Source organism: Trifolium pratense, linkage group LG6, assembly GCF_020283565.1.
Source record: "Trifolium pratense cultivar HEN17-A07 linkage group LG6, ARS_RC_1.1, whole genome shotgun sequence".
NCBI lineage: Eukaryota > Viridiplantae > Streptophyta > Magnoliopsida > Fabales > Fabaceae > Trifolium > Trifolium pratense.
The window spans coordinates 7093276-7203094 of NC_060064.1; the positions used below are offsets into that span (position 1 = coordinate 7093276).

Genomic DNA, 109819 nt, shown 5'->3' on the forward strand with positions numbered 1-109819 from the left:
GTTAAGAAAAACTTGCGAATTTTGTCAAAAAGCAAAAAAAAAAAAAAACTTGCGACTCAAATTCTAAACACTTCATTTATTTACTTTAAGATAAAATTCTAACTATTAGACTACTTAACAAAATATATATAATCCTCTGATCTCAACTATAAAAAAAAGTAAATATACACATGACTGAAATTATTGTCTTTTCAATAATTGAAGTTGGCAAACCACGTTTAGAGAACAAAAAAATTCTTCTAAATTTATGATTGGTGTACTATTTGAGTCTTTTGGAGCATCTCTAAAGATATAGAATTCTAATGAACCCACTCTATGTTTTTAAGTCGGTAAATCAACATAAACTCAAATTTATGATATTTTGCTCAATTTCTACTTCAATATAAGTTTTTTTTTTTTTATATACAAAGGCTAGGGCAGTGCAAAAACATCAATTGTAGAAACTTGACATTTTAACTATGTTGGCATCCTAAGCATCACCAATTATTTGCATGACCACATACAAGAATTTATTGAAATGAGCAGCTGAACATTGGAGGGGACAAGGCCAAAACACAAGAAAAACAATTAACTGAAACTAGGGACATTCTCCCACCAATGATCTTCATGAGAATTTAAACTAAAATTTGCGAGCTTATCAGCACAACAATTTCCTTCCATAAAAATATGAGAAATTCTAAAGTTCATAAGAGATAAAAAATAAATACAATTATACCAACGATTTATAAGTTTCCAAGGAATTATATGGTGATTATTGAAAGCATCCACCACTAGTTTAGAGTCGCTTTCCAGCCAAAAATATGCCAATTATTTTGATGAGCAATTTCAATAGGATGCACAACATCCATTACTTCAGCAAAGAGAGAAAATCGAATACCCAAATATATGCTAGAGCAACCTTTCATTCCTCCACTTAAGTCACAAAAAATGTCTCCCGCTGAGACATGACCTGGGGATGGCGAACCCCTTGTTGCACCATCTACTTCAATATAAGTTGTTTAAGCTATATCAACTCCATATCTCTTCAATATTATTTCATATTCTCTATTTTACTTATTCACTTTCAATGTTGATATGAATTTGTAAAACAAATTTAATCAAATACTAGTATAAGTTGGTAACTCTATTTTTTTATAGTCTAGTGGTGAGAAATTCCACCTTTAAAAGATTTGAATCCCGACTTTTACATATAACATACAATATCTCTGCCAACTAAATTAAGTTCATGCGAAATGTAAACTATAATCTATAATGTTAAAATATCTATTATTTTTTTTAAGGATAAGGTGAAATATACTTGAATGATAATGTACGTCTCTACGTCCATTAGTTTAGATGTAGACAAAAAAATATTTATAGTATTAGATGTAGACACAAATTTATTTTAATTTAAATATATAGTAACATGTGGTTCGATTCAATTTTAATTATTCATCACCCAAATTTAACTGGATTTCTTTTTATCAAATCGGTTAGCAACATCTAGCTAAACCTCTTACTTTTTCTTCTTTGTCCAGCTCTTGAGGAGGTATTCGGCCTACTAAAATGCTTAATCTAATTTGGGGGTTAATTGACGCGAGACTTAATAGGGAATTCGATTCCTCGTAACTACGATCAAAATGATCTGTAACTTAATGCTAAAAGTCACTACAAACCGAATTAAGCGATTAAATGAGCCGAAAATTAATGTTTTTTTTTTTTGGTGATACGTGCCGAAAATTAATGTTATTGGTGAAAATAAAAATATCCATCACACAAATTAAACTGTGATTGTTACGACTCGACAACAACTGATATTATTTTTTTGTAGCTTGGTGGTGGAATATTTGTTATGAGTAGTTTGAAAAACAGAGGACACATGCCATAACATCACTCCCTCTCTTCTCTTCTCTTCTCTTTGGTTGGTTCCAGAACAGAGAAATTCATTCACAATTGACCACAATGTCCATTTCCACCAAAACATTCATCATCTACCTCGTATCCGCTTTCTCCGTTGCAATTCTCTCCGCTCTCTACCTCACCAATGGCCACCACAAAAAACCCTCTCTATCTCTTCCTCTCAATAACAATAATCCCCTTCAACTCTATGGATCCAATACCGATAAAACATGGCCCGTATGTCATCATCACTTAACATATTCATCAGGTACTTATTTTCTCGAATAATTTCTTCGTTCTGTTAAAACATTAATGCTTTGTTTCTTTTGTTGTTGTGGTTTCTTCAGGAATTGAAGGCTGGTTGGAGACTTGGTTTGGCTACAGTTATTGGTTTTCTAGGATCTGCTTTTGGAACCGTTGGTGGTGTTGGTGGTGGTGGCATTTTTGTTCCTATGCTTACTCTTATCATTGGTTTTGATACCAAGTCCGCTGCCGCTCTTTCCAAATGTAATTAAATCTGTTTTCGACTATCAAGCACAAACACAGACACCTGACACGACAACAACATGACACTGGCACAAACACACCGATAACAATTTGAGAAAATGAATATAATTTTAATTGAATGTAATCACACGTGTTCCAGTGTCATGTTGGTGTGGTTACCAGACACGTCTTCAATCACAAGTGTCTGTTTTAGTGTCATGTTGGTCTTGATACCAGACACGCCTTCGATCAGAAGTGTGGCAGGTTTTTTTTTTTTTTTTTGCGACTAAGTTTTTGTGTTGTTGTTGTTGCTTTGATTTAGGTATGATAATGGGAGCATCAACATCTTCTGTATTTTATAACCTAAGAGTTCGTCATCCAACAAAAGATGTTCCAATATTGGATTATGATTTAGCTCTTATTTTTCAACCTATGCTTATGCTTGGTATCACTGTTGGTGTTGCTCTTAGTGTTGTTTTCCCTTACTGGCTCATCACTGTCTTAATCATTATTCTCTTCATAGGTTTCTTACTTTTTTCATACTTTTCATTTTAATCATCACTTCTTAGTTAGTTGAAAATTGAAATATTGACCGAATATATATAACTTTTTTATTTTCTTTTTGGACAGGAACTTCTTCAAGGTCTTTCTTTAAGGGAACTGAGATGTGGAAAGAAGAGACTCTTCTTAAGGTAAAATTTTCACAACTTAAGATTATGTATATTCTATGAAAGTCATTAGAAGATACTAAATAGCTTTTTCTCTTTGTTTTGTTAATTACAGAAAGAAATGGCTAAGGCACAAACAACTTTTGTTAATTCTCGCGGGGAACGTAAGAATATCTTATCTATTTCAACTTTATGTTGGATTCATTAGGTGTATTAGTATTTTCAAATTAATCAATAAATGAAAAATATACAAATCTGCATCCATAGTTGGTAACTTTATTTCCTGAATTATGCAGTTCTAATCGATACGCTATATGATCCGTTGGTACCTAGAGAAGAGAAGACACCTATGGTATTAAAACTTCTTAGTTTACACAAACTTAGAAAACTTTCATCTACTTGATGGTTGGTAGTAGTAGTGGTAGTTGTTAATTAAATTGACTTTGTTTTTTTATGTTTCTTAAAACAGCAAATATTTTGTTCCAACCTTAAGTGGAAAAGGATTTTGGTGTTAATGGTTGTGTGGGTTTCTTTCCTACTACTTCAAGTCATTAAGGTTAGTTTCTCTATATTATTTCATTTTTACATCACAAACATGTTTAATTTTTATTTTGTTTTTCTAAATCTATTTGATTTTTGTTTGCAGAATGGTGTAAAGGTCTGCAGTGTATGGTATTGGGTTCTTTTCTCCTTACAGGTATGTATGCTAATTATAACAACAATTCCATAAGCATAATTTGTTACTTATCATGGTGTGGCCTCAATTGTGGTCACAGAAGCATCAGAAACCATGATGTCGCGATCCAAATCTTGCGGTCCTGTACCTTTTGGGAAAATCTAGCTTACAATGCACTTTTTTCTTCCTGTTTCAGTTTCCTATTGCGCTTGTGGTGTTCGGCTATGAAGCAATGAAGTTGTACAAAGATCACAAGAAAAGAATGAGTACAGGAAACCTGGAATGTATCTGTGAAGCTTCAATTGAATGGACTGTGTTGCACATTGTGTTTTGTGCACTTTGTGGAATCTTAGGTGGGACAGTTGGAGGGTTACTTGGTTCTGGAGGTGGATTCATTTTGGGTCCTCTTCTTATTGAGATCGGTGTCATCCCTCAGGTACGTATACTGATATTAGTTGTTTAATTGACAGACATTATCGATGTATACAATTTTACACTTACAACCAATGAGAGACTGTAATTTTTCCATGTCATACCACTAATTTTATAATATCCTTACAAAAGTAGGATGGTGCGGAAAAATAGTGAATTTGATTGGATGTTAGTATAAAATTACTTTACACCGACAGCTACATGCATATCCTTTAAATGCACATTTCCATGTGCATCATGACGCAGTTTGATTTCAAGCTAAAAATTTAAGCAATTTAACTTCTTAGGATTGAATTTGCAGGTTGCTAGTGCAACGGCAACATTTGTGATGATGTTTTCATCATCATTGTCTGTGGTTGAATTCTACCTACTCAAGAGGTTCCCCATTCCCTACGGTACCTTTCGTCAACCTTAAATATCTCTTTCTAATTTACCATTCCTTTTCTTAATTCTCAACACTGTCTTGTAACTTGTAAGAGTGAAAATGAGAGGACCATATACAAATTAATAGACACTGCAAGGAATTTATTGCACAAACTCATTTTAAATTTAAAAACAGTGAACTATGACAATCTGATATGTGATGTGTTCTGATTATTATATGAAAACATGTCTATAGCTTATTGTTGTGTTTCTATTTGTTTTGCAGCGTTATACCTCTTCACAGTGTCTGTTATGGCTGGCTTTGTGGGACAGTTATTTGTAAGAAAATTGCTTAGAATTCTCGGAAGAGCCTCAATCATTGTATTCATCCTCTCAGGGGTCATTTTTGCTAGCGCTCTCACCATGGGTAAACCAAATCAAATTCAGTTTTGCACGCGCGCGCGACCACACACACACACTTGTTTTTGCACAAGTTCTAGTATAATTATACATAGAAGTAGCAAATGTAATGTAACCCTTTTTCTTTCAGGTGTTATTGGCATTGACAAAAGCATTTATATGATCCAGAACCATGAGTTTATGGGATTTTTAGGCTTTTGTAGCAGTCAATGATTTGAGCAATGGAGCCAAAAAAAGTTGAACATTATGGAGTCAATGTGAAAAAGTTTGTACAAAATTTTAAGGTAGGACAAAGTAAGCATTGTTGATGAATGTTGTTCAATACCTAGTTGACCAACAATAAGAAGATCCATTTTCTTCAAGTAATCCTAATAAATAAGGCTACTTTGTCCTATAGAGTCTTTGAAGCAGCACAATTTGTAGTTAAGTGTTAACTACTTGTTAACACTTATCTCATAACAGTGCAGCATTTGTGTGATATATTTTTTCTTTTGAGAAAAAAAATGTTGTGTAGTAGTCATTCAATGAGTCTGTAATATATGACAGAAAACATGTGTATTCATTCAATGTTTATGTTTCTATGTGGCCAATTGCTTGTTGGCCACATTTAAGGTCATTTTCAATAAACAAGGTCATTTGTGGTTGACTGTTAGCTACTCGCTAACACTCATCTCATGTATAATTTCTGTTGGCAAAAAATTGCAAATTATTATATAAATTGGGCCTACTATTTGTTTGGAATTGGACATTCAAATGTTGGAAGATTTTTTTTCTGCCAATGAGTTCATCAGACTTTAATTAGGATTATTAAGTAAGAAGTAAAGAAAAGGACTGGCTAAACAAGTGTTTTTAGTAGTTGGTTTAGTTTGAATACGTGATTAATTAATCAAGTTGAAGTTTACTACTACAAAAAGATTCTTTTTTTTTAATACATTTTTTGCTAATTCTTAGAATTTGAGTTTAACCTAACCCAACCTTATAAACGCTTCACGCTCTGCACAATTCTGCAGTTCTTCATGCTCTGCACAATTCAGCAGTTCAATTAAACTTGAACTAAGTTCAATTAAACTTGAACTAAGCTATGATACCATCATAAAATTTAATTTGAGGCTAATTTAACCCTGTAAAACCAGTCCGTAAAGGGAAATTTAGACTAACTTATCTCATAATAAGACTAATCAATATTTTTTGGCTTAGCCAATCATGTTATCATGCTGTGACTATGCGGTTGGAATTTTCTTGTACAAATTCACATGTATTATACAAATTTGCCGTTGGAATTTTCTCAACCAAAAGACATTGATTGCAAACATAGTAGTTCTCAGTATTTGGCATCACATACTCATCATGCTGGTCCCTCAAATTTTCACCGTTCAAAGCTATTTTTCCACATGGCTTGCCCAATAATTTCAATAATGTGATGTTTTATAACTAGAAACATCATATCACCTCATGAGTAGAGTGGCATCTTTAACATGATATTTTATTTTTGCTACAAAATGCTTGATGCATTAGATAGAGATCTAATTTGGAAGATTGTGGAATGACCTAGGAGTTAAGACTCACTTAATTTTAAATGTTATCAAATAAATTTATTAGACTTAAACTTCTTCAATATGTCTAAAGAAATTCAATGATGTGGACGAGTCTAACACTAAAAAAAAAACACTTAATTTGAATAAGATGAGATCTGATTGATCTAATCTATAGGCTAAATAAAATACTCACCGTCGACATGTTAGTGTAGATAAACTACATGCATATTTTGAGCTTAATGATTGTTTAATCTTTGAATTATATTGATTGCTATACATAGCACTATAGTCTAATAAAAATACGTGGTTGCTTGATTAATATTGATCAATTGGATCATATCATAATTCTATAAAGCACATATATTTGTTTGGTTTGAACTAGTCAAGTTTTTATTATGTACAAAAATAAGTGTTATGTATCAAAACAATATATAATGCTCATCTTTCAATCACTGAAGATAGAGAAAGTCTTTGATTATAAAATTGTTATCATGATAGAGATTATATATTACTATAATTTATAAGGAAAATGTTTTTTTTTGTTGAAGGATTTATAAGGAAAATGTTAGCAGCTGTGAAGCACACATGTCTCAAATAAGTGTATTAAAAAACAGATGGAACCGCAAAAAATGTATATTTCATCCCTTACTTCCTAAATGTGAAACAAAATTGATGATAAAGCGGTGGTATAAGATGAAATTCAATCCATCTTATTCTATTCCATTGTTATTTTTATAATACAAACAATGAAACATTAATTTATTCTATCATTTCTCATTCCATTTCATTTCATCAATCAAAACATAATCTAACAAAAATTTAACATCACTTATAAAAGTGTATATTTGAAGACAAATTATAGTTAATAAATATCATGTATATTTGAACACTTTATGTATATTTTTTGTAAAAAAAGAAAGTAAAATTATGTATATTTAGACATGATTTGAAATTTGGATGATTAGTGGATAAATATTTACAATTATATTTCGTTGAATGTTATATCAATCAAACATGATAATATAATTGTGTCTAAAACATGATTAAAAATAAATTTTAACCATCTAATTTGTTGTTTTAAAAAAAAAAAAAATCTAATATGTTAATTGTGTGTCAAATAACACAACTCATTCAATTCAAGAATAAAGCAGGGGGTGAGAGAAGTAAATACAGGGTCTTACACACAGTATCAATCAAACCACATTTTATAGAGTGGGCTATTTCAAAATAGGCCCAATTCGAAAACGGACCGTAGTAACACTTAAGTAAAGAAACCACGTAATTGAGGGTGTAACCAGAAACGAAACATTCATTTTCGGATTTTAGGGTTAGCAGCTTCCACCAGCAGCCATGGTTCTCAAGTAAGGATTCATCTTTTCTTCATTTTCGTTGATCATTTACTTTCATACAATCTCAATTTACTTTCGTATCTGTTAAAAATTCTATGTGATTTGTGCTGATTATTCATCTATAGGATTTAGCTGTTAAATCGAGATTTAAGCTTATTGTGTTACATTCAGTATCTGAGAATTTGATTGAATGCATGATTTTAGTAGGCTCTGGCTTCTAGATTCTGGAGATTTTTTGTTATTTAATTTAGGATTAAGATTAGAATGTGATAATTATTAGTTCTAAAATAACTTTGTATTAAACATTTTCAAGTACAAGGACAATTTCAACTAGATATACATTATTTTGTTTATTTTATATTTCTTGTTAGTTCGTTACTTAAGATGAGAGTTTGCTTGCAATTTGTGTTGCTGAAAATATTGACATGACTTTGGAACTGGCTCCTAATACAATTTCAATTTCTAATAGTATAAAGGGATTTTAAAACACCTCTGAGATGATTAGAAATTTATGAGACTTAAGTTGTTTAACTTTAAAGATTGTTGGAAATAGTAGATTATGTACCATTCAGGGTCATTGCATTTTGGTTTAATTCTATGTTTTCAATTTATTGCCTTCTAAAGTGGAAAAGTTAATTGAAAATTTGATTTCAGAACTGAACTCTGCCGATTCAGTGGCGCAAAGATCTACCCAGGAAGAGGCATCAGATTTATTCGTAGTGATTCTCAGGTAGAATGTTGGATTGATGCATTTCTGTACTTAAAATACCTGTGTTGTGTTTGCTACAATCACAATGTGTTCAATGTTAGTTGTACTGATAAATGTTTTGTTTTGTTGATTTGACAGGTTTTCCTGTTTGTGAACTCGAAATGCAAAAGGTATTTCCACAACCGTTTGAAGCCTTCAAAGCTCACATGGACTGCCATGTACAGAAAGCAGCACAAGAAGGTCATTTCTTAACTCTTTAACTGTTTTGTTTGTAATGTAGATTGAACAATGTGGCAATGTCAAGATAAACCAAAATTAAGCTCCTGAACATGTTGAAATCAAAATTTTCAACGATGTACCTTGTTACAATGTGAAGATGTAGCAGTTACTTGCGTTGAACTTTACCTGATTGTACTTCGACTAAATTTGTTACAAAAGTAATCAGTTCACATTGTCTCCTTATTTAATGCAAGTTATTTGATTTTATTCTTGTGATGTGCAGGATATTGCTCAAGAAGCAGTGAAGAAGAGACGCCGTGCTACCAAGAAGCCATACTCCAGGTCCATTGTTGGTGCTACCCTGGAAGTAATTCAGAAGAAGAGAACTGAGAAGCCTGAAGTTAGAGATGCAGCTAGGGAAGCTGCTCTTCGGTGTGTTTCTTGTTTATTCTGCTTACTATTTGAGAGCTCTGTTTCTAGGGATTACCTATATTCTAACATGTTCATTTATTTTTTACATCAGTTATGTAATCTCATTGAGGTTTTGGAGTCTTATTTTTATCCGCTTTTGTTTTCTACCTAATATTAATGTCATATCTAATTATCTGAGTCTATCCTGCAGTGAAATTAAAGAGAGGATTAAGAAAACAAAGGATGAGAAGAAAGCCAAGAAAGCAGAAGTAGCATCAAAGGCACAGAAATCCGGCAAAGGGAATGTTCAGAAGGGTGGTTTGCCCAAGGGTCCTAAAATTGGCGGTGGTGGCGGGAAACGCTAAGTGTTCCAGTTTTGGCTTTAAATTTAATTACATTTGGTTTGAAACTTCTGTACGGATATATTTCTTTTTTGCTTGAGTAGACTTTTATATTACTGTTTTACAACACTTGTGTTTGGAGCTTCAACAGTACTTGGTTACTGAATGCATTTTGCTAGTGGTGCTATATTTTTTTTTCATGACTATTTTTTACTCTGTTCCTTATTTTTTGCGCGAGAGTTTGACTCTTAGTACCAATAAGCTCAAATAAACATGTTTTTGGTCACATTTGGTAGTGGAACACTCAGCGTCTTTAGAATTAAGATATATTTTTCACTCGTTCGAAATTCGAGTCTTAATGGAGCCATTTTCTGATACGGAAGAGGGCACCTCGGCTCGACATTCTATCCCAAGGGTGGGCGGTCCTAAATTGTTTGAAGAGGCACACATTACTCTCTGCTATGAACATCCTGAGTATAGATCTTAATTCTAAAGAGTGAAGAGAAATTAGTTGGAAGGGAAAATTGAAAAGAATATGCTTCTATTATTTGGTTCTTGTTTTATCAGGAACCTGAAATTTATTGTCTTTAAAGGTGGGGAGGGTAGATGAGTCTGAAAGAGAAAAACCTTTCACTGTAACATCAAATAAATGTTTTGAAGAATTTGTAATTTTTCCACTATCATTTTTACCCCTCTTCTCCCAATCAATTACTTACTATTTTGTGTTTGTAAATTCGAAACCACATTACCTTGAATATTTGAGCATCACAATCTTTATCTCTATCTAGCTACGTATAATTTTCTTCCGAATTTCTGCACACTCATTTCGACTATATGTGAACTAGAGGTTGTCCGTATAAACATGTTTGAAATCATACGAAATGTTAGGGTTGATGTTTAGTTTTATTCTAATCTTCAGTCAATTTTTTATTTTTTTTAGTAGAATCAGTCAATATTATTACCAGGGCTCTCTTGGGACATTTCTCCAAACACTTAAAGTGCATTTTGATAATAATCTATCTAACCACATAAATGAAGTTTTCTCTCCCGACCCCCCTCATTTCTTTTCTACCCCCCAAAAATCCCATTTTGCCCCTTGCGGTATGAAAATTTTTTGCCAACAAACTTCGGTTTATATTAACCGAAGTTTTTAAACATGAAAAAAAAATTCGGTTTATATAAACCGAAATAACATATACCCCCCAAAAAGAAGGAAAATTTATGTGAAAATTCGTGTAGAGCTACCTGTGGTAAATTTAGCATATCTCTCTGAATATAGGTCGTATTCTAATGATTTTTAATCCAGTGTAAAGAAGACAAAATTTACTACAAGATTGACACCGGAATTATTAAATTTCATTAAGTATAGTATGAGAAAATCTACCTACAAGTTTGAGAAAAGTTTCTATAAAATGTTGTAGAGATACCTGTGGTAAATTTTTCATAGCTCTCTGAATATAAGTCGTATGCTAATGATTTTTGATCCAGTGTAAAGAAGACAAAATTTACTACAAGATTGACACCGGAATTGTTAAATTTCATTAAGTATAGTATGAGAAAATCAACCTACAAGTTTGAGAAAAGTTTATGCTCTGTTTTTGTACCAATACTCATTATTTGGTTAAACTGAACCAATTGGATAGTTAACCCTGAAAACAAAAATTATATTTGTATTCTTGACACCCTAAGCTTTCCAACGAGTGGTCGTTTACTCAAATCGGACATCGTTTAGTATTTCAAATAAATTGTGGAAGTTTAGGGTCTCATGCAGAATTTATGCAGGAAAGCTTGAAAAAAAATTGGAACACAATATTTCGGTTTATATAAACCGAATTTTTTTAGCATGACAAAAAAATTCGGTTCGTATAAACCGAAGTACCCCCCAAGGGCAAAAACGGAAATTCAGGGGTAGAAAAGAAATGAGGGGGGTCGGGAGAGAAACCATCCACATAAATTTGACAAACATGCTTTGGTGAAGGCCTGATAAGAAGATCTGAATGTAGGTGATCATAAACAAATACCTCCCAAAATTTTATGTTTTTTTCGTGGGTGTTCTCTAATAAAGGCCTTTTCTCATGGTAGTAGAGATACGAAAATTGCTTTTTAAGCCCTCTTATAATACTCCCAAAACCATTTCGATAACTGCAATACGAATTTGCTTATTTTGGTACGTAACTACCGAAATGGTGAAAATATGGCGAAATAACATTAATTTGGTTACTTTGGTACGTAACTACCAGAATACGCTTTGATTAGGTTTTTATCTTCCGGAAACGCTTCAATTCGATTTTTATCTTCCGAAAATGCTTCGATTCGGTTTTTATCTTCCGACAACGCTTCGATTCGGTTTCTATCTACCAAAATGGTGAAAATATGGCGAAATAACATTAATTTGGTTACTTTGGTACGTAACTACCAAAATGTTGAAAATCTTGTGACTATTATAAATTTTTAGAAATGTTTCTAGTATTCAAATGTAAGTTACTTTATTCAAGTGTTTCAAAAATTTATTCAAATCAAATGATTTGATATGTTTGTATTTGTATTCCAGACGGCTGATGCAAATGAAGTAGTGCAGAATGTTTTTCTCCATTGTAAACTTGTTAGTGTGTAATTCCTGTTTGTGTTTGAATTTACCGTAAAAGTTATCTTTTACATTGATAAAAGGTTTCTATATGTTCCATTCAAGGGTATCCATTTTAAGTATATTTCAGTAGCACGTAGATGCAAGTATAGTAACTTACATGTATTACCTTGTGACTCTAATTAAAGAAATGAAATTGTCCTATATTGTACTAAAGAAATTAAATGGATTTAAAATTTGAAGGCAAAAGAAACATTTGAATGTTATAAACATTTGTATTCCATGAACAAATTTCTGAAAATTTATAACAGTCGCCGTATTTTCACTTTTTGGTAGTTACGCACCAAAGTAACCAAATGAATGTTATTTCGCCAGATTTTCACCATTTTGGTAGATAGAAACCGAATCGAAGCGTATTCTGGTAGTTACGTACCAAAGTAACCAAATTAATGTTATTTCGTCAGATTTTCACCATTTCGGTAGTTACGTACCAAAGTAAGCGAATTCGTATTGCAGTTACCAAAATGGTTTTGAGGGCATTTTGGGATTTTTGGGGGGTTTCGAGCAAAAAGGGGGGTAAAAAGCAATTTTCTAGAGATACTGACAGTTGGTTAATAGATCCGAGTGAGCAACAAAAGAGTTTATTTGAGTAAGAAAAACATATTAGTTGTTGGCCGAGGGAAGAAAGAACATGATGAAGTTTGGTGGTGGTGCGAAGAAATAGAAAAAGGGTAGAGTTGCATAAGAATGGGAGCGAAAACTGTTCTGGGCCGAGCTTAGAGCTCGAGCATCAGAGGGTGTCGAACACACATACCATCCGAGCACGTCCTAACGGTCAGATACCCTTGCGTATTGTAACGGCCGTAAACCGGAATGATGAGCATTTACTGCACATCAAGGCCTCCAAGCCGTTTTCCGGCAGCCACTTGATGGCCATTAATGCCATCAAGGGCCTTAGCCCAGCGCTGGGGGCTATATATATGCATCTCCACTTCATTTGCAAGGTACGCATTTTATAGCTAAGAAAACCTTACACACATACTGACTTGAGCGTCGGAGTGCCTGCAGGTACACAACCCCCCTCCGCTCCAACAGGGGTCTCAAACGCTCGCAACCACCGTCAAACGCCGGCGAGGTCGCATCTTTCTGGTCTACACGATCAGTGGCGCCGTCTGTGGGGACGATAGTTTCCCTGTTTATTCAAACCAAAAACTAAAAAACTTCCTCAAAACACCTTCTTCACGACCAATGGCTGGCGTTAACAACCACCAAATCCCGGAGCACGTGGCGGAGAACCATGGATCACCGATGGACTACGCAGCGTACCACCCAGGGGACGGCCAATTCGCCTCCGTAACGGAAGATGGCCAGGGAGAGCAAAACGCGCATTACGAGCCCTACAACCCAGAAGAACCGCAGATCCCTGTGGCTACCCCGCCACAGGCGACTCCGGCAGCGGCTATCCCTCCGGGCGTTCCCATGCAAGAAATGATGGCTGCGCTGGTCAATGCAATCAACCGCCAGTCGGACTTACTGCTGCAACAGAACCAGCGATTCGAGCAGCAGAATCAAAGGCTCGAGCAACAAAGCCGTCGCATCGACGCAATTGCCGAGTCGAGGATCACGGCGCAAGCTCGCCCAGCTCGCCGTTCACCCACACCAGTGAGGAGCAGAACCTACTCCAGGTCTCGCTCACCACCTCGCCACAGAAGCGAAAGGAGAAACGAGGCTATATCTCGAAACTCCACCCCGCCGAGGAGACATTCCCCTAGAAGGGACAACCCTCCTCGTCGCCAAAGGAACCGATCCCCGGAAGAGAGAGACAATCACCAAGGCCCCCTCTCCCGAAGGATCCGAGAACTCCCCCTACCGGTCGGACTCGAAAAACCACCGGCAATGGATACCTACGATGGCTCGACAGACCCGGACGAGCACATCGAAAATCTTGAAGCTCTCCTCGAGTACAGAAATGTACGAGGCTCTATCAAGTGTAAGCTCTTTCCCACAACTCTGAGGAAAGGCGCTATGGCTTGGTACAAGAGCTTGGCGCCAGGATCCATAGATTCTTGGTCGGACCTGTGCGCCCGTTTCCGGGCTCACTTCACTTCCTCGAGGCGTCACCCAAAAACGGAAGCGACCCTCGAGGCCATCATCCAAGGCGAGAACGAGCCTCTAAGGGCCTACCTTGAACGGTTCAACAAGGCAGCCGTTGAAGTGAAGGTCGATGAGAGCATGAAGCTGTACCTGCTCGACAGGGGATTACATCCAGACAGCGACTTTGCTAAAGCTGTCGGTATCGAAGAGCCGAAAACGCTGGATGCATTCTTCGAAAAAGCGAAGAAGTACATTACCTACGAGGAGAAACAAAGGGCCAAAGATATAAGAAGGCCGAAAAGTCAAGAAAAAACCAGGAACCATGAAAAGGACGAAGCTGGAACCTCGCGAAGAGGTAACGAAAAGCAAAGGGAGGAAAGGATAAAAGATTCCAAACCTCCTCGAGGAAAATTCACAACATATACTCCACTGAATGCGTCAAGAGATCGCATTTTCGCCGAAGTCTCCGCTGCGGACTTCAAAAAGGCTGGGATCCACTTCCCGAGACAGCAGCCCATGAAGGCAAATACTGATAGGACGAAATTTTGTCGCTATCATAAAAGCCATGGACACGTCACTGAGGACTGTGTCCATTTAAAAGATGCCATCGAGATTCTGATACAAAAGGGTTATGCCCGAAGATATGTTCAGAACGATGAACAAGCACAACAACAACAACAAAGGCGGGAGCCTCAAGAGGTCGCAATGGCCATTGATGTTCCCGAGCAGGAAAACAGAGGCATCGTCCCTCAGGCGCTTGCCATCTCAGCTCCTGAAATTCCACTTCCATCCCCGGGGTCAGACGAGGGAGCGCTCCTGAGGCATTTCAACGCCCACCTGAATGGCTCATGGGAAAATTTCCCAAAGGCACTGGTGATAACAGGTGGAGGGCTAAACAAAATCACCCTCGGATCGGTAAAAAGAAAGTTCGAGGAGCTGGAAAACGTTTGCTCGGTGACTCCCATCACCGTCACCAAACCTGAGGGAGACTCCGACCCGCTGGCCTTCTACAAATCAGAAGTTCCTGGGGGCTCACCAAACTATCAGATACCACTGTTGGTGAGGGCTCGCATGGCAAACTTCGACGTCCACCGCATCCTCGTAGATCAGGGGAGCTCGTGCGACGTAATGTACTCGGGGCTATTCAAAACTCTACAGCTGTCGGAGAAGAACTTGGTTCCATACGTAGGACCCGACCTTCAGGGGTTCAATGGGTCGACTACCAAACCTTGGGGATACGTGGACCTCATTGTCACCTTCGGCGAGGAAAAGGCTATGAAATCCGTAAGGACGCAATTCATGGTCGTCGACTGTCCCTCGCTGTACAACTGCATCATCGGCAGAACCACTTTAGCGGAGCTATTTGCTGTGTCGTCCACTGTTCACTTGAAGCTGAAATACTACACACCGGACGGCCAGGTCGCCACCATCAACGGCGACATAGCTGCTGCGAGGAGATGCTTCGAGGCCGCGGCAAAGAATCTGAGCACCGTGGCAACCCCCAAGAAAACTGAAAAGAAAAATCCGGGGGTAAACACTGTTGGAGGTTCCGTCGACATCGATGCTCGACTCACAAAAAAGGAGCATCAAGAAGAAAAACAGAAGGACCTCGCCGATGCTGAAAAGAAAATCTACCGCCCCATCCCGGACGGAGATTTCGAACTGGTGCCCTTGGGCGAAGACCCCCTCAAAGGGATCAAGATTGGAACTGGGCTCCCCGACTTGGTCAAAAAGCAGCTGATCGCCTGCCTTAAGGACAATGCTGAACTGTTCGCCTGGAGCGCTGCAGAGATGCCTGGTATCGACCCTGAGGTCGCTTGTCACCAGCTGACTTTAGATCCTAGGGCTAGTGCCGTTGTTCAGCGGCGTAGGAAGCAGTCTCCCGAAAAAGCGGAGGCTGCCGAAAAAGCTGTAAAAGACCTCCTCGAGGCAAATTTCATTTCGGAAGCTAGGTATACCACCTGGCTATCCAATGTTGTACTTGTTAAGAAATCGAATGGAAAATGGCGCATGTGTGTTGACTATACCGATCTTAATAGGGCTTGCCCTAAAGACGCTTACCCTTTACCTAACATAGACAAATTAGTAGATAATTCATCAGGATTTAAATTACTATCGTTTATGGATGCGTACTCGGGTTATAATCAAATAAAAATGGCTGAAATCGATAAAAAGAAAACAGCGTTTATGACTGAATCCGGTAATTATTATTACAACGTAATGCCTTTCGGGCTTAAAAACGCAGGCGCCACATACCAAAGGATGATGAACAAAGTCTTCAATAATGAAATCGGTGACATGCTCGAAGTCTACATGGATGATATGATCGTCAAATCCGAAAAGGAAGTCGATCATACAGCCCATCTAAAAAGAGTATTCGACCAAGCGAGAAAGTATAACATGAGATTCAATCCTGAAAAATGCACGTTCGGCGTAAAAGCTGGGAAATTCCTCGGGTTTTACTTAACTGAAAGAGGAATCGAAGCTAACCCCGATAAATGCAGAGCATTCTTTGAATTCCCTACGCCGGACTCAAAGAAATCTATCCAATCATTAAACGGGATGCTCACCGCCTTATCTCGTTTTGTCGCAAAATCCGCTCAACACGCGCTACCTTTATTCAAATTACTTCGAAAAGAATCCGCATTCGAATGGACAAAGGAATGCGAGGATGCGCTACAACATTTAAAACGAGCACTATCCGAACCTCCAGTCCTAACACGACCCAACGGAGGGGAAACATTATATCTTTATCTCGCCGTAGCATCGGAGGCCATCAGCGCCGTTCTCATAAGAGAAACCGAGCAAGGGCAAAAACCCGTCTATTTCGTGAGTAAGGCTCTGCAAGGACCAGAACTCCGATATTTACAGATTGAAAAAACGGCCTTAGCAGTAGTCATGGCCGCAAGGAAGCTAAGACACTATTTCTTAGCTCACTCCATCGTGGTTCGAACTGATCAACCGATTAAGCAACTCCTTGCGAGGCCGGATATGACAGGACGAATGCTAAAATGGTCGCTCGAGTTGTCCGAATTCGAAATCTTTTTCGAAAGCAGAAAGGCTTTAAAACCCAAGTGCTAGCAGACTTCATAGCCGAGATGACCACACCATCTACCCCGGACAAAAACAAATGGACCATCTTCGTAGATGGATCCTCGAATCCACAAGGGAGTGGTGCAGGTATCATACTCGAAAGCGGTGAAGGAGCACTCATAGAGGTTTCACTCGAGCTCGCCTTTCCAACCACAAACAACCAAGCCGAATACGAAGCTTTCTTGGCAGAATTAAGGTTGGCTCAGGATATGGAAGCCGAGGAAATTAAAATATTCACGGACTCACAGCTCGTCGCATCACAAATAACCGGGGAATACCAAACAAAAGACGAGCGACTCACGGAATATTTAAACTTAATCAAAGAAAAATTAACCAAATTCAGACAAACCGAAATCAAGCACGTTCCTCGCGAACACAATGCAAGAGCAGATATCTTATCAAAGCTCGCAAGCACTAAGAAAAAGAAAGGCGGAAATCAATCGCTTATTCAGGAAACGCTATCCAAACCAAGCATAGTGAAACCCACCGAGGTATTCCTGATATGCGAGATCGACGCCAACAGCTGGATGACACCCGTGTTCGAATTTCTGAACACTGGAAACCTCCCACTTGACAAGAAGGAGGCGGCTAAGGTAAAAAGGAGAGCCTGCGCATATGTAATCCTAAATGGAAAAATGTACCGCCAAGGATTTTCCATCCCTCTGCTAAGATGTGTCGAGGAAAGCGAAGTAGCCTTGATCCTCGGCGAGATCCACGAAGGAATAAACGGTCAGCACATCGGTGGACGCTCCTTGGCCAGAAAGGCCTTGCGAGCAGGATTCTATTGGCCTACCATGCAAGCAGACGCAAAAGAGCATGTCAAAAAATGTGACAAATGCCAACGTCACGGGGATATGCACTTGGCCCCTCCAAACGAGCTAAGAACGCTATCGTCCCCGTGGCCGTTTTCTTGGTGGGGGATGGACCTCTTAGGACCGTTTCCAACGGCAGCAGGACAAAATAAATACCTAATAGTAGCTGTCGACTACTTCACGAAATGGATCGAAGCCGAACCTCTCGCCCACATCACAACATTCAACGTGTTGCGATTCTTCAAACGCAATATACTTGCGAGGTTTGGGATCCCTCAAGTTGTCGTCACAGATAACGGGACTCAATTCACGGACAAGAAAGTGCGAGAATTCATGGCAAAAATAGGTACAACCCAACACTTCACCTCTGTCGAACACCCTCAAACGAACGGCCAAGCCGAAGCTGCAAATAGGGTTATACTGCGAGGACTCAAAAGAAGGTTGGATGAAGCAAAAGGAAAATGGACAGAAGAACTGCACAGCGTACTCTGGTCCTACCGAACCACTCCACATTCTACAACGGGAGAAACGCCTTTCCGACTGACGTACGGAACAGAGGCCGTAATTCCAGTAGAAACCGGAGCATCATCTTTCCGAACGGAAGTACCCCTCGAAGGGGAAGACAACCACGAAATGCTCAGAGAAGAGCTCGACCTCTTGGAAGAGCTCCGAGACGGCGCAGCCCTCCGAGAAGCTACTTTGAAACAAAAAATAGCAAACCGGCATGACAAAAAGGTCATCAAACGAGAATTTGACGTTGGGACACTAGTACTCCGACGCAACCAAAAAGATTCTCGCGAAGGTAAACTCGCGGCAAATTGGGAGGGACCTTATCGTGTTCGAGCCAAAACCGAAAACGGTGCCTATTATTTGGAAGATCTTTACGGAAAAGAAATTCCTCGACCTTGGAATGCCGAAAAGCTCAAACAATACTACAGTTGAGAGAAGTTCAAAACCATCCCTCAACGAAGGCTGTGTCTTCGCCCATGAGAAGCACGCCTATACAACGGAGGAGTGCTTAGGTACGGGCATGAATCTTAAAATCTAAAACAAAGTCGAGACGTTTTTGAGCTCGATGATGTTGGCGAGGAAAGCTCTAGACCACGGAGCACCATCGTCATAGTACACGCCCGGTAGAACCCCAGCTCGCGATGGGATGTTCACACCCCGAGGAGGAAAGCTTAACAACAGCCCCTCTCCTCGTTATTAGTTTGGATTAACATCTCCAAACACTTAGAATGGTTCCCCGCACCTTCTAAGCCCGGCATCTAATGGTACCAGCTACCACAATGATGACCACGATCCAAACACACACTAGCGCGAAGAAACGAATAGTTCGGCGTATAGAATGTTTGGAAAATTACCAAGTTAAAAACCTCAAAATTGGTCGAGCGCAAACAAAAAGACAATCAAAGAATAAGCTTAAAAGCGTTGAGCGTACAAACGATCGATTCGACATTCAGAGGAAATTAAAAGCATCGCCACACAAACCCTAAATCTAGATATGAGATAAAGGTAAAAAGGCAAGAGAATAAATCAAAGTACTGATAGTTAAAGACCCCGAAGGGCCATAATTGTCGGTTACATCAAAAAAGGGCAAGTGCCCGAGCGAAACAAAGAAGAAAAAATAAATCTACACTTCATCATCAGGAGGGGTAACAATGGCTCCATCTCTCACCTCCTTCTCCTCATCTAAACCCTCCTCGTTCAAACCGGGGTTGAGAATCCTAAGCTGAGCCACTGCGTTGTTGAAACTAAAAGCTGCAGCAGCCACCATGTTGGACTCAAGCTCCTGGATCTTGGCGATCAAATCAGCACGAGAGGAAGAAGCATACTCCCCTTGAGGATCGAGCTCCTTTTCCCGATCTTCAACAACCCCGGTGACTTGAAGCCTCTCCAACTTCCCTGTCAACTCGCCAATCATCGCCTTCTGTTCCTCAACCGTCTGCACAGCGCTGTCCCTCTCCTCCGAAACTGTCTTGAGCCTATCCTCCGCTTCCTTAAGGTTGGCCGAGAGGGTCTTACGCTCCTCCTTGAACACCTCGCAGGAGGCCTCGGATTCTGCCAACCTCCGCTGCAACAACGGCAACTCCTTGCGAGCTTCGTCCCTTTCCTCCAGATACTTGCATTCCCGGCCATTCAAAAAAGTCGCCACCCCGACTAATTTGAGCAGAGCCATCGATTGAGCGGCAATTTCAGTCCGGAGACCCTCGGGACCCATATCCGAGAGGATGGCCTCATCTGCCGGATCAACCTTCACTTTGGTCTCTCCGGACAGCAGTCTCTCATGAGCGTAAAGTGGAGGAAGGACGAAATTTTCAGCAGGGACACCAGCAGTCAACCTGTGAGGTCCGGGGAGAGGAGGATCATCCTGACCAGAAAGATCAACAACCACATGATCCTGACGAGAAGAGGTTTCCTCCTCCAGTCGAGTCCTCTTCGAGCGATCCACGTTGGAAGCCGTGGGAGACTGAGGGGCAGAAGAAGTTGTAGCAGCACTGCTCGCCTCCCTCTTGTTCTTGGCAGCACGAGCTTTGCGGAGAGCAGCAGATCCACTAGTCATTGTACCTACACAAATCAGAGCATCAGTTAGCAAAACAGAAGGCGAGTAAATAGAGAAAGCAATAACAGTTGGTAGAAAATAAATAAAGAAAGCTACGAGCATACTCCAAAAAACGGTCAATTCCTCCGGGGTGTCGCAAGCGAGCAGCTCTTTCGTAGCGATCACCTTCGGGCAGGTCAATCTTCGACCATCTTCCCCAAGCAAAGGCTCGCCATTCGAGTCACTCAGAAGGAACGGAGGCAAGCCCTCCACAAACTCTAATAATTTTTTATAATCAGCTCTCTCCTCAGCTGACAACGCTCCCAGCGTAAAAACAAATTCTTTGGTCGACATGGAATAATGATCCCTGCGCCAATAGAAAGGAAATCTGGCAAAATCCTCCTCGATAGGGAGACCCTGCTCATCAAGCACTTCCTGCCCAAGCTCATCAATTCGATGCCCCCTACGAACGAAATTGTTCCAACCTTTCGTCGTGATTGGCCTAACTCCATAGAACACGGACTTGAACCCTCGTACCGACTCGTCGAACATATCAAAGAGGCGTTTCCGTTGCCTCAAAGAAACCCATCCATGCTTGGTGCTCGGTACTGGGGCTCCCTTTGCGAGCTTCCCTTTCGCCTGTTCCCCCCGAGGACAGCTCCGTTGAAGGCCAAAATGGTAAAAGAATAAAGGCAAGGTGGGGCCCAGACCCAAATACTCTGCTGTTTTTTCGAAAGCCTTGATAAAGGCCAACGAGTTCGGATGAAGCTGAGAAGGGGCCAAGTGAAGATGGCGAAAGATGGACACTTCCAGATCTGTGAAGGGCAGCCGAATTCCCAGATGTTTAAAGGCAATCTCGTACATGGGAATCGTCCCCCAAGCCCAGTTGCCGCAGATCCGGTGGCGAGCAGTGGGAATCCGCACCTCGAAATCTTCGGTGGGAGGAGTCTGAATATCCGTGCACATCGTCTCTGGGATGTCACTCTCGCAACCCTGATAAACTGACTCCGTCTCTCGGGGTTCATCCGCAACCCACGAAACGTCGGCTCGGATGCGAATCGATGAGGAAGGCTGTTGATCTACGAACGCGAAGTCACTTTGAGATCCCTCAGCCATCTAGAAAACCTGAAAAAGCAGAGGAAGGAAAAATGAATTCGACATTCAAATCCACCCTTCCACCGCCAAATCAAGCGAAAGGGCGAGGATCTCAAACAAAGATTACGCAGAAACTAAAGGCGACAAATAATCCCTCCGAACGCGAAATTCATGCGAACAACCGAGCACGAAACGCATGTGGTGCTCGACACTGTTCTAAGATAAAACCCAACCGTCAGTTGGTGAAAACAAGCGATTTTTCGCCTAAAAACCACGAAAAACCTTTCTTTTGGGGGGAAAAGGGTGCTAATCACCATCTACAACCTCCAAAAAGACTACCCAAACCACATGAAAAACACACACTACAACCCCCTACCGCGTAAACTATCTACAACAATCTAAAGCAAAATCCAAACAAAATCTTCAAAGATTAAAAGGATGAAACACTTACTTGTTGGTTAAATGAAGATAGGAGTAAGGAGTTTGTAGTAGAAAAACGCCGGAGGAGCAAAACCACTAGAGGAAGCTTGAAAAGGAAAGGCTAACGATGGAGAAAATGAGTAAGAAACTGTAAAGTTTCAAACGAAAAAACCTCCCTCCTATATATAGACCAACGCATCCGTACAGGAAAATTCGCGCCGCTTCCATTTGAACCACAGGATCGATCTAACGGTCCGGATCAGTCACGATCAAGTGGCCCAGATTCGATCTCAGGAGAAACGAAAAGGCGCGAAAATCCAACGGTCCAAAACGACCTCGAAGTTCAAATCTCAAAGAATAGCCACTCGAGTGCTATTTCATAGCCTTTACACGTGGCGAAAGGAAACGAAGCGACTCGTCCTTTCAAGTCACACCCGTCTGCTCGCGCAAATCTCGCGAAATCCAAGACACCACATCCCGAGAAAATTGCGACCAAATAAGGAAACGCAAGATCCTCGGAATCCTTCCCCTTATTTCTTTGCTAAAAGTACGGGGAAAGCCGCAGCAACCGAATAAGGAAACGCAAGATCCTCGAAAAGTCCGCTCGGAATCGTTCGGAAAATCCGCGACATTATTAAACTAAGAGCATACATAAAGCATGAGTGCAAATAAATTATGCTCGGAAAAATCAAAGGAGAATTATTTTATTAATGATAAATCCATTACAAAGGGAAGAGAATTACAAGGGAACCGAGCACCTAATCCTCGTGCTCGGAACCTGAGCTAATTGCGGAATCCGAATCAGTCCACAGCACCTCCTCTGGCCATATCTTAGCCTCCTTCCCAACCTGAGACCCTCCTTCACCAGAGGCAGGGCCAGGAGGATAGAGATGGGGAGATTGATGAGCCCTCAGGAACTCCTCGACTGCCCCAATGAAATCCGCCGATTCGTCGGAACTGGAGGTATCAGAAGTATCCGAGGAAGGGAACATCACCTTAGCTTCTTTCCCCTTTTGAGAACGAGCCGGTGCAGACTTAGGAACTTCCGCTCTCTTTTTCCCTCTTCGAGACTCAGAGCCATCAGCAACAACCTTCTTGGAATCCCTATTATCCATCGCTAGCCTTCAAACTCAGGATATGGGAAGCCAAAGGATAAGCAAGTATTTATAGCAAAACTTGCCACCCAAAGGACCAGTCACCACACCTGACATCCCATAAATGCGAGAGGCGGCTGCAGAATCCTAGGATTGACCACTTAGAATAAACGATTTTCCCTTTCCAAAGCTTGACTTTGACCATAGGGACGTTGCGAAAATTCAGCTACCCAACTCGGATCTGTCACGTTCGGTAAATCGAGACGAATCGATAAAGCTTCAAGTCATTACCCTCGCCTACGAGCATAACGACTTGGGGGGCTCCTGTTCTGGGCCGAGCTTAGAGCTCGAGCATCAGAGGGTGTCGAACACACATACCATCCGAGCACGTCCTAACGGTCAGATACCCTTGCGTATTGTAACGGCCGTAAACCGGAATGATGAGCATTTACTGCACATCAAGGCCTCCAAGCCGTTTTCCGGCAGCCACTTGATGGCCATTAATGCCATCAAGGGCCTTAGCCCAGCGCTGGGGGCTATATATATGCATCTCCACTTCATTTGCAAGGTACGCATTTTATAGCTAAGAAAACCTTACACACATACTGACTTGAGCGTCGGAGTGCCTGCAGGTACACAACCCCCCTCCGCTCCAACAGGGGTCTCAAACGCTCGCAACCACCGTCAAACGCCGGCGAGGTCGCATCTTTCTGGTCTACACGATCAAAAACCCTTTGCAAGGGAGGGAGAAAACTCCAACAGGGGAGGAAGAAACCCTAAGGGAGGTGAGGGACCCGTGGAATGGAATTCTTAAGTCTTAGACCAGCCTTCAATAACATTGCTCGTAGCATAACCACTTCCTATGCATTTCGTCGGTAAAAAAACCAGGTCCAATTTCCTATTTCCACATCTCTGGTACCTATTCTATGGTCTAATTCACCTCGTCAACGCAAGGAGTTTTTTTTTCCTTCTTTTTTACGTACATATTTTTGCAATCCAATAATAGGGATGACAATTTGACCCATACTCAGTGGGTACCCGCAAAAAATACCCATAATGGGTAGGGTAAAAACCCGCATTTTGGGTATGGGCACGGGTATGAGTAATTACCCACAAAAATGAATGAGTATGTATGCGGGTACGTGTACCTTAATACCCACCCCGCACCATACCCACATAATATATATTTATTTATTTTATATATATTATTATTATTATATAATAACATATGTATATCAATTTAAAATAATACAATACTATTAAACTATTGCACATTTTTTATAAAAATGTTTATTTATAACATAGGGTGTGTTTGGTAACACAAATAAGCTAGCTTATAGCTTATAGCTTATTATACGAGCTTATAAGCTTGTTTCAAAAAATTAGATGTGTTTGGTAACAAGCTTTTTTCAGATGCTATTTCAAGTAGCGTTTGAGCTTATAGCTTATAGCTTTTTACACTTTATTCCATTTTTACCCTTTAATTTAATAACTACCCACTCTAAAAAAGAAACTACCCACTAACAATTATGTCATTTTATATTTATTAACCACTTTAAAAGTTAATTTTACCAAACACTTTAATTTCAATTAACTAGCTTTTCAGCTATCAGCTATAAGCTAGCTTTTCAGCTATCAGCTAGCTTATCAGCTATCAACTAGCTTATAGCTTATTTTTACCAAACAGACCCATAATACAAACACAATGTGAATATGTCAACAAATAAATAAACTTTAACATGAGGTTAGTCAATTTTTTGTTTATAATTTTCATGAGTCAACATAAAATCTTTAAAACAAAAATTAATTATATTAAAACGATATGATATTTTATAATTGATCAATTTATTTTTAGTAAAAATGCGGGTAACGGGTATGGGTATGGGTACTTAGGTACCCATAGGGTATGAAGATGAGTACAAAAGTTGTTACCCACACGGGTATGGGGATGTGCACGAGTATTTTTTCAAACTGCAGGTATGAGGATGAGTAGTATAGTACCCTACTCATACCATACCCATTGTGATCTCTATCCGATAATAGTTTGTTATGTACTTACTATAAGTATTATGGAAAATACTAATGATATTTGAGAATTCAACTTTTTAGCAATTTAAAAATTGTTTTAATTATCAAAAATAAATGAATCGGATGAAATTAATTACCACTAAACAGCCGTAAAAAATTTGTGCCTATAACATAGTAATAATTTTTTTTTGTACCTTTAGTGCTAATGCTCATAACTAAGACTTCTTTTATTATAAAGTCATAGAAGATTTGTTAGTATGTAATATTAATATTATTTGACTTTGTGTTGCTTCCTTTCAACATTTCAATGGCTTTGCTACAACACCAATTTTTTTTTTTGACTTTTTGAGAAGTGGGATTCCATTGTTAAATAGACAATGATGGTCACAAAATGAAAATTCATACAAAACAACGGCTAACACATCAATATAAAATTTAAAACCACTATTTGCACACTATTTTGGTCACATTTTACATAGTTTTTTCAGACCCCTCTTTTTGAATAAAACAAGAAAGAAAAATCCAACATATGAGCTCACTGTCATCATCATCATCATTAGTTCATGAGCTCTCTGTCTCTTACTCTGAAACAACGTCGTGAAAATGTAAATGAAAAGTACTGTTAAAAAAACAGTGTGCAACTGTCCTTTTCTTCCTACCAAAAAGCAAAGTACGTAGTAAAACTTTAACTTAAAAAGATTGCAAACCAGTAATGAGACATAGACACCTATCTTTTATACACTCACGCGACATCTTACTAATCACTTTAAAATATATGGTTAATTCAGTTGAGCAGATAGTTAAAAATTATCTGCTCAACTGAATTAATCTTACTTTTGCACATGATTAACCAGGTGTCACATGCATGAAAAAGAAAAAGTGAGTGTCCATGAATCAGTTTTGATTGGAAACTACTACTAATACATAAGTTTTACCCTACAGCTTCCCTGAATCACTGCATTATGAGTCATAACTCATAACTACTAGTATTCTGAATGGATCCTAACGTCAGTTCTGATAAAACCATTAATACCTAACTACTACTAGTACACTAAAATTAAAGTTAAGTTCAAACTTCAAACTACTAGATCATAGAGTAATTCAATTAAAATTACTTTGACTTGTAATGTAGATTAGGGATAATAATTAGGTAACACAGGCCAGTGACATTGTTGAGGAGGCATTGAAACAGGGTTATTAAAATCTTCAACAGTGAAACAAGTACTATTGACATTGTTGTTGTTGGTGTAATTCTCTGCAGTTCCTCCTTGTGGTTTGTTAGAACATCTTAGTCCTTTTGATGTGCTTTCTACTGTTTCTTCAACAAATGTTTGCTGTGTCCTAAAATTACTTTGTTCTTTTAGCTTTCCCTTCAACTTCATAACCTGTGATGTTTTCAGGACATATCAGTTACATACATCAAATCAAAACCAATTTGGGGTAAAACTACGTTCAAGATCAAACAAAATTAATGATTTTCCTATACATATATATATTTATTAAATGACATATATAGAAAAAAAGTGCATAATTTTTCATGCTTTTAAATCCAAAAAAAAAGTGTAAAACAAAATGTTGAATATGTGTGATGAAAAATAATACTAGTAATTTTCGTACGGAAAATACATGGAACAGATATGCAAGACTATGTTTAGTTTCATGGTACAGATGAAATGGAGTGGAATGAAATGGAACAGAATAGTCAGTTACGTCGTAAAAAAACAAATCGAGATGTTATCTCATTCCATTTTATTCAAATTAAGTAGTTACCTCTTCTTGAAGTTTCTGCTTTTCCTTAGAGACAACATCAAATTCTTGTTTAAGCACATCATACAAGTGTTCAAGGTGCTTAGCTTTCCACCTTGTACGCCTATTTTGGAACCAAACAGCGATTTGGCGAGGTTGAAGCCCTAGCTCTCTTGAAAGCTTTATCTTCCTTTCAGGATCTAACTTTATTTCCTCTTGGAAACTTCTCTCAAGTAAATCAATTTGATTACTTGTTAATCTCTTTTTCTTCTCTTTGTAATTATTTCCATTGATGTTCATTTCATCCATTGCTGGAAGCAACCTTTGTTGTGTCTCACCCATTGCTGCTTGACTCACATCCATTCCTAAACATATTTGAATTAACTTAAAAGATTATCACTTTTTTCATCACATCACCATCTCATGAATTCTTTTATCTTTTTTGTTTTGTTTAACAATTTTGTTATTGTTGCAAAAGATCTCATAATATTAAATAATTTTAGAATTGAAAGTTCGATTTGACTCAACCCTACAAAACTGACTTATAAGGTAAGATTGTCTCTATTTTATAAACTTATATTCAAATAACCTCAGAACCGATGTAAAACTTCTTAACGATAATATCCAGACAAACATGTTACATGTGTGTTTTAGAATATGTATTAATACATAAGTGTGTGCCTAAGGTTACCGAAAGTGTAGTTTTCAAATATGTTTTGCCATCTATGTTAGTTGAAATGAAAAGTAACAAAATGAGGAAATAACTTGGGATTCAAGTCAATAAATTGATGAAAAAGTGACTGAAAAGTTGTAAACTATTATTAGGGGTAAAAAAACATTGGAGAATAAAGGTCAATGATTTGAAGACTAATGTTTTTACCTGAATAAGGGGTGTTGTTATAGTTGTAGAAGAAGCTTAAGGAAGATTCTGCATGAGGAACAAAGGGTCTTGTGCTCTCAATGTTCCAATCCATTTTAGGCTTTCACTTTGTTCTTTCACTTCAATTCTATACCCAAAATGTGTTTCTTTTATTTATGGGCTTCACTAGTTAGGATGCATGGACCACATTGTCAGAGGGAGTGAGGAAAGAAGATTAGGGTGGTGTAGTCAGTAGTATATAGTGAGGCGTGGCACTGTGTTTCTGACTTTTTAGTGATTATGAGAGATGAAATCAAAGTTTCTACGTGTCGGTTAAGAGGGAATCTTGGGATAATTACAATGGATTTGGAGTACTACTTTTTATTTTATTTTATCAAGTAGTCTAGTGACTAGAAAATTCTATCTTAAAAATGGATAAGTAAAATATCCGGAGTTCGAACTTCGGATCTTGCATATATAATACAATATCCTTATCAATTGAGTTAAGATCACAGTGACTTTGAAGTACCTACTCTTCTCAAGTGAATTGCACATGTATATATTTACAAAATTCTTAACACAATTCGTATAAGAATATTTTCACTTATACTCCATCGGTCCCATTTTAAATACTTTGATCAAACATTTTAAAAAGTGTAATAATTAAAGAGAAAAAAATATAAATTTTATTTAATTGTCTTTAAAAATTATTGACGACTTACTTAAGAGTTGTAAAAGTAGTAAATATTATGAGAATATAATTATAAAAGATTTTGGTAAGGTGTGCATCTACTTATTTTTTTAGAAGGAGTATTTTAGCAAGTTATAACTAAAAAGTACTTATATACATCTTAAAGTGTACGTTGCTAAAACATTGCTTCTAAAAAATCAATTGGTGTAAGTTAGCAATTTTTATAGGCATTTGTTATAACTTATAATATAATAATACACCCACTTATTTTTTAGAATGTGTGTGTTAACAAATTATAACTAAAAAGTAGATAAATATCACCTAAGGTGAACCACTTGGGGTTGGTCTAGTGGTGTTGACTTGGGTTCTTGGAGTATGCTCCTCTCAATGTCTCAAGTTCGATTCCACTGTGCCAATTTTGGTGGGTTAAGTCCATACAAAGTAAAAAAAACTCTGGATTTAAATGGGCCCCCGCAAGTGAGCGGTGAGATTGATCCCCTTGTATTAGTCGGTCCTAATGCACATCTTCATAAAAAAGAGTGGAGTTGCATTATCATTCTTCAATTATAAAATATTGTATTGAAAGTTAAGTATGTCAAATTTTTGTGACAAATTACATGTATATTATTTATTTTAGGACGGAAGAATTATATTGTTTATAGGTCAATAGTCATGCTAATATGTGTCTTGGACACATGTTAAAGATAATTAATAAAAGAATAATTTTATATTGAAATAACAAATTTTAACTATTTTAAAAATTGAATGTACAATTTCCATAACATAATTTTCAATTTTCACATTAGATTTTTTTAATTAATTATACCGTGTACCCTTAAAACACACGTTAACATTTTATTTTTTATTTAACAGAAAAATTCTAGCTGATACTTATCACACCATAACTACACCCATCTTTCTTTTTCACAACATTTACTTTTAACATATCCAGTTGTGTTCACAACATTTATTTCCCAAAACAACATTAAAACCATTTATGATTTTCTTATCCCTTCATTTCGTAAATGCATCATCTCTAAATTTAATAATTTCCTCTAGTTATTTTTATAAGAGGTGGTTTATAAATACATTTTGACTTTACTTATATTTTGTCTGCTATAGTTCTTTAATTATCCTAAATATATAGAAATTATAATTTCTCTAATTCAACAGCTTAAAAATTTATTAAATTAGAGTCATCATCAATAATTTTTTTTTTTGAAGAAGCTAAATTAGCCTACCCAAATTGGCACTAGAGAGAATTGAACCTCAGACCTTAAGAGGAGCACACTCTCAGGTCCCAAGTCAATACCAATGCACCAACCCAAGTAAGTTTCATCAATAAATCTATATTGTAGTTATAAGTCACAAATATTAATAAGTTTTTTTTTACGAAAAACATTAGTACGTATTGGACTCGATTACATTATTAATAAAATTTAGCCATTAAAAAAAAATTATGCAAAACAAAATACTCCTCTATAAGTAATATAGCAAAAATATATACGTACTATCAAATGTTAATCAGGAATTAACAAATGTACTAGCTAGATAATAATGTTCTGAATAGGTATATATCCAACTATCCAAGCTAAGTTCACCATTTTGAGAGACATAGTTGGGCTAAGGTAGAACTGACCGTACGTGCTGTCAGAACAAGGCGTCAAAAAGGGGAGTCATGCTGCTTAGGCCGGCCCTATTTTATTTGAATAAGTACTTTTTTTTTTCTCATACTTAATGAGCGCTATTTAATATGAATCATTCGATTTTTTGATCTAAATACATTAAATTTTTAATGAATTTAAAAAGTAAATTTTCTCTTCATCCGAGGGAGTATTAGATACTATACCAACTTTTCAATGTTGAAAAATAGCTTTGATTGGCAAAACAAGTGAAATGGTCCCAAAATTGAAAAAACAGAGGAAGAAACAGAATTTGCTCCCCCACTGTGGTGCACTAATAAAAGACAAATGAAGAACAACGACAAGTTGGTCTGAATGCATTTGTTTTCATTATCATCATCATCTCCCTTTCACCTTAATTAATAATTATGATGATGCAGACAGTGCTGTGCTTTGCTGCACACTCTTCCTTCTTTTGTCTTTCCACTTAATTTGGATCTAGCTTCCCCTTCCTTCTTTTGTGTCTTCAATTTGATGCTAACGATAGGATTCAATATTTATGGAAAGGAATTGGACTGCGTTTTGGATATGGACCAAATCCTTTGCCATCCTGCAGATTATCAGTTCAGTCTAATGTCGAACCCGAATTGTCTGTCGTCACCGATTGCATGCAGTCATGTAGTCAAGGGTTTGTGAATAGATTGGACGGTATATATCTCAAGATTCGTAATTTTAGTTTTAAATGAAATCAATATCTACTTGAGATATGGATCATTTATTCTCGATTGAACGGTCACGAAGTCTCTACTGACATGATTAAGCGGAGTCATTGACGGAAGACATATAATATTCGTCTAACGTCGGTCATTCATTAACTCAATCTAATATTAGTTACGCCTACAAGTGTCTAAATAGATTATTTAACAAAAATCCATAAAAAAAAAGTGTTTTGAAAAAAAGTAAAATATTTATCAAATACTGCTAATAAATACTTCATTTTCAATACAACATTTACATTTATAAATCCCTAACTTAATTTCTTAAGGGAAATTGTTAGCATTTTTCTTGAATTAATACTAATTTAATGCTATTCCATTTTAATGACCTGCTAAGGTTACTTAGGATAACTCCTAGTTGGTGATGATCTCGATTTAGGTTTTAGGTTTATTTGTCAAAAGTCAGTTTGCCCTCGAGACTTTCGCTCCTAGTATAGTGGGTGAGTACCACTCTCCCACCCTTTCCTCAATGATCAGTTATGACTTGTCGAACAACCATATGTTAAAGTAAGGTACGACCCTATCCAATATAGCCTCGTCATGAGTTATCTGAAATGGAATCATTGGTGACGAGAGCTCATCTCAGACACTGGGCTGTATCTTGCTTTATTCCAAATAATGTCACTCGTTTAAAAGTCAAAATCTACAACAATTTTAAGTTTATTGACATTGAGAGGATGATAGCTATTTCCACCGATCTGTCACTATTCAATGAAGTACCTTAATCTAACCTATAAACAAACCTTTTTTTGACTCGACTCTCAACAAAGTCATCAATTATATTAGGACTTAAGTCCATCAAAAGAACTCAATCCAAAAAACTAATTCATTAAAGTTTCATAGTTAAGTATCATATTAAACATTTCTATCATCTCTTTTAACAAGTGCAAATCAGCCTCCAATTGAACCTTGTACCATATTTTTTTGGCTCAATGCACCTTGTACTATTATCCATCATGTATATTTTGCAATTTTCACATACTATTTCTGTTCTCGAAATATAAGTCATCATTAGCAAAACTTGATGAGAGAGGTGATTGTAGAGGTGCAATTGTAGAATTGAAAATCTAATGATATATAATATAGTATCAATTGAAGCTTGATTTTTATATTTGTCCCATAATAATAACAACGCCACATATAACAGGGAGAGCCTCACTTAGTTTTGGTGTACGGACAAAAGATAATGAAACACTGAACGTAACGTAATTCAAATGGGGGGACGGAGAGTGATCAGAGAGAGTGCCATTAATCCCTCCTTCAGAATGCGCAGGGAATTCTGATAATACCTTCTTCAAGACAAACAATTAATAAATAGTATTATTACAATATAGATAGCTAATAGGTTACTAAGTTGGTTAGTTAGTTAGAAAGTTTTGTTAGAGAGTTAGTTAGAGAGTTAGTTACTCCAAATAGTCCTATAAATAAGCTACTCCATTGTACTTTTTACTCAATTCTTTTATCAATCAATATGATTACATATGAGTTTTTACCTCATGAGTATTCCTATGCTTTCTACCTCTCTTATGAGTATGATCTTCATCCCTCTCATCCCATGATTCTCAACATGGTATCAGAGCGATACCCGAGGGATGAAGATGAAGATTGCGCTTCCGCTTACGATTCTGAAAATTGTGAAGAAGATAAAGTTCAAGATGATGATTCAGTCTCTGTTTTTGCAATCATTGAGAAAAGAGATCCAGAAATTATTTTCGGCAATTTCCATCAAGAACTGAATCTTGAAAAGGTCCAAATGTTATCGATCAACACAATCACTCCTTCAATTGAAGGAAATTACATCAAGATTGGTGCAATCAACTGTTTCATTGATTCTGTGATTTCACAATCCACCGTTCACGCGTTTTCTTCTCCGTCAAGATCAAGTGTCAACATGACGGTAACGTCCAATTCTCTCAAGATCACGATCATAACAGCAAGAAAGGTGAGACGCTTTCTGATTTGCTACTATGTTCATCGGAGAACATCGCTTTCTTTTCTCATTATCGTGATTTCGGCATTATCGTCTTCGATCCTGGCGGAGCACTGTTAGTGCTTCTGAGTTACGCAATATGCAGAATTTCATTTTGTCTACGATGGATACCTTGGGACAGAGGGAAGAAACCGTTTGATATTGGCAGAAATCTTCTGTCAATGATCACAGAGAAACAGAATCAAGAAAAAGTTGCTTAATAATCCAACAATTGAAGCTTTAAATTTCATGTTCACGCGTACGACGACGGTAACGTTTTTTGACTCGATCAGTAAACAACCAGGTTTGGCCTTTCGAACTACATGATGAGTGCATCGTTGATTTTTATCCCGGTGGAATTATGTTAGTGATTTACAGTTCTGCTACTATACTCGCTATTATGTCATTTTTCGATTGAATTTCACTCTTTCCCTTCGATCCCGGCGGAACTTTCCTATGTCAAATTGGTCTTTGTTTTCTGTTTTCCAAACTCATACTAAATATTCTCTTACTATGAGTTTGAGGGAGGCTATCACAATATAGGGGTCAGTTCTGCAACAACATTGTTCAAGATTGATTGATGGTAGTTATGACTTCAATACCTTTGGAAGTATTCTTATGATTTGTTCTATCAATTCGATTGGAATGTTGTGATTGCTTCTATCGTTGTTACAACTATGGAAGATATTTGGCATTTACTGCACATTGGATCGAATGGATTGCTTATCATTGAACTTGGTCTTCTGTGCACAAACTACACTGTCAAGGTCCTTAAGGACTCATTCGAGTAAAGTTGGCCTTGGATCGAAGTGATCGAAGCACTTAAGGATTCATTCGAGTAAAGTTGGCATTGGATCAAAGTGATCGAAAGCATAATCAAAGCCAAGATCGGTTGCTACTGGGCCTATTATGCTGACATTGTGCCAACAATGTTACTGTTATGATTTGTCTAGGTGTTTAGTTCTTTACTATAGTACATTGTGTGATTTTGGTGTTCTACAAATTTGTATTTTCATTGTATTCCAAACTCAAATTGGTAAATTTCCCAATGTTGAGTTTGAGGGAGGCTATTACAATATAATTAGTTAATAGGTTACTATGTTGGTTAGTTAGTTAAAAAGTTTGTTAGAGAGTTAGTTACTCCAAATAATCCTATAAATAAGTTACTCCATTATACTTTTTACTCAATTTTTTTATCAATCAATATGATTACATATGAGTTTTTACCTCATGAGTATTCATATGCTCTCTACCTCTCTTATGAGTATGATCTTCATCCCTCTCATCCCATGATTCTCAACAAGTATCAATCGTCAATTGGTTTAGTGGTAGTTGACGCTGAACTTGGTTGGGTGGTAATCTATTTCATTATTTGGTGCATACTAATGCACAACATTTTTTACAATAGTTATTTTTAGACAAACAATATGATATTAATTAATTGTCAATAATATGCGTCGTATTTGTACCCCATTTGTGTGCCTCTCACAAACTCAACCTTAAAATTTTATAAAATGAAAGACAAAAATGTCTTACTATGTGACATACGCTTCAAAATCATACGCATTTTGATTTAGATTAATTTATTTGACCATGATAAAATATAAAATATTAGTTAGTTAATATAAATTATCCAATATATTAAATTATATAATCTACATGCATCATATCTCTGTTATTTTTAGTATGATGTAAAATATAAAACCTTTTTTCTTTCACAGGAAAATATAAAACCTTTATCGATATGAAATATGAGTCGAGTATATGTAGGTTCATAAGTTTACTTTAGACTCTTAGAGTAACTTAACCGATGATTGAATTAAAAACTAAGAAGTTTGAGGTTCAAAGATCAAGTACCAATTAACATACTAACAATTTATCATTTAGAAGACAAAAAAAACCTCACAAAATTGACATATTATATTTACCCTTTCAAGTAGAGACAATTGTAGTTTTGGCAGGCCGACCGTTGCAGCCGTGGGAGGAAGAGATGCTAGGGGAGTATAGATGTTTACTTGCTCATATTTTGCGGACTAACATTTTAGATAAGTGGCTTTGGAAGCCTCACAATGGAGGAGGCAACTCCGTCAGGAGCGAAGGTTTTTGTCTTGGCATGGAGGGTCGTTCGTAATAGGCTACCGACTAAAGATAATTTGGTGGTGCGTCACATCATTCATCCCGATTCTCAGTTCTGTGTGACAGGTTGCGGTGGATTGGAAACCACCCATCATTTGTTTCTGTCGTGCCCTGTATTTGCCCCTCTATGGCACTTGGTAAGAGCTTGGATCAATATCTCTACAGCTGACCCGAATACATTACTGGATCATTTAATTCAGTTCACTCACTCGGCAGGAGGCTCGCGACCACACCGCTCATTTATGCAGCTTATATGGTTATGTTGCATATGAGTTGTATGGAATGAGCAGAATAATAGAGTCTTCAAGGCTAAGGAGGCTACTCTCCACCAGCTGGTAGATAAAGTTAAATTTCATTCTCTTGGTTTACAATTGTAAATCTTTGTTTACATTCTCATTTGTGGTGGTCGAGTCTTTTGTTTGTTTGGGCATCGATCGACCTGATGATTTTTGATATTTTGGTTTCATGTAGACCGTACTTTTACGGTTTTCTCTGGCACATCTTATGCTAGCAAAGACTAACTATTGGTGTTAATATATTTCATTTATGCTCATTAAAAAAATGGAGACAATTGTAGTTAACATATCTAGTTAAAGCTTAACCGGATCCCAACATGTTTCACTCAAAACCAAGCCAAAATTAATTTTGTTTGTGTTGTAATTTTCGTGGCATGGAAGAAATAGAAAGGTCGAAAGCTCAACCTCTAAAGAAGCTGCAAAACCATAAAATCCTATAAATAGACAGCTTGGTCCCGCTTGAATTTTAGGCCATGGAATGGAGTCACATATTTTAAGCTACAAGAAAGAGATTACAATAAATTCTGAAGGAGAGAAAATTTATACATACGTCAAAATTTAGCTTTGACCTTTAAGATGTGGTCCTAAACTTTGGTGGCTTGAGAATTAAATAATACTTATTGAAAAAATGTGAAGTAGTAAGTTTATAGTAGTAAAATGTTTCCCTGATCCTAGTGGTCTAAGAAAGGTAAAACAGAAGGGTAAGTTTGTAGGGTAACAAAGTATATGTGATGCCACGCAAACGGCGCCGAACATGGTCGTGGACCCCCTAAGCCAGCCTCATTCAAATACCATAGACATACATAGAAACAGAGTATAGTGATGATGATTTATACACAAGAATTAAACATTCTATGTATTGTACGTTATTTGCAATTCTAATATTTATATGCACATATCATGATACTATCTCATACCAAATACTAGAGTCTGCTCTACAAAGTACATATACCTAGGGATGGCAAAAATATTTATACCTGCAAATATCCGCGGATAAAATCCGCCATGAATACGGGGCGGATAACTTATTGGATATCCACGGCTGAAATAAATGGATATTTTAATTACCCGATACTTAATGAATATGGATACGGATTTAATGGTATTCATGCCCGCAGATATCCGTACCCGCTAATAAATAATAAAATTACTTAAATATCCTTAGTTATTAATTATAAAAAAGGCTTTTATATTTCGAATAACTTTATGATGAATTTTATTTTAGTTAAAAATGTGTGTATTGATGGATAATTTTCGCAAGTGAACGAATTACCACGTAGTAATAAAAATATCGATCCACAGGGATTGTGTGATTAAACTAGTCTAATAGTGTTCATGAACATTATGCAAGAAATACACATAAATTGGGGGTATGTTGAGTGATGTTGTTTGTACGAAAACGTTGAGAAATCAATTGATTAAGAATGAGGTTGGATCGTCGACAATTCCCTAAACAATAGTATTCACATGCAATTCAATTGTATCGTAATGAATCACTCGAATGTTACAACTAGATCAACAATATGGTGAATCGCAATCTCTTGTCAAAATCCACCCTATCCTCTACCGATACTTCTCCAATCTCTTGGATGGAAGCTACCGGTAGCGGAGTATTTGAAAACGCGTTGATCGTATGCTACATTCTATGTTTCAATCTCTCGACCGGAAACACTCAAATGCACAATGAATTCAGTTCTGATTTCAACTCATACTCTCGTACATAATTAAAATCTAAGTTCATTGCAAGATTGATCAGAAATTGTAAAGCATTAAGGATAGAACTTCATTGAATAACATTCATAAAAGAGAGATTCAGTACAGATACAATTGATTACATGGAATACATTGGTTTAGTTCCTCATCATGATCCAACCTCAATGGAGGTCTAGCCTCTCATCGTGAAGTAGCTCGATTCTTGCTCCAACTTCAAGGAATCCACTTCCATGATGTTGAATGCTTCCGATCTAGCCACCTTTTGCCTCTGAACACAGGATCAGTCTTCAAATCGTGCCTGAAATTCCCAAGATCAAGATCAGATTCCTCAATTTTTCCAACCCCTGTCCAGAAAACTGACATTTCTATATATACTGATTGCAACCACGCTGCGCGTCAGATCTACCATGCTGCGCGTGGTTGCTGAAATTAACACTACGCTGCGCGTGAGATCTACCACGCTGCGCGTGGTTGCTGAAATTAACACTACGCCGCGCGTGATAGATATCACGCCGCGCGTGATCACTAGTCAGTGGCCAATCTTCTCAGGTCAGAGTTTCACGCCGCGCGTGACAGTCCCCACGCCGCGCGTGATCAAAGCAGGTTTTTGGTCTCTCTGTGATAAGCATCACGCTGCGCGTGATGGACCACGCCCCCAGCGTAGTGCAAAACTGTATTTTTCTGCATAATTTCCTGCTTTCTTGTATTCCAAGTAACCTTGCTTCCGAGTTGATTTCTCTTGATTTTATTGCTTAAAACCCTCTAAAATGAGTCTAATGTCACTCAAATAGGCATGGATAAGAGAGTGTGACGATCCGTCATCATGTATATTATTTTTTAAAAGAGAAATATATGGATATTATATTAAGTTTTGGTAAAAAGAAGAAAAATGAATGTGGTTACATTGTTGTTAAATTGAAAGTGAAATGTGTGAATATATTATTATGTGTTAATATTATTTTTTTTACTTCTTTAAAGAAATTTTAGATAATTAGAAAAAAATATTTTTTTAACAATTTATCATCCATGGATATCTGTTAATATCCGCGGATACCTCAAAACCCGTAGATTATCCGCTTAGTGGATACCCGCACGGATATAAAGTAAATACGAATATCATATTTATCTAATGGGGTGAACACAGATATTATACTATCTGCGCTCATGGATATCCATTGACATCCCTACATACACCTAGTGGTTATTGTGTTGAAGTATGAATTTTCGATACTTTAGAGTATACTCCTCTTAATATTTTAGGTTTGAATTTTTCTGATATTGTTTATTGTGTTGAGTCGGTGATATGGTGAATTCTAAAGATGTAATTGGACTAGTTTTAGGTTTTTATTTTTATTTTGTTGCGAAAACTAAATCAAACCGACTTGTTACAACCCTAGCTACATACACCTCTCCATAAAATGTTTGCACCATTACCATTTTTTCATTCAATCATGTTAAAACTACAATATAAACACTTTTTTGTTGTTGTGTAAATCAGATATCTTCCGTACGCAACTGGAGAAATTAATCTTTCGAGCCATGTGGGACCTAAATGGGCGACAAACTCTTCCTAAGAGTTTTAATACTATTGCATGTCCAAGTCAATGATCGAACAAGGATCTTGCTTAACGCCTTGGGTTAAACATTTTTCAATGGAATTGGATTGAGAGTGATAACTTTGTGCTATCAATTAGAACTTAGGTGAGAATGCCTTTATTTCTCAAAAGAGAATACTATATAGGGTTGTCAGGTAGTCCATACATAACAGCCTTTAAACTAGATTTGGACAAAAATCCAAACCAAGGAACTGTGAGAATTTCTTTTACCACTATCAATTTTCACGCACTCTACAAAATATCTATGTCCGCTACTTGAGTAGCGGACATTGTAAAAATGAAAATTTTGAGATAAAAACACTTCCTAACACAAAAATTTCAAGATTTTACACGTCAGCTACTTAAGTAGCAGAAGGGTAAAATAAGAAACTAGAAGGACGCGCGAGAAGTTGGTAAGGTTGAAAAAAAAAACTCAAGAACTGATCAGTTTGGTTTATGCAGGGCCCTTCATTAACAATTAGCCAAACAAAATCAGGAATCAGGAAAGTTAAACAAATGACTGATAACAAGATATAATGCATACAGAGTAAATATCGTTATATTTGAAGCAAAAAGCAAGTCACTCTTTTTAACAAACTTCTTGAATGGTTGATTTCTTAAAGTGATCAACTTACAAGATAACTTCTTGTGTCAAAAAAAAAGCATCCTCTCTCACCCTAGCATGAGCCTCCTCTTGAATCAAAAGACTTCAAACAAGCCAAAATGACAACCAAAAAACAAATCAAACAAGCCAATTAGGAACCAATGAGATTATTATCATATACTCGTGTGCACAAATTAGATTAGAAGAATTTGGAACTTAGAGTGCACTATGATAAGTTTATTTACACTTTAACTTTACTAATTTTATATCATAACTCATAAGCACATGTGTTGGTATGAGATAGCTTCAAACAATGAGACATGTTCATAAACTTCCGATTTCATTAAGCTTTTCATAATAATTTATGAAAAACACCTTGCAACAACTTATTACTTATATATAAACGAGTATGATTAACACTTATTCAGCTACTGTCCATTTAAGCAGTTTATCCAAACACACTTTTTTTTAGACATATTTACTAAACAAGTAGTCAGAAGTTACATCATAAATCACTTTGAGTAATGATTTCACCAAATAGAAGCAATAATTTCACTTGTTAAGCGAACTGAAATTTAAAAAGAATATGGTTTTGCCACTTGCAAACCATACTGGTAACACTATATTAAGCGTGTACCTCACGATCTTCTCTAGTCTCTACCTCTAGTAGAGTTTATGTCTTCCGTGGGAATCAAATCACGTACTCTGAGGTTCAAGTACATGTTCAATCAATTCTCACTACCAATTGAACTAGAAAAGGGGCCCAAGCTATTACATTTAGGTGACATATAGCAAACATTCAACGTTTATATATCGTTGCAGAACATCGTACATTATCCCTTCAGGAAAATCCGATAAAATTGGAACGATAGATAGAATATTAGCATTAGCATGGCCCCTGCGCAAGGATGACACTCACAAATCGAAAAATCGTCCAAAAAAAAAATTGACTTTTCATTCTGCATTTCGATTTTTCCTTCCTTTGATTCTTTTCTTTATGTATAATTTACGAATTAATATGCGTTGTTTATTTTATTTATCTTTAGCAATCCCCAAAACCCTAAATTACTAAGAATGAATAGTTGATTAACTACTAAGAATTCTGAATTAACCATATTATTACACTGTGTGTTGCTATGCTAACTAGAATTTTATTTTGATACAGGGCAATGCCAATCCATCTAAGCTGGAACTATCATTAGTGCATATTTGGATTGACCGTGAGATTGTCAGAAACACGACGAGTCACCGCAATTTCGGTAAAACCTACACTTTTGAGCTTCAACAAACACACACTAAAAGGATTAGATTCTATGCAGGGAGTTGCAGGGACCAGGTTTTCCTTGTCCTATGTTACAAATATGCCATTCAAAATCTTGACTAACTACATCTTTATGTGTGTGTGTGTGTGGATTGTGGAGTCTTTTTTTTCCAACCTTTAAATCATGTCAAATCATATTTATCATCATGCTTCATTAGAAAATATCTAATCTATCATATATTAAACATGTGCTGCTGAATTTGTCGGACCTTTACTTTGCGTGATAATCTTCCGGTTCCTAGAGGAATTAGGCTCTGGTAATCCAGAGTTAGGTCGGAGGCAAGTAAAACTTGACCAAAAATTGTTCTACCTAAGAATCGAACACAGATTCTCCCGAATGATTCCTCCTTAAGTAAGCTTATCAATCACTTTAGTCTAATAATAACTAATTAATTTAGAATGTTTGAATATTTAAATACTACTTTTATTTGTCAACTCTCAAATGGAGTGTAATAACAATTTCTTAAGCAAGTGCAAGTGTTGTTTATCATAACCTTATTTTAAATTGAATGATAGCATTAAAATCACTTTGTTATTGTAGAAATCTGTTAGCACTTGAATCTGTGCATACAATATACAGATGCTGTTTCCAGTTTTCAATTAGCAAATGAATCTGTGCATACAAATATTAACAGTGTAAGCTACTAGGTTTGGTCTAGTGGTGAGGATTTCGGTAATATGCTAGAGGTCCTGGGTTCGATCCTCGGCTCAATTGTAAACCAAAAATATTAACAGTGTAACTGTACCTGTGTAACTGTAACGTACTTGGCGCACGTTCCATGTGTTAGAAGTCATACCATTACATAAGGGAGCCTTGTGATTGGCTCTACAATTACTGATAAGTGCAAGAATTACAGTGGTATACTAGCCTTCAAGCATTTTATATATTTTAATCAGTAATTTCTCCACTATGATATTTATATTTATGTACTGCTTGTGTAAAATGAAAGGAAGAAAAACTTTGCAAAGTTGAGCAAATTCCAAAGCCTTTTCTCTTTGCACCTTATAAAAGAGAGTATATTTACAAAAGTAATTTCTATGACCACATACATCTAGTAGTATCAATTGGTCCCATAGATCTTTATATTTTTATGGTAGGTTCTTGGATCGACTTTAACTTGTATTTTACCTACTTTATTCCATTGCAGTAGCTATGCCTAGCCTTTTTATTTCTTTGATCGCATTCATATCAATGCATAATAGTTTTCTTCTCCTAATTGTCCATGCAAAATGATTGTTGAATCAAACAGTAGCCGTTTTAGCTATGCCTTTCTTCTTTGCCTTTTCCTTTGTCACTATACTTCTTCACAAAAGACTTGTCCAAATTGTGGCTATATGAAAGTTCCGTATCCTTTGAGTACGGAACAAAACTGCGGCGATCCATTCTATAGGATTCGTTGTGATCCTCATTCTCAAAAGCTTTACTTCGACACTCTCAATGGTAGTTCCTATGTTGTACTCAAAATCATGTCTTCGATTCAGCGCATGGTGTTGCAGTCATCACCTTGGTTACCTAGTTCATGTGTCACACAAGACATGCCGGTAAGCAACGGTATTTGGTTAAATCAATCACTTCCTTTCAACATAACTTCATCCAACACAGTGTTCCTCTTCAACTGTTCCCCTCGCCTCTTGGTTTCACCTCTTAATTGCACTTCTTCTAGTATTTGTCATCGTTACTTGGAAAATTCAGGTCATGTTGACAAAAATCGAGCAGTCGAGTGTGCAAGTGGTCTTCACCCTTGTTGCACTTTTGTTGCTGGTGGCATGCCTTCGGCTTACAAGATTCGCCTTCACAGTTCTGGTTGCAAGGCATTCAGAAGCATCCTTCATTTGGACCAAGACAAACCTCCTAATCAGTGGGAGGAAGGCCTAGAGATTCAATGGTCTCTTCCATCTGAACCTGTATGCAGGACACAAAGTGATTGTTCTAGAGACTCTAAGTGTTCGCCTTCTAGTAGAGACACACTCTTTCGCTGTCTTTGCAATAGCGAATTCCATTGGGACCCTTTTGCAGCAACCTGTATAAGGTACAAGAGAAAATCCAAATGGAAAACCAGCTTGGTTGTCTCAATAGTTGTTATTGCTTTTTTCTCATTGGCCGTGGTTCTCGTCATCATCACAAAATCCTTCAAACATAGGGAGAAGAAGGCCAAGGAAAGAGAAATTGTACTGAAATCAAACACTGGTGGAGAGAAACCTTACAAAACATTTCAACTGAAAGAGTTGAAGAAAGCAACAAAATGTTTTTCTCAAGATAGGATCTTAGGAAGTGGTGGCTTTGGAGAAGTTTACAAAGGTGAACTACAAAATGGAACAATTGTAGCTGTCAAGAAAGCTAGAGTTGGTAACCTCAAAAGCACTCAACAAGTGCTTAATGAGGTTTCAATACTTTCTCAAGTCAATCACAAGAACCTAGTCAGACTCTTAGGCTGCTGTGTAGAATCTGAGCAACCATTGATGATCTATGAATATATCTCAAATGGTACCCTCTATGACCATCTTCATGATAGGTATCCCAATTTTCTAGACTGGAAAAAAAGGCTTAAGATTGCTTTTCAAACAGCTGAAGCATTGGCTTACTTGCATTCTTCTGCACATACCCCTATTTACCATAGAGATGTTAAGTCAACAAATATACTATTGGACGATGAATTCGATGCAAAAGTTTCGGATTTTGGACTCTCAAGATTGGCTAACCCGGGACTTAGTCATGTGTCTACCTGTGCTCAAGGAACACTAGGTTACTTGGATCCTGAATACTATCGCAACTACCAGTTAACCGATAAAAGTGATGTTTATAGCTACGGAGTTGTACTGCTAGAGCTTTTGACTTCGCAGAAAGCAATAGACTTTTCTCGTGATCAAGATGATGTTAACTTGGTAATTCATGTGAGTCAATATGCAAGCAACGGCGCAATCATGCAAGTCGTTGATCAAAGGCTTCTTCTATCTGTGGAACCCTTAAGTAGTAAATTGATCACAAGCATAAAGCTCTTTTGGGAGCTTGCACATGATTGTCTTAGAGAGAAGAAAGTTGAAAGGCCTAGTATGAGGGATATTGTTGAACGCCTCCTATGCATAATTAGGATTGAAGACCAAGAGTGAATTATACATATTGTGATGTTTGATAATAGTAAGTGTATTGTGTAATAGTGAGCCTAATATTTAATTATTGAGCTTTGGTATTTTGACATAAAAGTTCTGTTCAAATACATAGTTAATTACATTTAGAAGATGGTTTCAGCCTCCTCCCGATTACAGTTGAGGGGGATCGAACCGTAGTTCTCCCTACCAAGTTTAGCGTCAATCACCACTGAACCAACTAACGATTGGTCATATCATGCATATTTGAAAGTTGTAGTTTATGGTGTTCAAAATTGTGGTTAGTTATATTCAATAAATGATTAATGTTACAACACATTGTTATATTTACTAGTCATTCTCTGAATGCAATTAATCACGTATTTAAACAACATTAACCATTTAAATTGTTGTCGTTATTTGTTGTCAAACTTATGTGTGAAAATATATTTAAAGTTGTATTGTTGATAAGTAACAATGTGCAATTGAGTCTTTGAAAGATAATGAGTAACCCACTGAGAAAGGAACTAAAGTGATTCTAGAACTTGGTTTTATTGGATGGCAAAGAAACATTAGAATCATATGCCATCTTCTTTAGAAAGTATGAACTATATTATTCAAAAGTATATGCAAAGTATATTGGAATATTTGGAATGGTTTGTCTTGTCCTCTAAAGTGGTATTCCTTTTGCAACTTAGGAAAGTTTTTCACTCAAACTTTTAAAATGGAAATTTCATTTTGTTATGCTAGGAAAGCATCTATGATTAGTCTAATCCATGAAAGATTATGTGATGATACTTATCAATCATCCATCACTATCGCATTCACTTATTCCTTTGCATATATATGAGTCGCCAATTTATTTTCAAACCAATAAATCATGAGTTGAAGAAAAACAATAAAGTATTATTGACAATTTTATTTTCTTCACAATTCCTAAAATATATATGGTTAATGTTTACGAATACTTAATTATTTAAATGATACTATACTAATATTAACCACTTGCAAATAATGGTTGATTACTTTATATAGTATTGAAAGAGGGTAACAAGAATGTAATTAGTTGTTAATAATCACATAGCAAATTCATGAATTAACCAATTATTTGTATGTTATTAACCATATACTCTCTTTTGTTTCATAAGCAAAAATTAACTTTTTATATTCATTAAAAAATTAATGTATCTAGTTTACACTAAATACACAAATTTTTCAATGAATCTAAAAGTCAATTATATGAAGCCGGAGTGAGTATGTTTTAGTGGTTGTGACTAAGCCATTACATGGTGTCTATACTCTATACGTGTGTGTCTCAAGAAATCATTTTTCACACTATTTATATGAACTCATTTTATGGTGGAAAACTTGATTATAGTTGGAAATCAAACTTTTTTTAAGACAAAGATATCTCACATTAAAAGAGTGGGATTAGTCAAAAGCTATGTCATTAGCTCCTATAATGTGTTGCATAATTCTTTCAAGTATAAAATTTTCCACTGCTTCTTCACAGTGGGAGAGGGAGTTAATTATGGCTTCACAAAAGCTTATTGTGTTGGTAATGGCAGCACTGATGATTACATATAATGCAAATGTAGCCCATCTTGGAGTTCAAAACGCATTCTAATTAAGCTGAGCTCATGAGTGCTATTTTGACTATTGAAATTGCCTTTGAAAAGAGTTGGTATTCTCTTTAGTTTGAAATTGGAATGTTATTCACCTCTTGTGCTTTCTACGATAATGCATCCCTTGTCCCTTAGCAATTGCATAATAGGTGGACCAACTGCATATTAAAATTTAAATTATTTGATTATATAAAAAAAGGTCATGCTAGCTAGTGTCTCGGGCACTAATTAAGAATACTAAAAGGAGTAATTTTTGCATTGAGAAAAGCATTGTTTATACTTACAAAAATTTATATTACGTACACAAGTTTCAATAGATTCATACCTGATTTAGCTCCTTAACTAGTGTCCCGTTAGCATTTTTCTATAAAAGAATGTTAAAAATATAGATAATAGAAGAATTTAAACAAAAACTGCAGGGATTTTGATCTAATGGTAAGAAGATAGGTCATAGATTCTAGAGGTTATAGGTTCGCACTCAACCACTAGTACTCTTGAAGGCAGGTAACTGTTGTAACAGCTTTAAGGTCTTCCCTGCCCTAAATTTAAAAGAATTAGAAGTAAAAAAATATAAGAAAATTAAAATTTCCATTTTTATATAGGTGTAGATTTTATAATTTTATATACTATAACAAAGAGTTTAATGGATGAATATGTAAGTTAATAGTTTTACACTAATAAGAACTCACCACCATGCAAACATATTGTACAACTGTTTCTCAAAAATCACTGTCAAATATACTGCATATCCCATTTTCTCTACTGATAATAATCTAAAGAAAACTCTTTAGATTCAATCAATAGCCAACAGATTATTACATTTGGTAATTGTGTGTTAATGATATGTAATGAATAAATGAGTTGTGTACCCATAAAAAAATTAATTGTGTTGTGTAAAAAATATCAGTGTTCAAACACTTATACATTATATTTTATTAATCATCTAGTATATTAATAAAGAATGGACAATGCATACAATGTCAGTGTCAAAATAGCCTAACAAAAAAAAAAGTTTGTGTCAAATGTTATTTTGTTGAAATTACTGTCCATTAGACCCTACTGTCACGTAATTGCTATCCATCCATCATCCTCTGGAAATACACTAAAAAAAACATTACTAAACTATGTGATTACATTAAAATGTTTATGATAAGATTTGGATCAAATCTCAATCATGGGGTTTTTACAAACACTATACTACTTCATAATTTATCCTTGGAGACCATTTCAAACAATCGATTTCCTGGACATCTGTATCTCTGGTGCCAACACCTCTTTACTATAAAAACAAATGGCAGCAACTTACAGCATCCCTCAAAACCAGAGGAGAAGCTCAACAGAAAGTGAACCATTGTCTGATATAAATTATCGGCGGTAACGGTGGCGTTTGAAATTGAAGTACACATGCAGAATTCCACGTTCAAATGTGCACTTAAAACCTTTCTTGTGAGAATATTCCCATTCTTTGTTTACAATGCGGAAAGCCTGTCATGGAAGACACAGGGAAATAAGATTTTTTTTTTAACAGCGAATATTAATAATTAGTTTCTAATATTAGTGGTAGAAATTGAACATAAAACCAACTAATCCACCTTATAACCCCCTACACAAGTAAGCTGATTGAAAGTCACAAATTGTCTAGTGATCAAGAACAATAGACTTACTATATCTTCATATGGTGGCCCTGCATGGAATCTTATAATGCAAGTTTCCCCATTGCTGCCATCCTTGTCAATAGTGTAGTTTGGGGCTTTTATCTTGTCTACAAGATCGGGATAGAAAATATTAAACTTGTAACCTTGCACAATCTTTGGAGGTGGGTTGTCATGATCATAGTGAGTCTGGTTATATTTGTTCCACTCATATCCGGTGTGAACACGGTTGAAATACTTTGGCTTCCTTGGTCTGTACTTGTCATGCCACCAATAAACCTGCTCCAACAATTACCGATCGTGTTAAGAGCTTAACATTGGAAAGGATGAAAAGAATTTAGATAATATTTAACTTCTTAAAATATGAAAATAAATTGTGTATTTTATGGTGGAAAGAAGAAATTGAAGGATATGACAAGATGATATTTGAACAGTTGGCACAAGACTCTCCTATAAGATACCCATCCACAACTTGTATCTTCCAAAAATCCAAATCATTCTATCCTATCTTCTTTTTTACAAGCTCCATCCTATCCTATCTAATGACAATTTCTATCAAAAACAAATTCAAAATTCTAAGAATCATGGAGAGTGAAATGATGGTTCTATTCCACAAAGAATGAAAATTATATAAATGGTCAAGAAACAATACCTGCGAATCGAGGCTCACTTCAGCTCCAGATCCAAACACTGCATCTCCCTCCTCCATAGCTCCCATAGCTTTAAAGGCTTTCATCTCTAAATTATCTTCAGATGGAGCTGGCTTTGATGCCATTGCTTCCTGAACTCGTCTTTGCTGCTCTTCTATTACAGCCATACGTTTCCGCTCCTATATGTACCAACATAGAAAAATTATAATTTATATACCCATAATATAAGCATGGATCGCCATTAAATTTAATAATTGTACTTAAAAAGATTACCAGTATAGCTTTGTCCTCTTCAGGATCAATAGCTTCCTCATTTTCATCATCATGCAACAGTTGTGGTGAAAATGATCCAGCCTCGTCTTCAGCTTCTTGAATCTCTCTAACAGGCTCTGGTGAAAATGATTCATCTGCAGAATGGACTGCCACGAGAGAGAGAGCAGATTTCAATGAGGATGAAGATACAGATGGAGTCAATGAAAAAATCATGAACAACAAAACCACAACATAAGTATATATACCTTTAGCATCATCCTCAATATATGCCTCCTCAGGTATCATGTCCTGGGAACTCTCCGGTTTATCTTCATCCTCCAATGGTTGCTCAAGACGTTGCAAATGCTTACGTAACATTTTAGCATGGATTTCCTTTAAACAAGCCTATATTTGAAGCAAATTAATAATGCATTAGAACAAACATTTAAAGGCATCTAATAAAATAAGAGAAAATTAGGAAAATAGTGCCATGAAGAATACCTTGGCCTTGTATATGTGGAGGTGTTTTAAAATGGCCTCCCAGTACTCAACCACCTTTGCTGTACCAGTACGCATCTCTGACTCAATGTGAGCCTGCAAGTCTTCCAATTCTGTACGTGTCTTTCCATGTAAAAGGTTCTTCACGTCTGGCTCAACACTCGAATGTAGACCCCTTTGTTCAGCAAGCAACTCAGCAGGAGGTTCTTCTCCACGCACCCTAGCTCGATCAATTGCATCCTTTTTTCGAGATTCAGCTAGCTCCCAATCGCACACCACAAGGAGAGCCTACATGAAGTTGTCGAACAATAAGTCTTAAGCTTTGAAGAAGGTGCCAACCATAATTGCCAAATGATGTTACATAAAAGAATAAAAGGAGGAGATCATGAAAGTCATTTAGTTCTTTTGGTCTCTAGTCCAACTCAAATATTTATGTTGAAATTATCTTGAATGTGTTGTGTCAGATATGGTAAAACTTCTTAACTACATAACCTGTGCAGGACTCAAACCAGAAATCAAACAATGGAAACAGGGTGATACCTCCCAATATTCCACATGGGTTGGTGTTGCCCTGTCAAGATCCAGATGCATTTTGATGTCATCACGAAGTTCACTCATTTCTTGAACAGTCAAACCCTGTACCACATACCAAATCATTATTTAACTTGTTCAATAATATTAATATTTGAAGTTGCATAATTAAAATATGGTCAGGAATAAGAGAATAAAATTACAAGGAATTAAAAGCTAGATATTAACCTTGAAGACCATGTATGGTTCATTTATTTCTATATCCAAATCATCAGATCCATTGAGGTTCTTGGTTAGGACATCGATTGGCCTGGCACGCCCTTCACGCAATCTAATCTTTGACCTTTCTTTGCTTTGATCAAAATGGAACTGCAGATTAAATAGTCTAAGTCAACAAAAGACAACATAATACTAAACAAAAACAAATGCACACAAACTGAGAGTACATTACCTCCTCTTCCTTTTTTTCCCAGTCCTGGAACTCAGCTCGAGCACGCTCCCTAGCTAATAATGCCTAGAAGAAAAAAATTTGTCAGATACCAATAAGATAACATAGTCTGTGACACCATTCATCTAACACTTATGTCAAGCCTTGACTTGACTCTAACATATTGCCACCATATTTGAGTCTCAAAATACATAGAGAAGTTGAATTATGGCACCACTGCCTAAAGAAAAGAACTGAAATGTAGCCTTACAATTTTCCCCAAATACAAGAACTGATATGTAGCCTTGACATAATTTTGTATGCCATATTAGAATAGAACCACAAATTTTTACAGTCGCTAGATAGAAGTTTCTTCCAACTAATTAAAAAATGACGGTTGAACTTAGGGATCGGATAGAGGAATAACAGAATACATTTAACTAAGAAGAATGAAAACTGTAATACACTAATACTAGACACCGATCTAAGCAATATAGTCAAATCACGTCGTAAGATCATACGATTTCACGATCCCCAGCCATGAAAACGTGCTTCGATGTTAAGCAGCACGACCGAATCAATTTTGTGGTCAAGATCACCTATTTTTGAAGAAGATCGTAACGTGCTGAGTATTTTTGCTCAACCCGTTTTCCGGGCTTTTGAAACCGGGTTGGGTTTCATTAAATAACCATCTGTTTAAAAAGAATGGAACACACCTCTCTTTTTTTTCCAGAAACAACATCAATGAAAATGGAAACCCTAATCGCCTCTCACTCCTTTTCCGGCAATGACGTCTGCCACTGATTCCGGCGACGCGTTTCCTCTTCGTTTTCTGTTTCATTCATTCGTTCTCTGTTTCCTTCTCTCCTCTCTTTCCTTTGTTTTCTCTGTTTTCCCCATCTCTTTCTTTCACAACACAATAATGGCTTCCGGTAGTGGTACAATTCATAGGTTATTTTGTTCATATATTATAATTTCTATGTTGTGATTTATAGGTTATTTTGTTCATATATTATAGTATTTTTTATGTTTTAGTGTGTATGTATATATATATATATGAAATTACAATTTTTCACTTTGGCAGGATCTACGAGTCGTGTTACGATCCTACATCGGCCTACCGAGCCTACTTAAGATCACATGTTTGACTACATTGAATTTAAGACTCCCGTTTAAACTAATATGTCAGGTTGGGTATAGAATCACTAGTAGAGATAAAGAAGCTTAGACTAATAATAGTTAACATAACTAAATTCCCCCATAATACCTATTAACTAACAACACATAATGAGAGCTGACTTACCATTTCTTCTTCATGCTGTGCTTTCTCAAGGGCCCTTTCCTCTCTCCTCTTTTTCACCTTTTCAATTTCTGCCTGTATTGTAATTGTGAATATAGATAGCAACAGTAAGCAGCAAGAACATTTAGTTGTTTTGACAATTAGTAACAAATCACAGGAGCAATCAAATTGTGAAAAACAAAGAAACATGCAAAGCCTTACATCAAGCACAAACTTAGCTAAATAAGACTACTGAATAGCTGAACTAATCAACTATTATAACCTATTCCCAGTTATGGTTTAACACATCTCAAAAAAACCAGATCCCTAAGCCAACCATCCCCAATGAATACTGTTCCTGCTAAGGATTGAGGGAGTATGTATTTAGCTACATGGTATTCTAGGCTTAAGCTGTTTTGCAAGTAAGTATTTGGAACGTAAGTCTTTGGAAAATGAGAGGGGTACTATATATAGGCCTTGGCATAACCGCAGGGGATGAGATATTTCTGTCCCACGTTCTTACATGGCGGTTCCGCCTAGAGGGGAACGTGTATTCAATCGTGCTATACTGTCAATCCTCACTTCCTTAAGGTTCGGGGCGTGTGGTCGTGTGGCAAGTAAGATCCTGGACTCGTTCAAGTGGGTTTGACCCTTTCTTGGGCGATCAGCCCATCGGATTGGCTATTGGGCTTAGGCGAATTGGTCCCTGGTATCTCGCCCGGTACAAATACTAATAAATAATTCGGAATAAGTGCTCCAGGTAAAAACAAATTTACTGATTCAGAATAATATAACACTGTTTTATGCATGTCAGATTTAATCCAGTTTAAAATGATGAAGATGGTTATTGAAGAAAATGGCATTTCTCAGTAAAAACAAAATTTTCAGAAGTTGAAAAGATTAAATTAGTCACGGAAATAGTTTACTGTGTACACCAGTCAAACAAGAGGCAACAATAATAGGAACCTGGGTAGTAAGAATCAAGTGCATGCCAAGTACTACAGAAATGGAAAAAAGCAAATGAAAATACAACCTGTTAGTTAGTTAGTTATGAAAAAAGCTTCTCAATTGTTTGAAGTTGTAAGGGACATGTTGCTGAGGTTTAAGAGACAAGTATTTTGCAGCGGTACCATTACTAGAGGGTCTGTGGGCCTAGTGTTATTGTCTAGTGTTATTCTTTCGTTCACAGTGCCTAGTGTGATTCGTTCTATCTACTCATGTCATGCTTATATGAAATATCACCTATTAAGTAAGCTAAAGCTTAAAGTGGAAAAAGAAACAACAAAAAATAGCTGATTCAATTCAAAACTCTTAAATTCAGAACACTGACCATATACCAATTACACACACAAAAGTAAATTTCTAGGGATGAAATGCATACCATCCTTTCTACTTGTCTTTTCTTCTCAGCTTTAATTGAAAAGGAATCAATAGATGCACCTTGAGTAACATCCCGCTCAATCTTCTTGCGCCAAACAAACCTAAAAATAACATTTTTGTAGGTTTATAAATCATATATATCTCCATATGGGTGACCAGTACTTATCTGCAATATTTAAATATACTTATAATAAATTATCTAGCATAAGTTTAACTCAATTATCAAACAATAAAAGCAACAATGAGAAAAAATAGCATACTTTTCATTGAGATTAGAATCACCAAATGGATTAGAGTCATTGGAATAACCCGACACCGTATTAGTCTTCAATTTTTTTGCAACTTTTGTAGCCTGAACAAAACAAACAAAGAAGAATTGAACATAAAATTCAAAATATGAAACCAAATAATGAAAAAGTGATGAAGAATCAAGTTGAAACCTTTCTCTGAGCTTTTTTAGCCATGTACTGTGAAATTTCCTCATCTGTGATTGTTCTGGAAGACTTTTTCTTTCTTCCACTTCTATCATCGTCGTCACTCGAATCATCTGAATCCCGCCGTGACCGCCGACTAGTTTTCCGGCGGTGGTCGGAATCCGACTCTGAAGCAGAGTCGTCGGATCTTCTTCGCCGTCGAGATTTTCTACTACTACTACCGCTCGCCATTTTCTATGAAGTAAAAAGATGCAGCATAATTATCGCATTTAGAAGAATTTGATTGATTTTTTATTGTTGAACCCTAAATATTACTTTGCGAGTTGTGAGGTAAAATTGTTGAAACTAGTTTTGGAAAATTGAATGAAAATTTAGAACGATTGAGTGAGAAGAGAAAAGAAGGAGGTACCTGTCGCGGTGGAAAATAAACGGAAGAAGAGAAATTGAAGATGGTGGAGTATGGCGGCGTTGTTATTGTTGATCTCAAACCTCTGCAATTACGTCTGCAATTTTCATAAGGTCTTCTCGACTCTGATTCAAAAGTTCCAATAATGATAATGCATGTATATCTATATCGGTTAGTTTGTTGATAAAAGATGCTTGTTGGTGAGTTTTTATTGGTATTATGAAAAGTACACGCCAAAAAGTTGTACGTGTTATTATGTAAATTTATGTAAAAAAAAATATGTCTTATGTTATATTAAGTTTGTTAATAAAAGACTTTTGTTGTTATAAAAAAAATTAAGTATATTATTGATATTATGAAAAATACACACCAATTTTTTTTGTATCCTCTTTATTTATATATGGTATAGATATAGCAAAATTATTTCTATTAAAAAATAGATTTTTATTATTGTACACATAGGGTCTGTTTGATAAAAATAAGCTATAAGCTAGCTGATAGCTGATAAGTTAGCTGATAGCTGAAAAGCTAGCTTATAGTTGATAGCTGAAAAGCTAGCTTATTGAAATTAAAGTGTTTGGTAAAATTAGCTTTTAAAGTGGTTATTAAATATAAAATTACATAATTGATAGTGGGTAGTTTTTTTTAGAGTGGGTAGTTATTAAATTAAAGGGTAAAAATGGAATAAAGTGTAAAAAGCTATAATACCAAACACCTCTAATTTTTTGAAATAGCATCTGAAAAAAAGCTGTAAGCTAGTATAAAAAGCTTGATACCAAACACCTCTAATTTTTTGAAACAAGCTTATAAACTCATATAATAAGCTATAAGCTAGCTTATTTGTGTTACCACACACACCCATATATAATTTAGGGGAGGGATCAAATTACACCGGTGTAACATTTGAGTAATGTTACACCGCTCAATAACGCTTTAATGAATACAAATTTTATAAAATCCACCGTTTGATTTAAAGTTTATAACATATAGATCATCTATGTTAAATTTTATAAAAATCAAAAATCGTTTGATATGTAATTGAGACTAATCAAGAGTAATCTAAGAATTTAATTTATATACATCGTCAGTGTAAAAATATTTTACACATGCGTCAAATAATATATCAACACATCATGTATGGTCATGTATGGTGTTGAAAAACACATGATGTGTCACATTCATTAAATGACGTAGCAACACATCATTGGATGCATGTGTGAAAAACTTTACGGCGAATGTACATACAAATTAAACTCTTAATCTAATACATGTAGCAAAATTATTTCAGTAAAAAAAATAGATTTTTATTATTGGTACACATATATAACATAATTAAGTTTTTGTTATGATTTTTATTAAAAAAAAAATCAAATTATTTACTATCGGGTCATTTGGGGTATTTGTTATCAATCTTTCCCCACAATTTCCATGCTCCACCATAGATGAATGGCTCCTAATAACCAGTGTAGTCGTTGTTCGCAGCACGAGAAAACTATGTTACATTGTCTGAAGGGTTGTTCTTATGCCTCTAAGTTGTGGCATAGCCTAAGTTTTACTGATATTAATTTCTACTCTGTGGTTGATGTTGTGGCTTGGATTAAATCAAATGGTATTGGTCCTATTGTGTCTCTCTTCTTAGTTCGACTTTGGTGGAACTGGAAAGCTCGTAATGCCATGTGTGTTGGGAACGAGCCTCTTCATGATACCCCGAGGCTAGAGGCGAATCCATTCATGGTGGTTTATTAAATTACAAAGCTTGTCTCATTGTTGAATCGTTGCTTTCAGGCTATGAATGGAACTCCCTCGATCTGTTATTTGTCACCCCTTCCGTATTGACTGTATTGTTCTAAATGTGGACGGTAGTTGTCTAAGTGATGTCAGAAGAGCTGGTTTTGGTGGGCTGTTTCGCTCAGGGGGGAGGTCTATGGATTAACGGTTTTAGTAGTTTATATTGGCGATTCCAATAATACTCATGTCGAGCTAGCTGCAATTCTTAATGGTTTAAAGTTAGCTAGAGGGCAAAGTTTTGGAAATGTGGTTTGTTACTCTGATTCCTTGCATACTCTAAACCTCATTGTCAATTCGGATGTTCATTTTCATTGTTATGTTGTTGAGATCCTCTCTATCTATGATCTTTTGAAGCTTAATTGGAATGTTCAGTAAATTCACACATTAAGATAAGGTAATCAAAATGTTGATATGCCTGCTAAGATGGGATCGTCCGGCGACGATAAGCTTCAAATTTGGCATGATACTCCCCTTGAACTCCCTACCATTCTTGAACTTCCTTCCATTATTGAGGCAGAAGCCTTGAGAAATAGCTACTTGAGACAGATTAGACAACCAATGCAAGTCATAACATATGGAAATAAAACAATACAAGTTATTGGAAAAGGCTGTGGAGAATCTTAACCAATTTAAGATGTCATTTCTAAACACTGTTATAGAGGGGACAAGTAAGAAACAAATGTTGGGAATTTTCTTCAAAATCAAAACCATTCAAGTAATTAATTGAATATGAGTTGATGATTCCACGATGAACTAAGTTGGTCTTTGTAGTCTGCGTATCTTTGTGTAGCCGTCAAGTGAGGAGAAACACTTTTTTTTTTTTGGTACATAGTGAGGAGAGACATTTAACTCTTTTAGAGGAGAAGATTCATCTAACTCGATTTGCAAAAGAATTTAATAAGCTTTTTTAACCGAGTAGACATCATTATTATCAGCATTCAAATTCACTTGTTTGAAACATCTTCCTGCAATAAAGCATTAGCCAGAACAAAACTATGTTCTATAACTAATTTTTCTTTCCCGGCAAACAAACGACGTTTGCAGCTCCCTTCACCACCGTCTACACCGCCCACCCTAAACTGAAGATATCGGCAACAATCACATTTTTATTTAGAGCAAGTCCATAGAGCCTACTAAACCTCTGATACCATCCAACCAGAAATCTTTCCAAAACAATGTATTAGTGCCAATACCAATAAAGAAAATTGGTGAGCAAATTGGTTTGTTTGTCTCGATGAAGATGCAGCACGCAATGTATGGTAAGCTTGCTTGCTACATAAAGGTGTTCATCTCATCACGAACTCAAAAACCAAATGGTTCTACACTCCTTTTTGCTGCAACTTCCACAGGACATCATCAAAAGTCATTAAACCTCTAAATTTATCTTGGGTTAGAGTACCCTCTATTTGCCATGAAAAAATAAAAGGCTAAGATTCTGACTATTACGAATAATATGGATTAATAACTTGGGAGTTCCTAATTGGTTGGTGTATAATCAAGTTTATTCTCTCGTAAACTAAATTTACTGGTTTGTGAAATAGAATTATACTCGTCCAAAGTGACACATTGGATATATGGACATAAATGGGTAGTGTTATACACCTATGGATAAATTTCATCTATCAATGGAAAGCTCAAGGTTTGGTGAAATGACGTGCATGAAAACCATGATTGCAAATAAATTGAAATGGGTTAGCCGGGTAGGGTTGTCGACTCCAATGCAAAAAAAGACTATAAGCAGCAAAGTACTCAAATATAAATTTGTAGGTTCCGTTTTGCCACAATCAGTAACAACACCTAATTTAAATGCATATATAGTTGTGATTACAACTATAATGGATAATTATGTTTATATATTGGATATACAAGTGACGAGTAAAGTATGCACATGTGCAACTAGGGGACGAACACGGGTGCTGGCCTAAACTCACAGTCCAACCCAAACTGCGAGTTTTTTTACTGAAGAAACTAGGTACTAAGAGAGCTTTACCCCTTTATATGAATCTTACATGACCCAACTTAGATAAATCAGGCTCCGTGATGACTTCTGGTAACTGATTGTCTAGATCATAGAAAAAATAGATGATTAAATTATAGACGGTATGTCAGTATATGAAAGTCTGATGTGTTTGCATATTACTCGATTTAGAATTGTGTGCATGCATATATCAGAAAGTACCATGTTAGTGCTGCAGATCATTAATGAGAAATGAAAATATTGAACCAAAATTCATCAATGTAAACAAAGTTTACCCTAAATCTTACTATTACTACCAATTTGTGTCACCCCTAAGGCAGGAAAAGATAAAACTAACAGTTATTTTCATGAAGAAATATACTGTAGAGAAAACTGTCAGGTAATCACAGATGTCAAAACTCATGTATCAAAAGTCTTCAGCACTTAAAGTCTTCAGTTCACTGCAACCTCGGCTGAGAGGAAATTCGAATGAAGTACATCCTGACCAGAAACTTTCGTTTTAGAGTTCTTCAGAACTTGGAAAGCTTCTTCCACCTTTGCAGAAAGAGACTCTGGTGATTCCATCAGAACCAACAATTCAGCATTGTCCATCTCCAAAAGCATCCCAGTAATCTTTGCTGCTAGGTTAGGCTGTTCAACATAGCTTAGTGAATACAGTTTCAAAAGCCCAATCTTAAATTCCCAACAAGAGAGAATAGTGCATTAGCTATACCTTCAGTTTCTGGACAAGCATGTAGAGATGCTCGCCAAGTATCTCTTTCTGCTGCTCTGGACTAGCATTAGCAAGCATGCTATGCAGCACTTCTGATCCCTGGGCGCCTCCACCAGAGTTTGAACCACTACATGAGAATCCAGATCCTTTTTCCATCTCACGGTGGCGCCCACCAGGTACGTACTTAGCCTGTCCGGTTCTCTGCAAAGGATACAAATTTCAGAAAACAGGGCTATGAAATAGATGTATAGAAAGGAACCAAAGCACATGTTCTGAATTAAGCCCAGTTTCAAATTATTTTTAGGGCATTTTAAAGTGTTTTTCAGAAAAAACAAGGAGCACTGCCACAGTGGCACCTCCATGAGACCTGATAGTTGTGTAGAGAATGTGCAATGCATGAGCATTTACGACTACAAACAGATTTTTTACATGTTAGAATCATGTTCTATAAGTGAAAAGGGGGACAAGAGAAAGAAAAAACCTGCTGAGTAGTTGACTCTCTTGAAGAGATCGCTGACTGAGAAGCCTGCTGGGCTTGTGGCATACCAGAGTGAGTATTTCCCTGTGATACTGCATGGCCATTCATCCTGCCCCTATTTTGCCTATGTTGCCTAGTATTGCTAGAAACCTGTGAATGACAGGCATTAATTCAAACTCCCATTGAAACAGTAGCAGTTTCTCCAAATAAAATGAATGTCACTATTTAGTTCCTCCATGGTAAGTTTTTTTTCCAGATGTTCCTTTTTTTTTTCTTTCCCACAATCCTTATTAAAAATGAATTTAGCTAATTAGAATCAAAGTTGTTACTTACAACAGGTGCTGGTGACTGTTGAAATGATCTAGCAGGAGGTGCAGAGCCATTAGCCCTCCATCCTGGCCTCAATGCCATAGGCTGATACATGAGCCCAGCCCGAGGAGGTGCGTGTGAAACAACACCAGTAGCTGTGTAGTAGAAAGGAGGATATCCACCAGGGACAACGGCAGTTGAAGGCCCAGCTAGTCCTGCAATTTGCTGTGCATACTGGAGCTGCAACTGTGCTTGTCTGTCCTCTTTCCTCTGAGCAAGCGCAACATATAGTGGTTTACCATGAAACATGAATCCTGCAGATAAAATGGTGTTAAATGTAAATGTCATTTGCATAAAAGTATAATAAGTTTTCAAATAAAAAAGCTTTGAAGAGGAAGATATGCAAATTTGCAAGATCTTCAGTTCCAGCTAGTATACAAAAACTAATATATAAGACAAAATATATTTTCAGACATATTGAGTATCCTTTATTTGCATTAACATGTAAGATTGATTGTTTCTAATATCATAAACCTGAATAAAGCTCCTCTAAAATGATCTTTGTTAAAACATGCAGATAAAGATATATGCACCCTTCAATATAAGTAAGTTAAGATCACAATGTGCTTTAGAATAAATCAAGAGCTGATATATACTTGTGAAATTTACAAGTTCTTTTTAGGAGCCTTACCCCATAAACCCAATGGATAGTTCATGACATTCTCTTCAAAACATTTAAAGAATTCAATTTTCTAAAATCAACCCAAGAACACAGTTAAGTATACACAAAGGAACCTTCAATAACAACCACTGCTACAAAAACATACAGACACAGTCACACAGAAATATAGAAAAATGAAACAAAAAATCAAAAATTTACCCTTGAAAAGGACTAGGCTGGAACTTGTGCAATTATGGAACCCCAGTGATGATACAAGATAAGACACTGAGAGTTCTACTAACCTTTCAAAGTAATTATAAAATCCTATAGAATAAAATGAATGTGAACAAAGAACTATAAGGCGTCAACACTTATAGACTATAAGTGTTGACGCTAGTCAATATTCAATTGATGTAAAGATACACACATATATCTCAAATTGTTACCAATAATATATCATACAGTTCTTACTCTCTTTTATTGGAATTAACATCATGCATTTGTTTTCCTATTTCATATCACCACCAGACAACTTAACTATTCAGAAACATGTATATCATGTGGGAACGCATACGCATCCCATCAACAACTTAACTCGCTTACCATGAAAAGTGTTCACAGCTTTATTGGCCTCCTCAGGCATGGAGAAGCAAACAAAACCAAATCCTTTGCTTATCCCTTTCTCATCCCGCATAACTTTTGCAGAAGTTATAGTGCCACATGCACTAAAATGAGCTCGCAGTTCTTCATCACTAACATTGTCATCAATATTCTTCACATAAATGTTTGACCCCTGGAAGTTAAATTATGATACTCTAAGACAACTGAAGAGAAATTGAATGGTTAAATATAGGAATGGTAAAAAAGTTACCTTGTATTTCAAGACTTGTTCCTTTCGTTTCTCTTCGAACTGCTGGTGCAAGATCTGCTCACGCTCAGCCTTCTTCTGTGCCCGGGCTACATACAGAATCTTTGAACCTGTAGATACAAATTAAAACCAGAGAATATACAGGATCAACCTCAAAACATTTCAACCTAACCAGCCAAAAACCTATACAGTAATAAATTAAATAACTACCAAGTTGCAATCCATTCATTGCTTCCATTGCCCTTTTAGCATCATCCGGATTTTCAAAGTTCACAAAGCCAAAACCCTTTGACATCCCGTTGCTGTCCTTTGCAACAACCAAGCTAATGATTTTCCCAAAAGAGGAAAACCTTTCCTTTAGAAATGTGTCTGTAATATCTAGGTCCAAATTCTTCATGTACAAGTTTGTATATCTTGCATCAGGGCCAGACATTACGCGGTCACTTTTTTTGACAAACTTCCCAACATATCTGTGACAAGAATTACAATCAGATAAAAGCAATGTCAAGAAATAATAGTACATAAATTGAATACTTAATCATAGAATTCAAAGCATAAACATATATATATATATATATATATATATATATATATATATATATATATATATATAAACCATGAATAAGTTCACTTACATCTGCTTATCAACAATAGTAGAGCCATTCATCTTCTGGATAGCAGTATTTGCAGATTCCTCTGTTTCAAATTGAACAAAGCCATATCCTTTGCTCTTCCCATCCTCAGACATTACAACTTTGCTTGACAAAATATTCCCAAACTTTTTAAACATATCTTCTAGTCCAGAATTATTTATCGACTCAGCTAAATTCTGCACGACAACACCAGAAAAGCCCCTTTCAGAAACAATAACCAATACCAAACACTAGTTTTAACTATTTCAAATCAAAGAATGATAGATACCTTAACAAACACGTTCCCTATGCTACTTTTCCTTGCATCGGGATCACGTCGCGACCACATAACCCTTATCGCCTTTCCATTCAAGGTAGAATGATTCTTTAGCTCAATAGCACGAATTGCTACATAACCAAAACCAAATAGAACAAAACAGGTTGACATTAACAGAGTAAACTATAAACACACTCAAGAATCATCATCATCATCATAATAATCATCATAATAATGAAATAATAAAACAAATTAACATCAACAGAGTAAAGACACTCAGATCTTGATAGCTACATCTCTCTCTCTCTCTCTCTCTCTCTAATGTTCATCACAACAGAAAACATTTTAATCTTTCCATTTATTTAATCGGTAATGGAAGAAAACATTAATTAAACTAAGAATTTCATCAAGAATCATCATAACATCATCATCATCATCATCATCATCATCATAACAATCATCATCATAATAATCATCATCATAATCATTATTATTAGCATGATGATAATAAAGAAATAATAACAGATTTAAGATTAGAAAACCTAAAGAAAGAAAGAAAGTAAGAAAGTAACGATGAATGTATTTACCGTCTTGAGGAGAAAGGAAGTTGACATAGCCATAACAGAGTGAGCGTCCGGTAGAAGAGTCTCTACAAATGCGAACGGAAGCGAGAGACTTGAAATCGGAGAAAGCTTCATGAAGTTGTCCGTCGGAGACATCGGGATGAAGATCGCCGACGTAAAGAGAAGCCGGAGTGGCGGCGACCGACGGAGGAACCGCCATTGATAATGAATCGGTGTTTTTTTTTTCTAAGAAAGAAACGGAAACGGAAAATGAAAATGAAATGTGTGTTGTGTTGTGTGAGAGAATATGATGTGATGTAAGAGATATGAAATGAGGGAGAGAAAGAGGGTGGTGTGTGTGTGTGAGTGAGTGAGTGTAGGAGAGACTCGGCATGCATGGCCGTTCAGGTACCTATCTAAATACCACGCGCTACTACATTACGTTTTTCTCACTCGCTTCCTTTTTCTTTTTTTCCTTTTCACTTCTGTTTTTCTCAATTGTTATAATTAAATACACACTAACTAATTAGAAAGATTTTTTTTTTTTTAAGATTGTTTTTATCTTAGACAAAGTAACAAACACTACTAAAACATATACATTCATGAAGTCTAAAGTTTAAACTCAGTTGAAAGTGATTTCAAACAATATCCATATTTGTCGATTGAATTATACTTGTGAATTTTTATTATTTTCAATTTAAACATACAAATTAATATTAACTAAAAATGTTTGTTTTAAGTTTATAAAATATTCAACAATTTAGTTTTTATATATCTAGGGAGTACTTTGTTTGAGACTGGAATCAAAGGTTAAGAGATTAGACAAAAATTGAAATTCTTATCTATCACTAAATTACATGACAATTTTTTTGTCTCAAGTCCAAATTATATAAAATATTAAAATAATTTTTTGTCCACCAAATATCTCATAAGATAAAAATTGTACAATTCTTAAAAGTTTGTTATGTGGTGTTTTGTCATGCGTGACGTATGTAGAGTCTAGCTGATAATTGCTGCCACCAAGAATCAAACTTGGATTCTCCATAATGATTCGTTCTAGGAAGAGTTCATTAACCACTTGAGTTCAATGTCATAGTTTGATTAATTGAGCTCAATTCTAATATGTAATTATTTGATTTTAAAATTTTTAAACCAAAAATAATTTTAGAGCACTTGTTGGTTGGATTTTTCATGTTGTTATATCTTTATTGGATTTAGAATGGAGTTTTTCTCTTATAATGTATTTTATTTATAGAATTTTTTATAGAAGACAAAGTTTTTTTTTCCTTGTCTTAAGTTGATACTATTTAATTTGTGTCATAAATATTTGGTACGCAAATAATGAGATGATGATTTGATCTTATCCTATTAACAATGGATGGAAACACACCGCCAAATAGAGCATATGGTGCAAGATAATGGGCAACATTTTTATGGCAATTTATATTCAATCATGCATTTGCAACCCTATTCACTTTTGGTGATAACAATTAATCTTATGTACATTTAAGGCAGTATAGTTACTTTATTATCCTTTAGATGGAAAATGCTAAACAGTGCCCCGGGCACTGTTTAAGGAACCAAATATAGTAATATCACATTGAAGTTTGTGCAGTCAACGCCTCGAAAATGTAAACAGTATTATTTTTAATTTTAAAATTTTCTTTTTTGGTTTCCTTAACCAGTGCCCGGGAACACCGGTTAGCATGACCCTATTTACATTTAAAGCAATATAGTTATTATGATGAAAACAACGTTTACCATTTAAGGCACTATAGTCCGAATATTATCTAAATTTAGACATTAAGTTGGTGAATGGTAAAATGATGAGATGACTCAGATGAGATAGTGGCGCGTGTGTTTGTCAACAAAAAATTACAAAGGGAGAAAGAAACGGGAATAAGAGCGTTGCGGAATGAAAATTAGACTGTTTCAAACAAATATGAGAGAAAACACAAAAGCAAGTGCGTTTCATTACACTGTCTCACGGTGGATGCATAGGTGGAAGAATCAAATCCATGACACCACAAACATTCATTCAAACCAACTATGTAACAAAAAAATCAATTAAATTGGATAGATTTTCTTAAAGTAAAATTTAGGATGAGAAAGATAATGCTTCAGTCTAAAATAGATAAGATTTTTGGGTTTAAATAAAACTTATATTTATCTCTATTCAAAGGCTTAAATTCGGACATCTCAAATTTAATACATAATATTTTACCATTAGATTAAATTTTTAGAGTTAATCACTTAATCGGTTAGATTTTTTTCTTTATTAGTGTCTAAGTTGAATTTTTATATTAATAAAAAAAATTGAATTTTTATTGACTGGGGAAATAAAAGAAAAAAATATACAATAAAAGAATTAAAATTAATTTTTTAAAGCGTTAACTATACAATTTATAAATAAAAAATTCCTAAGTTTAAATTGAGGGCACTTATTAGTATTTTCTTTTTAGTCTTTTTTTTTTGGGTAAATAAATGAAATAGCAATGACCATTGAAAACTTACAAATGAAAAGTTGTGGTTCGAACTTCAATCAGTGCGTCTCGTCAAGCAATCTTTACATTTTTATTAATAGAGTTAGAATTTTTGTGGACCATGTCTTAGTTTTATGTCGTTAAAAACTATCGTTTGAGATTTGAACCATAGTACTTTTTAATTTTACATTATATTATTAATGTTATTTAAAAAATGTTATATTAATCATAAATGTTTTTTTTATTATTTAGTAATCCGAGAAAAATGCTTGTAAATTTTTTTGGGAAAATTTATGGCATGTTTATTGTTATTTTAAGCTTATTTTGGTGGGATTGATGACCGAGGATTTTACTGCAGGACAGGCGGCGCTCAAAGCTGCTTCAAGAAAAGTGGCCAAACATGAGAGAACATATTCTAACAATTAACATGTGTTTATACCATTTGCATTTGATACGTTTGATTTCCTAGAACCAGATGTTGTGAATATTTTGAAAATAGTTCAAAGAGTCATGCATAGCAATGTGGTGTCTCCTATGTCTCTAGATGTAGTATTTGAGTGGATTGGTTTTGTCATTCAAAAAGGGTTAGCGGCGCAACTTGTTGCCCATTTGCCCTCAATTCAAATGTAATTATCCTTACATATAGTTTATGAAAATAATTTATTTATAGTATACATAAGTACCAATTTTATCCAAAAGAGAAGGCTATATATAAGTACCAGTTTGTGGGGAGCAATACATTCACTTAATCTCACAATTGCAAAAGAAAAGGGTAATGCAAGAGTAAAGATAAATGGTATTGATCACAATGATATATATTTTGTATACATTTAGTCCATGATCCAGTAGACAAATAACATTCATAACTAACTTCTTTAACTATCACTAACTACCATTGAATTACAGTTACAACACAACATTGGTTGGTAGAGTGGAAGTGGATTCTGGTAAACTTTACATAAATTTGCCAATTTCTAAACAACAGAGCCCTTTTACAATGAGATCAATATGATCAAATGTGGAGCAGAATACAGCAACCACTCCCGTTTCAAAATATCAACAGTATGTCGACAATAAATAAAACATCGACGACCCCAACTCCCTAAGTTTTTCAAAGAATGAGCTTTGACTCTTGAACACTATCTACAAAAACCGGGGCTCCATGAAGACTGTTATATGCACAAGAAAAGCCACAATGTTTACAAGTAGAAACTTGGAGAGAATGTCTACGTGTGAGGAGCTGACACTCATCTGTCCTGCACTGATGTATGCGTCCTTACTCTTGGTCGTAGCCACAGAGACATTTACAGCCGATGAACCTGAGCAGTAAGCACCAATTTAAGATCATGACAATGTAAAGGAGCATATATGCAAGAAAGAAAATGATAACGCAGTTAGCTCACAATCATAGTCGGTCCACCCAATTCGTTGATTCGCCAAGTCGTATACAAAAATCTTATCTTTTAGGACAAGATCTGCAAATGAACAAACAACTAAGTTGATGAAACCCAATACTAAAATTACCAGACAACTACACCTGATAAATTTTATGCATAATTAACACAATAAACATGAAAATGCAAAATGAGAGAAAGAGCTTATTTATTCAAAATCCTTGGAGATTTTATTCTCTTAAAATAATTTTTCCAGTTTCTAACCTCCTAAAATTGTGAATCCCTTCTGCACCTTTTGGAAACCAATGCACCACATCGCAGCACCATCCTATAAAAACGAAGTAGTGCATTAAGACTATAATCAGTGCAATTCACAAGAACTACACCTACCTGGGCAAGAATAAGAAAGTGATCAAACAAAGAGAAAGACAGTGTTACCAGGAAACCATAATGTATTAGATACTGTTCTGGTTTTAAAACCATGGATGCACCACCCATGAAATTTAAACTGACTTGAGGAAATATATCACCTAGGCTGTATGAGCAAAAATCCAAATGACATTTCAGAAATCATAATAGCATAAAATATATTTTTTATTATCAGAGAGAAAAAGAGAATTCAAAAACTTTTAAAAATGGAGTAAAAATTGAAATAACCTGGTTGCGACCAGATAACACTGGTTTCCTTTGGAAATAATCGGTTTGGAAAACTGTGACACAGCGGTAGTTATCTACACATTCGTTGAGATATTTAACATCAGTGCAAGGGATACCATTTCTAAAATATGGCAAAGGTCAAGATCATTTCTTGATTATTTATAACACAAGATAAATAATCCAAAGACGAATTGGAAAAAAAAAATGACTGCAAAATTAATTTTTCATTCTTCAATGCCTAACGCAGATTGCAACATCCAGATATTGATTAATGTCGCAGTTCAGCATTATTTTTGTTAGCACAAGTTAAAGAAACCTTTGTGGCTAATCACATCTACCCAGATGTCTGGAATCAAAATTCAATGCTATTATTTGGACTCTATTTTGTAGAAACATTAGAAAGGGGTCCTCTATTTTTCAGGTAAACATTTACTCGATTCAAATTCTGTAATGAAGTTTACTCATGGACATACAATCTCTTTTCCTGCAACGGCATAAAGTTTTAAAACAAGCCTTCTAGTAACTTCATCATAGTAATATTCTCTTTATTGTCTAGATTGATGGCTACCGTTACCATCTTCATATTTAATATATTAGTTGAAGTGTGTGAAAATGTTGCAAGGACTCCCCTGTTTTCATAAAACAAGGAGTTTTATGGGTGTGAAAATGCTCCAAAATTTATGAGGTAAGCAAATTAATTATCATGAGTACCTTGGTCAATGTGATTTGTTTTCCAAAGGAAGAGATTATGCAAATAGATTAATAGGCGTGTCATAATGAAGACCTTAAACCATCTTTGATAAACTAGAACATGTTTAAAATTGAGGACAGAGTTAAATTTACAATCTGACCTTCTGATTAAGACATAGAAGCCTTTCCTATTACTCTAAGTCATTACTGTTTATTTTATTAAGAATACTGGGGCACAGCTACAATGAAGAGTAGTGTATCAAAAGTTCAAGAGAGGTAAAACAGAACTTACAGCATTGAGAAAAGGATCATAAGCTTCTTGAACAAGGTATGCCAATGTAGTACCAGAATCAACTATTGTTCCTCGATTGTTACCTGTTGCAAATACATCTTGATCGATTGGGAGAAGTTGTCCATTAACAGCAATGCTTTGAAGATTTAAATTGTAATGAGGCCTGAAATTCGATCAACACCGGGCAGTATGTCTGATATAGCAAGATTAATATACAAATATAAACTGCAAGTTATTTGACAATGGGATAATGATTGCATGACAAGCATTTTAAGAACTCAACTTTCTGAGATATTTCTATATTCAATTCAAAAACTTATTTCATTAAATTAGAACAAATGCATTGTTTAGTATCATATCATCTATATTCATTTTGAGATATTTCTTACAACAAACCAAAACAATGCATTTTAATTTTGCTCAGAAAGCAATGCATTGTTAAGGCCAGGATTCGAAAAATACCCAGAGGAGAAAATGTTATTGAAAATGCTTTACTACTTCCAGTATTCACATTCATTTACCAAGGGTATTGGAGAAGAATATGAAAAGAAACCAAAATATGTGTTAGGAGAGAGCTGAACCCTTCATAAAAATATTGTATTGAGAAACCAAGAAAATTTTGTTTTCTGCAAGAGACACCAACCCAAACATTCAAATACCAAGACCTATTACTTTTGTAACAAGAACATTGTCCTAAAGAATAAATACGAGGCACCAACCCAAACATACAAATACCAAGGCCTATTACTTTTGTAACAAGAACATTGTCCTAAAGAATAAATACAGCTAAATGGAAGGTTTAATAGCATTCCAAATATTGATATATTGTACCAAACAAAATGGTGATTCATTAGTTAAGTTTCAAGATGACAACTAACAGTGCTTATTTTATGTTTTATGTCATCTAACCTATTATACCTACCAAACAACCAATTAATCATTGAAAGTGATGCAATGTTAGGGAAAAATTTGTTCACGATTGGAGATGGGAGAAGAAAACAAGTAAGGAAATGAAGATGAGAGAACATACTGTAATGGGACAAGTGGAGTATAAACAATATTTGGCTCCAAAATTTCACCAAGAACTAGTACACCTCCTCCATTGCCCTCTCCCTTTAAGCAATGAGAGAACACTTTGGGCGCCATGCCTTGTGATGACAATTGTGATATAACAGATAAAGCACCGGGGCCAAACCCAAAAATTCCATCAACCGCCTTTTCTGTCTGAGCCAAATCCCCAGACTGATAGGTGCTACACCTATTTCCAAAACAGTCATCCCAATAAGATCAATTAGCAATCTCAATATTTCAAAATTTCACCTATTGACAATATTTTCTATATAATATGTATGCAGTAGTAACCGTTAGTTTGATCCGCAATAGTATATTATTACGATATTTGCTACTAATGAAACTCAGAATGTATTGTTCACTTAAAAATTTCCCAACCCCACATTAAGTACACCCTTCCAACAATCAATAACATCACGAGGATTGAGTACTCACCCAAAAACTACGTTAGCTGAAGAGTTAGAAAACACAGACTGTCCCATGATCACGTCAAAATACATAGCATCATAAACATAATAACCGGATGTCCCACTTCCATCCCCATACTTAAAAGTGTAGCTGCATTGATTAACCTGAGAAGAGCACTGACTTGTGGCAGTTTGAACCGCATAAGAACACACTGGGTCCGAGCAGGAAACCAATGCAGCAGTGGACGAACTAGCCGTATCAAAGAAATTGAGCTCAATCTACAAAATGCACAACATAACCAACAACATTAAACACCAAAAATTACACTCTTAAATGCCTCTTAATTTCCCCAAATTTCAAATGATACTCCCTCCATTCCTTTTGCACTAAAAAAACAATAAATTATGTTGTTTTTGACGAAATTATTAGGCTTTTTTTATTATACCCTTGATAGTTCATCCTCTCATTGTATCAAATTCTGTATATGCAATAAATAGTAAGGGTGAAATTGACATAAAAATTGCTAATACAACCTTAAAATTTGAAAATGAGAAATAAATATGTCAAATAAACAATTATCTAAAAAGCTTAAGCTGTTAGGATAGAGTCACATCAATGGTTTTTTATATTATTTCTTAAAAAATAGTAACAAAATAAGACGCAAAAACAAGAAATTGTTACCCCTAGGCCACTAGATTGGGGGCAATTATTGCAAGTATTGCAATTAAGCCACAAGATATCACTTCCAGTATCAATCTGAACGTAAAATTCTTTAGCAGGAGACCCTAACTTCACTTTGGTAAAATACAACCTGAACAAGAAAACCAAAGAAAGATTAACCCAATTTCAAGTAAAAAAATACTAGTTATGAGAAAATTGAAGATTGAGAAAGAAAGAAAGAAAAGGAATGCATGAAGAATGAAAATTACCCAACTAAGTAAGGATCGGAGGTTCCTTGGACTGAGAAGTCAAGAATGCCGGCGGCGGGGGGATCAGTAGCTTGCAAGATTCGAGCGTGACGAGCTGTGTCGTGAGCTCTGAGAGTGGTCAGTTGAACTTTGTGGTTAAGAGGGATGGAGCGGTGAAGAAGATAACTCCCCGGAAAACCTCCGTATACGAGCGTAACCGCCATTGCGGCGAAGATTACCAAAACGGGAACAGAACCTCGCATTTTTATTTTTATTTTTTATTTTTATTTTTCAATGGCAACGGTTACGCGGTATAATATTGTTGAGAGAGAAAGAATGAATGAATGAATGAATTAAAGAGTCAAGTCAATTGAGTGAGAGAATAGAATTTTTGGTTATTATTCTTTCTTGGTTATTTCCCACGGTCTTCTTTTTTTGTGCTTATTTTTTTCTTTAAGATTAGGACATGTTGTTGGGAACCCCTCTTCCACGGGACACAGATGTTTGTTTGGATGAGATAATCAAGTGACCGCACGACTGCGCCAAAAATTTGAACGCATGGAATCCTGGTCCGAATTTAAGTGATGTTTGTCGCTTCATAAAGATAGATAAGTTCTCAAGGCACTCATAAAAATTACGACTCTCTAAAATATTCGTTATGTTATCTTTAATTATAAGTAAATGTTAACTTTTTAGATTTATTGAATAACTATGTATTTGGTCTATATTATAGTTCAGATACATAAGTTATTCCATAATCTAAAAAAAATTGTTTACAAATAAGAATACTGAGAATAGTTCGTTTTCACTCAATTTCTCTCTTCCTATCACATTAAAGACTTATTCTATCTATCACTCTATTTTATTATCTCTCTCAATGTGTAAATATGATGTATTGGTGTACACAAATTAATTGTGTAGGCATATATCAAGCAATAGAATAATTTCATTAAGGCTAACAATAGTATTAGATTAATAGTAGTTTCAAACAATATATAAAGCTTTCTAGTAAACATTTATTTTGGTCCATGAAGAGTGATACATAATAGTCTTTGTCATTGTCATAATAGTCTTGAATTAGATGAATGAAAATTTTTTTTTTTTTGACAAAAGATGAATGATTTAATTAGATGAATGAAAAAATATTTTTTTTGACAAAAGATGAATAAAAAGATTTAAAAAACATTAAACAGATATTTTGATCCATGATAAGTGAGATGCAATATTGACATAGTAGTTCCTCCTACTTAATTTTCTTTCATTTGTTTAGCTGACTTGTCAAGATCGCACATTTATGTGCCACAAAAGTTGATAACTCTTCGGTCTATTTTATTATCTATGCTAGAAGGGAGAAAAATTCAAAAGTAACATTTAATAAAAACTTAATCATCTTTCTCATCTCATTAGGGTTCAATCTCTCTTGTCTAATTAACTTGAGAAAAGAGTCAACAACTTTTCTAATACTTATCATCCATACATTTAAATGAAAATTGTCATATATAAGCACACTTTTATATAGATGGGTGACATTTTTGTTACTAATATTTTTTACTATAATTTTTTTCATGATCGTCTATCGTAATGAATTATTTGTGCATCGTACGAGTCAAACATCTAGCTTTCATTAAAATAAATAAGAAATATTTATTGTATATGTACAAATTAATGAGAATTTACATTTCAGGAATATTTACAATGGAAAGGGATTAAAAAGAAAATTAAACATATACATGTAATATATTTAGTTTAATTTAGAAGAGCTTTATTCTAATAGTACTTCTAAACATATCATCATCATCATTCATCATCCATATCTTGAAGACCAGGCAATGGAAATCTGAGAATGGCAGCAACACCAGTTAGTTGAGCCAATTGTGGTGTTGAAACATGCATAGAAGAATACACCAATGCCTTTCCTCCACCTTCTTTCACTGATTTCACCAAACTCACATATTTTTTCCTTGTCTCAATCTCTTCATTCTTATATAAATCATCACTTATTAAAAGTGTCTCAATTGCTTTCATCTCATGTGCACTCTCCACATGTTTTGGTCCATAACACACACGATCTGAATTGTTACATACCATGTCCCACAATTCCTTAAAAGTTCTAATCTCTAAGCCCAAATTACTGTCCTTTATCAAATTCATCACTGCCATGTCATTTAAAACTTCCCTCAAGTCAAAGTCACAATTACCCTTGTTATTACATTTTGACCCCACAATGACGATACGTGATTTGTTCTCTTCGATAAATCTCATTCTTAACTTTTTTGCTTCTGACAAAAGAAACCTACGAAAAGTAGCTGGGGATAACGCTGCGTTATCATCGTTATCCCCTGCTATCACTACACTTCGCACAACTTTGAAATCCACATGCTTCACAAAAGCTGCAAAAACATCACGAAAAAACACGTTAGAGGACGAAGAAGATTTTTTATGTGAATGTGAACGTGAAGATGCTTCGATCTTGGAGCAACAATGGGTGACCCCTTTGCCAAGCAAGTGAATCTCTGCTTGGTGTTGTTGAATGACAACAACGGCTAAATTTGCATCGGACGAAGAAGAATTATTATTATTCTCGGTGGCATCGGCTAAGGTTTCGACGGCATTTGGACCCCACAACTTTTTTTGAAGGTCAAATGGTTTGTTTATTTCGAGGGTTAAAGTGTGGAAAGAGCCAGCAGCAACATGTTGGTTTGATTCAAGGTTGCGTCCATGGACGCGAAGGGTAGAAGAGTCTTTGTGAAAGTCACGACACGTGACTTTGAGATGAAGGTTGAGTTTGACACGTGACGCAGTGTTTTTATTTGATTCGAGGTGGACTTTCCGTGTGGTATCGGCGGTGACAACATCGCCAATGGTGATGAGATTGTAAAGGAGCCAAACATCATCGGGCTCCTCTGCAATAATTTTAACAGTTCCTCTTTGATTTAGAGCAAAATCTTTTTCCAAGAGCTTCATAACAATTTAATTATTAATTGAGAATAACTAATTAATTTCCAATGGATGTAGTGAGAATGAGATGTTACGAAGATTTAGGTGTTTCGCAATTTACGGCAGAGATTTAGGATTGGAAGATCTTTATGTGTGCTCTAAAGTTTTATGTAGTTATATTAAGCTATGTTAGAGTTGCGTGTTATGTTCCTATTGGGAGTTTTGGATTTTGATGGTGTTGTTTTATCGTCAAAACAATTCCTTATTTTGGGTACAAGCTAAATAATGCATTTGTTGGATTCATCAATGGGAATGTTCCCTTGCTTTTGCAACATAATAAAGAATTTAGTGTTTGTCCAACCTAAAAAGTGGTTTAAGTGGTAAATGCTAATGGTGCACAAGTTATTAATAATATTATAACGAATATGAATTTTATAAAATTCACGGTTGGATTTTCTTTGTAAGAAATTCACTTTTGGATTGAAAGTTTATATCATAAATCATTCATAATTTTTTTTAAAGAAATTGAAAATTGTTTGATATGTTATTGAAACTTAAATTTTATTGAATACTGTTAATCTGACTAACTAGATTCATAGATGTATGCGGAGAGTGAGTTTTTTTCTTTCGGTATTAACCCTATGATTCTCAAGAAAATGGGGATCCAATAATTCGAAAATTAAACTTAAATTCTCTCGAATAATTCGACTTAGAGAGAATTTATTAACTATTTGAACTCGATTCTTTTAATTTAGAAAGTGTCAAAGACAAATTTGAGAGTTTGGTCAATTTATGGAGTAGGACTGAGTTTTTTTTTTTCCTGATATATATGTTTGGGCAAAGGGCCCTTTTTTGCCACATAGACAAGAAAAAAGAGTGATAAATTAATACTGTAATTGGTTAGTATTATTATATTAAAGAATTGAATAATGGACTGCACGTCAAGAACCAATAGTAGTGCTCCTCCACTTATGTTCCCAATTTATACACACACTAGCTTGTTATATATAATTGCTCCTTTGAAGTCAATCAAACAATATATCCTTGTGAACTGAAAAGAAAGAAAGATGGCATTTGCAATAACATTGATGATCATTGGAATGGTAGTGTGTTGCACCAATAACATACTAGCCTCAGCTTGGGATGAACCAGCACAAGTCATTCATGTTGGAGGAAAAGTTTTGTGCCAAGATTGTAGCAAGGGCTGGAATGAATGGGTTAATGGTGATAAGCCAATCAAAGGTATGCATTATTATCTATTTGATTTGTTACACGAATTCTTTACAGCTAAAATAATGACATGATTGGTGTCAATGCAAGACGAATTATATCTTTACTTTATGTTGTTTTAATCAAACTGATATAAATTAAGTCATTATTTTAATTGTAAAAGTGACGGTGGCCATTAACTTATACTTTCAAATATAACAATCTATGTCGTCGATAAAATTTTAAATATTTTTACGGTACTGGTCCACAATGGACCACTCGTAGAAGTGGTCCATATACTTAATACTTTGGTTAATTGGTTTGTTTGGTTGGTTGCTAATTGTGCAAAATACTAACAGGAGCTAAGGTGTCACTAACTTGTATGGACAAGAGAAGCAAAGTTGTGTATTATACAAGTGATAAAACAGATGAGTTAGGACAATATGACATGACAGTGAACAAGTATATCTATGGCAAAGAATTGGATATAAAAGGTTGCTATGTGAGATTAGTGTCATCCCCTGATAATGTTTGCAACATTCTCACTAACTTTGGTGGTGGACAGTCTGGTTTCAAGCTCACCTACCCAACATCAGTGTATCGTGGTTTGATCAAATATATGGTTACTCCTTTTTATTATACAACTCCTATGTGTGATATGCCTGATACTGATAACTATGATTCTGAAGCCAAAGATCCTAAAAGACAAGGACAAGGACAAGGAGGCTATTATTAATGGGAATGTTCTTTTTTTGCTTTAATGTTCATTACTATTCTCTTTTCCATTATGTAAGAAAGTGTATCAACTTATTATTTGAGGAAAAATGTCCACATGTAGTGTTTTTTCTTACAAAACTATATTGAATATCCTTTATTATTGAAAGCAATAGCTAAATTTCTCAATCCCACGCAACCTCTTCAATGTTATTGTTCCTGAAAATGGGATGTTTTAAACATGTACTGTATCAGTTATTATAGATATGCAAATCCAGCAACAACAAAAAATAAGGATGAAAATATAGGGATGGATGTATAACCTTTTATAGGCGCTGCACCACACACAATTGTCAAATACTAATAGACCCATCAACTTTGCAACATTTTCAATTTTCCCAATCTCGAAACCCTATTGCGCCATTGGTAACCCATCAATTGCCAATAATTTTAAAATGGGAAGTGGTGTTTGCTATCAAATAAACGTAGTAATGAAGTGTACATTGCATTTCACATTAGAAATATTTCAATGCAAGATAACATACCTATGCTATGCATTCTAAATCACTCTAGAGGTGGCCACAACCTAGAATAATCGGGAGGGACAAAAACCGCAAACGAAACCATCCTAAAATAGTCTGAAGGCATCAACACCCTCTTTACTTTTCATTCAATGTATCATTTTGATGCTCAAACATCATTCCCAAAATAAATAAAGCATTTATATGCATTTTACAAAACAAAAACAAGTCTTATAATAGTGCCGATGATGATAGCATAGGCAATCATATACTTCTAGAAAAATATCGCTGAAGGTAGTAAACTCAAAACCTAAACGAAGGGGCAGATAAGTCCGCACCTCTTCTAAAGATGGCGCATACTTGATAGTGAAAACAGACATTTATGACTTGTAAATACAAGTCGCTACAGAGAACAACCTCAATTTTCAAGCTGTACATATAAATGCTAATCATTCAACAAAGATAGCTCTATCCACACGAGTGCAACTTATACAATTAGTTTACATTATTGTTTTTCATATTCCATATGTCAAGGTTCATCATATATTTGATGTTTTAGCAGCAAGATGTATAAGAGTTTTCTTGTGGTAAGTGGTGCGTAGCTTCTTGTATTTCTGCAAAAATGCTGCAAGGTCAACCTCTCTGTCAAGGAGTTGCTGGTGCAGATTTTCAGATTCCTCATCTGTCTGGTTCACAGACTCTGCAAAATTACAAGTTCGTCATATGTATGACTTAGTCTTTGTCACAATAGTGAAAAAATTGTTACCACCAGAACTTATTGCAGCAAACTGTAAGTTCAAGTCATACCTTGAATCCTTTGGAGAAGGGATGCAGGGGAATTTAACTTCAACATTTCTTCTTTCTGCTTCTCAAGCTCATTTAGTTTCTCAATAGCAGTAGCTAATTCGGTTGTCCGGATTATTCTACACTGTTTCCATAGGAGGAACAAGAAAAGTTCTGTGATCAGCATATAAGATTTTGGATATTAATTCTCTGCAGCCAGTGACATTCTGCAATCACGAAATCAGCAGTTTGGCAATGTCCAAATCTTTATTAACAGATTTTGAGGCATTTTAAACATGATGATCTGCTGATAATGTAAATGCAGATGATCCTTAACTGCGAGAACCCATTTTCCAAGAATTCCAATCAGGTAAAAAAAATTAATCATAGGGCCGTGATCTTACCTGATTCCTAAGTTCCACCATACGTGGTTCCTTTAGTAGATTCTCCTCTGTATTAAAGACAAAAGTTTGAGAAGTTCTATAACGCTTAACTGATGGCAAATCATATAATACCAGCAATGCAAATAAAATAAATTCAATCACTCACCTGCAAGCTGCAAATTCTCCTTGGAAAGTTCATCTTTCAACTGATCATATCAATAGGCCATGAAATAGTTAAAATACAAGCAGATACAAATTCCACCATCAGAAACAAAAGAAAAAACACTGCTAAAAACGTTTTAGCATAGGAATATAAATTATATCATACAACAAAATTTCCAGCACACTCTTATGGAACCAATTTTGCAGTTGAGCACAGTCAGGTACTTGTGACGGTTTGAACAGTGTGATTAAAAATCATTCCAATTGTTTGTGGATAGATGTCATACTGTCATTCTAGAATGCTATTATTGAGTCTTGTCAGAATTATTGGCTTGATGCCTTTCTCATTGCTATTTCTTGTATATATAGAGGTTACAAGGTTATACAGGTAATTACACTAAATAATTACATTTAATGAGAACAAATCAATATCTGATTTGTTTTGCTTATTCTAGAAACAAACTGATAATTATAATTAAGAGGACAAGTCAACTCCTTATTCACAAGTCTTTCAGTATGGCAACTATTTGTTAGGAGCCAGGTTTGTTATCATGGTCACATGCATGATGAGAAATAAGAGAAGACATGAGTTATTTAATGTCAGTTGACCAATGAGAAAAAGGAAAGAAACAGATCTCTCGAATGCCTAGAACGGGTTATTGCATCTGCAGATTCCACATGTCTTTGAATCTTTATTTACAATCTTGTATCCAGCAGTAGAAATTTTATATATACACATTATTATTTGTTTTATATTATGAGCTAGTTCTATCACTACAAAAATAATAACAACCAAATCCTTTTCCCAGTCATGTATAAAGATAGGTCATTCAGTATAAATCTCTCTTAATGATTTCACCTATAGTTTTCCTTGGTCACCTTTTAGGCTTTTACGGATTTCCCTCTAACTAGGGATTATCTATCCTTCATTCTACTATCCTCCCTATGGCTGCTTCTATGGATCTGCAACACACATCTTGATAGAAACCAACTGATATATAATAAGGAAGTAGGGAAATTCCCTTTGATTACAAGAATGATACCGCAGAACTTCGAGGGTCTGCACCTCCCTAATGCCAAACTGGCCCCTTTCCGATCAAATCCCAAGATACCCTCTTTCTCAATCACCCCTTCTATTTATTAAGTATTACCTATTCCTATTCCAACCGCAGTTATTTTCTATAATAACTGCTTATTAGTAATAATTAAAACTGCCTACTAATATTAATAAACAAGGCCCACTATTATTTGTATCCTACTTAAGGCCCATATCTAACTATACTCCTCCCCCCCCTAAACTATCGCCTTGTCCTCAAGGCGATTAAAATAAAAAACAATTATAAAACTACTTTACTGACATTGGCATTAAAACAGAAATGTTTGCACAATCCTGCAGCCTAATTTCACCGCCCAGGGTCCCACGGTTGGGAGGAGAAATCACGAATAGGAGCTACCTCTATTGTTTCTCTGGTGATATCATTTCCAATCTTGTCATGTACAATCTCGCATCCATGGTAACACTCTCAGCCTTTACTAGTCCAACATTCAATTTCTTACAACCTTAAAAATTTTATAATTGTGCGGTAGAATTTTTCTATAGGGTTGAGTGATGCTTTTCTATCACAAATTACATTTGAAAAAATCCTTTATTTCATCCATCTGGCTTGTATCTTACAGTTGACATTTGACAACCTCTATTTAGCATCATTTTGTATGATGGACTCTAGGCACTTCAAATGTTAAACCTGTGGCATGGTATATTCTCTGTTTTTTCATCTGTAAAAAACACACATCACGGTACTTGATAAACACATCTGAACAAAGACAAATATGCAACGGTTCAAAATTGACCCTTGATGCACACCAATAGCAACAGGGAAACCTATATTTCCACCTTGTGCTATTACATCAGTCGTGGCCCTTCATACATATTTTTTATTGTTCGAATATAAATGCTCCAAACTCCTTTATTTTCTGGAGTCTTCCACAACCCTTTTTTAGGTACTTTATACATGTACTTTTCAAGTTCATAAAAGCGTGTAATTCTTATTTATTATTTTGATATCTCTCCTCATCCAGGCAAATATATAGCTTCCCTAGTGAATCTTCTGATCATAAAACAAAATGAATTTTCAGTTATGTGGGCCGGTTGTCTTAATTTTTCACTTAACTACTCTCCTAAAATTTCATAGTTTGACTTTTTTTATATGAGTTTAACCCCTTTATAAATCTGTGTATTCTTTGGAAGCTTTCAGCATAAGCCTCCATTAGGCGCAGCAGCCTACAAGTCAGGATTTTAAGCACAGGAATCTTAGAAATGTTTTTGGCATGATCCAGACCAACAATTTTCCTCTCCTCATATTTAGCTTTAGATATTAGGGGTGACTCACAAGGAAAAAGGATTTTCAAACAGAATGTTCAAATATTTGGTTGACAATCGCATCTTAAGATAGTATAAGCTGCAGCTAAGTATTGCCAAATATAGGCATGGACACACTCCTCGATCAATACATAATCTAAAAAGATAACAGAATCTGATGCTTCCCATCTATGAACTCTACAGATAACTGGCTCGTCTGGTAACAACCTTGTTATACCTTGTATCGTTCAAAACTTCCTTCTCTAATGCAGAAAAGCTCAAGAAGTATACAGTCAGATGTTTATATATATCCCCCCTTCCCCCAAAATGTCCAAGGGTGTATGAGGCAATCATACATACTCAAACTCTCAAAGAACACAAAAATCATGGTAGAATACCACACACGCATTCAGCACAATAAATAAATACAAACCATCTCTGAAGTATTCATTAATCATTACACAAACAATGCAATAAAATCTCTTTTTTTTACAACATTAGCTAACAAGATAGTATTTCAAATCCAGGCCAATCACCTACTACTAACTAGCTACAGTTAACGCAGCAATAGAAAAGAAAATCCAAGGTAATAAACAAGCATGAACTAGATAGTACTAAAGATAATAAACTTACATTGGTTTGAATCTTGACCTGGTCAAGTGAATTTAGAAACTGTTGATACGCATCTTTATCAGATAAAAGCTTCCTTAACTCATCAACACTGTTCGATTAACATAATAATCACATCATTAATATCATCATATCATATCCATAATTTTCCGAAAACAGAATAATCAATGTGTAATTGATGTTAAACCTCTTGTCCCTCAAAGAAGCAATAGTTCCGGCAGCTTCTGCCGGCGGAACATGACTAGTCGAATGTCTCGGTGAACCGGAAGATGAAGCAGGTGTACCAGGCCTTGAAGAACTCGATGAACTCATCACAGATTGTGGATACCATGACTGTGATGAAGAACCATCCTGCGATTGTTGCTCTTGTGATCCCCTGCGCATTAACATCAACAATAACAGAATTAACATCAACGTTCAACTCTAAGTTCATCATATTTGGTGTTGATTAATATCAAATCTTAGCAATAAATCAGAAATTGAAAGTAAGATTAAGTTTTTGGAATTGAAAGAGAGAATTACCAGAATCGAAACATTGTTAATGCGTAATTTGGTACCGAATTGATGATTCACCGAACGATGAAATAACGAAACCCTCGAAATTTCAGAGAACAAAAGCGAGAAAGAAAGTGGAAATGAAAGCTCCTTGCTTCTTTTGCTTATACGATACGTTTAGGTCTATAAGATAGAATGAGTCAGAAAATAAAAAGGGGGTTTATATAGAAAAGTAAATTTAACAATATTACTTTTAGGTCAGCTAGGCCTAGTTGTAATTCTAGAAAATTTGTTCTTTCCAAGTAATTTAAATTATTTTTTTCGAAACAGTAATTTTAAAAAATATACTATAGTTCTATTATAAAAAATCGTAAGCTACAATTAATTTTTTTATTAAAATAATTATATTATATAATTCTAAATATTTTAATCATACAAAAAAGTTGCATCTTTATTATAAATTGAGTTCTCTTCCGTTCACATATATGAGACTTTCATTGGGTGTAAACCCGAGAATAGTTTCGACGTGGGATCTGATAGTGAAGACTATTGAAAGGAGATTGCTTTATTGGAGGAATCGGTATGTTAGTTTGGGGGGGGGGGGGGGAGTGGTGTTTATTAATTCAGTATTAACTTCTATCTTGGTCTTTTATCCCTTTTTCCTAAAAATGTCATCAAAGGTTAGAAAAACGATTAGTCGTACCCAAAGAAAATTCTTGTGGGGTGGTGATTCGGTGGACAAGGAGAAAATATCATTGGTAAGTTGGAAAGACGTGTGTACGACAAGGAGTGAAAGGAGGCCTTGGGTTGAAGGACCTTAAATGGCTCAATGATTCTTTGCTAGCTAAATGATGTTGGAGGTTGTTAGTGGAGGATGAACCTTTTGTGGCGGAAGGTGTTGGAGGCAAAATATGGTGGTATTGGTAGTCTAGAGCTAACAATGGGGAGTGGGAAAAAAAAAATATTCACTATGGTGTAGACTTGTTAGGATTAAGGGTTGGTGAGAGGTGTGGTGTAGACTTGTTAGGATTAAGGGTTGGTGAGAGGTGTGGCGGGAGATTGGTCACAAGAGATTTTTTTTCTAGAAAATTGGGTAGTGGTGGGACTATCGAATTTCGGCTCATCTTTGGGACTTACGATTAAAGAAATATGTGTTTGGGAAGGTGATAATTGGTATTGATGACTCACTTAGGGAAAAAACTTCTTGAGTTAGGAGCAAGAACTGTATAGTCACATTTTGGAGATCGTTAATGTGGCTCCCATTACGAAGGAGGCAGGTTCTGGTCTTGTTTTTTCGGGGGTATGCATACTTGTTTTTGTTGAATAGATTTTCTCCTTTGTTTAGTTCAGTATTATTCTTCGTGAGGTCCATGAACATTATTTGGGAAAGTTGGGTTCCTTTGAAGGTCATAGTTTTCTCTTTGCAAACACTGCTTGGACGGCTACGAACAAGAGCTAATTTATTGATCAGAAGGATAATTCACAGTGACGAGGCGACGTTGTGCGTGGCTCTTAGGGAAGTTAGTGAATCGGAAAATTGCTTGTTGGTGACATGTCATTTAACTTGGGTGGTGTGGAAAATGGTCCATAAGTGGTTTGGTATGACTACAATAATACCTGGTTTCATTTCCTCTTTGTTGGACGGTTTCCTTTGCATTTATAGGAAATACAAGAATGGTCAGAAAAAGACATGTTGATGGTTTGACATGTCGTCATTTGGGTGTTATGGCGGTCACAAAATGAAAGATTTTTTGAGTCAAAGGTTAGAGAGCCGGAGGAGATTTTTGAAAAGATACAACTAATCTAATGGAAATGACTTTTATAAAAAAAAAAAAAAACTAATTCACTATGTTTATTTTTATGAATGATGTTGTTTATCAGAATTGTCCGCGTACCACTACATATTAAGATAAAATGTATACTACCAAATAGTTAAAAAAAAAAAACATTGTGAGAGTTATATTCATAAAGAATTCAATACTACTCCCTCTAGTCCTAAATACTCTCTATAGTCCTATATATAAGAAACATGTCACTTTTTAGATTCATTGTGAAATTGATGTATTTAGACAATAATATAGTCTAAATACATAAAATTTTCAAAGAATCTAAAAAGTGTTTTGTTTCTTACTCCCTCCGTCCCATTTTATAAGACATTGTTTGACTAAATGCACTATTCATATGTCTTGTTTTGACCGTATTTTTCTAAAGGTATATCAATGTAAATATTATCATATAAGATCTTGTTTGATTTGTTTCGACGAGTATTTTTAAAATATCAAATTTCTATAATTTTTACTAATACACAATTAAATATATTCGTAATCAAAGTTATGCATTGATGTGCGTGCAGTGGTCAACTAGTCCTTATATTTTGGGACAGAGGGAGTATATTTAGGACTGAGGGAGTACTTTACAAAAGTGTTGCGAGGAAACAATAATTACTCTCTGATATCCAATATAAATAAGGGTGCCGTAAAACAGTAAGGACTGGGCATAACAATACAAGACTGAACAAAATAATATATGACAAGACGATAATATTTTTATATACCAAAATAAAATGGATATTTTCGTATTTTTTATAGTTGCACTGTGGACAAAAGATGTCCCGTGATTCAGTGAGGGACAAAAAGTCTTATTTTTGTCCTGTCCCTTGCTACCTAATTTGTCTAGTCTAATAACTAGTTTCAAATCAAACAAGGTACAATAAAAGTTGTCATGTCCGATCCCGTGGTTCAGTAAGGCAGTACTTTACAAAGTTTGTGCATTTAATACATTGAAAATTGAATTATTTGACTTTTCTAATGAATAATTTCTTAATGTGGTATCCTTAAAGAGTGCCCCAGAGAACTCGTTAACAAGACTCTACAAATAAATATTCTTTTTCTAGATACATTAAATGATTTATGTACTCATTCCGTCCTAAATTATAAGAGAAAAAATAAAAATCACACTTATCAAAAAAAAAAAAAAGTAAAATATGATAATTTGAAATATGTTTTTTAAAAAATTATTAAAACAAAATAGGTGACGCAAGATTCTTTTCTTTGTGATGCCAAGCCACGTAGATAGCCACCAATCTATGATGCACTCAATCAACGGTGGCACGTATCCAACAAACAGTGAACCGAACCGAACCACGAGCTTATGTTACAACTTGCAACACCGTATCCAAAACACAGATCCAAAGTAGCGTAAGCGCCAATCTCATCTCTCCATCATCCAACGTCCCTAATCCCCCCTCAGCCACCTCTTTCAATCTCAACCGTCTATTCCCTTTACTTGTTTAATTTAATCACCCTATTTCGTCCCTAATACACTATACTCTTTCTTTTGCGTTGTTTTGTCGTTGAATTCTAAGTTGAAGGCCGTTTACTCTCTCTCTCTCTCTCTCTCTCTCTCTCTCTCTGCATTTTTTTTTCATCTTCTTCTTCTCCAAATCTCCGTCAATTGAAATTCCAAAACAACCATTTTCTTGAATCTACATTCACCCACATTATCAACCACTATACTCACAATGGTATTTATTTTATTTTTTATTAATTTTTTTTTTGTGCTATAACATTCTCAGATTTAATTTGTGCTATACTCACAATGGTTTAATTATAATGTCTTATGAATTAACTTTGAAACAGGACACAGTGTTGGTACCACCATGGTTAGAACCATTGTTGAAAACACCGTTTTTCAATATGTGTCGGATTCACGCTGACGCAGCTAGAAATGAGTGTAACATGTATTGTTTAGATTGCAACAATGGCGACGGTGCTTTTTGTTTTTACTGCCGTTCTTCAAGACACAAAGATCACCAAGTCATTCAGGTTGGTAAAGTTCTCAAAAATTGGGTCTTTTTTTAATTTCATTTTCTGGGTATTTTTTTATTTTTTAATATATTAATTAATTTATAAATGTATTTCAAAAAATGGGTTTGGCTGATTTTACAATGTTTAGTGATGAAATGTGATGTTTCATTCATCTACATTTTGGTTTAATGTTTTTTGATTTGGGTTTTGTTGTTGGTTGGTTAATTAGATAAGAAGATCTTCGTATCATGATGTAGTGAGAGTATCAGAGATTCAGAAAGTGTTAGACATAAGTGGAGTACAAACATATGTGATAAACAGTGCTAGAGTTTTGTTCTTGAATGTGAGGCCACAACCAAAATCTGGGAAAGGAGTAGCACACATTTGTGAGATTTGTGGAAGGAGTTTATTGGATTCATTTCGGTTCTGTTCTTTGGGATGTAAGGTAAAATTTTAATATTAATTAATTAATTAAATTAATTATGTTATTATGTTCTTACAATATTGTCCAATGTCTATATCATTATCAACATGCACATCATTCACAACTCAATTATACTCATCATATGGGTATAACACCCACCACCCATACATCATCACCTACATTTGAAAGCCCATCTACATCATTCAACATCATAATTATATTCCCACCGATTTTAATTATTCATCATGCCTTCTTAACTAGTTTATTTAGCATTCACATTTTAATTAATTAGTACTAATTTTTTATGTTATTCATCATGCCTTTATAACTAGTAGTAAATTTTATGTTATTTATCTTCTTACTCTTATAATATTATTAATACTACTTTATTAAATTGAAGTCATGAGTTTTATACATGAGATTAATGTGTGTATATGAACCAACATTGTGATTTTATTTTTTGGTTTAATTTGTTAACCCACCGTAATTAAGCATTTGCCTCCCTAGTTGATGCCCAGAAACTTAGGTCTCTTGGACATGCTATGGGATTTATTTATCATTCATTCATCCAATAAATTTTTGCATTATCATCAATCAAATCTCTTGGTTTATGATCTACTCCCTCTGATCACTATTATAAGCAAAAAACTATTTTTTAGATTCATTGGAAAACTAATGTATCTTGTCTATATTAAAGACCAAATACATCAATTTTTCAGTAAATCTAAAAAGTGATTTTTTACTTATAATGGTGATTGGAGGGAGTAATTATTAATTTTAAGGGTTAAATATGTTATTGTTGCTTCAAAATTACATTTTTAGTTCATAGAATTATTTTACAACTTTAGTCCCCACAACATTTCTGCCCGGACTTTCTTTTTCTTAAGTAGTCTAATGACTAAAATTTGTTAAGTGAATAAGTAATGTCTGGAGTTCTAACACCACCTGTCATGAGTTTTAGTCTCTATTATAAAAATCAAAATAATTTAAGACATTATTAGAATGCTACCACACTTTGTTTTGCAGGTACACTCTTTATGATGGAAGTTTTGGTCATAATAAAGTGTACATGCAAAGTGCGGTAGCACTCTATTTGCAAAAAATGAGCTCATTTTGATTTCTAGGTCCAAATATATGCTGTTTTGGTTTTTTGAGCTTTCAAACCTTAAAAAAAATTAAAATTCTTGTGGGGGAGATGTGTTTCTAATGTTCTTAATATATCTAAAAAAATCATTCAAAATTTCAAATAGAAACACATGAGTTGACTTAATAGTAGAGACTAAAACCGCTAATGGAAAATATTACGACGGGGCCTAATTATGGAGGAAATCTTTTATAGGGATTAAAAACAAAATTTTAAAATTTATAGGACTAAACATATTATATACTATGTGCATTGATGGGGGAACATGGCATGTCATACACTAACTAATAATTAGATGATACATTTTATTAATTAATTATTTGTTTAATTATTGTTTAGCTTGAAAGAATAAAGAAAAATGGAGATTCAAGCTTTGCTTTAGAGGGTATGAGTGAAGCATTAACAATGGAAGGGGTATCAAGTAGTAAATCAGAAGAAGAATTGCGTGAAGGCTCAACACAAGATATGTATCCTGTCACGCCTCCTCCACCTCCCTTAAATTCAAGGAGAAGAAAAGGTATTCCTCATAGGGCACCTTTTGGTTCCTCATTCTAATGGAAAGATTAATTCCTTGGTACATATTCTTCAATACAACCCTATTTGGTGGGAAAAAACCTATTATTATTATTAATATTAATATTAATTATTATTATTATTATAATTCTTTTTTTACAATAAAGGTGAAAAAGAATAGGAGCCTTTGGAGGGGGTTTTGTCCAAGGTACATGATGATTTAATTTTATTATAAAATTGGAAATGAAAAGGAAAGAAAGGGTATATAGGAAAGTTCCTTCTTTTCCGGTTTGGGTCCCTAAAAAAATACAAATTCTCTCCATTGTGAAAGAATCAATAATGCATATTTGTTTAATAATTATTATTTAAAATAGTTGGGGGGTGTACATTTCATTAAGAAATTAATTAAAAAGCAAGTCTTTGTGGAGTCCGTTTTTTCATTGCCCCACCATTCACATGGCCGTTTACATAAAGAAGATAACAACATCTTTTTTTTTATTATTATTTAATATATTTTTCATTTTATTAATACGTGTGCATGTAAAGTTACAATGGGGACAAATCACCTTTCTATTTATCCTTTTTATTGTTGCCAATTTTGGATATCTCAATGGATTGGTCACACTTTCTCTATGTTTCCCATTTATATTTTTGAATCCGTCCTCTCTCTTTCTATGTTTTCAATCACATTATTGATCATTTTGTTACTCAACTTATGTATTGATTAATTCATTTATTTAAGCAAAGGTAACAACATTTATAAGTGAATTGGTGATGAATTTGGCGTAATACATGCATGTTTGACAAAGCTCGTGTAGTTTTTGCGAAATCACAGTGACTTGACTTATTGTAATTCTGTCAAATTCGCCGTTAAACCAAATATATACTTCATTATTGCATAGCATATTCTTTTGTGTTTGATAAAATAATGAGCTAATTAACAATTAGTTAGAAGTTTATTTAGAGTCTCTTAAGAACTAAACCAATGCTTATACCTTTAACCTTAATTCAAGAAATCTATTGAAATAAACGAGTGATTGGATACAAAAGAAGAATCTGCATCACGTGGCTTTGGTTAGACAACTATGGCATATTATAAAATATAAGAATAGAGATTGCTTTCCAGCAGCATATGCGATTCCTTTTCTTTTTATAAGGAATAAACAATTCGAGTTAACTTACATAGGTTTATTTGCGGGAGGCAAAATCCGTCCCCGCTATATTTTTTGTGTGAACAAAAGGGGCTAAGTTTATGGAAAAAAATATTGAAATCCCCCAAGCAACTGCGGAGAAAGAAACTTTTTGTAGTATGGGCAAGAAAATTGTTTGATATGCCATAAAATTAGTGGGGTCCACAAATTAGTGGGACCCACTTTTAATGGGTCCCACTAATTCTTAATGTGTCTATCTCTCTCCAAATGAAGAATAAATAGAGGGATAATAAATGGAGAGAACCTGAACTCCGTTCAATGGGGAGAAAAAAGAAAGGAATGATTAACCATTTTGTGAAACTCATCTAGATACTTTTATTGAAAACGTTCTAAGTGCTCTTATTGAACTTGTTAATTAGCATTTCCATGCCAATATATATATATATATTATTTGAGTTTAAACATGTTAACCAGTGAAAGTTTAAACAGACATCCAATGAGAAACCACAACTCTTCCATGTCATATAAGTAGTTTCAAAATAACCATACATGAGTGAGATGATGTGGCAGAAAGATAAAACATATTATTGGTTGTTTGTGTATCATTTTTTTACTCTGTATACTTATATACTTTAATCTCTTTTTATTTCTTATATCTATACATTTTTTTAAGACGAAAGACTCAATTTAATCATTCACATTTTGTTCCCAATTCAGCTGCTTACAAAAAATAACACTAAATTAGTCCTTCGCTAATTTATTGTTTTAATGAAAATGTTATAGATTAATTGAAGTATTATTTTTTGTGAGGAACTAAATAAGGCCACAAAAAATAACAATTAATTGGTTTAAATAGTAAGGTTTTGGAGTTCGATTTCTGACTCTCGTGCATGAAAAAATTTGGTTGGAAGGAGAAAATCTATCTTTTATATTCCATAAGCTCTCCGATAGAAATTAATCACTATTAATAATGGTGAGAATTTTATATTTATAGTAACAAAAGGAAAGTTATCGACAGTTAGTTAGTTCAGTGGTGATTGATGCTGAACTTAGTAGGAAGGACCACAGCTCGATCGATTTCTCGCAACTACGATTGAGAGGAGACTGAAACCACTTGATGTCAGAACTGACCTATAAACCGGATTAAACTGGTAGTGAAAGTATAAATTGTTTGAAACCAAATTGAATATTTAGTCTTTCCTTGAAAAAAAATTATTAGATACTTAGTATTTCATATCAATCCAAGAGGTGTCCAACTCTAACAAAAGTTTAACTTTATAATTTTAAGGGACGTGATTTAAATTTTTCCAGAGGACCGTTTTAAATTTAAATAGCTATCATGCAGCTGTTATTAATAAAATTTAGAATTTAATTTAAATGCACCGTCAGTGTAAAGTTATTTTACACATGCATTCAATAATATACCAACACATCATGTATGATATTTAAAAAAACATGATGTGTCACGTTCATTAAATGATGTGGCAACATATTATTGGATGTATGTGTAAAGAATCTTTACACCGACAGTGCACAACAATTAAACTCTAAAATTTATAGTTCTCTAATTATTTTTATTTAAAAAAAGTATATTTCCTTAAGTTTTTGAGAACTTTTGAAATTTAAGATAGGATATCATGATATATTAGCAAAAGTATTTGAGAAAAATGAATATGCACTTAATCTTGTCAATCGAACACAACTATATTTTTTTGTCATGTCATTTCATTTCACTCTACTTTTTTGATATAACATGGAAGGTTGAACGATTCTTATTAGTTGTTGGTGTAAAAATTTACACCGACAATACGTATCCTATAAACTTAAAGTTTTTAGACAAAAACTTATATGCACGTATAAAAGAAAAATGTATTGATCATTAATTTATTTTTTTAGTCAACCAATTTAAGGGTCCGGTTATTATACATAAACAAATACTTATGCACGCTGCATAAGTCCAGCCCACTAGCCGAGCCCAACACGCCTAGCCCAACCCATTCCTTCCTACAACGGCTTCCCACTAACGACGTTAACTCCAAAAGTAACGGTTATCTCGCAACTAACATTTTTCTGTCCAAAACCAACAACAATCGTTCATCATCACCATCGCCGGAATCAACATCATCACCGGAAGCTACATTCATCATCACCGTCACTGAAATCTACAATCATTTCCATCAGAGTTCACTCCTTCATCATCACTGTCACCGAAATCAATCTTCAAAACCAAAAACTGTTGATTTCTTACACGCAAGTAAAGGATCATCATCAACGATTCACTTCCAAAAAGCAAAATGAAGAAAACGACACAGGTTTGAACTTCCCTAATGCTTTTGCAAATGTAACTGTTAGTTGGAAAATGCTTTTGTTTTGTTTGGAAAGAAATTGCATTGGTGTAACCTAAATTCCAATTTGGGGAAAATCATAATCTGAAATGGTTTTGTTTAGTTTGGTTGTTTTGAAAAAGAATTGATGAAACTAAAAGTAAAGATGGTTTTGTTTAGTTTGGTTGTTTTGAAAAAGAATTGATCAGTGTCTCTTTGTGATAATTGGTTGCTTTGAAAAAGTATAATTGTACACTTTTAGTGTATCTGAAACCAAAGTAGCCCTCTTGTGGTTTCCATGAAAGAATTCTTACTAGTTTATGTAGTGATATGAGAAAAGTAGAGATGGTTTTGTTTAGTTTGGTTGTTTTGAAAAAGAATTGATCAGTGTCTCTTTGTGATAATTGGTTGCTTTGATAAGGTATAATTGTACACTTTTAGTGTATCTGAAACCAAAGTAGCCCTCTTATGGTTTACATGAAAGAATTCTTACTAGTTTATGTAGTGATATGAAAAAATAGAGATGGTTTTGTTTAGTTTGGTTGTTTTGAAAAAGAATTGATCAGTGTCTCTTTGTGATAATTGGTTGCTTTGAAAAAGTATAATTGTACACTTTTAGTGTATCTGAAACCAAAGTAGCCCTCTTGTGGTTTCCATGAAAGAATTCTTACTAGTTTATGTAGTGATATGAGAAAAGTAGAGATGGTTTTGTTTAGTTTGGTTGTTTTGAAAAAGAATTGATCAGTGTCTCTTTGTGATAATTGGTTGCTTTGATAAGGTATAATTGTACACTTTTAGTGTATCTGAAACCAAAGTAGCCCTCTTATGGTTTACATGAAAGAATTCTTACTAGTTTATGTAGTGATATGAAAAAATAGAGATGGTTTTGTTTAGTTTGGTTGTTTTGAAAAAGAATTGATCAGTGTCTCTTTGTGATAATTGGTTGCTTTGAAAAAGTATAATTGTACACTTTTAGTGTATCTGAAACCAAAGTAGCCCTCTTGTGGTTTCCATGAAAGAATTCTTACTAGTTTATGTATTGATATGAAAAAAGTAGAGATGGTTTTGTTTAGTTTGGTTGTTTTGAAAAAGAATTGATCAGTGTCTCTTTGTGATAATTGGTTGCTTTGAAAAAGTATAATTGTACACTTTTAGTGTATCTGAAACCAAAGTAGCCCTCTTGTGGTTTCCATGAAAGAATTCTTACTAGTTTATGTAGTGATATGAAAAAAGTAGAGATGATTTTGTTTAGTTTGGTTGTTTTGAAAAAGAATTGATCAGTGTCTCTTTGTGATAATTGGTTGCTTTGAAAAAGTATAATTGTACACTTTTAGTGTATCTGAAACCAAAGTAGCCCTCTTGTGGTTTCCATGAGAGAATTTTTACTAGTTTATGTAGTGATATGAAAAAAGTAGAGAATTTAACTTATTATCTGCCATGTGAAACCATACTTACTAGTTTCCTTTGATCCAGGTGAAAAAATCAAAGAACGTACAGGAATTGCCATCCTTCAGTATCGGGCTGACACCGTCAGATGAGGATAAAAGGAATGACACCGATTCATCATCCAGTGGTGGTCAAACAAATAAGCGAAAAACAAGAGCTGCAAAAGGTAATGAAAAGAAGAATAAAAAAAAGAAGGAACATACAAAGGGTGATGAAAGCATTGCTTCTCGTGGTCGTAATAAGAAACCACAAATAGAGGCACAAGATTCCGATGAGACAAGTTCGGATGATGAAAATGAAAGGAATGGTAAGAAAGTTTCTTGTGCTGTTGAAAATGTGAAACAAGATATGGTGAAGAAGGATTCTGATGCAGATGCAAGACTGAGACATAAGATGAGTGTACCTAAGGTCTATGACCTTATGCATTCAGTACATGTCAAAAAAAGGAGAGACGAAATAATTGACCAACTAAACAACTGTGGCTTTGGAGGGATGCTACATATCTGTAACTGGACAAGGATCCACACCTTTTTTATCGATTGGGTTGTCAGAAGATTTGAAAAGGAACATATGTGGATAAGATTGAGCGATACGGAGGTCCTAGAGTTGAAAGAGGATGATGTGCATAGAGTCTATGAACTTCCAATGGCTGGAAAGAAGATAGACACTAATCTTTGCTCTGATGGAGCAATTAGAAGGCTAAGGAAGGAATTGGGATTGACTGGAGATTATTCTCCTGTTGTGAAGGTTGCTGAATTAGAAAGGATACTGAAGACTACAGAAAAACCTAAAACATGGGTGAAGGGTATAATTTGTTTCATCATTCATAACATTTTGTGCCCGACTAATAAAGGCAATGTGTCACTGCAGTATGCAGATATTTTAGAAGATCCAGCCGGTGTATCTTCATATAACTGGTGCTCACATGTTCTAGACTATATGAAAAAAGGCCTGCAATCTCCAGGAGTTTTAAATCCATTAGCAGATTTCCACTTCCTAATGGTAATGATGTCCACTCAATGATTTGAATTAAAAGTCAATTTTACAAACACATACTTATTCATATTTTATCCAACACAATCTTATAACTGAAACCATGAGTGTGGTTTAATGGTTTCTCTAGTTTTATATCTGAAACCAAAATAGTCCTCTTATGGTTTCCAATAAATATTCATATTTCATATCTCATTTATGTCTTTTATTCTTAATACAATCAACACATACTTGTCACATGCATATTTATTCATTTACTTTTGAGCATGTCTTTCATTTGAGCAATATTTATACAATCAACACATACTTGCCTTCATTCCTATATGTATATTCCTTTTGAATTGAATGTGTCATGTTTCCCAATTTGAGGCAATATTAACTAATTGTTGCAGATTAACTACATGGATAAAATGGGGAAACGAAGCCCATTTTTGACGGGCAAATACAAGCGGCCATCCCTTCGTGATTGGGATGTCAAGGCGGCAAACCAGGAACTTGCCAAGATCCATGATATCATGGGGCTTGAAAATGGATTGACAGCCGGGGTAACAAGTCTGTACAGACCCGCAGAAGGTCCGCTTGTACTGTGTTTTGATGCAGACACATGCCCACTGTCTAAGGTAAATGTTATTGCTCTTATGTTTGGATTATTTAGTTTAAGTTTTTATCGATATTTGTATACCAAATCCTATTTAATGGTGGAAATCGTGAATTATCGATACTCATGTACCGTCTTTTCTTTTCGAATCCTAATTTAACATAAACTTATTATAACTGAGACCAGAAGTGTGTCTTAATGGTTTCACTTGTGTTGTGTCTGAAACCACAATAGCCCTCTTATGGTTTCCAACAAAATATTCATATTAAATTTAACATAAAATATTATAACTGCAACATAAAGTGTGTCTTAATGGTTTCACTTGTGTTGTGTCTGAAACCAAAATAGCCCTCTTATGGTTTCCAACAAAATATTCATATTAAATTTAACATAAAAATTATAACTGAAACCATAAGTGATTGTCCTTGCAGGCAGAAATGTATCTTAATCACTGTAGGTCTTGTATAAATATCTATACTAGATCCGCAACAACATTGGAACGACGAATAGCTGAGGCAACTGTCGGAACTTCTGGGAAAAAAGATGCAGTCCCAGAAGAAACAAAAACTGACAAGGACAATCCAATGGAAGCCCAGGCTGAAACTGAAAAGAATAACAGTTCCAATAAAGACAATGATGCAGACAAGCACAATGATGAAGGGTACTGCATTTAGTCAATATCGCTTTGTCAAAAATCAATGTTGAAGCATTAGTTTAACTTTTTTATGTCAAGTGCTAAAACAAATCACATCAATGGTTTCAGGTTGAATAATGACAATGATGCAGAAGATGAGATCAATGCCAAAAGCATTGATGAAGATGACAATGATGAAAAGGATGAGATCAATGCCGTGATAATTGATGAGGATGACAATGATGAAGAAGATGAGATCATTACCAAGATGATTGATGATTCAGTTAAGGCAGCAACCAAAATCATTGATGATTCAGTGAAGCTGACAATGACACCGGAAACAAACAATGTTGGACTCACATTAACACAGGAAACTATCATCAAGTTTCCGGAGTTTTTTGATGGGGCTGAAGCTACAAACGCAGGGTAAGCAATGAATATGTATGATGTCTCTATTTAAAGGAAACATATTAGTTTAACATCTTAAACAATAACTTTAAAAGTGTTTGCCAATAGTTTTGATATGTGATTTCTGACAAACAAAATGATGTTTAATGGTTTCAGGTTCGATAAAAATCATTCAGTGTCACAAGGAACAGATTCAGTTACACAGGAAACTATCTCCAAGTTTCCAGAATTGTTTGATGGGGCTGAAGCTTCATATGCAGAGTAAAAATGAATATATATGATGTCTTTTAATGGTTTTTATTTGTGATTCTTATAATAACTTTGAAGATATTTAAAGGCAATATATTAATCTAACATCTTAAACCATAACTTTAAAAGCGTTTATCAATGGTTTTGATATGCGATGTTTGAAAACTAAAATCATTTTTAATGGTTTCAGGTTGAATAACGATGATTTAGTGAAAAAAGATTCAGTGCCACAGGAAACAGATTCTGAGCTAGTGTTGGTACCACATGCGATGCATCAGGAGAACCCTACAAAATCTGACTCGAATGTAGTCATAAAGTAAGAATCAAACAGTGTGATAATTGTAATATTATTTGAATTTTGCAAAAATTAACACTATTATGTAATATTATTTCACAGTGCAATTCCATTAAAGTCAATACAGCCAGATGAAATAATTGACTTGGACAATGTCACTCCAAAGAAAAGAAAAAAGCATAATATGCTTTATTCTGATAATACATATCCTGAGCGTCGACGGGCGGTGAAGAAATCGAAATACCTTGCAAGCCCATATGATGACGCTGTCCACAAGTCTGCTGCAACGGAGTTGCAGAAAAAATTATCAACATATGCTTGGAACCCGGAGCTTGATGAGTAAGTGAAAATGGTTGTTTTATTTGGTTTTTAAGCTGTTGTTTTGAACAAAATTATTATCTTGGCTGTTTGTGAATTCAAAACCATTTTTCGCAATGAATGGTTTCCAAGAAGTTTCCCTACAGTAGTAAAAAGTTGAACATGATATTTCTCAATTATTAGTATTCTTAAATGGGTGAAACCATTACTAATATTAAATGGTTTCAAGATGTTATACACTGAAACCATTGGTAATTGGTAAATGGTTTCAAGATCTTTGCTTAAGATTGTTCTAGTAGTTTGTTTGCTTATCCTAAATACTTATACTTAATTATTGTATAGGGATCACATTATGTACTGCTCAGACAACAAGGCTCATTTGTATTCTCTACAAAGGGCTGACTTCTGGACCCTTCAAAAAGATGAATGGGTATCATGCTTTGTCATAAACAGTTGGGTTAATTGTTTAAATTGGAATCAGCAGGACAACATGACAAGACTAGTGACACCATTGGTTAATTATGTATGTATTATATCCCTTTAATATTAACAATTTCAATACTTTTACATAATCTTATTGATTTTACTCATTTTATATAACCAGTTTGACATGGAAAGAATGCCTCCTGTAACTAAATCAATTGCGCACTGGAGATTCGTTGACAGACTGAAAAATTTTAAGTACATGGATTGGAAGGCCATTGACCCTACAAAGCTAGAATACGTAAGTAAATCAATTTTGTACTGTTTGGTTAATTTGTTAATACATTAAGTATAAATGCATAATCAGTAATCTGCATGTTGGAAGACCATCCCTTAGTAGGTTTCAACTAATGCTATTTCAATACAAGTGTATATATATATCTGAAACCATTTATCAAGAGTAATGGTTTCAGTGTGCAAATTAATGAAACCATTTATCAAGAATAATGGTTTCAGTGTAAAAATCCATCATAGGCTAATAACAATTTGACTTTTTTATGTATACATTGTTGAGTCTCTAACATGTGAGTTGGTGTATGAAGAAAGAATCTGACTTTCACATTGTTGAAAATCAGTAATCTACATAATCTATCATTGTTTCTGGATTTGTACACTGAAACCATTACTCTTGTAAAATGGTTTCATTAATTTGTAATATGTTTGATATGATGATTTAAGTATGATAAATTTAGTTTAGTAATATGATTTTAGACATCGTTTTATTTTAATTTTAATAATATGTTTGACATGATGGAACAGATCATGACACCAGCAATAGCTGGCAATCCAGGAAGCCATTATGTCTGCTTTGTCGTCAATTTTAAAAGCCACAAATTTGAATTCCTAAACAGCTTGACGGGGGGAGGAGAGAAATTGCAGTTACCAAATGGTGAACCTAGCTTATACAAACAGATGTTTGATGTTTGGCTGAATGAGGTGGAAGCATTTGTGACAGAATTATATAAGTTATGGAAAATCAAAATGCCTTTCCAATTCACCACATTCAATTGGGATACACCAAAGGTGCCTACTCAAGTTGATTCAGACAATTGTGGAGTGTTTTGCATGAAGTTTCTTGATGAATGGGGTGGTGAAATGCAATCTTTCAAAGGTTGGTCCAAACTTAGGAAACATGGGGACAATGGAAAGATTGCAAAAATTATGGATCTCCGCATTGATCTATGTTCAGCTATATTAACCAACTCTAGCAATTCCAGAAAAGAACAAGTCCTGAAGGATGCAACTTGATGGTTTTTTTTTTTGACAAAGAAGCAACTTGATGGTTAAGCACTACAATTTGTAAAATGGTTTGATGCTTCTCTGTAAAATGGTTAGAAACCATTAGTGGTATTAAATGGTTTCAAGCTGTTGTACAAAGAAACCATTTGGCAACAGGGTTTAGGATGTTTTAAACATTTTAATATTTGTTTACATAACATTTTAGTTTTAATGGATTTTACTTTGTATGGTAAAATGTAGTTGTTTATGTTGATGCTATGATTAACTTCTTATTTAAACTTTATGGTATCCGGAGCGTTGTCGACGAAGTAGATACACTTCTTATTTAAAACGTAATGATTCCAGCATTCAACTAATCAATCTCTGCGTTATTCGTACCATATAATATACACAAATGACAGTGTAGTTTGTAAACCATTCTGCCCAATGAATGGTTCCATACAGTTATCCTACAAAACCATTTGATGTACTTAATGGTTGCAGACAATTATTTGGAAGCTGTGATGTAATTTAGAGTATGTCATTGAGCAATATGAAACAAGCTAAGATTAATGGGTAAAAGTTAATTAGTGGAACGTCAAGTTTTTTTAAGATTAGTTTAAACAAGTGTGTTGAATAGACTCATTGATTCATTGAATTTGATTTATGAATCAAATAAGTCAAATTTGAACTAAACTTAAATTATATATAGTTCAATTAGTTTGATTCACGAGTTAGCTCGATTATATATGTACTAGTGTATCAGACTGTATTCTTCGTCCTTGGGTGTGTCTTCTTTCTTAATTTATTTAATCTTCTTTGGCCTACGAAACCATTCTGCCCAATGAATGGTTCCAGACAGTTGGCCTACGAAACCATTTGATGTACTTAATGGTTGCAGACAACTATTAGCAATATAACCATTATATTAGGAAGCTGTGATGTAACTTACAGTATGTCATTGAACAATAAAATTTAAAAGTAACATAATAATCAAATATCTCTTAGCAATAAACTTATAGTATGGTTTCCAATAAAATATAGTCGATGGTTATTGAAACCATTTAGCAATAACAATGGTTTCGCTGTATAATATTGGGGAACCATTTGATGTACTTAATGGTTTCAGTGTAGTTAAAATATAGACGATGGTTATTATAATACCAACAAAAAAACATGAAATGACCAAGTACGATTAATACAAGTCTAATGCTTCTGTAACAAAGTCTAATACAAAATTATAACATGTAAAAATATCAATCAGCAGACTCTTTCCCCTTTAAATCCTCAGCCCCTCTCTGTTTTCTCTTCCGGTGTATAAGGAATTTCTGGTGTTCTCTAGCCAATTCATAATCACTTTTAAGTCGTTTCTTTGATCTAATTGGATTTGGTCTTTTTTTGAACTTTGGACCAGTCGACTTTTGAGCATCAGATGCTTCACTGACAGCTGTTGTATTGCAAGACTTAGATGGCGTAACGGAAGATGACTTAGGTGGCGTCACGGAAGATTGAACTATATGAATACCTTTCGAATTAAGCAACTCCTCTGCCTTTCTCCCAGCTTCAAGAACACCATTAAGAAAAATTTGAGAAGCCTCAGGATCTGCACAAACACGTGTACAAAGGTTAACTGTAACAGCACAAATTTGTTGATATCGTTGTGCTTGAGTCGCGCCTTCAGTGGCAACATTGATAGTAGATTTAACAGACTGACGCACATCTCTACACCAACGCTTTAACACATATTCTGCAGGTATTGTCTTCAAACCATGATATTGCACAGAACCACCTAAAAACTCCAATATTTTGAAAATATGTCGACACAAGAAACCCCTGTTCTCAAACATACGGCATGTGCAGCTAATACGTTTGGCCCTAATATCAATTGTCACAAGCCGTTCATCAAGTCGATCATGCTTTTCAAAGTTTGGGGAAAGGTTTTCAGCAACTTCTTCATCCAAAACATCACGGTTTGAAGGCGCATCATTACAAGCATCATCATAATTAACACCATCTACTTCCTCAGGTTCATCAACATGTACAATTGTAAAAACTTTGAAAACCTTATCAATTGCAGAAACTTGGGGTGTGACCTCTTCATAAAAGTATTTGAAAGAAAAATCATACTGCCTATGAATGAATGCAAAGCAAGTTGGGGTGTATTTGTTTACAACTGACCGCATCAGTTGACTGTTGGGATAATTGTTTTTTGCTCTAGTGTTTGCAGCCTTAAAGTCTAACTCAGTATGATTATCCCTCATTCTCTGGACCATAATATTAAAATGATTGAAGAATATAACAAGTGAATGATCAGGCTGCAGAAAATGACGGAGAAAGGCATTGAAGGACTCACTTAATTGAGTTGTTTTCAAACCAGCAGTAAAATGATTTTTGACCCAAGCTGAAGACCAATGCATACGATTCCTGTAAGTTTGAACAAGCCACTTAAAGTCTGCAGTTGGCCTTCCATCAAAACAGGTTTTCATCATCTGATCCCAATTGTAATCAAAATCTGATTCAGTCTCAACATGTGAAATCAAAATATTCAACTCATCAAAAAAAGCACTATTTGCACGAGACCCGAGATTCTTCTTTGCATTCTCTGCCATATGCCATGAGCAAAGTCCATGAAAAACACCTTCAAAAATATTTGGAACTGACTTTAACAATGCAGTCGCCTGATCCGTGTATATCGATTGTGGTTTTTTATTGGACATACATTTCAAAAATGTTGTAAACAACCAGTCAAAAGTTGCTGCAGTCTCGTCATACAACAGGGCAGCGCCAAATAACACACTTGTACGATGATTGTCAAAGCCCATGAATGCAGCTGAAATGTAAAAATGAACCAAATCAGAAAAAAAAAAAGCATATATCAAAGTTACAGTATAGCAAAACCATTAGAGTGGTCAAATGGTTTAAACATGTTATACAATGAAACCATAACTGTGGCTAAATGGTTTACCAATGACCTACATTAGAAATTATAAGAAATATATAAGAAAAACACCTCTGATAACATCACAAGACTACAAATCTCATAAGGTACAAATTTGGTTAGATGAAAACAATGATGGAACTACTATTCATATGTTATTCTGCTAGAAACCATTAGAGTGGTCAAATGGTTTAAACATGTTATACAATGAAACCATAACTGTGGCTAAATGGTTTCAATAAGTTCAAATTACCTATACTATTCATGGCAACACAGTGCATAACATAATGATATCAAACCAGTAATTTCAAAACCTGATAGAAGTTCAAAAAACTAACCTAAAGGGCGATACTGATTATTGGTTCGGTAAGTTGTATCAAAGCTTATAACATCACCAAATAAGGCATAATCAAGCTGCATAATCCCATCTGCCCAAAAAATACTAGCTATATCTTCCGCAGCATCAACTTGAATATCATAATAAAAGGATGGTTTCGACAAAGCTTCATTTCTAAAAAAATCTTGAATCACGGTTGCCTCACCAACTAGCATCTCTTTTTGCCGATTTGTCATCAGATAATTCTTTAAATCTGAAAATCGAAAAGGCAAGTTATCTGTTCCTCCAACTCCCTGACCCATGACTTCATAAGAAGTTCTCATCGACATCCCGGCTTTCGAATTTATTACAGCAAGCTGTCCTTGCACTTCATTGACTTGTCTGAATGATCTCAAGTAACATCCATGTTCCGGTTTATGTAACGGATGACAATGGGGCACATCCCATTTGTATATCTTAAAGACATTCAGAGTTTCATCCAACTTCAAAAATATGGCAGCTGTACAACCAACCCTTTCCTCAGGTTTTTCTTTTACTTTCTCAAATTCAACCACAACCGGACTCTCTGATTTTGGCTTGTTCTTCGGATCAAGCAAACTTCCTTTCTTGTAACCTTGTTTGTTACATCCATATCGTAGATAGTGTATTTTATCAGTTCGCTGATTCTGTGAATTGTTTCTTGATTTCAACAAAATCCGAATTGAAAACCCACTTTTAAGTGCATAATCACCATAAAATTTTTCAACCTCTTCAACCGATTTAAAAGCAAGATACTCCCAAGTTTCTTTTTTAGTAGGAGAGTAGCATTGCAAACTATCAGCAAGTGTGTCTGAACTATCAACAACAGGCATTTGGGCAATTCCAGATGAAGTTGATGTCAAATCCATTGAAAACAGAAACAATACCCTATAAACGACAATCATTTAACATTAAATTAACCACTGAAAACACCAAGCAAAGTAACATGCATGCAATAGTATACTTAAAATACCATTTACATACACAAGCGTTGTTCTTTAAACCATTGAACAGTCTTAATGGTTGTACTGTTGCACATCTGGAAACCATTTACCAATAATAATGGTTGCATTTAATTTAAAGCAGATGACAATAATGATGATGATGCTGATAATGATACATTAGAATTAATCCACTAATATGAAGACATACAACCCAAAAATTCATCAACATTACAATTAATTGAATAATAGTAATATGCATCACCAATGACTAAAGCAGCAGTTCATTGCCCTGTATAGAAGCTTGCAAACATAGAGAATGTGATACCATACTCTAGTTACATGATTAAGCAGCAGTTTATGCTAAAAAATACACTAATTACATGATTAATAATTCAGTTACCATACTCTAGTTATACTGAATTCATTTATTTAAATGGTTTCAATGTGTTGTCTCCTGAAACCATTACTAGTGCAAAAATGGCTTATCAATGGCCTCCATGCAAAAATTGTTAAAAACATAAATCCATCAGAAAAAAACACCCTCCCTCTGATAAAATCAGCAGACTAGCAATTTCTTAAACACCCAAACTAGTGATTCTTGTACCTCTTCATGCAAATCAATAAATAACCACAACCATTCACAGATTTAACAAAAACTGAAAAACACATAATAATCAAAATCAGTAGAAAAAAAGCTCATGAAACAACCTCCAAATCAAATGTGATCACTGTGATTTGAACTGTGTTTGAAGTAATGTTGCCGGCGATGTCGATTAATGATGAAATCGATTTCGGTGATGATGATTTCAGCGAATCATGGAATAGGTGACCGTGATGATGATTTGGATGATGATGATTCCGGCGAGTGATGCAATCGGTGACAGAGATGATGATTCCGGCGGCAGAAATCGTCTGAGAAGGTTTGATAAGCTCGTGTGAAATCATTTGAAGAATTCTGTTAATTTTGGTGACGGAATCCGTTAGCTCCTGTGAAAGAGTGTGATTATTACACGTGTCACGTAATCTGAAGGCTGAGGTTCAATTCCTTTGACAGGCTGAGATTGTAACACGTGTAAAAATGACATCTGGTGGTTGTCCTTTACTTATGCACCGTGCATAAGTATCAGGTTTATGTATAATAACTTCAGCCCCAATTTAATACTTGCGATGAAAATTGAAAACATAAAGTATAGGATATCAACAAGGTCATAACTAAAAGAACTCAATAAGTTTTGTCCAATGTTAATTCATAGAATTTTCTCTCTCATTACTATCATTCATAAAAAAAATATTACTATCATTCATAAAAAAAAAGACCTTTTTTTTTTGACAAATAAAAAAAAAGACTTAAATCTAATTCTACGGTTCTTCAAAAGACAACTCTATTGATTCAAAAAAATACAGCGTCATCTTAAATTGAATCATGTTTATCTCCATAAATTCTAACAACCTTATTTTATTTCACTTTTTTTTTTTTATTTATTTAAAAAAGACAACAACATTATTTCACCTTTTTAATACACTTTACTTCATATTTTTAGGATTCGTATCCACATCACATGTATTAGTAAAATGTCTTATAATTTATAAATATTCAGTAATTTTTTTTTAAAATAAAAAAGTATACATAACATCACGATTTTTTTTTATACAAATATCACCATTTTTGAAGTATTTGATATATTTCATAAATTATTATTATTATTTTTTGTCATATAGCCTAGTGACTAGAAAATTCACCTTAAAAGTGAATAAGTGGAGTGTCCGGGGTTCGAACCCCGACTCTTACACATATAATGTGATGTCTCTGCCAACCGAGCTAAATTCACGGGGACCGATTTCATAAATTATAATATCACTGAAAATAAAATGATTGGGAAATTAAAAAATTCAAAGAATTTGAACTGAAACCATGTTTGGCCAAAAACGACATTGTCACACCTAATCAAAGGACAACATCATCCGCCCCCACTACATTGCCATACCTAATCAAAGAGAACAGCTTATTTTCAAAAGTTTATATTCATATACTTATTGTTACTATTAATATTTAAATCACTCTTAATGACAGTACAGTACATTTTTTTTGACCAAATGATATTTGCTTTTGTTTGGTAAGTATACCATCCCGTAGAGGATTTGGCTATCTTACAATAAATTTCATAAAGAGATGTTTAGTAAAATAATTTTCTCACCAACTTATGACATGTTTTCATTAATATTTAGAGTTTGTTTGATTGTCAAAACAAAAATATAAGATACGATAATTGTATTATATTTTGTCTCTTTGATGAGACAATATATTATACTATAGTAATAAATTAATCTTAATTTTTTAAAGAAACTAAATTAACTCACCCAAATTGGCACCAGAGAAAATCGAATATGAGACGTTAAGAAGAAGCACACTCCCAGGTTTCATGTCAATACCACCAGACCAATCCAAGTGGGCTTTAAATTTTATTCTATCATGCTTTTCTGGTTATAAAAATATATTCTAAAATCAACGAGTTATAAATCGCGAGGATAAAATAAAAAAGTAAATTAGACCATCTCCAATGGTGTAGTACCTATTAGGTACTTATGGTACTTATTAGGTACTACCATTGGAGTACCACCCATTTGAGTACCTATTAGGCACAATTTTTGAATACCTATTTGAGTTGGCACAATTTTTGAATTGGCATGCCTCTAAAAAAATTTAATGTCAACCATATAGACGTTGGTGCAATATTCGGTAAATAGAACCCAATATAATATGGGGTATTATTTAGTCGATGATATTTATCCACAATGAGCTACACTTGTCAAGACAATTCTAATGTCACAAGGAGATAAAAGAAAATTGTTTGCCCAACATCAAGAAGCAGCAAGAAAGGACGTGGAGCGTGCATTTGAAGTGCTTCAATCTCGATTCGCAATTGTATGTGGCCCGATGCGTAATTGACATATGGATACAATTAAACATATATTATATGCATCCATTATATTGCATAACATGATTGTGGAAGACGAACGACACACGTATGCTGGTCATTTTAATTATTCTTATGATCAGCCCCCCAACAATGATGTTTCAACAAGTGACACACATAATGGTCCTCATCCAAATCTCGCACCATACCTTCAAAGAAGAGCACAAAATTTGGCAACATATCTTGTCGAGCATATTTGGCAACATTTTGGGCATGATGATCAACAAAATTAATTATTTTTAAAATTATGTAATGTTATTTTAAATTATTTTTTAATTATGTAATTCTTAAAATTTGACAATATTATTTTAAATTAAATTTTGAATTTTAATTATTTTTCGAATTATAAAAAAAATAGTACATACTAATTTTGTAATTTTATCATTCAATCAATTTATATTATAAAATATATAATTAAATAATAAGTTATCGTAATGATGTAGAATTATTGATGGGACCCATTTTAGAACTTTTTAAGAAGTGCTCAATTGCAGGGGTTGGGTATCTATTAGGTACTATTATTAAAAAGTAATAAATTAGTGATGTGTCCATGTGAGACCCATTTAAGTACTCAAAGTTGGAGTGCTTCATTGTGGATGCTCTTATTCATTTATCTGTAAGAGATATATTTTTTAAAAATATAACTAAAAAAAGAATTTTATATTAAATTAAAAAATCAATAACTAAATTATTAAAATTAGAATATTTAAAAAATAAATTATTATTCAAAATATAACAAAATATGATTAATATTATTTTTCTTAAAAAATTTAAAATATCATTGATCGGATCTAATGATATTTTTGTTGTGGTCCACTGCCTCACCAAGAAGCAGCAAAGGAAAAAGAAAGAACAAAAATAAAGCCCAATATAGCCGTGCATGCAGTTCCTTCCAATGTTCCTTTCCCTTTGAGTGAGACATTTTTCAGCAAGAGTCTATCTCAGTGTGGCTCTAATGATAGTCGAGGATGCTGATGAGAGCTTCGATTCAGGCTCAAACTCAGACAAAGGAATGTAAACAAGGCGTGAGTTATTTTGTGTTAACATATCGATTCCGACAAAAAAAATGTCATTGTAATATTGAGTTCGGCCGCAGTGTAAGTAAAGTTTGACTAAAATTGTTTCTCTCAGAAATCAATGAAATGTAAGATTGTTGGAGGAACCCGGTTATGGTTTTGGTGTAATAAGATTGCACCTGATTTTAATGCTGCTTATGAATTGTAAACAGAATTTAGTTAAGGAAAAGGAAGTAATGTTTGCTTGTGTCACACGCAACATGCAAACAATTTGGCCTCTTGATACACCTAGTGTGCTTATATAGTCCCTAATAGTTTGTTATATACGAAATATGCTAAGGAGAGTGTTGTGAGTCCTACATTATTTAAGCAAATTGTAGGATACCAGATTTTTGATATGTTGTGAGTTTGGTTAGTAGGTACATGGAAAATACAAAGGTTTCTCACATGTGTGCAACGGAGAGGATTGCGAGATATGTGAAATAGACTCTTGATTTTGGTTGGTTATTCACCATTAAGGCAAACCAGTTTCGCAAACTCAGATTGGTGTGGAGTTAAAGGAGATGGAAAAAGTACAAGTGGCTATGTTTTTAAAGTTATAAAACATTGCTGTCTCATGGTGCTCAAAGACTTAGACTCTACTAGGGTAGATATATTTGGAAGTGGAAAGATCAATGACACTTACATTTGGCAATATTTTTGCAATAAACTAACTTAACTAAGAATTCAGTAGCACATAGGAGGAAAGTGTAAACACGGAAACAGATCCTCTACAGTGACATTGAGAGTCATGTGGAATTTCAGCCATCCATTTGAGTCAATTAAATCTGATCAAAATTATTACACACAATTGAATGGTCTAGATTATCACTGGACTCTCTCTAGTGGAAAAGCCACGGGAGAGAATCTCTGTCCGTGTAAACACATATAGAGACTTAGATTTCATTACATGAGAGTTGAGAGACCAAGTTAGTAAAGGGATGGTATACTTGGTACATTGCAATTGACAAGACAGAGTTTGATATATAGGTTTGAGTTACTTGGTGGAAAATTCAATTAAGTTGAATGCTTCAATGTCATTAAAAAAAAAAAAAGAACAATTTATCTAATAAATGTTCAATTAAGTTGTCTCTTCAATCATGTTCATTATGATAGCTTGTTCTTTAAACAATGAATAAAAAAAAATACTTGTCAATGTTGCACATGATAAGAAGTAACCAAAAGTCAGAGGAAAATAAACTTATTATACTAGCACCTTCTCATTCACATGAGATGAGATGTGTATAATGATAATACTCCATTGAAAAACTTCTAAGAACTAAAATCAACATGGTATCCAATTGTCTCAACCTCCGTGTCTCTTCTTCTCATCCCAATATTTTTCTTGCAAATTCAAAAAATCCAAAGCTTTCTAAGTCAAACTCTCTCACTCTTTCACCATCAACAAAACTAAACAAGACCAATCATGTCCTAAACCATTCCATGTCTTATAATGTATCTATGAGATATTCCAATTCTAAAGTCCATTTTTCTTCACCAAAGTTTGAGATAGAGCCTGATCCTACACTTATCAATGATGATCTTAAGCCAACTACACCTAGCCAAAGGACATTTTCAGGGTTAGAGATGGCTAGTCTTTGGGTAGGACTTGTTGTGGGAGTCCCTTCTTACTACCTTGCTGGTAGCCTTGTTGATCTTGGGATGGCTTGGTGGCAAGGCATAGCAACTGTGGTTGCAGCCAACATGATCCTTTTTGTTCCCTTGGTCCTCACTGGTCATCCAGGTACTTAACTTAGGGATCAATCTTTCTCAATATTATACTCCTTATGTCTCAATATCATAAGAGAAAGACAAATAATCTTGTTATAAACAAGAAAATTTATTGATTTTCTTGATATATGTAAATAATCTTACACTCCTTCTGTACATTAAATAAGCAAATATTTATTTTTCAGGTTCATTGAATAACTGATGTATATAGTTCATATTATGGATCAGATATATCAGTTATTCAATATATCTGGTCCATATTTTGGTGTCTCTACTTGAATTTATATATGAGTATTCTATCCACAACTTAAAATCTTTGGATTCGTTATGCTAATGCAGGTACTCGTTATGGCATATCATTTCCGGTTCTTGCTAGATCGTCTTTTGGCATCCATGGTGCTCATATTCCCACCCTTTTAAGAGCCTTAGTTGGTTGTGGTTGGTATGGAATTGAAACATGGATTGGTGGTGAGACAATTTTCCTTCTCTTACCAAACTCAATAAAACAAAGTACATTCTCTAAATCTCTACCTTGGCTTGGAACTTCCCCATTAGAATTTTTTTGCTTCCTAATTTTCATGTTAGCTCAATTATCAATTGTGTGGAAAGGAATTGATGGGATTAGAGAGCTTGAAAAATACTCAGCTCCAATACTCATTCTACTCACTTCACTCCTCTTGATTTGGTCTTATGTTAATGCTAATGGCTTTGGCCACATGCTCTCATTATCCTCTAAACTCTCAAATTCACAATTTTGGTCATTATTTTTCCCTTCTCTAACTGCTAATATAAGTTTTTGGGCTGCTTTAGCTCTTAACATTCCGGATTTTACACGATATGCTAAGAGCCAAAACGATCAAATTATCGGTCAAGCCGGTCTACCTATTTTTATGGGAGCATTCACATTTGTTGGTATAGTAGTAACATCATCAACAAAAATTATATTTGGTCATGTTATTTCCAACCCAATTCAACTACTCGGTAAAATCGGTGGATTTGTAACTACAATATTAGCAATACTTGGTATAAGCTTAGCTACAATCACAACCAATATTGCTGCTAATGTTGTAGCACCTGCAAATGCTCTTGTAAATCTTAGTCCTATGTTGTTCACTTTTCGAAGAGGCGCAATACTAACAGCTTTTCTTGGAATTGTTTTTCAACCTTGGAAGCTTCTTAAATCAAGTGAAAGCTTTGTTTATACTTGGCTAGTTGGTTATTCTGCATTGATGGGTCCTATTGGAGGAATTATACTAGTTGATTATTATCTTGTGAAGAAAACTAATTTAAGTGTTGAAGATTTGTATTCAAGAAATCCTTATGGTGCTTACTATTACTCTAGAGGATTTAATGTGGCAGCAATTTTGGCTCTAGTTGTAGGAATCATACCTGTGATTCCTGGTTTTTTGCATAAAGTTGGAATGTTAGAATCAGTTTCTGAAACTTTTGTAGTAATATATAATAATGCTTGGTTTGTTAGCTTCTTTTCTGCAGGGTTGATTTATTGGATTACGTCGAGTTTGAGATCGAAACCAGATGAATCTGCTGCTGTTGGAGACAGCCTTTTGCATAATCCTAAGTAGCAAAAACTTAGGAAATTATTTTTTTATGCTGTATGGTATTGGAATTATGAAAGATATTGATGTTATATATCGATCATTTATAAACTTAATGATAATTACATTAGTAATATTATGCTCAATATTCTAAAACCAAATGGAACGAGTTGAATTGTGAACCAACATTGTCTCTGATTTGATTATTTGAGGGTTTCTAACACGACTTCATTTTTGTTCCAACTATTTAAATCAATTAGATAACGTCTAAGAGGTTTCATCAATTCTATGTTTATTTCGGTTTTTAAAATATTGATTAAGCCATCTTACATTTAAATTTTGAGAGTGTTGTATTTTTATTTTCCTTGGATTAAAGGATATCATCAAACTATTTATGACAGATAAAGTATGCGAATTTCTGAGTATAGTTTTCTTCATTAAATAAAAAAATTCAACCTTAAATTTTGTTGGGCTTGCCTGAGTGCTCTAATTCTTTTTGACAACTCTAGAGCAACATGTGTTTAAATGAAATTTTTTTTCTCTACCCCTACATTTATCACTTTACCCCAACAATTAGAAGTGAAATGACAAATATGCCCTTATATAAGCTTTTTCTACTTTTCTACCGGAACACTTGAAATTTTTTTTTAGTTACCGGAACACTTTTTCCAAAGTGTTCCGGTTTGAAAAAGCCTGAGAATTAGCACTTATACAAATATAAAGACACATTTGCCAAACTTTTGGTTTTGAAATTGTTTTGGTCACTGCTAACAAATCATGAAATAACTAAAGAAATTAAGAACTAAGGAGGTTTTCATTGATTAAACCAGAGAAAATATCAAGGTTTCCACCCAAGTCTTTGAAGAAAGTAAGGAGGTTAAGAGTTGTTTCGTCATAGAAGCTGACATGATTAGAAAGGAAGCAAACACTACAAACCACCGTCCTGTGATGACTTGGATTATGAGGTTTTTCTGATAACCGAGTAATGATGGTTAGTTAAGGCGGCGGAGGAGAAGCTTGGAGATGAAAATGGAAATGGATATGCTCTGTTTTGATGTTTATCAGTTTTGTTAACCGAGTGTTCCGGTAACCGAAAACAATTTTATAAAATTTTTACACGCATGAACTCAAAGTGTTCCGGTAAAAAAGTTCTTAAAATTATACAAATCGAAATACTTTTGAAAAGTGTTCCGGTAAATTTAACAAATCGGAAAAGTACAAGAGTTTACCAGAACACTGTGTTTAAAGGGGTATACAACATTCATTAGAAAAGTAAAAAAAAAAATTACAAAAAAAAAGTATAGTAAAATAAGGATAAAATGGGAATATTTTAAAATACGTAGGGGTAAAGAGTTAAATGTAGGGGTAGGAAAAAAAAAATTCTGTTTAAATATATTTCAAATTTGCTTTTTAGGCCCGGGGTCTAAAAAGCAATTTTCAATATATTTTTATTGATGATTTTCAAATTCGATAATGATTATTAAGGTTTTTAGTAATATTGTTTAAAAATAGAAACTTTTTGCCGGTATTTTTTGAAAATTGCTTTTTAGGCCCACCTAGTTGCTTCGAAACCCCCCCCCCCCCAAAAAAAAAATATTCCAAAATCCCCTAAATTTAGGTCCAAATTCCATCACTAAATGTCATAAACCTTAGGTATAGACCTTGCCTGACTTTGACCGACGGCCACTGTCCCGTATATTATGTATGCCGATTTCCAACGCATTTGGATCAACAAATCTAACTAACCAAACAGGTTTTGTGACTCACTTACCTGAGCGAGGCAGGCAGGGGACTGTGCGAAAAGTTGTTTGTTGATTGATGCCAATAGAACCATTTGCAACATCAGGTACCTAAATGAAAAGTGTATTATTTTCTTGAAAAATATTCCTAAAGTTGAAAAATAAAATTTCATACCTCTTGAGCCAATGTGGTGACATTGTTGCTGTCTGTGAGATCAATTCCAGATCCTTATTTAGTAGAGTCAACACTACACACACTAGTGAATAACAAGCACTCAGGAAAGTGGGGCATGTATGTATTTTAAAAGGAATATACTCAATTAAGGAAAAAAGAAACACACCTTTGTAACATCAATAAATTAGCAAATGTAATAAATTAAGAGAATATGTCTTCCTTACTTTCATCCCCTGCATCACTTTCCTCGTCATTTGGGAGAATGTCCTCCATATTAATTTCAACTTCAATGATATCACCACTATCATCAGCTTCTGGTCTAATCAAATCATTATCATTTATCTCTTCCAAGACTTGTTCATTCCCTTTACTATATCACCAAATAAATCTATTAATGTCACCTAATTAAGCTGGCCTTCCCTAGTGTCACCAATGAGGCTAAGAAAACTCCAATGAATATGGGAGCAAATAAGAACTGTAATCATATTTCATCACTCAAAATTAGAATATCAAACAAGCAGCATACAAATAATGATTGATATGAAGTGACACTGTCACTGTGACAGTATTTGGGACAAGGTCAAGGGACCAACAGAAGTGCCCTACCTGATCAATTACAAGCAGCAAAAGTGCACCTGAGTGCGATTTTGAGGACGAAAACAAGAACAACGGTATCAATACATTCATTCCCTTCCATTCGTCTCTCTTCCACGCTACAAGAACGAGGGTTTCAGAATCTTTCAGAGTGAAAAGTATGAAAGTATGTTAATTAGCTGCTATATGTTGATTAGAGTGGTGCAACAATCAAGTGGGAGATTGTAGTTGGAGGCTGGGATTTGGAATACAGTGCTGAATTTGTACCGAATGCACAAAGTAGCTATTCTATTGAAGTTGAAAAAGCAAGAAAAGTTTATGCATCAGAAGAAGCAATTCAGAATTTATTCACATCAAAAGAAGCAGGTATAATGGTACTCTCAGTTGATAATTCTGCTTCTAGGAAGAAAAAAGTAGCTGCTTATCGCTATTTTGTCCACAAACACAACAACAATACACCATCTGATATGCAATTAAGCCTCAAATAGTGGTCACAACAATAGATTATGATACTGAACAAGGGTTTTGATTTTGTTTTGAATTCCATGAATTTTTGCCCAGTTCGGTTTCTAGCTACCGAATCCAATTTAAAGCAG

The 109819-nt window shown here is 34.9% G+C and overlaps 14 protein-coding genes and 1 pseudogene across 14 annotated transcripts; 8 read left to right on the top strand and 7 right to left on the bottom strand.

The window, feature by feature from the left end:
• Positions 1–1756: 1756 nt before the first annotated feature.
• Positions 1757–5664, top strand: LOC123888723 (sulfite exporter TauE/SafE family protein 4-like). Its single transcript, XM_045937868.1, has 12 exons — positions 1757–2115; positions 2226–2385; positions 2687–2887; positions 2995–3056; positions 3148–3196; positions 3329–3384; positions 3502–3588; positions 3679–3729; positions 3905–4144; positions 4442–4535; positions 4790–4930; positions 5054–5664. Exons 1-12 carry the CDS (start codon positions 1942–1944, stop codon positions 5134–5136), a joined length of 1398 nt encoding a protein of 465 aa, XP_045793824.1. The 5' UTR covers positions 1757–1941; the 3' UTR covers positions 5137–5664.
• Positions 5665–7721: 2057 nt separating this feature from the next.
• LOC123893009 (60S ribosomal protein L24) lies at positions 7722–9674 on the top strand. Its single transcript, XM_045942925.1, has 5 exons — positions 7722–7819; positions 8462–8537; positions 8655–8756; positions 9019–9167; positions 9358–9674. The coding sequence occupies exons 1-5, from the start codon at positions 7809–7811 to the stop codon at positions 9509–9511; spliced, it is 492 nt and encodes a 163-aa protein (XP_045798881.1). The 5' UTR covers positions 7722–7808; the 3' UTR covers positions 9512–9674.
• Positions 9675–25630: 15956 nt separating this feature from the next.
• LOC123890562 (homeobox-leucine zipper protein ATHB-22-like) lies at positions 25631–28060 on the bottom strand. Its single transcript, XM_045940198.1, has 3 exons — positions 27876–28060; positions 27020–27360; positions 25631–26634 (listed from the first exon to the last, which is right to left on the bottom strand). The coding sequence occupies exons 1-3, from the start codon at positions 27967–27969 to the stop codon at positions 26383–26385; spliced, it is 687 nt and encodes a 228-aa protein (XP_045796154.1). The 5' UTR covers positions 27970–28060; the 3' UTR covers positions 25631–26382.
• A 12030-nt stretch (positions 28061–40090) lies between these two features.
• Positions 40091–40200, top strand: LOC123893305 (annotated as a pseudogene).
• A 1245-nt stretch (positions 40201–41445) lies between these two features.
• On the top strand, positions 41446–44012 carry LOC123893129 (wall-associated receptor kinase-like 20). The gene has a single exon (XM_045943052.1). It carries the CDS (start codon positions 41808–41810, stop codon positions 43683–43685), a length of 1878 nt encoding a protein of 625 aa, XP_045799008.1. The 5' UTR covers positions 41446–41807; the 3' UTR covers positions 43686–44012.
• A 2286-nt stretch (positions 44013–46298) lies between these two features.
• Positions 46299–53024, bottom strand: LOC123888809 (cactin-like). The gene is made up of 14 exons (XM_045937994.1): positions 52799–53024; positions 52396–52623; positions 52216–52307; positions 51957–52056; positions 50600–50671; positions 49321–49383; positions 49098–49238; positions 48879–48974; positions 48342–48626; positions 48107–48245; positions 47862–48007; positions 47591–47767; positions 46951–47217; positions 46299–46771 (listed from the first exon to the last, which is right to left on the bottom strand). The coding sequence occupies exons 2-14, from the start codon at positions 52618–52620 to the stop codon at positions 46652–46654; spliced, it is 1923 nt and encodes a 640-aa protein (XP_045793950.1). The 5' UTR covers positions 52621–52623; positions 52799–53024; the 3' UTR covers positions 46299–46651.
• A 3360-nt stretch (positions 53025–56384) lies between these two features.
• On the bottom strand, positions 56385–61365 carry LOC123888967 (polyadenylate-binding protein 7-like). Its single transcript, XM_045938142.1, has 10 exons — positions 61086–61365; positions 60511–60629; positions 60225–60418; positions 59800–60059; positions 59593–59699; positions 59325–59514; positions 58085–58374; positions 57755–57901; positions 57274–57474; positions 56385–57191 (listed from the first exon to the last, which is right to left on the bottom strand). Exons 1-10 carry the CDS (start codon positions 61279–61281, stop codon positions 56994–56996), a joined length of 1902 nt encoding a protein of 633 aa, XP_045794098.1. The 5' UTR covers positions 61282–61365; the 3' UTR covers positions 56385–56993.
• A 2957-nt stretch (positions 61366–64322) lies between these two features.
• LOC123888968 (aspartic proteinase 36-like) lies at positions 64323–69364 on the bottom strand. The gene is made up of 10 exons (XM_045938144.1): positions 68986–69364; positions 68738–68867; positions 68084–68334; positions 67608–67835; positions 66578–66740; positions 65596–65669; positions 65377–65473; positions 65203–65266; positions 64948–65019; positions 64323–64863 (listed from the first exon to the last, which is right to left on the bottom strand). The coding sequence occupies exons 1-10, from the start codon at positions 69225–69227 to the stop codon at positions 64688–64690; spliced, it is 1497 nt and encodes a 498-aa protein (XP_045794100.1). The 5' UTR covers positions 69228–69364; the 3' UTR covers positions 64323–64687.
• A 1224-nt stretch (positions 69365–70588) lies between these two features.
• Positions 70589–72109, bottom strand: LOC123889941 (protein PELOTA 1-like). The gene has a single exon (XM_045939468.1). It carries the CDS (start codon positions 71926–71928, stop codon positions 70762–70764), a length of 1167 nt encoding a protein of 388 aa, XP_045795424.1. The 5' UTR covers positions 71929–72109; the 3' UTR covers positions 70589–70761.
• An 829-nt stretch (positions 72110–72938) lies between these two features.
• On the top strand, positions 72939–74016 carry LOC123890572 (non-classical arabinogalactan protein 30). Its single transcript, XM_045940207.1, has 2 exons — positions 72939–73143; positions 73470–74016. Exons 1-2 carry the CDS (start codon positions 72969–72971, stop codon positions 73844–73846), a joined length of 552 nt encoding a protein of 183 aa, XP_045796163.1. The 5' UTR covers positions 72939–72968; the 3' UTR covers positions 73847–74016.
• Positions 74017–74527: 511 nt separating this feature from the next.
• Positions 74528–79354, bottom strand: LOC123890571 (vacuolar protein-sorting-associated protein 37 homolog 1). Its single transcript, XM_045940206.1, has 7 exons — positions 79185–79354; positions 78850–79038; positions 78666–78753; positions 75678–75717; positions 75533–75579; positions 75153–75273; positions 74528–75045 (listed from the first exon to the last, which is right to left on the bottom strand). Exons 1-7 carry the CDS (start codon positions 79196–79198, stop codon positions 74885–74887), a joined length of 660 nt encoding a protein of 219 aa, XP_045796162.1. The 5' UTR covers positions 79199–79354; the 3' UTR covers positions 74528–74884.
• A 3152-nt stretch (positions 79355–82506) lies between these two features.
• Positions 82507–85790, top strand: LOC123893267 (protein RGF1 INDUCIBLE TRANSCRIPTION FACTOR 1-like). Its single transcript, XM_045943199.1, has 4 exons — positions 82507–82680; positions 82796–82981; positions 83193–83408; positions 84871–85790. The coding sequence occupies exons 1-4, from the start codon at positions 82678–82680 to the stop codon at positions 85084–85086; spliced, it is 621 nt and encodes a 206-aa protein (XP_045799155.1). The 5' UTR covers positions 82507–82677; the 3' UTR covers positions 85087–85790.
• Positions 85791–90130: 4340 nt separating this feature from the next.
• LOC123891647 lies at positions 90131–95483 on the top strand. The gene is made up of 10 exons (XM_045941561.1): positions 90131–90967; positions 91351–91578; positions 91988–92217; positions 92320–92616; positions 92755–92859; positions 93038–93163; positions 93245–93481; positions 93803–93983; positions 94065–94184; positions 94703–95483. Exons 1-10 carry the CDS (start codon positions 90314–90316, stop codon positions 95189–95191), a joined length of 2667 nt encoding a protein of 888 aa, XP_045797517.1. The 5' UTR covers positions 90131–90313; the 3' UTR covers positions 95192–95483.
• Positions 95484–96417: 934 nt separating this feature from the next.
• On the bottom strand, positions 96418–99323 carry LOC123891648 (protein FAR1-RELATED SEQUENCE 5-like). Its single transcript, XM_045941562.1, has 2 exons — positions 98438–99323; positions 96418–97991 (listed from the first exon to the last, which is right to left on the bottom strand). Exons 1-2 carry the CDS (start codon positions 99321–99323, stop codon positions 96418–96420), a joined length of 2460 nt encoding a protein of 819 aa, XP_045797518.1.
• Positions 99324–104594: 5271 nt separating this feature from the next.
• Positions 104595–106831, top strand: LOC123889943 (purine-uracil permease NCS1-like). The gene is made up of 2 exons (XM_045939470.1): positions 104595–105172; positions 105499–106831. Exons 1-2 carry the CDS (start codon positions 104719–104721, stop codon positions 106740–106742), a joined length of 1698 nt encoding a protein of 565 aa, XP_045795426.1. The 5' UTR covers positions 104595–104718; the 3' UTR covers positions 106743–106831.
• Positions 106832–109819: the final 2988 nt, after the last annotated feature.

Bases quoted from the DNA above. Each gene is read 5' to 3' on its own strand.
- LOC123888723 (XM_045937868.1), top strand. From the start codon at position 1,942: ATGTCCATTTCCACCAAAACATTCATCATCTACCTCGTATCCGCTTTC. The intron at 2,386-2,686 runs GTAATTAAATCT...GCTTTGATTTAG, and splicing joins CGCTGCCGCTCTTTCCAAAT to GTATGATAATGGGAGCATCA. The intron at 2,888-2,994 runs GTTTCTTACTTT...CTTTTTGGACAG, and splicing joins AATCATTATTCTCTTCATAG to GAACTTCTTCAAGGTCTTTC.
- LOC123893009 (XM_045942925.1), top strand. The intron at 8,538-8,654 runs GTAGAATGTTGG...TTGATTTGACAG, and splicing joins TTATTCGTAGTGATTCTCAG to GTTTTCCTGTTTGTGAACTC. The intron at 9,168-9,357 runs GTGTGTTTCTTG...TCTATCCTGCAG, and splicing joins GCTAGGGAAGCTGCTCTTCG to TGAAATTAAAGAGAGGATTA.
- LOC123890562 (XM_045940198.1), bottom strand. From the start codon at position 27,969: ATGGATTGGAACATTGAGAGCACAAGACCCTTTGTTCCTCATGCAGAA. The intron at 27,361-27,875 runs GTAAAAACATTA...AAATATGTTTAG, and splicing joins TAACAACACCCCTTATTCAG to GAATGGATGTGAGTCAAGCA. The intron at 26,635-27,019 runs GTAACTACTTAA...AAAACATCACAG, and splicing joins AGCAGAAACTTCAAGAAGAG to GTTATGAAGTTGAAGGGAAA.
- LOC123893129 (XM_045943052.1), top strand. From the start codon at position 41,808: ATGATTGTTGAATCAAACAGTAGCCGTTTTAGCTATGCCTTTCTTCTT.
- LOC123888809 (XM_045937994.1), bottom strand. From the start codon at position 52,620: ATGGCGAGCGGTAGTAGTAGTAGAAAATCTCGACGGCGAAGAAGATCC. The intron at 52,308-52,395 runs GTTTCAACTTGA...TGTTTTGTTCAG, and splicing joins CTAAAAAAGCTCAGAGAAAG to GCTACAAAAGTTGCAAAAAA. The intron at 50,672-51,956 runs GTATGCATTTCA...ATTACAATACAG, and splicing joins AAAGACAAGTAGAAAGGATG to GCAGAAATTGAAAAGGTGAA.
- LOC123888967 (XM_045938142.1), bottom strand. From the start codon at position 61,281: ATGGCGGTTCCTCCGTCGGTCGCCGCCACTCCGGCTTCTCTTTACGTC. The intron at 57,902-58,084 runs GTAAGTAACAAC...TGTCATTCACAG, and splicing joins AACAGTCACCAGCACCTGTT to GTTTCTAGCAATACTAGGCA. The intron at 57,475-57,754 runs GTTTTTTCTTTC...TATCCTTTGCAG, and splicing joins GAGAGTCAACTACTCAGCAG to AGAACCGGACAGGCTAAGTA.
- LOC123888968 (XM_045938144.1), bottom strand. From the start codon at position 69,227: ATGCGAGGTTCTGTTCCCGTTTTGGTAATCTTCGCCGCAATGGCGGTT. The intron at 66,741-67,607 runs GTATGTTCTCTC...ATCGAATTTCAG, and splicing joins ACTCCACTTGTCCCATTACA to GCCTCATTACAATTTAAATC. The intron at 65,267-65,376 runs GTAACACTGTCT...TCGTTTTTATAG, and splicing joins TAATACATTATGGTTTCCTG to GATGGTGCTGCGATGTGGTG.
- LOC123889941 (XM_045939468.1), bottom strand. From the start codon at position 71,928: ATGAAGCTCTTGGAAAAAGATTTTGCTCTAAATCAAAGAGGAACTGTT.
- LOC123890572 (XM_045940207.1), top strand. From the start codon at position 72,969: ATGGCATTTGCAATAACATTGATGATCATTGGAATGGTAGTGTGTTGC. The intron at 73,144-73,469 runs GTATGCATTATT...AAATACTAACAG, and splicing joins TGGTGATAAGCCAATCAAAG to GAGCTAAGGTGTCACTAACT.
- LOC123890571 (XM_045940206.1), bottom strand. The intron at 75,580-75,677 runs GTGAGTGATTGA...TCTTTAATACAG, and splicing joins GGAGAATTTGCAGCTTGCAG to AGGAGAATCTACTAAAGGAA. The intron at 75,046-75,152 runs GTATGACTTGAA...GTAATTTTGCAG, and splicing joins CCTTCTCCAAAGGATTCAAG to AGTCTGTGAACCAGACAGAT.
- LOC123893267 (XM_045943199.1), top strand. The intron at 82,982-83,192 runs GTTGGTAAAGTT...TTGGTTAATTAG, and splicing joins AAGATCACCAAGTCATTCAG to ATAAGAAGATCTTCGTATCA. The intron at 83,409-84,870 runs GTAAAATTTTAA...ATTATTGTTTAG, and splicing joins TCTGTTCTTTGGGATGTAAG to CTTGAAAGAATAAAGAAAAA.
- LOC123891647 (XM_045941561.1), top strand. From the start codon at position 90,314: ATGGTGAAGAAGGATTCTGATGCAGATGCAAGACTGAGACATAAGATG. The intron at 92,617-92,754 runs GTAAGCAATGAA...TAATGGTTTCAG, and splicing joins GCTGAAGCTACAAACGCAGG to GTTCGATAAAAATCATTCAG. The intron at 93,164-93,244 runs GTAAGAATCAAA...ATTATTTCACAG, and splicing joins GACTCGAATGTAGTCATAAA to TGCAATTCCATTAAAGTCAA.
- LOC123891648 (XM_045941562.1), bottom strand. From the start codon at position 99,323: ATGGATTTGACATCAACTTCATCTGGAATTGCCCAAATGCCTGTTGTT. The intron at 97,992-98,437 runs GTTAGTTTTTTG...TTTACATTTCAG, and splicing joins TAATCAGTATCGCCCTTTAG to CTGCATTCATGGGCTTTGAC.
- LOC123889943 (XM_045939470.1), top strand. From the start codon at position 104,719: ATGGTATCCAATTGTCTCAACCTCCGTGTCTCTTCTTCTCATCCCAAT. The intron at 105,173-105,498 runs GTACTTAACTTA...ATGCTAATGCAG, and splicing joins GGTCCTCACTGGTCATCCAG to GTACTCGTTATGGCATATCA.